The 133704-nt window shown below is 36.8% G+C and overlaps 21 protein-coding genes and 1 pseudogene across 43 annotated transcripts in view; 11 read left to right on the top strand and 11 right to left on the bottom strand.

The window, feature by feature from the left end:
* LOC117636883 (transportin-1) overlaps positions 1 to 6152 on the bottom strand; it is a 12356-nt gene extending 6204 nt beyond the window's left edge. For 2 of the 3 annotated variants that reach the window (XM_034371594.1, XM_034371596.1), the window contains exons 1-13: positions 5790 to 6104; positions 4940 to 5227; positions 4697 to 4786; positions 4449 to 4526; positions 4283 to 4363; positions 3646 to 3696; positions 3259 to 3344; positions 2067 to 2133; positions 1909 to 1965; positions 1785 to 1814; positions 1628 to 1687; positions 1351 to 1464; positions 134 to 247 (exon numbers count right to left, since the gene is read on the bottom strand). In XM_034371594.1, coding sequence (XP_034227485.1) covers positions 134 to 247; positions 1351 to 1464; positions 1628 to 1687; positions 1785 to 1814; positions 1909 to 1965; positions 2067 to 2133; positions 3259 to 3344; positions 3646 to 3696; positions 4283 to 4363; positions 4449 to 4526; positions 4697 to 4786; positions 4940 to 5227; positions 5790 to 5975 — 1302 coding nt within the window. In that variant the 5' untranslated portion in view covers positions 5976 to 6104. Of the gene's footprint in view, positions 1 to 133; positions 248 to 1350; positions 1465 to 1627; positions 1688 to 1784; positions 1815 to 1908; positions 1966 to 2066; positions 2134 to 3258; positions 3345 to 3645; positions 3697 to 4282; positions 4364 to 4448; positions 4527 to 4696; positions 4787 to 4939; positions 5228 to 5789 lie in introns of all 3 variants that reach the window. The other variant, XM_034371595.1, reaches the window with a different exon arrangement.
* A 1343-nt stretch (positions 6153 to 7495) lies between these two features.
* On the bottom strand, positions 7496 to 10803 carry LOC117638783 (dnaJ homolog subfamily C member 17). Of its 5 annotated transcripts, XM_034373899.1 has the most exons (6): positions 10281 to 10801; positions 9265 to 9958; positions 8987 to 9169; positions 8445 to 8537; positions 7947 to 8081; positions 7496 to 7707 (listed from the first exon to the last, which is right to left on the bottom strand). In XM_034373899.1, the coding sequence occupies exons 2-4, from the start codon at positions 9931 to 9933 to the stop codon at positions 8517 to 8519; spliced, it is 873 nt and encodes a 290-aa protein (XP_034229790.1). In that variant the 5' UTR covers positions 9934 to 9958; positions 10281 to 10801; the 3' UTR covers positions 7496 to 7707; positions 7947 to 8081; positions 8445 to 8516. The 5 variants fall into 5 exon arrangements, with proteins under 5 accessions (XP_034229790.1, XP_034229791.1, XP_034229792.1 ...); XM_034373900.1 differs by lacking the exon at positions 7496 to 7707 and having other exon boundaries at positions 7787 to 8081; positions 9265 to 9948; positions 10281 to 10803; XM_034373901.1 differs by lacking the exon at positions 7496 to 7707 and having other exon boundaries at positions 7787 to 8081; positions 9265 to 9941; positions 10281 to 10803.
* Positions 10804 to 15522: 4719 nt separating this feature from the next.
* Positions 15523 to 19710, top strand: LOC117612166. Of its 2 annotated transcripts, XM_034340920.1 has the most exons (8): positions 15523 to 15831; positions 16154 to 16260; positions 16404 to 16580; positions 17258 to 17335; positions 17421 to 17620; positions 17953 to 18368; positions 18458 to 18642; positions 18818 to 19710. In XM_034340920.1, the coding sequence occupies exons 2-8, from the start codon at positions 16179 to 16181 to the stop codon at positions 19237 to 19239; spliced, it is 1560 nt and encodes a 519-aa protein (XP_034196811.1). In that variant the 5' UTR covers positions 15523 to 15831; positions 16154 to 16178; the 3' UTR covers positions 19240 to 19710. The 2 variants fall into 2 exon arrangements, with proteins under 2 accessions (XP_034196811.1, XP_034196813.1); XM_034340922.1 differs by lacking the exon at positions 15523 to 15831 and having other exon boundaries at positions 16172 to 16260; positions 16364 to 16580.
* Positions 19711 to 22644: 2934 nt separating this feature from the next.
* On the bottom strand, positions 22645 to 27657 carry LOC117636522 (V-type proton ATPase subunit B2). 2 transcript variants are annotated; one of them, XM_034371061.1, is made up of 15 exons: positions 27356 to 27657; positions 26654 to 26718; positions 26385 to 26440; positions 26142 to 26240; positions 25851 to 25910; positions 25621 to 25732; positions 25318 to 25532; positions 25045 to 25173; positions 24750 to 24887; positions 24370 to 24520; positions 24189 to 24271; positions 23679 to 23726; positions 23522 to 23575; positions 23347 to 23430; positions 22645 to 23248 (listed from the first exon to the last, which is right to left on the bottom strand). In XM_034371061.1, exons 2-15 carry the CDS (start codon positions 26709 to 26711, stop codon positions 23063 to 23065), a joined length of 1473 nt encoding a protein of 490 aa, XP_034226952.1. In that variant the 5' UTR covers positions 26712 to 26718; positions 27356 to 27657; the 3' UTR covers positions 22645 to 23062. The 2 variants fall into 2 exon arrangements, with proteins under 2 accessions (XP_034226952.1, XP_034226951.1); XM_034371060.1 differs by having other exon boundaries at positions 27340 to 27424.
* Positions 27658 to 28068: 411 nt separating this feature from the next.
* Positions 28069 to 30945, top strand: LOC117638158. Its single transcript, XM_034373275.1, has 5 exons — positions 28069 to 28122; positions 28199 to 28271; positions 28956 to 29067; positions 30192 to 30335; positions 30579 to 30945. The coding sequence occupies exons 3-5, from the start codon at positions 28960 to 28962 to the stop codon at positions 30870 to 30872; spliced, it is 546 nt and encodes a 181-aa protein (XP_034229166.1). The 5' UTR covers positions 28069 to 28122; positions 28199 to 28271; positions 28956 to 28959; the 3' UTR covers positions 30873 to 30945.
* A 1346-nt stretch (positions 30946 to 32291) lies between these two features.
* On the bottom strand, positions 32292 to 36235 carry LOC117637300. Its single transcript, XM_034372157.1, has 13 exons — positions 35855 to 36235; positions 35687 to 35753; positions 35387 to 35493; positions 35191 to 35259; positions 35042 to 35096; positions 34740 to 34787; positions 34474 to 34628; positions 33967 to 34205; positions 33649 to 33739; positions 33206 to 33334; positions 32946 to 33099; positions 32686 to 32780; positions 32292 to 32592 (listed from the first exon to the last, which is right to left on the bottom strand). Exons 1-13 carry the CDS (start codon positions 36068 to 36070, stop codon positions 32407 to 32409), a joined length of 1611 nt encoding a protein of 536 aa, XP_034228048.1. The 5' UTR covers positions 36071 to 36235; the 3' UTR covers positions 32292 to 32406.
* An 812-nt stretch (positions 36236 to 37047) lies between these two features.
* LOC117612280 (protein CHAPERONE-LIKE PROTEIN OF POR1, chloroplastic) lies at positions 37048 to 39425 on the top strand. The gene is made up of 3 exons (XM_034341061.1): positions 37048 to 37523; positions 38058 to 38418; positions 38863 to 39425. Exons 1-3 carry the CDS (start codon positions 37119 to 37121, stop codon positions 39036 to 39038), a joined length of 942 nt encoding a protein of 313 aa, XP_034196952.1. The 5' UTR covers positions 37048 to 37118; the 3' UTR covers positions 39039 to 39425.
* Positions 39426 to 40254: 829 nt separating this feature from the next.
* On the bottom strand, positions 40255 to 44427 carry LOC117636319 (protein ALTERED PHOSPHATE STARVATION RESPONSE 1-like). Its single transcript, XM_034370765.1, has 4 exons — positions 42914 to 44427; positions 41800 to 42026; positions 41407 to 41624; positions 40255 to 41314 (listed from the first exon to the last, which is right to left on the bottom strand). The coding sequence occupies exons 1-4, from the start codon at positions 43830 to 43832 to the stop codon at positions 40477 to 40479; spliced, it is 2202 nt and encodes a 733-aa protein (XP_034226656.1). The 5' UTR covers positions 43833 to 44427; the 3' UTR covers positions 40255 to 40476.
* A 4046-nt stretch (positions 44428 to 48473) lies between these two features.
* LOC117636524 (probable protein phosphatase 2C 60) lies at positions 48474 to 53383 on the bottom strand. The gene is made up of 5 exons (XM_034371064.1): positions 52915 to 53383; positions 51982 to 52432; positions 51198 to 51565; positions 50140 to 50376; positions 48474 to 49070 (listed from the first exon to the last, which is right to left on the bottom strand). The coding sequence occupies exons 2-5, from the start codon at positions 52298 to 52300 to the stop codon at positions 48801 to 48803; spliced, it is 1194 nt and encodes a 397-aa protein (XP_034226955.1). The 5' UTR covers positions 52301 to 52432; positions 52915 to 53383; the 3' UTR covers positions 48474 to 48800.
* An 8301-nt stretch (positions 53384 to 61684) lies between these two features.
* Positions 61685 to 67527, top strand: LOC117637828 (translation initiation factor IF3-1, mitochondrial-like). Its single transcript, XM_034372861.1, has 8 exons — positions 61685 to 61962; positions 62245 to 62335; positions 62982 to 63049; positions 63305 to 63400; positions 64347 to 64400; positions 65215 to 65283; positions 66540 to 66602; positions 66696 to 67527. Exons 1-8 carry the CDS (start codon positions 61765 to 61767, stop codon positions 67410 to 67412), a joined length of 1356 nt encoding a protein of 451 aa, XP_034228752.1. The 5' UTR covers positions 61685 to 61764; the 3' UTR covers positions 67413 to 67527.
* A 1635-nt stretch (positions 67528 to 69162) lies between these two features.
* LOC117637827 (RNA-binding protein 39) lies at positions 69163 to 78994 on the top strand. 6 transcript variants are annotated; one of them, XM_034372859.1, is made up of 16 exons: positions 70470 to 70579; positions 72576 to 72632; positions 72805 to 73506; positions 73704 to 73799; positions 73968 to 74049; positions 74151 to 74207; positions 74490 to 74545; positions 75120 to 75351; positions 75544 to 75627; positions 76270 to 76344; positions 77038 to 77121; positions 77779 to 77843; positions 77915 to 78170; positions 78257 to 78345; positions 78421 to 78535; positions 78616 to 78964. In XM_034372859.1, exons 4-16 carry the CDS (start codon positions 73708 to 73710, stop codon positions 78655 to 78657), a joined length of 1329 nt encoding a protein of 442 aa, XP_034228750.1. In that variant the 5' UTR covers positions 70470 to 70579; positions 72576 to 72632; positions 72805 to 73506; positions 73704 to 73707; the 3' UTR covers positions 78658 to 78964. The 6 variants fall into 6 exon arrangements, with proteins under 6 accessions (XP_034228745.1, XP_034228747.1, XP_034228748.1 ...); XM_034372854.1 differs by lacking the exons at positions 72576 to 72632; positions 72805 to 73506 and adding an exon at positions 69163 to 69368 and having other exon boundaries at positions 69923 to 70579; positions 78616 to 78994; XM_034372858.1 differs by having other exon boundaries at positions 72576 to 73506.
* Positions 78995 to 79907: 913 nt separating this feature from the next.
* LOC117638327 (monooxygenase 3-like) lies at positions 79908 to 82830 on the top strand. The gene is made up of 6 exons (XM_034373460.1): positions 79908 to 80060; positions 80134 to 80280; positions 80459 to 80527; positions 80656 to 80821; positions 81569 to 81797; positions 82099 to 82830. Exons 1-6 carry the CDS (start codon positions 79987 to 79989, stop codon positions 82656 to 82658), a joined length of 1245 nt encoding a protein of 414 aa, XP_034229351.1. The 5' UTR covers positions 79908 to 79986; the 3' UTR covers positions 82659 to 82830.
* Positions 82831 to 82940: 110 nt separating this feature from the next.
* On the top strand, positions 82941 to 85745 carry LOC117638328 (annotated as a pseudogene).
* Positions 85746 to 86195: 450 nt separating this feature from the next.
* Positions 86196 to 90060, top strand: LOC117637339 (probable 26S proteasome non-ATPase regulatory subunit 3). Its single transcript, XM_034372207.1, has 9 exons — positions 86196 to 86422; positions 86518 to 86615; positions 86774 to 86964; positions 87066 to 87203; positions 87298 to 87434; positions 87607 to 87661; positions 87734 to 87844; positions 88539 to 88778; positions 89093 to 90060. The coding sequence occupies exons 2-9, from the start codon at positions 86528 to 86530 to the stop codon at positions 89603 to 89605; spliced, it is 1473 nt and encodes a 490-aa protein (XP_034228098.1). The 5' UTR covers positions 86196 to 86422; positions 86518 to 86527; the 3' UTR covers positions 89606 to 90060.
* A 225-nt stretch (positions 90061 to 90285) lies between these two features.
* LOC117637207 (trafficking protein particle complex subunit 2-like protein) lies at positions 90286 to 92602 on the bottom strand. The gene is made up of 4 exons (XM_034372046.1): positions 92362 to 92602; positions 92017 to 92095; positions 91842 to 91923; positions 90286 to 90791 (listed from the first exon to the last, which is right to left on the bottom strand). Exons 1-4 carry the CDS (start codon positions 92489 to 92491, stop codon positions 90651 to 90653), a joined length of 432 nt encoding a protein of 143 aa, XP_034227937.1. The 5' UTR covers positions 92492 to 92602; the 3' UTR covers positions 90286 to 90650.
* A 1502-nt stretch (positions 92603 to 94104) lies between these two features.
* On the top strand, positions 94105 to 101140 carry LOC117636827 (probable ubiquitin-conjugating enzyme E2 23). Of its 2 annotated transcripts, none has more exons than XM_034371511.1 (8): positions 94105 to 94304; positions 95105 to 97194; positions 97735 to 97881; positions 98418 to 98903; positions 99166 to 99235; positions 99317 to 99456; positions 99608 to 99919; positions 100538 to 101140. In XM_034371511.1, the coding sequence occupies exons 2-8, from the start codon at positions 95149 to 95151 to the stop codon at positions 100784 to 100786; spliced, it is 3450 nt and encodes a 1149-aa protein (XP_034227402.1). In that variant the 5' UTR covers positions 94105 to 94304; positions 95105 to 95148; the 3' UTR covers positions 100787 to 101140. The 2 variants fall into 2 exon arrangements, with proteins under 2 accessions (XP_034227402.1, XP_034227403.1); XM_034371512.1 differs by having other exon boundaries at positions 94162 to 94304; positions 95141 to 97194.
* Positions 101141 to 101954: 814 nt separating this feature from the next.
* On the bottom strand, positions 101955 to 104022 carry LOC117637286. The gene is made up of 2 exons (XM_034372137.1): positions 103404 to 104022; positions 101955 to 102241 (listed from the first exon to the last, which is right to left on the bottom strand). The coding sequence occupies exon 1, from the start codon at positions 103870 to 103872 to the stop codon at positions 103417 to 103419; it is 456 nt and encodes a 151-aa protein (XP_034228028.1). The 5' UTR covers positions 103873 to 104022; the 3' UTR covers positions 101955 to 102241; positions 103404 to 103416.
* A 573-nt stretch (positions 104023 to 104595) lies between these two features.
* Positions 104596 to 108054, bottom strand: LOC117638565 (transcription factor ABORTED MICROSPORES). Its single transcript, XM_034373672.1, has 9 exons — positions 107957 to 108054; positions 107687 to 107863; positions 107047 to 107125; positions 106892 to 106960; positions 106628 to 106712; positions 105990 to 106333; positions 105488 to 105757; positions 105176 to 105352; positions 104596 to 104808 (listed from the first exon to the last, which is right to left on the bottom strand). Exons 1-9 carry the CDS (start codon positions 108052 to 108054, stop codon positions 104596 to 104598), a joined length of 1512 nt encoding a protein of 503 aa, XP_034229563.1.
* A 2205-nt stretch (positions 108055 to 110259) lies between these two features.
* Positions 110260 to 113023, bottom strand: LOC117638563 (transcription factor ABORTED MICROSPORES-like). Its single transcript, XM_034373671.1, has 8 exons — positions 112923 to 113023; positions 112660 to 112839; positions 112489 to 112567; positions 112320 to 112388; positions 111495 to 112199; positions 110937 to 111257; positions 110670 to 110846; positions 110260 to 110487 (listed from the first exon to the last, which is right to left on the bottom strand). The coding sequence occupies exons 1-8, from the start codon at positions 113021 to 113023 to the stop codon at positions 110260 to 110262; spliced, it is 1860 nt and encodes a 619-aa protein (XP_034229562.1).
* A 4314-nt stretch (positions 113024 to 117337) lies between these two features.
* LOC117637565 lies at positions 117338 to 121799 on the top strand. Of its 6 annotated transcripts, none has more exons than XM_034372476.1 (7): positions 117342 to 117641; positions 118397 to 118545; positions 119045 to 119185; positions 119754 to 119900; positions 120033 to 120134; positions 120324 to 120598; positions 120726 to 121799. In XM_034372476.1, the coding sequence occupies exons 2-7, from the start codon at positions 118422 to 118424 to the stop codon at positions 121500 to 121502; spliced, it is 1566 nt and encodes a 521-aa protein (XP_034228367.1). In that variant the 5' UTR covers positions 117342 to 117641; positions 118397 to 118421; the 3' UTR covers positions 121503 to 121799. The 6 variants fall into 6 exon arrangements, with proteins under 6 accessions (XP_034228372.1, XP_034228373.1, XP_034228367.1 ...); XM_034372478.1 differs by having other exon boundaries at positions 117345 to 117641; positions 120045 to 120134; XM_034372477.1 differs by having other exon boundaries at positions 117349 to 117641; positions 120336 to 120598.
* A 559-nt stretch (positions 121800 to 122358) lies between these two features.
* Positions 122359 to 125167, top strand: LOC117638178 (pre-mRNA-splicing factor syf2). Of its 4 annotated transcripts, none has more exons than XM_034373304.1 (6): positions 122359 to 122519; positions 122774 to 122936; positions 123371 to 123564; positions 123656 to 123896; positions 124477 to 124613; positions 124700 to 125167. In XM_034373304.1, the coding sequence occupies exons 2-6, from the start codon at positions 122813 to 122815 to the stop codon at positions 124925 to 124927; spliced, it is 924 nt and encodes a 307-aa protein (XP_034229195.1). In that variant the 5' UTR covers positions 122359 to 122519; positions 122774 to 122812; the 3' UTR covers positions 124928 to 125167. The 4 variants fall into 4 exon arrangements, with proteins under 4 accessions (XP_034229195.1, XP_034229194.1, XP_034229193.1 ...); XM_034373303.1 differs by having other exon boundaries at positions 122764 to 122936; XM_034373302.1 differs by having other exon boundaries at positions 122361 to 122519; positions 123368 to 123564.
* A 2041-nt stretch (positions 125168 to 127208) lies between these two features.
* Positions 127209 to 133704, bottom strand: part of LOC117636424 — an 11990-nt gene continuing 5494 nt past the window's right edge. The window contains exons 13-16 of the mRNA XM_034370909.1: positions 128355 to 128630; positions 127937 to 128232; positions 127643 to 127783; positions 127209 to 127527 (exon numbers count right to left, since the gene is read on the bottom strand). Of these exons, the coding sequence (XP_034226800.1) occupies positions 127408 to 127527; positions 127643 to 127783; positions 127937 to 128232; positions 128355 to 128630 (833 nt within the window). The 3' untranslated portion in view covers positions 127209 to 127407. The remainder of the gene's footprint in view (positions 127528 to 127642; positions 127784 to 127936; positions 128233 to 128354; positions 128631 to 133704) is intronic.

Here is a 133704-nt window from a genome sequence, read left to right as displayed (position 1 = left end):
TTTTTTAATCTTGTTTGTATTTGAGTGTACTACAGAAAAGGAATTCTTGTACCAACTGAAGTTCATGACAATAAAAGTTTTGTTCTCATCCCAAAAACAAAACAAAAATTAAAAACAGGTCACAAGGGATTACCTCAGTCAAATGAGGATAAAGACCAGTAATGCAACCTTCAGCTATGGCACCAAGTGCCAAAACAGCAGCTTCCCTTTCTTTCCAGGTTTCATCCTCACTGGTGGCCAACTTGGTCTGCAGATATTTGAGATGTTAAAACTTTTATTTGAAACAGGAGTACCGATTAGCAGAGCAAAAATTCTTCAACAGAATAGAACTTTAGCTAAGGCTTGTTCAGTAACTTACAAGGGAAAGAATCTTACTAATAGTATTGACTTGTATCAAATCCTAATAACTAACTAATTCTGTTTCCTTCATTTCCCTCTCAAAGAGAAGCAGGTACTCATAGCCCTATTTTCTACATGTCCATTCTGGAACATTATTACTACTTGGCAAGGTCAACCCATCAGGTTAATGGAGCAGCAGTGCAATTCTATTTATCAGAATGTGAGCATCTAATCCAAAACCAATTGGCAATGGGTTGAAGAGGCCCAAGATCTTTAAAGCACTTATGCTAGGCTTCTATCCTTCGATGTAGGATACTATCAATGAACCCCCCTTCTATGTGGAATCTTTTGCACCAAACACGTAGACAATTCTTATTGGGTGACGTGGGACCATTAGGCCTACCACGTGGATAACCAGCTTGATACCATATTATCCAACCCAAAACCAATTTGGAATGGGTGGAGAGGCCCAAGATCTTTTAAGCACCAATGGCTTCCATCTTTCAATGTTGGATACTCACAACACAATTAGAGTATCTTCTTCAGCTGACCTAATCCTCAAAAGAACGTTCACAAATACAGAGCACACATGATATTTTTCCTCCTGTTGCATGTCACATAACTTGGAGCAAACTTTTCAAACTACATCTTGAAGAGATAACCAAGTAAACAAACTACATGAACATGTATAGTATATGTGTAACCTAAGAAAACCCAAAACATCGAGATCAGCATTCAACACATAATTTTCCAAGGAGAACGATGCAACTTCCTACTTTAAAGAGCTATGTAATCCAACATGAAATGTTCTGAGGGAAACCATGTTACTTCAACTTTGAAGATCTACATAATCCTCTAATGGATAGAACTGTCCATATAATCTTCTAAATCATTCAATTCTTTAAGAGAAAATGGGAGGATGAAAAAGAAAAAAATATATTTTTTATAAGAATATAAGTATAAAATCTTAACGACCAATGCTTTCACTTTAATGCCAAATAAGTCTATAACCTGAACAAAGAGCATCAGCGTTGGGAGAATCTCATCTCCAAACACATTTGACAGGATATCGAGAGCTGCTGCACTGCATTTGCGTAAATTCCATACATTGACAATATCATCATCCTGTCATTATCCCAAATCATGTCATTTAAAAGATATTCTACGCATTTCCCTCATACTTAAACCCTACATAAAGCAGAAATTTTTTAGTAGTATTTAATAGAGTCAGAATAATCAACCAGACTATTTAAATAATAAACAGAAAAATAATGATATGGCAAATTACATCATCTTCCACACTCTCAGATCCATGAGCCCGTGATGAATGAAACCGAGGTTTGATATCCTGTGGTACAAAATATCAGCTTAACAGATAAAGAATATAACTTAAGATACCAAAAATACAGAGAACACCAACAAAGAAAAACAAAATTGGTCTGAACCTGATCACGGTCTGGAACCGACCCATCCTCCTGCAACAATGAATTGATGCCAAATGAATAACGAACTACAACAAATGGCAATTCAGAATCACCCAAAAACACAAATTGACCCAGTAAAGATAACCTCAGCATCAATGAGGGACTCATCATCATCAGCATAAACCATGTTTGACAACAAAACCTACAGAAGTTGAAACAGGCATGTTGTATTAAAAAGAATTCCATAGATTCCATTGTAAGTATGGTTATCACACCAAGAAAACGATCAACAATTGGGTATACCGGAATTAAACGTGGCAAAAATTCTCTTAAATTCTCAGGCGGTAACTGAGCATCACAATATGCAGACCTGTGTAAAAATACTGATTGTCAAATGAAATTATTATACAAGACAGAGGTTAAGTTACAAACATGCCAACCGCAAGGAGAAATCTTCTAAGTAATAAGCACAATATACACGCAAGAGTAGCTCCAGATTTATGAAAAGTGAGAAATAAGCTATGGCATCCAACATTTTGATAGTTGTGAACAAAAAACTTTTATACAAAAGGTAGTCATAGAATGTTCCTCTATGTAAACGTGAAAGTAATGATTTCCAGATGTGAAGGTGATTTGAAAATTAAAAAATTCTTTGGTGCATTAAGAAAAAACATGGACTGAATTGCAACTTATAACAACTAAAACAATATTTGTATATCAAACGCAAGCTTCATGTGAACAATAATAAATTCCTAGAAGAATTGGAGTGAACTCTGTTCTAATAGACAAAATTGTCCTGCTCAGTTTGAACTTATGAGGGGAACGGACGAGGCCATTATCACTCATGGAATTCCAGCTCTAATCTAGAATGTTGTACTTTTGTAAATATCACATATCCATTACTCTTCTTCCCAAAGTGTTTTCAAGTCCCAGTCAAAGAACCACCACCTTAGCTCACCAAACACAGTAGACAACCACAATCAATTCTCCGCTACCCATATCATTGATCACCACCACTGAAGCCTATTGATATAACCATTTAGACAAGTTATGAGGAAGTAGCTTCACTAATGGCACATAGCCGCAAATATAACTTGGTGTGTGAATCAGTACTGAGATGCAATGCTTGGCACCCGAATATATTGGTAACCACATCACTGTCAATGATGCAAAAGATCCAACCATAGACAGCTCCTATAGTAAAATCAATTTATTCAAATTTTGGGTGTTGGCTAATTATATCAAGGCTAAAGTCTCAAACTCCATAACAAACTTTAGCATGCAGTACAAACCAAAGATGTAATTGTAACTCTCCTCTCTCGGCAACACAATTATTAGAGACACCAAAAGGCTTTAATATAACTAAATAGAAAGATATAGAGAAGAACCCAATAACTAAACCAAATTCATTCACTCAATATCTGAAAACTATTTAATGAATCATAAGCTAATGGTGAAATCATTCAATTAGTATATGCCATTTGTTGAAGGATACCAGAATTCGCAGGCTTCAAGAGCCACTTCTTCATCGGTGTCCTTGTTGACTCGCAACATGTATTCAATTACATTCCTCAAATGTGGCTGCAGTACCAGGTAAGAGTCACTTAAAAGTGCAATAAGGATAAGGGATGACAATAAAGAAAACAATGATCATAGAAATATATGAAACATAGGGTAAGACTGTATGCAAGTATGTGTATGTGCATACATGTGTGTATTCAGATAGATATATACAGTAAGATGCATGATGGAATGTGCAAGCAGGATTAATTCAATTTTGTCCCATACCCTGTTGTTGACACAGCAAAATGCATTTAGCACATAGACAATTGAAAAAAGGCACAGAATAGAACAAGGCCAGAATAACACAACAATATGTTACCTCCAAGAATGATGGACGGACTTCAATTAGCTGAACAAATGCTGCACTAACCTGTTTGACAAAGAAAAGGAGGGAAAAAGATGAGAACAAAGCCAAAATTATTAAATCTAATAACATTCAATGTCCATCAAATATGACCTTTATGTGTTGATTCTAAGACTGAATGTGATGGATATCTTTGTCCACCTTCCTTACAACTTCTCTTTCGAAGTATATGATTCTTTTTATTTACCTTTTTTAAAGCAACAAAGAATTCAATTCAAATATCCCACTGATCATTATCCAGTCATGACTATAATATTATCTGTTTAGACCAATGCAAAGAACACAGGAAAAAAAAAAAAAAAAAAAACCAATATAATCCATTTAAAAACAACTACACATGTCATGGTTATCCTAGGCAACTCAAGCATTCAGAAACAAATCTTCCACAACAATGAATTCGGCTTTTTTTTTTATAAATAATAATAATAATAACATATTTGTGAAAATAGAAAACAAAATTAAACTGTTAATGGAAGTTAATTTTGAGGGCAAATCTTTTGACCTGAAATGGAATGTCTAATTCAATTTCCACGCAATACTATTATCTTCAGAATTAAACCCAGATAAGATAAAGTAATGATAGAGTACTCACTAATTTCCTCACTTCAGAAGAAGGGTCATTAGAAAGGACAAATAAACCTTGAAGATATTGATCCATGGATGCATATAGAGCCTGCAATCAAATAGAACACATAATTGCTACAACCCCCACTAAGGTCCAAAAGGTACCAAAACAACAGGTTTCCACATATACTTACACCTGGCATCAACATAATGTATTGATTTACAGAACCCAGGGAAAGCTTTCTTAGCGATGAATGTGGTGACTCGAAAAACTGTACAAAGTGAAGCCACGTTGAGAAAACCAGGCCAAAAAGAAAAAAAGGACCATCAGTAAAAGTTCAGAGTTCAGCTATGCTTATAAGGGTAGGGCAGAATAACTATTTAAACATAAAACATAAACTTCAAGATCACTTATAAAACAATACAGCTATTTCATTATTACCTTCAGTAACCTTGGAAGGAATATGTTGATGGGACGTTCAGGCAAACCGGGTACATCTGAATCAAGCAGTTGAGGTATATCCTCACAAATCTGTGTTTCATCACAACATTGGTGTCACAAAAATTAATAAGTTTCTGATTTGTGCCATTAGTTTTAAGAGCTACAACAGCAAAGGAGCTTTCAGGAATATGCAAAAGTTTAATCAGGAAATGTAATCAGTAAACTCTAGGACATTGTGTTTACCTTGGATAATGCGTCCATAGCACCTTCCATGTGATTTAGGTCATTACTGTCTAAACAATTTACAAGAGCTTGCAATAGTTCAGGCCACCCCAAAATTCCCCCTAGTTGAACAACAACACTTATAATGGTGCCAACTGTAGACCTGATGTGTCTGTCTGCTGCTCCTAAGCAAGGCAACAATTCGGATTTAATATATTGCTGGTATGCTGGAGCCATGGACTTATATACATTTCTAAGGTTATTCTTCAAAAGCAATCCCGCAGCTTGTCGTATCTCCACTGATTTACCCTGTCCAAAAGTTACCCAAATTCGAAGTTCCATCAGCACCCAGAAGCTGAAAACTGGTTATGCTATGTAAACCAACAGCCAAAAACAATAAATCATTTTCTTCACAATACACGTTACCATGCCACAGGATCAACCCCAGTATATCAAAAGCAAGACAAAGTTTACAAATTACAAATTTAGGTATCCAACCTTTCCACCACAGCAAATAGTTTTGACATAAACAAGGATTTGTGGACAAACATTCTAAGTAATTAAGGCTTTCTGGTGCCTCCTGCTTGAAACCGCTCTCAAAGTCAAGAGAATAGAAAACAAATACAATCAGAACAATCAGCCATGTGAAGCGATTTTAATCCCAACTTCATCGGCACCCATAACCTCCATCGAACCCAAACCCATAAGCTCCCGTCACCTCAAAAAACGATTATCAATTTCTGACTAAGTATGCAATCCATTCAGACCCATTATCCAACCAAATCACATAATCAAAAAGACAAAACAGAAACCCTACTGATTGAAATTGGAGATGAAGACAGAATTGGGGGAAGTGGAGTGAGACGATTACCTCGGCACGTGCGAGAATGAAAGCGAGGTAGTTATTGAAATCAGGGAACTGAGAATAGTGTTGAAGTTGCTGCCAAATCTGAGACTTGTCAGCGGAAGAAGACGAATGGGAAATCTGCTGCTCCAGCAACCCGCAGATCTCCGCGAACCCTTCTTCCTTTGGCTGCCACGAGGCACTCGCCGCCATTGAAATGGAAACGGAGGTTCTGATTCTGCAACCGAATTTTGAATTGAACGCTTGGGGTTTTGAGCAGAGAGGAAAAAGGGATTTTAGGACAGCTATGAGGGGTTTTGGTGGGGCGGAGACGAGGCAAAGAGGACGATCTATGTTTAAATATTATACAAAATTATCATAATTTATTATATAATAATGTAGATTAATATTATTAGACAGAAAATTATAATCATTTTTCTTGAATTTTATCTTTTCACTTTTTAAATGTTAATTTTGTTATAATATTTTTTTCTTGAAATCTTGAAAAAAAAAAACTTAAATTATAACAAGAATGCCCCACCTTTTGCTTTCATTTGACACTTAAAATTGCTTCCATCTAATTATTGCTTATCCATAATACCAAGCCTCGTTTCATTCTTTTGACACTTGAGAACTATCCCATAATAAGGCTCAGTTTGGGATTGTTATCACTTTAAAAAAAAGTTATTTATGCTGTGCTTTGAAAATAATTAGCTGTAAAATGGTGGTAGTGGTGGTGGTGGTGGTGGAGGAGGAGGTGGTGGTTGTGGTGGTGGTTGTGGAGGTAGTGAATGTGGTAGTGCAAGTGGTGGAGTTGGATGTGGAAGTGGAGGTGGTGTTATTTTTTAAAATGTATGATGGTATTTTGGGAATTAAAAAATTTCCTTAAATGTTCATCTTTGCTTCTTTTGAAAGCAGCTTTGAAAAGCAATCAAGAGTCTGCTTTTAAAAGCTACTGTCAAAAGGCCACTGCTTTTAAAATAATCAGGATATTTTATTTTTACCAAACATCTTAAACTACTTAATTTTAAAGTAAAACAAGTTTTTGGCGAAAAAAAAATCCCAAACAGGGCCTAAAAGGTACATCATCCAATTATGAAGTCATCAAACATCTTCATCTGAAAAGTTGATAGTGATCTCATATATGCGTACAAGGAAACCTCATTACATTCCTTTGAACCTTGAGAATAATTTGAGAAAGAAAAATATCATCCAATTATTGAGCAATCAAACATCTTTGTTAGGACATTAGTACCATAGGTTATATGCATACAAGCATGGTTGGGAGCTAAGTGCATATCCGAGGTTGTCATGCCCCTTCCCCCATAAGTTTCTTTATCATTTAACATCTATTATGTAGTAATTCAGAAAATTTTGGCACATTTATGATATGTATAAGTACAGCTACGCCACCGAATACACCTTACAATCAAACGTTGTTTTATTCATTTGACACAGAATTACTTACGAAGGTAAGATATGATCCCAATTCTCGAGCCATCAAACATATTCGTTTCAAATGTGGTAGATGAATTGCAACAGACATTAACATTCGATTTCCTTGCTAAAATGCTTGAAAGAAATCTCTTGGAGTAATGAGAGATGAGTGCCAAAAACCAATTGGCCTTCCCATAGAATCGCGACTAGTAAACCAAAATTATCATATAAAATTCTTACTGAAATTGTCGAAGTTATAATATTTTTATTTAAAAAAAATATTTTTTAAATGACAAAGTAATAATAAAATTCCAATATTTTTGTAAAATAGTGAAACCGAGAGAGTGGACTCGACTCGACTCCATATACCAAACCAAACCAAAGCGCCAATAACTCTCATGCACCTATCCACAGTTGGCCCTGAACCTCACGCGCTCGTAGTATCAGAGTAACGCCATGCCAAAACACTTCACATCGATCACCTTTTCAATCTCACAAGTCCATCATTCTACGTAACGGATGAGGAAACAGTGTTAAGTGGAGGTGATGAGTCCAAATTTCATCGACGACAGAAAACGATGAAACAGTGAAATAAATGAAAACCCAGGTGAATCATTAATTTGATACAATATGAAGTGTACAATGATTTGTTAAATAGCACAGGATGCAACTCTGGATCTAACCGTCATTTTCTTGATACCAATACACCAAATTCAAAATGGCCACCAGAAATAATTCTGTCCTAACCTTGAGAATGGTAAACTGTAAGCATACATCAATGCCAGTCTTGATCTCTCAGTAACTAATTCATATTATAACATCTCTGGTTAAAAGCACTTCTCATGCACAATCTTGATACTTGAGAGACTCCTCACCAGTTCCCTGCATGTCAAAGAATTAGAGTATATCAGCCAGGCATGCAAAGATTGGCTATTTGTACCTTCTCACAAAAGCATAGATGATTTTGGTTAGAGAAATGCAAGTCCAGCAACTCTTTCAAAGGCCTTGAGCAACCTTTGCTCCAATCACATGGGTATTTATAAACTTCTCTTGCCACGTGGTCCGTGTTACCATTGGCTTGGCAAAAGCATATGCTCCTATGTACAATTGGAATGTGCTTGTCATGCACTTTGAAAAGGTATTTGGATATCATTCTTATGTTCAGAAAATAAAGTGACCCAGACAAAGGCTGGCATGAACTGGGAGTGGCAAAAATGAAATAATGAAAGTAACGACCATTCTTACCTGTACATGGGAATTCAGTTCGTGAATCTTATAGTGCTTTTGGGATCATCATCCTTTCATGCTTCTAGAATATTATTTTCGCTTCTGTGCAGCCTATAGTAGAAAAACCAGACAAAGACTCAAAACTGATGTACTAAAAAGCAGAGCATAAAAATAGAATTTATTTCCCTATTCACCATGGGGCAGTATCAAAATTTGAAAATTAAAAATCAACTGTCAGATACGTGGGCATATACAACTTATTGCCCTTTTGAAGCACAAGAATGTATCATAGTTTTAACAATATAACTACATGCAAGCATAATAGTCTGTGTATGATCCGGTTGATTAACAGTTTTACATATGTATATATATCTGCTTTAAAATGAAAAGATGCAAAAATTGTATAACACAGACATCTAACTGCAAAAATACAACAGCAAGAGCACAGTAAAAAATAAGAGAGGCAACTTTTCTTTATGTCAAGTGACTTAAATTGAAGTCTCCGCATGATAATTGCAATCTTTAGATAAGGTATGAAGAATAGTTAATCCTAGTCAAACCTTTTGGAGTTTCTGCAAAACAGAATCCTCAAAAGTTTGATAGCTCGCCCCAATCAAATTGTTAAGCCGATCAGGTTCATCAGACTTCTGAACTGGTGGAGCATCAGTCACTGCAACTGGTTGAAGAGGTAAAACTAGCAATGGATTAGAAAGGTCGCCCATCACAGTTTGTGTTGCTGCAACCTACAAATAATAACGCCAATGGTATGTCACAACATCATTAAGAAAATAAAAGTTAAAAGTAGAAACTATAAACATAACAGTCATGGCATACTTACAGCCGCATCTTTAGTTGTCATTACAACTAGGGCCGAACCTCTCTTCTTAGCATCTTTGATAACAACATCTTCAACCTCACCAAACTTGGAGAACAAGTCTCTCAACCTCTGGGCTGTATAACCTTCACCAACCTTTTCCCAAGAAACTTTAAGCACCTTCTCCTTATCCAATCCCAGCTTAGCACCACCCACACTCTCCTTCCCAACTCCCCTGCTTTCTCTTTTTGGAACTGAAGCAGTTGCCGCCCCTTTATTCGCATGCATTGCACGTATTCTCGCAATCTCTTCCTTAAGCTTCCTAGCAATTCTCTCCTCTTCATCTCTATCTTTGGCAGCTGCATCTGGAGCAAAGCCAGCTCGTTCTCTCGCTTCAAGATCAGAGACCATCTTCTGTCGCTTGGAATCGCGCTCCAAATGGCGCCGCTGATGCTCTCTCTTAACTCTCAGTAAATCATCAAACAGCTTCCTGGCCTTCTCATCCTTAAGTATCTCATAGGATGATTTGAGAATTTGGAAGTTGGCATGGGCATCGGGATCATCCAGCCTCTTATCGGGGTGCAACTCAAGAGCCTTTGCTCTGTATGCCTTTGAAATCTCCTTTTCTGTAAACTTAGCACCTTCTTCACCGGACGGCAAACCGAGAATCTTATAATGATCAATGTCATCCATATCTAAAGCTACAAACTAAAAGATCCTGTCAGAAAACAAAAAAAATAATTTGCAATCAGCAAATATGCCTAACAATTCAAAGCATGAGCTACAAAACCCATAACAGAGAAAGAAAAAAACAAATAGAAATTCATGGTGTCTTTGATTTTCATCTAACAAGCTGATTCTGTTTCATGCGTATAAAATTTTGATTTTGAATAGCATGAATTTCACTCAAAAAAATACTCTGTGCATAATTTAACAAAGGGGTTGGCTATAATCAACAAAATTAACAATCAGGAGCGACCAAACTGCAAATCTAACAGGAGACTGAAAAACCCTAATCAGAATTCGAAATATATACTTACCAGAAGAAGAAGGAACCAGTGAATTGATAAGAAGCAGCAAAATCAGATGCGCACAACCCACTCTTCGTCAATCCGCGGTGGGCTGCGTTGAGCTGCTCAAAGACTCGGAATCAGAGAATGGACGGCTCTGACGAAACTGAGGCTGAGGCAAACAAAAACTGACGAAACCGAGAGGACGGTGGCTGCGGGTACCCGATAACCCGATTATTAAAGGTCAGTGGTGTTGGACACACTTAACAAATCGGGTCAAAAGGGTGATTTGGTCACATAATTTTTTTTTGTTTTTGGTCAGAAAAGAGAAGCTGAGAATGAAACCAGCACTACTGCACTGGCAAGAGTTGGGCCCATCTTGGATTTACCAAATAAAATCCCCAATTACTTTGATTCGACCAAAAATCAAATTCCCCAATAAGAGTTTCAACTTTTTGCAGTCTTCTTAGGTGGTGATTTTGTTTCAATTGGACCGTCATGTTTCTGTTTGCAGGGAAACATTCGGAAGGGGAATCCAGATACAACCTGTCTGATCACATCATGAGAGCAGCAGCCATGGTACGGATATTCTTCTGTTCACTTTGATAGGTCAATTGAAAGATGAATGAGTTTAACCTTCCGTTTGGATAAAAAAAATTAAAAATTACATAGAATTCTAAAATGATAAAATTTAGATTTCTATCATTTCAATTTATGACAATTGAAGATTTCGGTCTTTGGATTTATGTATGCCGAATTTTGTAAATTGCACTATGAAAATTGTGAAATGACGCATATTTTGGTGGAAATTAAACTTGAAAATATGATGCCCTAATTTCCACGATTTTTTCTGTGCGTTATTTAATAAATTTTTACTAAACAAGAGAATTGTAAATTTCTCCTATTAAATTCCCGATTTTGAGCTAAATTCTGAGTTATTTTGAAAGGAAGTACTGTTAGCTGATGTGGTAGTGTAGTATCATTCTATAATTTCTCCACCCAGACGAAAGAAACTTGGAATTCAAGTTAGCACAAATGCATTTTGAAAACTTTGAAAAAAAATCTGGGCCGCTGGCTACTCAAACTTCGATAATTTTGGTTAGTAATTACCTTTTTGGAGTGAGATTGACTTGTGTTTTTTTTTTTAATGAGATTTGTGGTTATACTATGTTTTTTTGGAAACATTAATGAAACCGAGTATAGCCATGCGGCTATACTATTTATATTTTTTTTAAAAACAGAAACAACAGGGTATAGCCGCACGGCTATACTATTTCCGGAAAAAAAAAAGGGAATAGGACCAGCCTAGCGGTTAGCGGCCACGGGGGTAAACCCTAAAATACATATAGCCGAGCGGCTATACTATTTTTATGAACATTACAGTATAACCGCGCGGCTATACTATTCATATAATATGAAAAATGCCTTGCGAATATACGTCTCAAAATAAGTATAGCCACACGGCTATACTATTTATATAAAAAACCACCAAGGGCTTGGGTGCCACGTGTCAAAATAATTATAGCCATACGGCTATACAGTTTCAAAAAAAAAGAAGAAAAAACCGAGTATAGCCGTGCGGCTACACTATTTTTATAATAAAAAAAGACCCGCCTTTTGAATAGTCTTCAGGTGTCAAAATCGTATAGCCGGGCGGCTATACTATTTTTTTTTAAAAAGGACAAAAAACGAATATAGCCTTGCAGCTGCACTATTTATAAAATACGAAATGGGAAAAAATACATGCTTGATTCAGCAAAATTTTGACAAATTACACCCAATTCCTACAAATGAAGCATGCCAGAGTTGGTTATGAAAGCGAAGACAAAATGAGAGCCCAGTCAATGTGAAGTAGGGCATAAGGAATTGAAATAGCAATAATACCCATGCAGTTAGTACAAAGTATGTGTTGTTAAATCTCAAAAACACATTAGGGAAATCAAAGCTGAACAGGATTGAGAAGAATATTCAATCGTTGCCTCAGTGAATTCCCACGCTGAGCCAAACTCCTCTTGTTGATAAAAACTAACAAGGGTCTTGCATCTGGTGACAAATCAATCAACTCGTATTTTTGTTTCATCCCTAAAACCTGAGACTCATCCTTCTTATTGCTCGACGAGCTCCTTTTGAAACTAGGCTTATAATCCAATTTCCTATCTACATCACCATCTTCACCTTGTTGCTGCAAATCCACATTTACAGTACCATTACGGTTTTCATCAATTTTATGAGAACCATTAACAGTTTGATGAGTATCAGCTGTGCTTTCTGCGGACATATCCCTTTTTTTTTTTGTTTAAATAAACAGTCTAGCCGTGCGGCTATACTCAGTTTTTAATTTTTAAAAGAAATAGTATAGCCGCGCGGCTCTACTAGGTTTTAAAATTTGTTTTAAATCAATAGTATAGCCAGGTGCCTATACTATGTTTTTATCTATTTTTAAAAAAAAATAGTATAGTGTCGTGGCTTTACTATGCAAAATTCACGTTTTTTTAGAAAGCAAACATAAATAAAGAAATAGTATAGCCGCGCGGCTATACCTGTTTTTAAATTTGTTTTTTAAAAAATCGTATAGCCGGACGGCTATACTGTTTTTGACACGTGGGCTCCTATGGGCTGCGGGTCCCCTTTTTCCTTATTTGTTTAAAAGAAATAGTATAGCCGCGTGGCCATACTCTGTTTTTCCCTTTTTTTTTAAAAAAGGAAATAGTATAGCCGCTCGGCTATACTCGGTTATTTTCTAATTTTGTTTCCAATCTTCGTTGCAGTGCCCAAAAACCATACGATTCTTCAAGTTTCGATTCTAATATAAAATCTAATCCATCCCCAATCATTACGTATACCAATAGTTTTCACCTTCAGAACAGAAAATATTGTAGCTAGCTGCATAGAAAATAAAATAACTCAACTCTAACATTCAATTCAATTAAACTAAAACGGATGATGCATGCAGGATGATGATTTGAAATGTTGCTAAAGAATCTCTAAGCACAGGGTAGGCTATATATCAGTGCTACATAAAAGTTAGTAAACTAATTAATTAATATTCTACCTAATTGATGAAATCATATCATCAGACTAGATCATCAATACCTCAAAGTATGAAGTTTCAGTCCACCTCACGGAGAGATTGATACTCTTTGTCAGCAATGGCTGCTTCCATGAGTTGGTGCGGGCCAATTTCTCCACCATTGTCCGAGAATAACTTGCTCAAATTGTCGGAGAAGCCACTCAACAGAGTCAGCCCCGGATGAAGTTCCTCTATACTAGGCATGTTCAAGTCAAAAAGACCCCAAATCAAAACTTGTGGGATTGCATCATCCTCATACCCTTGCTCCATAAACTTCCTGCGTACTTCCTCATATTTGGTCTTCCAGTGGCAGCCGGATGCAAAGTCGGTGAACACAAACACCTTCTTGATCATCTTCTCTGCCTTTAAGTTCTCATTCACAGCCACTTCCAGAATCATATCACAGGCCTCTGGAAAATTAACAGCAAAGCGGAAATTTTGCCATGTTTGCATCATAAACTTGCGCTTGGACTTGAGATCATTGCCTTGTATCGAATGCAGCAGCAGCTCACTGGATGAATCACCAAAAGTGATCACCATTCCTTTCCATGGCTCTTCACTCATTTCAGACACGACAAGTCCCAAACTCAGCGCCGATATTCTGTGATTGCCAAGCATATCTGTGAGGAGACACATTGCCAAGCAGTTTTTAAAGTTGCCCAAATCCTTCCTCTGTTTTTGCTGGTGCTTTATGTCCTCCACCATTGCCTTCCACTGAAGCTCAGCCGCTTCCCTGAAATCCGCATAGCAAGAAAAGTTTATGATCTCTCTTGGGAACCAAAGCATTCAGCTTTATTATGCAAATGCCGCCTCCTCCTCTTGCTGCTGCTACTTTCACCTCCTCCGAATACTTCTCAACCTCATAGCTCCTCCTCCTGTCAGTGTTAACTGCGGTTTGACGATGCCACAACTTCTGCTTCTCAAACACCAAGCTCTTTGCAATGCTTTCACACAGCAAAATGGCGGGGGCAAAGAAACTCCAAAACAGACCATTAAGTTTTGAGTCCAGGCAAAAACCTACATGAAACACAAAAAAGATGCAACAATTAAGCAACAATATATGAATAGGTTCACCAAACTCCATAGAAATCAACTGAGGAGAGAGCGCAGCATGTGATGTTGACAATCATCAGCAATTAGAATGTACTGTTAGGACTTCCTGTTTCACTAAGGGGCTAAACTAGCAAATCTTAATTTTGATCCAATTTCCTATCTACATCACCATCTTGGTGCTCCAAATCCACATTTACAATACCATGATGGTTTTCCTCAATTTTATAAGAACCATTAACAGCGTGATGAGTATCAGCTGTGCTTTCTGCGGACATATCACCAGTACTACCACTATTTCCTTGTCAACAGAGGTTTCATTTCCATGATTGGACTTGTTGCTCTGGCTCCTAATAGTTGCAAGTACTGAAGATGCTATCTCATTGGCCCTCGAAGTAATGGAGCTCAAAAATCCACCAGCGGAAGTCTGGCTCAATTCCTTTACATGAGGAGAGGATAGAATCAACCTTCTGAATGGACCTAAATCACAAATATCACCTGTTTCATTGGACATGCTACTGTGGGAACCCACATGTACCACTCTTTGACACCACAAGCAGCACCATACCAAGAAAAGACCCACTACATGGCTATTCACAATAGCTGCAGAAAGAAGTTTCATCAGGTTGATCTGTTACCTCATTCGAACGCACAGCCCATTGGTTCACCAACCCCGGAGTATAGCCGTGCGGCTATACTAATTTTTAATAAAATATTCGAAAACCTGGGTATAGCCGCGCGGCTAAACTTCTAAAAAATAGGTCCCAAAAAACCGATTATAGCCGTTCGGCTATACTATTTACAAAAAAAAAGACCGGCTTAACGATTAAGCGCCAGGTGGCCAACCATAAGTATAGCCGCACGGCTATACTATTTTTGGAAAAGCCGCCCGGCTATACTATTTATATAATAAAAAAGGGGCCAGTGATAGGTGCCACGTGTCAAAATATGTATAGCCGCGCGGCTATATCATTTACCCAAAAAAAAAAAAAAAAAAGAGAAGATACCCGCCTAGTGATTTTGTGAATAGGCGCAACGTGTCAAAAAAACAATACTATTTTTTAAAAACAAAAAAATCGAGGGCTGTACTATTTATAAAATATTAAATATGTGAGATTTATTTGTAGAAAATCAATTAAAAAATAAAATATCCGTCTTTCTTCACTAACTCCTCACTGTTAGCCCTTGTGTTTCCTGGTTTGATTTTGATCTATTTTGTTTTTGGGTTGTCTTTGTAACTCAAAAGCCTCGATCTTTGAGATCTGAAAGTACGGATATGCATGCTGGTGTAAATTATTTGGTTGAAAGTTTGAAATTTAGAATTTGAGGTTTACAAAAAATGTATTTCAGCTGAGGTTAACCAAGAATAGAGCTTTCATGGTTTTGGTGATATCTGGGGCTGAGATTTAATCTGCGTATTGAATTTACAAGCTCTGGCTCCAACCACACCATCTTCAATCTGTAAGTCACTTTCCTCAACTGAATATTTTCTTTCTCTGCATTAAAAAACGAAACTTGATACACAGCCGATACGTTGGCTCAATTTGATGAGTAACCCAGATCTGGAATTCCTTTGGACTCGCTTTGTTTCTACATTTTCTCCTCAATTTAGTCTCAAAATTTTTATTAAATCTCAGTGCGTGTAAATGTTTTGAGTTTTTGCGGGAAGTATAATGCAATGCTATTCAATATGGGAACGGAGTTTTTATTGCTGTTCCTATTATTGTTGATTCTGTATGTGTCTATGTATATATGTATGATGTATGCATGGATTGTGCTGCAGTAATGAGAAGGTGTACTGGTTGATTATGGATAAAGAGAGTCCACGGTCCGTCTCTTTTCGCACACACCGTAGAGGCGAACGGAGTAATCTGACCTTACATACTAAAGGTAAATAAAGCCCATCCTTTCACCATTTCTCAAATGAGTCATAATAATGAATTGTGAAACGTGTCATTGATTTTATTATTAATGAAGTAGATATTTTGTTTAGCACAAGAAATGTGAGTAATTTGGTGGTGCTGGTGGTACAGATGTGGAAGCGGGACTTCCTCTGGGAAGGGTGTCGCAAGATAATCCCATGAAGATTGTTTGGAAGAAGGGCTTTATTCGATTGGTTCTTGTAGGTGGCATCTTGTGGATGCTACTAATTCTTCTCGCATCGTTGCTTCATGTTTGGTCCTGCCAGTCTTCTATCTCATTCTTCTCAGGTATTTTTCTAAGATTTTCTCATGGAATTATGCCTTAAGTTCTTTGGCTCCTTGTTTGAGTTCATGCTTCATGCATATAGAACTTCATATTTTGTTTTGTGTTATTGGCTCAGTCCCAAAGCCCAATACTTGAATTAGTCTTAGCTGATTGGTGCACCTTTGTCCAAAAATTGAAGAGCATTGAAAAATCTTTATTTCAAAGTGATTGTCTTTTGTATTCATACACATCTTATATAAAAAAAAACAGTGCATTTTTAGGTTTTTTTTGCATAGCATAGATAATAAAGGTAGTGATATCCAGTGTATTCATTATGAATTTTTTTTTTTCAATTAAAACTTATTAGAGTCAGGGTGACATAATTCAAGAAAGCCTGTAAGAGCAAAAGATTTTACTAGAGATACATGAGCAAATGCTGCAAATATTATTGGTTTCAGCTTTCTTGTGATAGTTGTCTTGTCATTATCAAATAATTTCCCAATGATTGTAAGGAAGGGAATCTTGTCAATAATTTTGGTAACGCTTTGCAATAGGTGCCCCTGTCTAAATGTTGATGCCAGTGCGATTAATATTGTCAGTGTGTGCTTGATGAAATAGGTTCTGCTATTTAATTTCCCGTATATGAATATATGTGTTCTCAGTGATTTAAAATAATATCAGTCTTCTACTTGAACTGCAGCTATGTGTAACAAAGATAGCAAGGTATTCTCCATGTTAGGCTCTATGGGGTTCGTACCAAAACAACAATCACAACATCGTAAGATCTTTGAATATTTTTTCATTGTATTATTGGTCACTTATTAGTTTTCTTAAATGATATTGTTTGTGTTCATATCAAATAGGCTGTCCAATTCCCCTTGCTGATGACCCTGATAAGATAGTTATTCCAAAAGGAAGAACTCCTGATGAAATTGTCAAAAACTTAACCTATGTTATGGAGGATGAAATTTTGCCTGACGGAAAACAGTCATCCCCACTATTCGGAGGACATCAAAATTGGTCACAGAGAGAGGAGAGCTTTAGACTAAAATCAAACATGAAGGTAAAAATAGAACTTCAGAGTACTGTGTTAGCTCTACATATTTACATATTGTCAGTCAAAGCATGTGCTTCACTTGTTTGTTTTGTTAGAATTAAAAGAATAATAGGTCTCGACTTCCATAGCATCCTCTTGTTATTAAACTGTAGTTTACAGTATGTTTAGAGTATTTTTAAAATTGAAAACAGTGATGGGGGACTTTGAGAGAATCGTCAACTTAATGTAGAAACCTTTCTTGTTTATTGAAATTTGAAAAACTTTCTTTTTCTTTTTGTATTGGGGGTGTTACTTCTGCCGTTCTCCATCATTAGTTGGGTACTGTTATTATCCTGCAGGTGCACTGTGGTTTTATTCGAAATGGTGGTGCTGAAATGGCTCCTGCAGACATCAAATATGCCAAGAAATGTAGGTTTGTGGTTGCCTCAGGCATTTTTGATGGATATGATGTACCCCATCAACCTTCAAATTTAAGTCCTCGTTCTAAGAAGCTCTTCTGTTTTCTCATGGTGGTGGATGAGACATCTCTTAAATTTATTAAGGAAAATGTCACAGTCACAGAAGATAGTGATGGGGGGAAATGGGTTGGTATCTGGCGTCTTGTTTTGTTGAAGCATCCACCTTATGATGAGCCAAGAAGGAATGGGAAGGTCCCCAAGATATTAACCCACCGTTTGTTCCCTAAGGCACAGTACAGCATTTGGATCGATGGTAAAATGGAGCTCATAGTTGATCCATTGCTAATTTTAGAAAGGTAATAAATTGACCTTATCGTTTGCATTTGACATGTGTGCACACATACATATATAACTACAGCTAAGTGAACTAAAATTTGATTTGCAGATATTTATGGCGTGGGAAGCATACATTTGCAATTTCTCAGCACAAGCATCATCGCAACATTTATGAGGAGGCTGATTCAAACAAGCGGAGGAAGCGATATGCTCGACCTCTTATTGATCTACACATGAAAATTTATCGTTATGAGGGCTTGGAGCCATGGAATTCAACGAAGAAAACTATTAGTGGTAAGAAGGAAGACCGGAGATCTTGAGTTATGTAATTTGTTGGTTTTGTTTATTTGTTTCCTCCCCTCGCCGCAAGTTACTGGCACTTGAAAACTAAGTTCATTACTAATATTATCTGCATATATATGATAACCCTCTTTTTATTCATATCATTAATGCAAGCTGTTACATGCAGATGTGCCAGAAGGAGCCATTATCATACGGGAACATACTGCGATGAGTAATTTGTTTAGCTGCTTGTGGTTCAATGAGGTCAACCTCTTCACACCAAGAGACCAACTGAGTTTTGGTTACGTTGTGTACAGGTTAGGGGATTTGTTTAGGTTCTTTATGTTTCCAAATTGCGAGTACAATTCACTGTTTGTGTTGCATCCGCACATAAGGGAGCATTCTTCTCGTATAGAGTGGGTAACAAATTGGAATCAGCTTAAAGGGAACGGAACCATTTCGAATAAGGGTAAAGATTGGGACCAAGCTAATGCGAACAATGGCAATTTGATAGAGAGTCGGGGGGGCTTAGGCTTGTGGACTCCTTATCCTGCGAATCTTGATTCAGTTGTCCTACCCCCTGTAGACAGAACATCAAAAGCTGGCTGAGGTTCAGTTGAAACCCTTTTGGTCATTCTTATTAACTTTTTTGGAGGATTTCTTGCTGGTTGCATATTTTTATCTCATCCCAGAAAAGGCTCGTGCGGTATATACCAAAAGAGGAAGAAGAAGAAGATGGAGAAGTATAGAGGCGTTGGTCTTTTATATGTCCAAGACATTAAGAGATGATTAACAAGGAAATTGGCAGCAAAGTTTTCAATTTCACGAAGATTGAAACTGGGAACAAAATGTGTACTGACTTAGATAAATTCTTTTAGCTTCTGTTTCAGTTTCTATGGGACAAAGACAAAAGGATTGAAAAAAAAATTGGAGGAACATATGTACTTTTTAATGAGTGTGAGAAATGAAAAATGCGAGATCGAATTCATTGTTGTGTAACTGAAGTGAGTTTGTTTGTTGTGTTCAGTTTAGTACTTAAGAAAATAAGATCGATTTTGAAAGCAAAGTTTCTGAGTTGAAGGATGTGACTCATGAGTCAAGACCCTGTACTGCAAACCTGGGTTTATTCAAAGCGAAGTTTCTGAGTATCTACCAATTTTTAGAGATATTTAGTGATATACCCATTTCTAACACTAATATTATAAATAAACCCTACACAATTGAATTCCTATAAACAAACCCAAAAAAAACCCAAAAAATGATAGCTAGCCTTTTTGAATTTAATATTGATTATTAAATTACTTTGATGCCCTATTGAGTGCTTTGGGGATTTTTATGAGATTTTGGGGTTGGGCTTGTTTTAAGAAATTGATGGCAGATTTGTAATTTATAAGAAGTTAAAAGCTTTTTTGTTATGTTGTAAATGGGCTTTGGGTGTGTTTCTAAAGTCCATTTTATATAGGGTATTTTTATAATTTGGGCCCTCATATTGGGTATAATAGTGAATCTCCCCAATTTTTACCTTTTTCCTGCCAAGGCCGTCTTGTTTTTCTCCCTTAAAAAATATATTTTTCTATTTTTTGTTATTTAAGAAAGAAAAATAAATAACCATTCTAATAATTCTGTAATGTGAAAAAAGTTTGTAGCTTGAGACTATTCTAATTTACTTGAAGGGAAAATTGGAACTTCGGTGCATTCACACTGAGTATTATTTATTTATTTTTTCAAATAAATCAAAGTGAAAGACGATTAAACTTTCGTGCACGCACCGCAATACCAAAAACAATCTACTGATCGAGACCCTGAGAGTTTAATTTCCCTTTTATGCAAACAAACAAATATATATATATATATAACCAAATAAAAATCTACCAATAAACATCCAAAATAACTTGGCAGGACCAGCTTTATTGGGAACCTAATTTCATGAGGGAGAATGTTAGTAACCTTCCCTCTAATCTTCTCTTTTGGACCTTCTCCCTTCTCCTCATGACATGTGTCATTTTCTCTGCACTTAAAACAATGACATTAATGCATTAGACAATATATCTTTTGTTCCCAAATTTACTCTTATTAAATGTATTAACTTTATATTTCCTTCCATCTACAACTTAACTTAAACAATTAAATTTAAAAAATAAACATTAAAAGTTCAATTAAATAAATATTTGAAAATAAAAACGAAGTATACTTCCCCAAAAAAAAAAAAAAAATTTGGTTCCAAAAATAAGTTTTACAATAAAATCGTTAAAAATTATGGGATTTTTTTATTAAAAAAATTTAGATAAATATTTTTTTAAATTAATGAACATTCTAATTGATTAAAAAAGTTAAAAGATAAAAAGATGAGTGCTGCTATTTTCACCCACCTGTCCTATTTTCCCACCCACCTTATCTTCAAAATTTTAAAAACAAATTTATCCCTTTGTAAAATTACTTCTAAGGACTATCTCTCTTCAAATTTACCCATATCCTTTACGTTTCAAAATACATTTCAAGAGAATACTAGAACACTTTGATGTTATTGATTGACATTATTATATCAAGTCATGCGACATGCAGCTATAAAGTTGTCTAATTTTCATTCAGGTTAATGAACATAGCAAAATAATTACACGAGTGAAATAGATACCTAAATCAAACTAATATAAAAAGAAGACAATATTGCAGGCTATCCCATGATTATTCATCTTTTCTCATATTATGACTATGCCCAAAAGAAACAACAGTAATTAAAAAGTGCCATCACAAAAGCAACACCCTCATCAATGCTTAATTTATTTCCAATTTATCTGTCATGGCATGTTAGAGCATCTACAATGGACTCCCTAAACCACATCCTTAGATAAAATTTAGGGAGGAAGTAAGAAAACCCACTTCCAACCATACTCCATATCCAGCTCCTAAAATAGGGAGACCTCTAGGAGCTCCTAAATCTGAAGAGAGAGAATAAACTCTTAGTGGCTCCCTATAATTTAATGCTACCCTATTTAATAAATATTTTTAAACCTTCAATATTGTCCATTTTTATATTATTTTTTTCATATATGGTCCTGTTGAATTAAAATATAATTCTAGCATTTATGACTCCCTAAACTAGAGAGTATGATTGAAATTGAAATTTTATAGAGAGCTCCTAAAATAACTTTTGTGTGTTTTTAGCTAAATTTTAACTAAAAAATACAGAGCATGATTGTAGATGCTCTTAATATCCTATCAAGAAACAAATGAGAGAGAGAATTTGCTTGAATTAATAATTAAAGGGTATGTTATAAATAATGGTGGGTGGAAAAATAAAATTGTGTTTTTTTCGAATTTACATAATGGGTGGGAAGATAAAGTGGATGAGAAAATAGGACGGAAGAGTGGAAATAACAGCACTAAAAAAGAAAAAGAAAAAAAAGAAAAAAGAAAACCCAAACCCATTACAGCATCTCTCTCTCTCTCTCTCTCTCTCTCTCTCTCTCTCTCTCTCTCTCTCTCTCTCTCCATTACAGCATATCTCAGTCTCCATCCCTACCCAATCATCACCATTCCTCTCCAATCCAAAACCCACCGTGCACTGTACTTCTCACTCTCCTCCTTCAATCCATACCCAAAAACCCATTCTCCCTTCCCTCACCCAAAAAAAATAGTAAACAGAATTTTTTTATTTAAAAAAAAAAAAAAAAACTGACGTTAGTTTTGTAGAAGATTTTAAAATTCTCTTTTAATTTTTTAATAAGGTGGAAATAATAATTAGTTTGTCCAACACATTTAATAAGGGTAAATTTAAAAAACAAAACATACATTGTCTAATGTATTAATGATATTGTTTTAAGTGTAGAGAAAACGACACATGTCATGAAGAGAAAGGAGAAGGTCCAATAGAGAAGGTTCAAGAGAAGGTTGCTTGCGTTTCTCGTTGGGAAGATAGCAACAATGGTGCAATGAAGACCAAAATACTCATTTTATTTCGAGATATAACTTAAACATAAACTCTCCAACAAACTTGAGCATGTTCGGACGTCAAAATACACAAGGCAGAACATTCTGAAAATAAGATCAATAAAAGGCCAAAAATGACAGATTACAAAATAAATAAGGTCTTCAAACAAGCAAATATATACTGCAAGGGCTCTTTAGATCCTAGATGGGCCGACTGTTCCTGAAATTTCACTTAGAGAGTAAAAGCATGACCAAACCACGACTGGGTGACAAACTAACAAATCATAAACGAAAATACAAAAGCTACAAGATCTCTAAATGTCCTCATTGAAAGAATATTTGGACAAGCCAAGACCTTTTAGGGACTCAAACAGAGCACAACCTTTATTATATATGCCGGGATAGTAGAGATTCAACCTAGGGAGAGAATCAATAAACAAATTGCAGAGCTCATCGATAGCTAATTAGGTTGAAGAACTTTGAAGAACGGGATATATCAACCCCATTAATTAGCTGCATCTCGGCTGTAGAACAGATCAAGAGTCTTTGCAGGTATACGGTGGAGAAGCTCACGAGGGAAGATCCGCAGCAACGTCCATGCCAAATCAAGTGACTGGAAGATATTACGGGTGTCATAGGCTCCTTGGCTCACAAACTTCTTCTCAAATTTGTCCAAGAACTCCAGGTATAGCTGTTTCAATCAAAAGAAAATATCACATCAATTACTCCCAAAGGCTGATTGTTAATAAACAAAACCATCTTAATAAGAAAACAAAAAAGGTAAGAGACCAGGTCCTCCGAAGAAAGTGCTTCTTCTCCAACCACAGCCTTCATTGCCTGGACATCCTTCCCAATAGCATAATTTGCATATAACTGAAAGTTAAACAATGCAAGAGAGGGGAGATTAGATGGCGTTAAGTGACGACAGATTTGAAAATATACTACCATACAATCCCAAACTAACCTGGTTGGATACATCAGAATGATCCCTGCGAGTCATCCCTTCACCAATAGCACTCTGCAATCATAACCAACTACTTTATTTAACATAAACCCCATAATTGCAGTGATGCAAACCCTCTCTAAATATTTAGAGTACAAAGAAATCAAAGTGTCATTACCTTCATCAGACGAGACAGTGATGGGAGAACATTGATTGGCGGGTATATCTGCACAGTTGAAAGAACTTGATGGTTAGTTTCAATTCATTTATTGCATAACTGATTGTTACCACCTCGATGCAGGTTGTCCAAACATAGAAAACCCACTTTCTAAATGCATCATGAATTACCGTTATTTGGTATCAAGCTAAATGGGAGCTAATTTTTATTTATTATGGACTGATACAGTGACCAACAATTTCATCAAGTCAAGCCTCAACGAGAGAAGTCCAAAGCCCAGGCACTTGAGAAAGATAAAGAAGGTACCATTTGTTCTGGTGGCATATAAGCGACAAAACCATGGTAACTTCCCTTTCACAAAATCATGCAACATATATTGTGTACCGCATTCTGAACGCATGAACATGGTTACGTATGCCATGACCATCTTAATTCTTAAGGTAATTATATACCCATTCTCAGACCACAACACTGAATGATGTAATGAAAACATGCTAAAACTTCAGTTACCTGTCTGTTGTAGAGCTGCCTGTCAATGTATATCTGTCCCTCAGTAATATATCCTGTAAGATCTGGAGTGGGGTGTGTAATATCTGGCAAGATAAAGAAATCAAAGCTTGTGTTACGGCATATCACTTAAGCATGAATGCATGATATGTGAGACGGTCAATGTGTAATAAAAATACATTACCATCGTTTGGCATAGTTAAAATCGGAATTTGGGTAATGGAGCCTTTTCTGCCTTCAATTCGTCCAGCACGCTCATAGATTTGTGCCAGATCAGTATACATATACCCTGGATATCCACGCCTTCCAGGCACTTCTTCTCGAGCAGCAGATACCTGCAGTAGCAATCAATAGTTTGGGTTACAGAAGTTATCGTACACAATAATAAGAATACAATATGTAGTTGGTAGAGGTATTTTAAAATATAAAAGAGCAAAAATGCTTTTCAAGTTCATATAAAGAATCAGAAAGAAGATGAACATGATGTATGAAATTTGAGAATTCATGCATTTTATTGTTTTCAAAAACTAAGGTATAATGGCATTCACAATTTTTTCAGGTTACCTCCCGAAGAGCATCAGCATAAGAACTCATATCTGTGAGAATGACAAGAACATGCTTCCCACATTCATATGCCAAATATTCTGCAGTAGTAAGAGCAATACGAGGAGTAATAATACGTTCAATTGTAGGGTCATTTGCCTGTAGAAGATGGCAGGAAACACATTTTAGGCCCAGTACCATTCACACAAAGTATGAGATATGTAGGAAGAACACTCCCAACTCACAGAATTCAATAAGGAAAAAAAAACCCTTAAATATATAATCAAAGGCTTCATATGTTCATTTCAAAATATACCAGATTCAGAAAAAGGGTCACTCTCTCCATTGAACCATTTTCTTCAAAATCACGTTTGAAAAACTGTGCTGTCTCCATATTTACACCCATAGCTGCAAACACAATGGCAAAGTTGTCGTCTTCCACATCCTGTAATTTCATGCCGTAGGTTAGACAATCACATGAATGCTAGAAGTATATCAAAATAATGTTGGGCACTTAGCATGTCTAACATGAAAATAGTAGATATGTGCAATCTCTACTGGCCAACAAAGATTTGGTTACAAAGTATACCACAGCGTCAAGAAGACTGTCAGATTTCTCCAACCGCTTGACCAAACCAGCCTGGCGACATATCTGAGCAGCTATTTCGTTATGAGGAAGACCAGCAGCAGAGAAAAGTGGGATTTTTTGTCCTCTGGCAATGGAATTCATGACATCAATTGTAGAAATTCCAGTCTGTATCATCTCTTCAGGATATGTTCTCTCACTAGGATTGATAGAACTCCCTGGGGAAGACATACAATAGATTGACAGACATGTTAATGCACACAAAAATTGGAGCCGAACTTATGATCATTAAAACAAATAACTCACCCGATATGTCTAGGTAAGCCTCAGGCAAAATAGGGGGGCCATTATCAATGGGTTTCCCAGAACCATTAAAGATGCGCCCAAGCATGTCCAGTGAGACTGGAGTTTTCAAAACCTGACAAACATTCAAGGTGGAGGGTCAAAATAGGTTGAAAATAGCATAACTAGATGTCAGAAAATTATTCTTGCTTCCACAATACAATAAAGAAAGAATATGATTAAAGTTCTAATACCTCTCCTGTAAATTGCACAGTGGTGTACTTGTTGTCAATTCCAGATGTTCCTTCAAAAACCTGGGCAGCAAAGAAATCGTTTAACTAAACCATACAGAAATTAAGCACCTCAAGATTAAGTAATGATGCTATCATCTAGTACAGGTTAAGTCAATCATAATAATTGCTGTCAAGATGATGCACAAAAGCCAACAATAGGACTAAAGGTTATCAAAATTATAGCCTATCCACGAATGTGTATTAAAGGGAACAATCAGAAGAAACTAACAAACAAAGCTAAACAGCAGTCACCTGAACAATAGCTTTCTCTCCATCAACCTCCAGGACTTGACCACGTCGAGTTGTTCCATCTCCCAAACGAATATTAACAATCTCCTGAAACTTAGGTCCCTGACATAGTTAAAGAGAATAAATTAGTTATTGGTTTCAGTAAAGGGGAAAGTTCCACACAGAAAAGCTTAACAACAATCTAGATGAGACAGACAGACAGACAGACAGACACAGAGATAGAAGGAGAGAGATAGGATCACTTACCTTAACTTTTTCAAGGATAACCAGAGGTCCGGCCACACCAGAAACAGTTCTGTACTCTGAAATGTCAAGGCAGAGGACATAAGGTCAAATTTGACACCATTAATGTACTAATCCATAATGAACTCATAGTAATGCTAATTCTGTCTAGCTGAACAAATTTGAAGAGTTCAACATTAACTCACAAAGTATCCATTACGACTGAAGACCGAAAACGCATGGCCACTATTACCCATGTCTAAAAATATAAAGTAAACCAGTCCAAGACTTACCCATGCCGACCTCTAGTTGTCCCTCGTCCATGTCGTGATTGTTTTTTGAAACAGCCATTTGCAAGCTTCACGAAAAAAAAAAAATCAGCAATTATGAATAAAAACCACTAGATGCCATCCAAAGCAACTGCGAATTGTGAAACCAATTTTATAAGATGTCAACTAGGATCACTTCCTAAAGCAACACTGCAAATCAGTCCAATCAAATGAGTGAAGAATTAGATCATAGCAATAAAATTTTGCCTAATTAACACTAAGTTAGTATGAATATCAGAAACAGAGAGTAACATAAAATAGATTATTGAATTACAGTAATTTAACTGTCTAAATACTGAAAATAGTTTGGGTTGTGTAGATTATAGTGTCCCCGAACCCAAATAACAAAAACTCCAATCCTTGACAATGCGACCTTCTTCTTTCCCTTCCTTTTCTCAGCAACCAACTAAGTGCCCCAAAATTTGTTCAAAAGAAACAAAATTTGAGGAAACAACAACAATACAAATCACATCCAATTGCTGATTTCAACAATTCGCTAAAATTAACCAACTTTGGATAAAAAAACAAAGCTTGAAAGAACACGAACTCTAATCACGTGTAGTTCGAGCCCATTGGAGTTTATGATCAGACGGTTGCAATTGGAATTGAATCAAGGAAATTACGATCAAAGGTGGCTGAGAATTACGTACGGATCTGAAAACCTACCTTGTTTTCGATCTGAAGCCAAGCCAAGCCAAGCGGAAGAGAGAGACGAGCAAAGAGGAGGAGGAGGAAGATGAATAAAAAAGAGCGAGATCTGATGGACTAGAAAAATAAATAAATTGGAAATTCGTTGACAGATAAATAATAATAATAAATGAAATTAAAATTATTTAAACTGTAATGTTTTTTAATTTTCTGGTTTTTTGTTTTGTTTGGAAATAAGTGGTAATAATGGAAATAATGTGAAAGACAACAAAAGAGTGTACTGTACTGGAGTGTCCAACTAGATGGCGCGCCGACCCTCTACATTGGGCCACGTGGGGATATGCTTGGTTGGGACTTGGGGCCCACTGCACCTTCATAATTTGGATAGACAATTGAAAGGTACAGTGGTTTGTTCTCTTCTCAAAAGTAAAACTGTAAAAAGACAATGGTTGCCCTAAAAAAGAAGTGAAAAGACTATAAACTTTGTCACATAAAGAAGGTTAGCTTTGGAGAATGGTATTGTTTGTGACTTTTGTTCTAATCTCAGTTTGGTGAATATAACCTGTCTTACAAATTTTGTCTGGAGGAATGAAACTCATAAAAATTGATTGAATTTAACTCCAATCAAGTTCAAGTCGAGTCACCAAACTATTGAATGTAGAAGTCAATATTAGCTCAATAAAATCTGGCAAGGTAGTTGATATTTTCACCGAATTTATAAATGATAAGGCATGATGTTTATATGTAAATCCAAAACAAAGTAAAAGTATCCTCTCAGAGATTTGGTAAGCATATTCAACAGTTTTTTTAAACCCCAAGTTAATTTGTTTCAAAACTTATACGTGGATTTAACTGGTCCAGGACTCGGATTGCTAACTGGTGTGCGTGCTGCTTGGTGGTGATTATAGATCAATCTGACTCGGTGCCACTGGTCGTGAGTTTCTGATAACTTTTGTATCTGTTACCATTTAGTCTCATATAATTGCTGATCTTTGTTGTCAATGATTATGTCTTGATAGAATGCTTAGAACTTGTAAGCAGGTTCGGTTTGATTGGATTTTTTATGTTTTGAAAGTCAGTAGCAGGTCTGTAAATGTAACAGGAGGTGGAAAAAATGGATTTGGGTTAGGCCCAAACTGACAAACAATGGTTTTGTTTGGTTTGGTTTCCCTTGTGGTTTTAGTCAAAACCGAACCAAAACCGATCGTTGTAATGTAATTGGTTGAGCTGTGTCTTTGCACATTCTCTTTATCTGGGATATCTAATTGGTTTGAAAGTTGCATCCTTTTCATTTCCCAGATATTAAACTGGTACAATATTGGCACCTTTTGTTTTAGTTACCCAAATATCCAAATGGTTTCAAAGTTGCATCCTGTTTTATGTCTCCATATCTAACTTGTACAAAATTTTCATCCGTTCTCTTGTATGTAGGTGCGTTCTGGTTGGTTTTGTTGTTCTTATTTAATATTCTTTATGTAAATTAAATATAACAATGTGATGGAATCATGAAATTAAAGAGAGATGTTTACCCAGTAAAATTCCCCAGAATTTACTCTTTACATATATATATATATATATATATAATTTTTTTAAAAAAATTTGGCCGATTCTTTTATAGAAGTATGAGTGCAACTTGGGAAAGCGAGACAGACGTAGTGAAGGAAAGAACTCGGGAAAGCGACGCAGACGTTGTGAAGGAAAGAACTCAGGAAAGAATGAGGAAGCAAAAGGTGCGTACAACTTGGTAGACAGAATTAGTGAGATGACACAGATGAAATTCTTGTCAGTATATTGTCTCTCTTGTCGCTAAAGGAAGCAGCTGCTACTAGTATCCTTTCTAGACGTTGGCAGTATGTGTGGATGTCCACAATGGTTCTCAACTTTAATGCTAACTTTGATATTCATAGAAATCTCTGCCGCTTCATAGCCCTCAAAAGAAAATTAAGATATCTGGAAAGTGGTAGATACGTCAATTGGGTGAATCGTTCCTATTACTTTTTCAAAGTGGAAGATAGAGTGTTATTTTTCCCATTTTATTTACACAAAGCTGGGAGAAGTCAAATCCTGGAAGTGCCATATTTATTTATTGGCTCTTTGATTTTCACAATCTTTCCCAACAAGAACAACATAGAGGCCCAAACATCGAAGAATTCAGGGCTTGCTTTCAACTAAATGATCGGTTTGCAAGTTCCATTGACAAATGGATTCAGTTTGCAATGGAAAAGGGAGTTAAAACACTCGTGTTGAAGTTTAGTACACAATGTGGCGTTGCTTCAAAAAATTTCTATGTGTTTCCCCACAAACTATTAGGTCTCGAGAAGAGGCACGTGTATTCTTACATTCCAAGTCTACGCCCTTGTGGATGCAAAGTTGGATTTCAGTTCCTTAAAGTTCTTCATTTCGAATGTGTTGACATGACTGATAAAGTTTTTGAATACTTCTTGTCCAACTGTCCAGTTCTTGAAAGATTAACCGTGCATGAAACGAAAAGTTTGGTTAACTTAAGAGTTGTCCGTCCATCGGTTGCATTAATGCATTTAGTGATAGGAATTTGTCTTGGCCTGCAAAGCGTTGAGATTTGTGATGCAAACCTTGTTTCATTTGTTTGTAAGAATTGTGAGAACGTACTTCTCAGTAATGTACCGTTGCTTGTGGAGGTGTCCATGTCCAATCTTTCCAGTCCCCGTGCATTCATAGAGCTTTTCTCTCGCCAACTTTCATGCTGTCTTTCTCAGCTGGAGATTCTCAAACTGAATATCATCACTGGAGCGGTTAGTATATGTATTATGATGCGTTGGTTTTCTTTCCTTCTTTAATGGATTATGTAGCTCATTGTTCCTTGTTTGGTTTTCAGGATCACAATCCGAAACATGTGTTTCCTATACTGGCAAATCTCAACCATTTGGAATTAATGGTTCATGCAGATTACCGTCTGGCTCTTTTTCATTTATCTTCTTTTCTGAAAGCATCTCCTTTCTTGCAAAGACTTGTGTTGAAGGTATATGTTTGTACTCGGCAGATTACATGGTAAAACTATATGTAGGTCTTTGTATGTGCACTTTTGGTGATTTTGTTCATCTTCTTTTCGTTCCATTGACAATTTGAAGAATGAAAAGTATAACAAAACAAGGAGGTTAAATTTTGCTGTGTGATGAAACATGCTAATAGACTTCATATTCCTTCTGGTTCTTGTTGCGTCTTACACAATTTTTTTTTTTTTTTTTGTTTTTTTTTTGTGCAGTTGGATTTCATTATATTGTGGGAGGACTTAGGAGAAATAAATAAAGCTGTGAAATGCCCTCATCATTCCCTCAAGGTAGTAGAAATTGTCGGGTATCGTGTTCGTGCATCTTCTGTAAAGCATATCACGTTCTTAATAAAGAGTGTTGTTGCGTTAGAGAAAATTGTTATTGATCCTCTCCGACGTTGGGAGGCGGGTAGTGAAGATTTCGCTGAGGAAGCGAAAGCAAGAGAGCTCGCTGTGCAACTCATTAAAAAAAAATTGCCTTCAACTGTTGAATTTGTATGCCTGTAGTGAGGCTTAAATTATCTCGAGATTGGGCAAGTATTTATTAAGTACTAAGTTTTGATTAACTGATTTATAATGGTTATTCTTTATGTGGTTAGAGTTGGGAAATAATAAAAGTTTTTTCTGACAACGTTGACTGCTAACAACCTTTTCTTTAACGTTCTTTTTGACCTTCTTCCTTTTCTTCGAGACATATGTCACTTTTCTTAATAACAATCTGCAAAGCAAAGAAAGCAGCATCCAATTTAGCAACAAACATTCACTCCCAAAACCTGAAACAAGAAGCAACTATGACTATCAATATGATGATGGCTCATGTTCATGCGTGAGAAACTGCACATAGCAACTAACAACATGGACGCAAGTGCAAAAGGCCAGAAACAAGAATGGATGCAAGCCATTTTAGGGTTTGGGAATGAGAAGCAAGGCCTATAGAGCTTGTTATAGTGCAATGAGACAAACCTGTTCCCCAAACTTGACTTTATAAACAAGAAAGAAATGTTCTGAATCAATCTAGAAGAAGGAAAAAAAAAAAAAAAAAGAAAGAAAAAGAAGGTAAAAAACCCACATTTCTGCTCATTCAATCTTTCGGTTGCTCGAATCAAACAATAAACATTGGCAATATCAACTGGATATGAGCAGACAAATACAAATGACCTGGTTCCTTGGAGATGAAAACAGAAGATCCCATGCTGATACATTCATCCTGATAAATTTGTAGACTCTAATTTTCCTAATCGAGAATTCAATAGAAAGTTCTATAATTCCTTCTTATTCTTCATCTCTGTTCTTCTCCCTTTCAGTCTTCTTCATTATATCTGTGCGGAGCAATACGACCCCATGGCAGCCCTGAGTTTGGCTTGGACGTCCCTGATTTTCCTTGGCAGCCATAGAGAAGACGAAGCTGCAAGCTACGCACAACAGCTTGTGTTTTTTTCTTCTTTTAAAAAACACCTTGTCAAAACGACGTCGTTTTGGCCCAGGCAATTTTTTAGCTGACATGGACAAAACGACGCCGTTTGGACAAGAAAAAGGCCAAAAAGGCCCTGCAGGCTGCAGCATATTGAAACACGCCCACCCGAATCAAAGTGGTAAAAGAAGAATAAAGTTTTTGAGAAACTCATGAAGCCCACCTCTCCGCAAATGGAGCTAGGTTTCTAATTTGGAGGAGTTTTCAACATGTGGATGGTTTTACGGTTACCCCTGTATTTAATGGCGAAATTGACAGACTCTGACAGTAGGATTATTTTGATACTAACTGGAAAGTTAGAGGACTATTGAAATGAAAATTTTAGTTTGAGGGCCAAAATGAGACTGGAGCAAAAATTTGAGGACTATTTCAGTCAATAACTCTTTAGACTAATAACTTAGCAACTACCATGACTTTCATGCATACCCCATAGGCCAATCAATTTAAACACTCAATTCATGAAATGATAAGGTTCATAACTGTGGATTTTATAAGATTTCTTTATTCAATAGTAAGAATAGATACATGGGCATAAAAATGCAGCAAAAAGAGAAAATCAAACAGACAAGTTCATTGGAGGAAGTAACTAGACAATGGAAATTGTGCTGTGATCTCATTGAAGCTTCTGTTAAGGCTGCGAAGTGCTTGAATATGAGGTTCATCTTCCTCTACGGGTATGATTTTAGCGAAGCTTCCTTCTTCAAGATAGTCTACTGTGCGGTTGGCAGCTTCAAGTCCCGTGACATAAGATTTCTCCTGTGAAGGAAATGCAGCAAACCATATTTTCAGCTTTTCTGCATTTATCTTGATCCATGAAGATAAGAATAATGATTAATATGAATCCTTAACCTGTGACCATGAACCGTGTCGGGTTATAATCCAGTCTCCAGCCATGAACAAGTTCGGGAAAGATGTAGAGCCACGCATCATGTCCTTATATGAGCCTGTTAAGAGAGGACACAACAGAGAAAAAGAAACTGGTGTTGTGAACAAAAGTATAATTTACCATCTGCTAAAGTCATTCTTCCCTTAGTTTACTTTATGCCGTAGCTAAACAATCTGATTCATATAATAAGACAGGATATAGGTCATGCCATAAAAACTCTTACCAGGAAAGAAGTGAGTCAAGGAGTTTGGAAATCTGCCAATCTCCTTATCTGTCACAGTAGCATTCTTGAAGTCCTTGATGCAGTTTGACAGGTAAGATGTCACCTTGGAAACAATTTGTTCATCCTTCAGCGGCAACAACTCATTGGCACGATACTGCTCATCAGACATTTGGGACAAACTAAAGATAAGATTTAATTTCTAAGTAATTGTGTGAATAATGACAAGATCAGAGAAGAAAGAAACACATGAAGATACTCACAAAATCAGCTTGTAACACTGTTACCGAACTATCTTTATATTCGTCATGGATTGCATTCAAATCAAAGAAAGTCCACCCAAATGAATCATCAAATCCAGAGCAAGCATTACTTGCATTTGGAATGTTAACCTGGTTATGTGTGGAGTTTACAACACAGAATCAGCTCTGTCAAAACATAACTGGAAAAATACCCTTTTACTAGCATATTTAATCTATATATTATGTGGGAAGGGTAATTTAATCTATATAAAAACTATCCAAATCAAAGTGGCTAACTAGTAAGGTAGATATTCTATATTTGAAAAACTAAAGCAAAGGAGAAAGCTCAGAAATAAGCAGCAGGCTAGGTTTGGTGCGGCTCATAAAAATTTCATAAAATTACCCTTCCCACATAATATATAGAGAAGGAAGTGATGTTGAAATTGGACTTCCACTGAACTCACCTTCCTATCGAGCCAGAGCTTAACAGAGAGTACATCAATGCTAGCCAAGTTCAAAACCTTAAGAAACTCCTCCCTTGTACACAACACTGCACTATACAGAACTCAAGTACTGCCAATTAAGGTAGAATAGCAGCAATAGGGTCAATTGAAACTCTAAGATGCACAAAGATCTATTCGGATAAAATTATTGTTTAGGCTTTCATGTGGATGATAGTTAGAATGAATCTAGTTTTCACTGTACTTTTTAACATTATCGCTCAATGACATTGGACATAAGACAGAATGAATTTTACATTCTGAAATTCGATAAAACGATACCTATTTTCAATAAGTTTTTGAAGAGTGGAGATTCCAACAGCTAAGACAACAGCATCAGCATTATAAATTTCTTTACCGCAAATTACTTCTGAAACACAACCTGTATCCTCATTAATTAAGAAGTCTGTTACTCTTATACGCTTCTCGAATTTGCAGCCTTTAGCCGTCAAAGACTCCACCCAGGGCTTGAAAATCCTTTCTCTACTTGTTCCACGACACCATACAAGATCGAAATCTTTCTATACACATCAACAAAATTAGGATTTTAGTTGATAATAAGGAGAAAGGATGAAAACATAAGATATTTCTCAAAAGTGACAAATAAATGTACTTCAGGTTGAATGTACTTTAAGATTCTCGTTATGGGAAACTTTGCACTGGTAAAATATATCTACTCTAGTATTTGGCAAAAGGAAGAGTTCGAGTGAACAGATATTTCGCAGATGGTTTGTAAGAATCATGAGCAAAGATCCTTCTTACTCCAGAAAGTAATTCATTTAATCACACCTGGTGAGCAAGGATGTAAGACAGCAAGCCCAGAGTTGCGGCAGCACTACATTGTTCTGCTGGAGCAAAGAGACCCACTTGAAGCAATGGCGATAAGACATTCTGATAAAGCCTTTCTGAGCAGCCAAACTGCTTAAAAAGCTCCCTTGCGGTAACTACGAGTTAAAACTCTTAATAAGACTTAAGTTTGAGTTTGTCCATCACATGCAACAAATCATTATCCAAACGATGGAACTCCATAGAGCTCCTGACATATAGAGCCTTACTTGAATCATATTTTCTCCAGGCTGTATCCATGTTGTCAAAATCGATCACTGTAAAGAAAAGACACAGATGTGTTGATATGTGCAGGATTTGTAAGATGTGATGTACTACAATTCAACAATTTCCTCCAACATTCACTCACACAATCATAATTTGTGATCTATTTTTGCCTTTTCGAACAAAGAAACAATGGAATAACTGATTAACAGAACTCACTACAACTTCCTGCAAGCTCCTTTGGCAGATAAATGTTCACTAATTAAGCATTTAAAATTAAATTCCACATTTTGGTAGGAGACTATACCTGCCGCCGTTAAGGGAAGCGCTGTTAATCTATCAACCAATGTAAGCTGAACAAACTGCACAGGATATAACCTATATTGATCAACACAAAGCTGCTAAATTTTTCCACTGGAATGAGAAATGAGACATAAGGGTGCAAGCAAATTAGACCTGTGTATAGAATAAGGTTCCCAGTGGAGTTGGCAATTGAGGAAGGTCTTGAAATACTGGAAATTCAACCTGCAGAATGTTCCTGCTTCCCATTAACACATTCCAAATCCTCTAACGCAATCTCAACAGGAACAAGAAACTAACCAGGAAGCCGTGTTTGAACACAGAAACCAAAAGCAAGATGTCAATTGATTACCTCCAATCCCTCTGCTGAATATTGTGCAAATTTTGTCCAGTTAGTGAATGGTTTGATACCCAGCTCATCAACAAGGTTGAAAATGTTCTGGTAGGGATACCAATAACCTACAAAACATAGCAGAATTCAACTATGTGAACTTTTCTACTTGCCATAAAAATGCTTACTTCGGGCTTCTTAAAAATAAAAAAAGGGGTGTAAAAAACCAATCTTATAAATCAAATATGAAATAAAAAGAACTCAATCAGCAAAACCCATTTTCCAAAATCGAAAATCCAAGGCAAAATATTGATTGGTTACCTCGGATACCAACTTCTTCAAGTCCACCCAAGTCATTACCACTTTCAAGAACAGTGACATCAAAACCCTGCAAATAAATACCAAATTAGACACTCAAATTACACCCACTTAAACATGAAGCACATAGAGAGAGAGAGAGAGAGAGAGAGAGAGAGAGAGAGATTGGACCTGGTTAGAGAGGTGGTGAGCAGCGCCAAGGCCAGCCCAGCCAGAGCCAACAACGACAACCTTCTTCTTTTCCTTCTTGTTTGAGCTTCCATTGGCGGCTGCATGGTCTTGTTCAGCATAAGCTCTGCAACGAAACCCACTTCGGCTTCTGCTAGAGAAACGCGGCGTGGTTGGTGGGAACGTCAGAGTGAGCCTCCAACAACAAGCCAACGACATCGATTCCAATTTGAGTTCCCACCTTTTGGGTAACTAACGACAACGATTAACGATTAGCATGTCTTTCTGCTTTCTTTTTTCGGCTCTGGCCATAAGCGTGCCAAGTAACACGTTTATGGCTTGTGGGTTGTGCGGAGTTCTGCAACCGATATCCAGGAAACGATGTGTGGCGCCAAAACCCGCTAACTTGGACGGGACCCACGCGATAAAGAAGAACAAAGATTAAACTAAACCAAGTCTTCTTTTTTCCATTTTTTTTCCTGTCTGTGGGTAAATCACTAAACCAACCAAGTTTATAAGTTTGAAGCTGAAACTATAAAGCTATCAAGAACAACGATGAAAAGTAAGCTAGGGATTATGCAAATACGATTAAACAAATTGAGGGTAGGGGTCACATTCTATATTAATGAATTGTGTTCGTATCATGTTATTTCGAGTTTTTTCTTTCAAACACCGTAATTTCGGACTTGATTTGTTTAATGAATTATGTAAAAAGATTGAACACTAACCCAACTCGTCTAGTTGTAAAGAAAAATAAACAATCAATGACAATGATTGCATTGCACCCATATCATGCATACATAGAAGTGACTTGAAATGAGAAAATGAGAGTGCATTAACCAAAATATAATATAAGTAGTAGTTACCGTATATCATGAGTTTTTTCAAACTTATAATTAAAGGTTAAAATGTTTACGAGTTTTAACTCAAGTGACATAAGATGTGTGAGATCCTCTTATGACTAAAATCATGTAAAGGATAGAAAATGTAAACTTCCATCTTATATTATGGCTCTCTTCTCTTCCTCTGTAGATCATACACACTGTTAAAAGAAGGGTAACTTTCTTTTCAACGTTAAAATAATTACCAAGTTCCAATTTCCATGTCGATTAAAAGAAATATAGATCAAAGGCAATAATAATACAAATGATTGATTGGTCATCCTTTCAATCCGATGACATGTCGATCAACGGTCCACAATTATAGATGACCCACTCCACCGCAAAGACTCAGCCATACGCAATTCTAAACCAAACTGTTCCGTTTTATGACCACAGCCCCATATCGCCACGCACGTTTCGCACCAAATCCAGCCTCACATTTCTCCGAACACATGGCAGCCACTCTCTCGGTCCGGCCCAACCGCCTGTCCGCCGGTTCATCCTTCCCTCGGCCACCGGTTCGACGGCCAGGCCCGGCCCGCCTCCGAAAATCCGACGTGCAATTCGATCCCTGGAGAGGCTCTATCGTCCCCTCCAACCGCACATTAGCCTGGGCCGCCACCCTTGTCCACGCCGGCTCCAGAGCCGACGACTCGGCGCCGTTCGAGATGTCGGTGGAGAGCGCCCTGAAGCTCCTCGGCGTATCAGACGGCGCGTCGTTCGATGAAATTCTTCGCTCCAAGAACTCGATTGTCGATGCTTGTAAAGATGACCAGGAGGCGATTGCGCAGGTTGCTATATCTCCTCATTTTCCATTCAACTTCAAAAAAGTTTTCGACTTTCTGAAATTTATGTCAATAACTTTGTATGATTTGTCTGGGTTTTCTACAAATCAAAGTGGGTTGAAGTTGAACTAATCAATTCCTGCAAAATTGGAGAGATTTGAGTTTTTAATGTGGAATTTATTGAATAATGTTTAAGTTTAGCCACTCTAGCTCTTTCTTTCTTTCGTTTTTTTGGTCAATTCACTAGCTCTAGTTCACGTAAATTTGAGCATATTAATTAGTAAGTTTCGTATTAATATGTTATTTTAAATGCTTAGAATTTGTAGAGTGAATAGTTTCATTTGCTTTACTCGTTTATTTGATATAATATTTGATTTTAGGACCATTGCAAATGAGTATATTTAATGGTTGCAAACAAGCTATGAATGATGGTATTTTTTTGGTAAATATCACAAGCATATATTATGGTGGTCGCTAGTTTCGGTTTGGCATTTTGTACCCTAATTATGATTTCCTTATCACTAATATTAATTAGTTTAGGTTGAGGCTGCATACGACATGTTACTTATGAGAAGCTTGACTCAGCGACGGGCGGGGAAGGTTGTGAATAGTAGCGTTCGTTATGCTGATGTTAAGCCAGTGAGTACTCCTGGAATTGGATCAGTGCCTCAGTGGTTGCAGGCTAATGTGAAGAATGCACCCATTGCAGTTGAAACACCCTCAACTAGTGATCTGGGCGTACAAGCTGGTGTATACGGAGCTTTGATGGCCTTAACTTATGTCAATGGAGCTTCCAGTTCCTCTCTGGGGCCATATGGAGGGGCTGATGTTCCTGGACTGATCCTGGCCGGTAGCTTTGGAGCTTCCTTGTACTTCATGACCAAAAAGAATATTAAGTTAGGTATGTAATTTTCTTCTGTACAGACTTCTCTTTATTACTGCTTATTAGATTGTAAGGCATTTGAGAATACTAGTTTCTATGTGATCGTATCATAATCATGAATGGAAATCTAGGATTTGTTTATTTAGGTAGGTTATCTACCTTCAACTTTGATAATGATGGATCCATTGTGTCCCTAACCATTGCATAAGAAAGTGGTTTGAAAGTAATGATCTCTTGTTAACAAAAGAGTATTTCTCACCTGCCATTTTGGCATTTGAGCTGGATATCTGCATTCTTTTAATATGGTACAGTGAATCTAAAGAACGTAATTGCATTGGGTTATTGAAAATGAAAAGGAGGGAAATTCCTATACTTCATGCTCCTTAGTTTGTGTGTGTTTTTTTTCTAATCTGATCTTAGGCATTTAGTACTTTTGGAGTGATTTTCTGTTCATGTTTGCAGGGAAGGCGACTATCATAACCATAGGGGGGCTTGTTGCTGGTGCCGTGGTGGGCGCAGCAGTAGAGAATTTTCTGCAGGTAGACATTGTTCCATTTCTTGGCATCCACTCTCCGGCTGCTGTAGTAAGCGAATTTATAATTTTTTTGCAATTAGTGGTCTCCCTATATTTAAGGTAAAGGGGCATTGTACCCGGGACTTATATGTGAAATCTGTAATTATTCGTTGGCATGATCATACCCATGCTTTTTTTTTTAGGATGTGTATCATTACATGTACAAAACTAACAATAGAAAGTAGTGGAACTTATCGTTCACTTACTCGCCCACACACACACTCTCTCTCTCTCTCTCTCTTTCCCTTACCTGTTTCTCCTTCATCCTTTCCCTCTTTTCTATTCGGATCCGGGAGTTGCTATTTCCAACCCTTCGGGGTTTAAGAACTTTATTTCTATTTTATTTTGTATCCTTAGGACCCTACTTTTTGGAGTTCAGGAGTTGAAAGCTCTAAATGTGGTTTCCGAACTCTCCCATTCACCAACTAATGAGATCAGATTTAGCTTCCAATTCTCCTGCCAAGCGCTTGTTATGTGCCTGTATGAGCCTTTGTCGATTCCGTCTAACCAGAATGCTAATGGCACTCCATAGACACTGTGATAAACCTGAGTTTCCTAAAATCTACTCTTGTAAAAAGTAATTCGCTTATACTGAGAGTTGGAATAAAAAGGATGGTGATAGTAGAAGGTAGTGTGTTGATTGCTTGGTAGATCTCTGAGCTTGACGTCTGTGGCCACCAAGGGAACTCGTGGCTGAATTGAAAGCCAAGGAATTGAAGCCCATGGGCCCTTGGTGGAGTAGAATCGTGGGACAAGTTTGATTCATTGGCTTTTAGTGGGTTGTTTATCGAGTTAGGAAACTGTAATTCTACAAAATGAATAATTTTTGCATAATTATTGTCAAACTTGGAGCCATGAATAGGACGGGGAAGATATTTGAATTGTAATAACCAATCTTGAGGAGCATGAAAAGATGCGTAGGCGTAGGCAGCTCCATCTTTTTGTCCAATTTTGCACGATTTGCTTTTGCTTTTCCAGTGGGAATGATGGCCACAGCCCTTAAATTTACATATGACGACAAGTCAGTGTCTTTCTTAAATTCTTACAAGAGTGCTGGGGTACGTTCGAATGCGGGTGGATGGTTTCTGACAAGTAGATGCATGTGGGTTTAGCAAGGGGAATCACGTTCCTTGTGTGTAAACCTCCGCAACCATGATGCAATTTTGATGTTCTAGAAGTCAAAACTGTATATTGTGAAACTCACATGCATCAGCCCTAAATCAGTCACGCCACAACCATCCGAGGTGATGCAATTTTAATGTGCTCAGGAGTCAGAACTGTATGAAACCATGGAGAAAGTTCTGTTCATTTGGAAACAAAGAAGTCTACCATGAGAGTTGCAGATACCAACCATAACAACTAATTATAGCAACATTTAACAATTCGTTGCTACAATACAAGACCACCCCTAAAAACTTAAAATAATTGTGTCTCAGCGAGCGGCTTTGACACAATATATATACAAATACAATCCACAGTTCCAAATTCTCAAAGCCCATATGTCACCTGCTGCTATTTTCTTCATGCTTTGTGCCTTCTATATACGCCGGGTTCCCAACTTTTTCTGCATTTTCACTGCAAGTAACTAGTTCATTGTACATTTTTTGAGAAGCCTTGGAGAACTCGGACAAGGACTCAAAAACTGCACAAAACCCATTTTGAAATCCATTCAATGTGATTCTTTGAGTTTCTTTCATGTAATTTTGGTGTTTTTCCCTCTCCACATCCAGCTTTCTTCTGAACATGTCTAGCTGCTCCTTCTTCTCTGTCAAGGACTCACTCTGTCGTTCCATATCTGACTCGCATTTGTGTTCTGTAAGATTTGGCTCAAGAAGCCTGCTCTCTGTCTTCTGGAATGATAGAATTCTCCGGTCGAGCTCTTTTGCTAGGCTGTCAACTTTCCTCTTTTGTTGCTGTTCTTCCCCTTGCTGAAGAGACAGAGCCCTCACGTCCTTTGCGAAGCTTTTCAAGGCAATGGTGACCGCCCTATCTGGTAATTTATTCACAGAAACCAACCAATCACGGCAAATCACAAGCAATGGTGGACCATTGACCCCATATGGCACAGCTGAACTGCTCCTAGAGTAGAATTCCTCTTTAGGGACCACGAACTTGGTCAGCCAACCATGGAGAGTTTCGACGTATGCTTTTTGTGCAGCAACATACTCCTTAAAGCATTCATGCCAATTCTGAAGCTCGACCTGAAGCTGAAGTGTTGCTCGCCTGTGAGAGTTGTTGCTGAACTTTCCATACGTGGAGCCGGCAAAAGATTTCACATCAAAAAGAATCTTGTTTTGGGTTTCATGACATTCCAACATAATTTTCCAGGTGCGCATTAAGCTGCACAAGATACAAGGAAAATGAAAACTGATGAAACCCACAGTGAAAGTAATTTGGAGGACTGCTTAAGTTCTATCTGTTAACTTCCATACCCTTTCAACAACTCAACAATTTGGGGCTGCAGCTCTTCATCTCTCAGTATCTGGATTCTCTTGGAGATTGACTCAGCACTCCGAATTGCAACCAGGATTCTAGCATATAAATCTTTTACTGCAGCTCGAGTTTTGTCCATGGCGTCATCGTCTCCTATATCCTGGTGCTTAAGTCGCGAGCATTTTCTCTCATATAGTTTCCGTGTGATATCTCCAGCCTAAAGGCAATGTAAATGTCAAATACTCAGACCACATTAGTAAAAATAACAAATTAGTTTAAGTGCTTGTGTTGTCCGTTCTTTGCTTGCAACTCAAGTTTATAGCTTGGTGAAAAGGAAACATGTGCTGGGTTAGTCAGACTCAAGGAGACTGTTTTCAGCAAAAATAGCTTACCTTAACTTCTTCATAGAGCTTCTTTTCCCAAGCGTATAACCTTCCTAGAGTAAGCGCATGACTTCCTGAATCCATTCCTCCATAATCATCAAAAAGATCATTCTTAAATTCTGTCCATGTTGAAGAACTCTTGGAGCTAGACGATACGAGACTCTTACATGATGAAAGCTTGGATGATGACGTCGATTGATGCCATGCTATAGCTTGAATTAGCTTTGTTGAGTTCTCTGAATTAAAATAGGGTCAGTGAAGAACTATAAATGTTATATGGAGATGGAAATAGAGTAAGAGACCAATAACATCAAAACAGATAGAGAGCATTAAAAGTGATTATTAGACCTCTCATTTGAAAAAGAAGATGATCCACATTTGCAAGAATATTCCAACTTTTTGAGAAAAGAAAATGAAACTGAGGTCCACCAAACCATATCCTTTTTAGTCTGGAACAATTTGGAAATAGGACTTGGGTATATATGTAAAAACCAAGTCATGGAAAAAGTTTAAACAGAACAAAACAATCTCTGTTAAAGAAACATAAAAACTAAATGAGCCCCACCATTGGGAATTGTTTAGGCATTCTCTCTATTAGTTCAATAAAGTTGAAAGAAATCTATGCAGCTACAAACAGATCTACAAAAAGTGAATGCATAATGCAGATCATTCAGACAAAAATTTGGAGAAAAATGTAAACTTCATGAAGAAAAGAAAGCCCCTACGCTTCTATCAAATTGCAAAAGAAAAGAATGCCCGAAAGGAAAAACTAAGAATTTGAAGAAAAAATTTGCACAAACAAATGAAACCAAGACTCATGTGGACCAGAATAAGAACAAATATCTTTATCTTCTGAAATCAAAATTCCAGCCTACAAAACAGGGCACATGCAAAGTAATACGAGAAGACAAAAGAAATACACAGAAGGGTCAAGATCCAAAACAACAAATTAATTATGCCACCCAAATTTATCACCAAACACTCCGCAGATCAGCTTAAAATTGTGCTGTAACAGACAACAGAACTCATGCATGGTTCATACAGAAAGGGAATTCATCCCATAAAAATGGCAATAAAAAAATGCGGTTAAATTTCAAGTTGTGAAAAGAAAACAAAGACCTACCTTTTATTTCCTCCAAACCAGACTGCAATTGCACTTTGTTAGCCTCTAACATCCTAGACACATCCTTTGCAGAATCACAAGCCCTAGTAAAAAGGTCAACAATGTCCCTCAATGCTTCCAATAGCTCCCTTCCTTCAGCTGGTGTCTCAACAACAGCAAGTCCTTTATGCTCTCCATGGCTCACATTAGCTTCATCAACTACCTTCACCACCTCACCTGCACTTGCTTGCTCTGTATCAACATTTTCTTCTACCACCATTACCTTCTTTTCTTGCTCTTTTTCTCTATCCCCTTCCTTTACTAGCTCAGGAACCCCTTCCTCTTCTAGCTCAGGTATCCCTTCCTCTTCCCTCACCACCCTCAAATCATCATCAGAGCTCCGCCTGTAACTGCTTATAATCTCCGGCCTCACGGCGTCAAAAGGGTTAAAGAAATCCCACCCAAAATCTCTCTGAGGAGATGGCATTGATGGTGGCATTTGCATATAAAAGTACCCACAAGCCTGTTCTTCTCTCTCCCCTGCTTTTTCTTCTTTTACTTCTTCTTCCTCCTCTCTCTCTTCCTCAGAGTACTCTGAGGATGTTGAAGAAGCACATGAAGCACAGGTAATGGCTTCATGGGTTGACTCAGATGGCCTTTGCTTAAGGAACATTGGGTTGGTTATCACATTTTCAGTGATTGGAGGAGGAGGAGGAGAGTGTGGCGAAAATGTGATGAGGAAAGGTGAAGGAGGAGAAGAGTAGCCTGCAACAAAGAGGTCTACGGCTGCAGCTACTGCATATAAAGCATGACAATACTTACAATGTGCCTCTGCAAGAGCACATCTTTTCTCCACTGCTAACTTCAGCTGGCGTTTCCTCTCTCTACAGATGGTTACTACTCCTTCTTCCTCTAGCTTAGAGGCAACACATCCCCCCATCACTTCTCTTGCTAAAGTTGGAAGCTTGTCTCACTACAATAGGTCTTGAGGGGCTTGAGGCTGCTTTTAGGAGATAAAAATGAGTTAAAGTGAGAAAGGTGGTTTTTTGGAGGAATCTGTGTATTTTCTTCTGATAAAAAGGTGGGGTTTTGCTCAAATGGAGAATGTGCTTGCCTGAACTGGGGTTTATAGAAATAAAGTTAAAAATATAGCTTTTGTAGAAGTTTCAGAGCAACCCATCTCAGCTAGAAATGCAGCTCTCTGAAAGCCATAACCCAGTTCATCTCTTAGCACAGTGCCTTGATCACAGCCTTTCACACAAACACAGAGAGAGAGAGAGATTGCACAGATATATGCTGCAGCAGAGTGCCTTATTTTATTTTATTTTGTGCTTTGGGAAGAAAATACTTTTCTGCTTAAAAGCACCGTTCAACAGACAGGTTTCTACTTTCTAGGAGAGATTTTTATCTCATCCAGTCCTCTTAACCAGTTAACCTTAACCCACTCACGATTAGTTAACCACATGTGTGCAGAGAGAGAGAGAGAGAGCAAGTAGATGACAGAGTAAATGCCAGGCAGAACCCTAGGAGGGAAAGAAGGTAGGGGCTCGAGAAAGAGAGAGAGAGAGAGCTAGAGAGTTCCTGTCTTTTATTTGGTAATTTGAGCTCAATTGGTTGGCAACTTGGCATTTCATATATCAACAGTAAACCCATTCAGCCATTTTTTCTATTTCTTAACAAGACTTGGGGCAACTTCACAAGACCTTAATAAATAACTAATTAAAGAAAAATAAAAAGTTTGGAACAATTAAACACTTATATGAAATAGAATATCGCTATTTTGTTATTTTCGGTCAATAACAGTATGTTACAAGTAATAATTATTCTATATGACAGTCTGATTAACTGCGAATAGCAAAATAATATTATCATGTTCACGCAAATTTTTCTGATAGTAAACCCATTCAGCCAGCGACTTCTTTTTCTCCCACAAGACCTTAACTAAATAAATAATTAAATCAAAGAAAAATAAAAAAAGTTTACAACAATTAAACATTGAGGTTTTAGAGGATGACAAACACACGCACACCTAGAGCTAGAGTGGCAGGCTAGTGAGTAAAAGGAGGAGCCAAACTCAGTAAATAACTGGTAAAGGGGTGGTCACCACTGCAGAAACCAGTCTCTTTGTCTTGTCTTGGGAGTCCTTGTTGTTTTCAATCTGATTTTATAATATAAAAAGAGACGTGTCATCATAAATTCTAATTTGTTCAGAAAGTTAGGGAGAGTTTGGAAGAGAGAATGGGAACTTGAGAGTTTCTTTTCTTCTTATTATCAAGTTTACCTAAAATGATAGTGTCTGAAGTTTTCATATTTAAAGTTTTCATTAAAACAAAACAAAAGTTGATATTCATGCTGGTCTAGCCTTGCAAAACAATAATAACAGGTTTTTTTTTTTTTTTTCCCGAAGTTGAAAAATTACATTTATAATTTAGGCCGTCAAGTCAACCACAAAGATCAGTACAAATACAACAACCTACGAATACAAATATACTAACCAATCAACATGACAGTATTCTATTCCCATTCTTCATACAAATTTGAAACAATTAAATATTGTTTAAAACAGTTAATATGAAAATAACCTAAAAACAATGAAAGAAGCTCATTAATTGGTCGTTGAAATAGACATTTCCATTGGTACGAACAGAACCTCCCTAAATTAACAGTCAAGCATGGGGTTTACTGTAGTGAAAAGTCTCAACTGTCATCGTCTTTCCCCTAAAGACAAATCTATCCCTTCGAAATTGTCTACCCAGCAAGTGAAATCCATGGAAATGGCACTTTGATTTTGCAAGAATTTGAAGTTCTCTGGTCTGAGAGTGACATAAAGCAAAAAGAAGTTTTCTGTTTAGCCCATTTGGGAAGCAGGTGCGTGGTACCATTGTGAAATGAGTACCTCTGCTAGATCTGATCTGAGTTCCATATGAACTTTGCAGGTCATTAACTTCATATGCTTTCTTCAAAATTTATAAATAAATGTGTTAAGGATTACTACTTAGGGTGCACTAGGGTAAAACATGATAACGACTTGCAATTACTCATATGCGGATGATTGTTCTAAGTACAACTTAAGCAAATGAGGTAAACAATTATTAGTTTTCAACGTGTTAGTTTTGAAATTAATTTCATAACCGTCACAATTATCAGTTACATGTACATATACGAACATCTAAAACAAAATTAAATAGCAAAGAACTCACTAATGTAGTAGTTTGAAGTAATTGCTCCCTCATGCAAGGTTCTGGGTTCAAGTCTTAGCATATGTGTAGTGTGTGTAAATTTAGTATATTATTACCCCGAGTAACGCTACGGGCACCAACTTGTTTACCAACTTTTGGATACCAACACATGTGGCACATGACATGGCAACCTATGTCATCTGCCACCTCATTTATTTTAATTACATAATTTATTATATAAATAAAAGAATTTTTTTTTCTTTTTCTTTTTTCTTTTTTCTTTTTTCGGTGTGAAATTCTTTTATTTATATAACAAATTATGTAATTAAAATAAATGAGGTGGCAGATGACATAGGTTGCCATGTCATGTGCCACATGTGTTGGTATTCAAAAGTTGGTAAACAAGTTGGTGCCCGTAACGTTATTGTTATTACCCCTCTCAATATAAAATATTCTTTTAAAAAAGTTAAATAGGGATTCGATTATTAGTATTGCATAGATATCAAAATAGCAATAATACTTACAAACATGAATTACCACTTAATTATGTTTATAATTTATACTACATTGTCAATTTGTTATTAACCCTTTATTTGGATGAAGGAATTGAAAACTACATAAAATTCTAAAATGACGGAATTTATATTTTCATCATTTTCATTTCTTGCAATTGAATATTTCAATGTTTGGATTTATGTAGGACGAATTTTGTAAATGACACTATGAAAATGGTGAAATAACGCTTATTTTGGTAGAAATTAAACTCGAAAATTTAATGCTCCAATTTCCACAATTTTTTCTAGGCGTCATTAATAAATTCCAAGCTTAAGTTGCCAAATAAGTGAATTGCAATTTTTCCTCTTAAATTCCTAACATTTAACTAAATTTCGAATTATTTTTTTTCATCCAAACAAGGATAATAGTTTCATCATAACATTTGACTGCATAGTATTATAAAAAGAATTGGAGAGGCATGTGAGAATGACAGCCGAGGATCCAGGGAGTGCATCAAAGTTTGCCCTGGTCTTTGAGCAGGTAAAACCTTTTAACTATTTTATTTCCAACCAAATAATCAGAGACTTGCCACATGCTATTCACAGAATCACACACAGTGTCTTCCCATTAGTCAAATCTGGCCCAAAACCTAATCAGATTATATGTACCAAGCATCAGCAATTTTCTGCTACTATTATTTAAGTAACAATACTTGCCTTTGACATTTTGCGAGTGGAGGAAGTGAGGTTAGCATGAGGAAGCTTCTTATCTACTTCTTTTTGTGCCCTTAATTTAACTCAATTTTCATTTTAGTTTCCATCATTTTAGTTTTGACAATCTTAATCATATAATTATAGTTTGACTTCTAATCAAACTTCAATCGTAAACTACACGAAGAAATTCGATGTGACAATATACAACTACTACACGTCACGGTATTTCTGTCTTCAAATTTGTTACATTTGTAGGGCTTGATTCATTTATAAACAAAACTACACAGTGAAAATAACCAAAATAATAACAAAGATCAAAGTAGAAAACAGATCAAACTATTTTGAGTTTTTTCGGGTAAGAAATGTTTTGACTTATTAATGGAGGGATTGCGACCATGGGCCTTGCACAATTTCTGAGATGGATAGTGTTTTGCAGTTGTTATCTAGCTCAAATCCTGAAGGGTATATAGTAGTGGCATTGAAGGGTGTGCCTTGGTTGTCTAGGGTTAGATTAAAAAATGGCAATTAGGTGACACAAAATAAGGGTTTTTTTTGTATGTGAGTTGGTGGGAGAATATGCCCTGGTATGAGTCTGACAAGTGAGAGTAAAAGAGCCTTTCTCTCACCTCGTAACTCCCTACTTCCCTTTTTTCCATATTCATTTTGAAATTCTTGCAGGACCTGAGAACTTAGATGTATTGCACAATAGCTGTATAAATTGTATAGCAGCTACAGCTATAAAAAGCCCATAATTAAAAGCAGAAACTCCGGGATTGCAGATTTTATCAGAGTTTTATGTACAATGCATCAAAGCTCAGGTACATGGCAGCCACAGATGCTTCATGTTTCAAAAGCATTCATTCATATCCTCATAACATAATGTGCTATATTTCCGATTAGGCAGCAAGAGAAGCAAAAATGCTTTCTGGAACAGCTGATTATTAACTCTGGAAAACATGCAATAATATGTCGTCATACTTTGACACTTTCTTCATCTTAATCTCAAACACGAGGACTTTCATGCAACGAGATCGTTCCTGTGGCGATATCCCAGCCAACCACGCACTATCATGTAAGATAGTTAAAATACATGGCAATGCATGATAGTGGGCAATTTTCTGTCATGTATCATTGCAATATCTGTTGCATTATAGTGAAGGGCAAATATGAAATAAATAAATAAGAGAACAAACAAGCAAAGAAAATGGAAGCAAAAACTTAATTTGCCATGTCATACAATTTACAGATCTGAAATTCCAAAAGAAATAAAAAGCAAAACAAGAAAAGGATAAGAACAGGGTCAAGGAAATATAGCTATGATTACTGTCACCTTGAAGTTCTCTTCTCCAGTTCTTTTTGTTGTTGGCACAGAAGCTAAATGCAAGTATTAGATTCCAGTTAAAGTTACAGTGTACATTAAAGAATTGAAGGCCCGCTCCTTGTAATCTGTCTTGGAAGCTACCCCTAGTATTAACACAAGATAATGGTACAACAGAAAAACACACATGAGATACCGTTTGATCAGGTATTGCCAGCTTCCGTCGCTGTAGCATAAGGAGCCAGAGAATTAGGAGGCAGGTTGATTCCACCCCCTCTCACTGATATATTTGGGCACTTGCCCGAAGTAGCCTTGCTCACAAGGTTTGAGTCAAGAAACACAACGATCACAGTTATGTCATCATGGAAATGGCGGCGAACCCCACGGTCAATCTTCTTCAGGTCTGAATACCTCATTTCTCTCTTTTTTGCTGCTTCTTGCAGGGCAGTTTTCACCAGCCTCTTTGCACTTCCCTGCATGAGGTTAGCAAATAAAAGTTAAATTCTCTTCCATAGACGAATGACTTGGGTGAAACGTATCATAAAAAAGCATTGTTCAATAAAACATCCATAAAACAGATTGTTAGTATAGAATAGAGGCGGATTCGTATTTCTTTCCCCAAACCCGAAGTTATGAAACAGCAAATAATTTTAGGCTGGTGATTCATCAAACACAGGAGACACAAGGGAAAATGATTGGTTTTAGATGGACCGTGCACATAATAGAATGATAGCTATGTCTAGCAGCACAAGAGCCAATCCAGCTAAATTTACTTGGCCTAATTAGAAAAGTAAGAAATTTTGGGTTTTTAGAACCCAGTTGGGACAAGGTTGAATGATCCCCTGTATCAAAATGCACTGCCAGCTGCATGATATCTAAAAGGAATTCGAAACTAATCCTACAAAGACATGGGCTTACAACGGGATCTAAAATTAAAGCAATGACTTCATAGGAGGATCATTTCAAGTATCTCACAAGATGACATAATTTCTCCATATAATCCGCTGAGGAGGCATTATTTACAGAACTGGCTCCACTCTAATAGATGGATTCTACACTCAAGACACGTGGGCAAATTTTCTAATACATACAAGCATACATTCAATTCAATGTACCAAAAGATCATAATTTTTTTATAACTTGCAGAAAATCCTCAGTTCATGCTGATACAGATCATAACTATATCATGTCATACAAAGGCTCCTCCTGGTGGTGATATACGCAGAAATCATGATGACAAGGCAATCCTTTGATCTTAAAATAATGTACATAATTTTCTGTGAATCAAAGTTCTAGCATGGGAGATCAACTTAGAGATACCAGGTAAGTTTGTGCAGTCAAAAAGTTATTTTCTTCCCCAATATTTTCTCTCATTAGCAAAATAAAATATGGAGATATGAGTCATACATACACTAGCCGTAGTTTTAACTCATCAATTGCTTCCTGATTCTACTTTCAGATATACAAATAGTTAATCTATTTTAATGAATATAATCCCTTTATTGTTAGAGTACAAGTATAATATTGAGAAATAAATCTTACACTTCGTGGATGATTTTGAACTATGTCCACTGCTTCCTGATTGCTGAGGTGTTCCCAGAGCCCATCGGATGCAAAGATGATAAATTGATCATGCGGCTGCAATTGGATCGCTGAAATTGCAGGATCAGCGCTCAGTATCGGTCTTTTGATAGGGTCCCGAAGACGAAACTTGGAATACAAGGGCTCCCTGTTAAATTCAGCCTTTTTTAAATACACATCGCCAATAGATCTAGAAATCTGCAAGATGTAAGATTCCTAAAATCAGAGTCAGCACAAAAATGATAAAATGTATCAAGTCAAACCATATAATGCGTAAAATTGCAAGACTAAAAGTAAACGAAACATTTGTGTAGCATCGTAAGATGTACCATCAATGAGTTTATATTCATTAATGATAAGGTGTCGCCTATGAGTGATCGCACACCTTCTATTATATCTTCCATGGACTGATATTCATCGAGATTTGAGTAATGATCTACCAGAGCTATCACTGGTAATAAAGATGTGAAACCATAACAACTATACAATATTTTCACTATACATAATACATAAATGTTTGAACTTCATTATTCTTTCCCGCACAGCCAGAAACAATCTAGATGAGTAAAATTTTCAGATTATTCAAAGTATGGTAGATTTATATAGCTTTAGGAAGTACAAGATCTAGTTTGAGAATTTTCGCATTCTTGCTCAGCAAAGAAAGCAAGGAAGACAAATTTGGAAAGAGCATCAGAAGAAAACTTGATCCTGCTTTTAATCCCATATAAAATCATAAAATAGCAAACAAATGCAGCACAAATGTTGTCCTGAAAAGTCATCCTGAAAACGTAAATGAGGCCAACATACTCTTGGAGGAAGGGGGGTAGGGAAGTATAGTTAAACTGAAGCACTAGTATTAGGAACTTTTCAGCATGCACCATAGTACTATTAGATTACCTCAGAACATAAGTATTTACAAATACTTGGTCTTGGTGCAAAGAAAGTAGAGGAGTTATTTGAGTGGTATAGCTGCAAAGTACTAATATCAATAACCAATCCTGATACTGTAAAAGAGTTACCTGTATTAGGCCCTTTACACGCCATACATTATGCTTCAAAACTACAATATGTGGATCATCAGGGTGCAAAGACTGCAGCTCCTGTCTCACAGATTCTATACATGCATTGTGCTCTTGTGACAACTGAATAGAGAGCACTTCCCCTGTTGCCTTCACAACTCTCCCCAAAACAGCACGGGAATCACCAAGGTTAGCGATATAAAGAGTTCCACCACAAATAACACCAACAAGGCAGCATGACCCTACTGCTGCAATCTGCGGTTTCATAGGCCACTGCCTGGTAACTACGGAAAGAAAACCCTCTTCTGTTGCTTGAAATGCTTTTCGTATTACATCCACAGACATGGACTGCTGCTCCGAACTAAATCCTGCACATCAAGGAAATTAAAATTTTACAACAGGGAGTTTGTCTATAAATCTAAGCCCATATGCACCAACTGAATTGTAAAATTTACATTCCATACGCTACACCTTTAGCTGTGGATTCAATGCAAAACCCTTGGACTTGAACCTGCCTTTACGGCACATACTCAACTTAATTTGACCGAGACATCATTTTTTAAAACCAAAAAATAAAAAAATAAAAATTATCAACTCTGCAAGGTTCCACATCCTAACTGATCATTTTTTAAACCATGCCCTCTATTGTAAATTTTTGCCCTTCAAATCCCTGACCAATATAAACGCCAAACATAATTTCAAACCAAAAGCCATATAGCCAAAAAAGCTTGCTGAAGGAATCTAAAATGTCCAGAATTCCATCAAAAAGTCTAAATCCACTTACTCTTCAGATGCTGAAAGAGGTGTTCATTGATATAGCGTGATGTCTCTGGTCCACCATGCCCGTCATAAACACCAATAAAAGTACCATAGGGGCCAGATTCCTGCGTGCTCAAACTGCCCGACTCAAGCTGACTCTGATCCTCAAGTAAATTATTGGCCTGAACTACAGCCATTGAAAAATCACCATTTATGTGCTGGCCTGTGTCTTTGTACCACAGCAGCCCGTCTTGGCGACCCCCCGAATCTGCACCGGTATGAACATATCGATTCGACCTCGGCCGAAAACAGGACCTCAAGAAGTTCATCAACTCTGATAACATCCCTCATCTCATCCAAACAACCCTCCAAAATCTCCACATGTAAGAACGACTTTAAAACAACTCCCTCACCCCGAAATCTCAATTGAGTCTAGTATAGTATTGTCCTCTATTTCTCAGCTCAACTATTATACACTACAACAGACATCAACAGCAGAAATACAACAAGGTTAATAACTGCACAACTAAATATCTCTGTCTTTCATTTTATAGAAGCTGCACAATCAGAACCCAACAGATCAAAGGAATTACATTAAGAAGCTGCCTTTACAGTTAATTTCAGTTGGGAATTGCACAAAATACAGAAGTAATTAGGACCCATAGTCCCAAAACCCATCTTTGTATCCATTTAAAACAAAATACCCATGACCACATAAGCCGCTGGTAAATAAAAAAAATTCAACAGAAACTTGAGGTTTGAAAAAAAAGAGTGGTCAAAGCCACATTTTTTTATTGTTCAACAAAAGAGTTTGGTCAGCCATTTGGAAATCCAGAAGGTCTACCCATTCACATTGCTAAAAATGAACTTTCTGTTGCACAGATTCCAAAACCCCAATAATCACAAAAAAGCATTTTTCTTTCTCAAATATCGGCACCAAGAAGAAAGGGGAACTTACCCAATTCCTAATTTGACTGCCTCAGCTGGTTGAAACCGCCTGTGTGCTGCAGTTGAAGTTGAAGATCTTGGAAAGAAGAGAAGCTCATGTGGGTACGGATTCATTAGATCTGTGGATCCATGAAATCAAAACAAGGAGCAAGTTTTGTTTTTATATATATCAACTAGTGCTGTGGAAGATGATGAGATTGTTGAAAAAGCAGACAGAAGTGAATGGGAGTATTCAAAAGGAAGAGTCTTTGTGAAAGAGAAGATTGGGCCAATTGAAAGAATTAAAATTAAAACTCTCTCTTTCTCTCTCTTTTGCTCAGCAGACAAGCCCCATAAAAGACCAACAATGGAGAGCTTGAAGTCAGCAAAGCAAAGGTCCAGCTATGGGCTCCACACCACTATATGCTACAGAGAGAGAAAGAGAGAGAAGAGAAAGGAAGAGAGTCAATGAAAGTTAATATTTTGGACAATGATAATGTGTAGGAAGATATTATGGGCATTCCATGAACTGCAGCGCATGTGGCAACACGTGGAAAAGGTGGGGATTTTTATGTGACATGGAATAATTGGTGGTGGTAAAACTTGATTTCATTTGAGAAATTTGCCAAAAAGGAATTTAAGTTTATAGAAAATATTTTTTTGTGACACTATTTATGAATATAGAGTTACTGTAAAACTATTTAACAAAATAACATTGCTCTTGGCCTTCCCTGACTTTACTGCTCCCATCCCCTAAACTAAGCCCTTTCTATTACAAATCTATATAAAAAGACAGTCTAAAATAGGTGAAGTTTAAATCATTAGTTTATGAACTTTTCGAAAAGGATGTGCAAATTGATCGTTTGATCTTTTAATCATCAATCTCTACTAAGTTGGAGGAAGCCGAATTAATAAGATTTGTATTTGTTCAACAAAAAACCATACTCCCTACCCTTTTTCTTTTTAGAAAACAATAGAATTGTAGCACAGAATTGTTGTACCGCTTAAGGTGACTGTGCTTCCAGGTTACTGCCGGGCGGAGTGACGGAGTCCGCTATTTCTGGTTGTTCACGCCTTTAGAGTTTTGAAGTCCAACCCACAACAAGTTTTTATCCCCTACATGCGTGACTTGAAGAGGTGCGGGGAAGAGGACCAATAGGGTGCCAAGAATTCCAAATGTCAGACAGAGGTATCTAAATTCAGAGGTGTTTTACTATGCATCTTTTGGGTGATCATTCTTTCAGAACAATTTTGGAGCTTCCCACTAATAATGCAAATTGCACAAAACAACCTCTGCCCATTATTTTTGTACATCTTACCGTCATATTTGTAAGTCTCCTTTAAATTCATGTGTATTTTGGTTTAAACACCATTCGTTTTCTCAAGTGAGGTGGTTGGGAGGTCGAGCTGTGTGTGCGTGACAGATTCGTTAGCTGTAAAAATATTATGAAAACTACTTCGACTAACAGTCTATCACACATTTTTAAGAAGATAACATTATAAAAATTACTTTATAACATCAATGATTGACAATCAAACACGCATTTGTAAAGAGGTAAGTGCATGTGCAGAGTTATTTGTGAATTTTTTGCAGTCATGAATCATGATATCAAGATTAGGCTTTATGTAACATTTGTGTGGATGTAGTTATTGCAAAGCCTAATTCTTAGGGCATTGTCCTGCACATATCGGACAGTGTCCTACACATATTGGATTTTCTGCTGAGGTGAAATCCACTTCATCCTTTTGTGTTCATAGCCATCTATTTTTGGACCCTACCTTGCTCGAGCCTACCACATGCTTCACATAGAAGCTATTTCTTCAGGGTAGGAATTCTAGCATACACAACCCCCCTCCTCTCTTCACACACACGTGTACAAATACTCTTCCCCAAGTGGACTTTTAAATCCTCTTGCTTTTCCTTTTGATCTCCTTCTGTTCTTAATGAAGCTCTTGTTTGGAAAAGATTTGTTTTTATTCTCTTGTTTCATGAGAAATATTTTCTTACCAGACTGTCTCGTAACAAAAATACTTAAGTTGTTACTTGATTGTATAGTTCAAATTCACATTGCGACTACATAATCAATCTATCTAGCAACGTAAATTTGGCAAGATAACATTAGCCTTTGTTTGATATAACAACGTTAATATACAAAGGATTGCTACAGTTTTGATTATAGTGAAGGAAAAGGTTTTTGAGAAAGGAAAAGGGAAAAGGGAAAATGAAAACTGAGTGCTTGCTAACGTACGCACATAGCACTAGGTGATAAAATAAGGGTTTGTCATTTTCAGGTAATTGGATAAGATGGCATGATCCACCAACTAAATAATGTTTGGTTTCCAGAACTACTGGGTCCATTTGCAGAGGTCATTTTGGCTCTCCATAGCAGAAAGTTACAGTAACCAGAAAAACAGTGCCCTTTATTTTCTTTTTAGAACTTGTTTTTTTCTATCCATGGACATCCACATGACTTGTCACATTCTACTCAATGTTGGTCCATCTGTACATCTTCATTGTGTCCTGGCACCATAATTTCATTTGTGCCTTTGTTTTGTCCTGGTGGGTAAATAAGATTAGGAAATGTGTTGCTCATGGTGTGTCGTTGGGTAACTCTCAGTTGATGGGTTGAGCGATTACGCCGTTAGCAGTTCTCATTTCGCATAAAGTAAATATATCACTTTAAGTAACTAGTTAAGGACCGAAATACCTTTAATCCAAACTTAACAACCAGTTAATCAATTGGCCACTTTAAGTAGTTTGAACTGCTCACTTTTCCACTAATTAACAAGATCTTGTTCCTTTTTACCATATAAGATATGCTTCTTCCCAATATGCTTTTTTTTTCCCACAAAACTGCCTGCCTTTATATATTAATCTACACGTTTTTAAGGAGGACCAACCATTACTTGTTAAAAGGGGATACAAATTAGGCACTAGTTTCATGCAGCAGCCTGCATATGCTACTCAAAAACGATTTGCCACAAGACCTAACTTTCATTAAACTATTTCTTCCACCATCATAATTAGCAACTGTTTGACAAGTTTGGCATATGAATAAATAAACTATATCCACAGGAGTTTTGCACTAAAGACTACAGATGTGGCAGATTTATTCATTGTGGGGGCACCTTTTAAATGTCTATCTCAAATTTCATATAATCTGAATTTGGCTCATATGGTCATAATTAGTCAAACTCGGCTTCTGGTTAAAATTTCACCACATTGCTCTTTCATGGTCAATAGCAAGTTTTCATGACTAGAGAGGTAGGGTAAAATGGCAATCAATGGGTTTTCACAGTGGTAAAATAGAATGGCTGATAAAGACACATGATCTCCTGCCTGTGCTAAAGACACAGAAGACTTTCTCAGTTCCTCCTGTATAGGCCTCTGCTGCCTTCTGCAGACAGGAACAGAAATAAGATGATAGAAAGAATCCAATAACATTATTTAGCTCAGTAAATCTTTTTTTTTACACTGCATATTAGGTTAAAAACCCAGTAGTTAACAACCCATCAAATTTTACAGTCTTGTAGATGATTTCTTATCATACACTCATTCTAGAAAACCATATTGCCATATTCAGTGTTTTTGTTTGAGATCCAGATTTCCATTTCAAACCAAAATATGAGAGATGTAGCAGTATGGTTTTTACTTAGAATATGACATGAATGGATGCAGATAACCCTGTAATCTGTTGAGGTTCATATTTCCCTTTTTCCTATTAGAAAAAAAATCCAGATTTCCCATTTTTGAAAGAAAAACTTAGTTGCAATGGACATAATACTGTTTTTTTATTCCCGGCCAATAATACTACGCCACGTGGATGTGTCATCAAGTATGTCATAACATTGTTAATCGGGAATAGCAAAACATGCATATTAGGCCTGCACCATTGACTAGAATCTATTACTGCACTGTGCTGATTTGTCTCTTTCTCTTTATCTCAACGCAAGACCAATTAGTTTGATCCTGGAAGAAGCCTTCCCCAGAATGTGTATGCTGCACAATTATTCAAATCCCTGCATTCTGATAAACCTTCTTATATATATATATATATATATATATATATATATATTGAGATAGGCATGCATGCAATGAAACACTAACAGATAAAGTTAGATAAAAAGCAAAGAGAGATATGTCCCTTTACCAAACACTTAAAAATTCAATGTGTCAGAAAAAAAGAGGAGGACAGGCCAATCTCTATGATTAGAAAAGAATGGCTTGAAAACCCTCATTAAATTTGGTTCAATCAATCCCAAAGATCCAGGGCCTTGTATTGTATATACCAGTTGAACAAAATATACAGAGGTGATGGATGGAGAAGGGACAGAGCCGTACAACCTACAGAGAAAATTGACAATCTGGAAGCTTCAAGTTGTTGTGCCATGTGAAGAAGAATAGGACATCCTACCCTCTCTTTGTATTGCAACCCTTCACACTAAAACCAACTGATTGCTTGCAAATAATTTGAGAATCCCTTCAAAAACATGGTCCTACTTTGGATCTCCATACCTCTATGAAAAGAAAGTACAACAATCAAACCCATCTGGTTTTGTCATAAATGTATCAATTCCAAGTTGATGGGTAAATCAAGATATATTTTTTTAAGCAAACATGTAGTTATGCCAAATCTGACTTTTGATAAGGCTTTTGATCACAAATAGTAAATTGGGTTCATAAGGCTGTTGATCAATCAAAGAAATCAAATTCAATGACAGCAAAAATGTAATGACCTATCTATCAGCTATGAAGTCTTGCTATGCCTTGTCCAATATCCCAACCACCAGATATCAGCAATATGGATAATGTTCTTCCGAGTCCTGGACTCAAATCTATATAGACTGTCATGTCCCAAATGGAAACAATGAATCTGAGAGAGACTAGGTTCTGCAGCATTAATGGAGTGGACCATCTATAGTTTGGTTTTTTTTTTTTTAAATAAAAAAAAAAAGTTATGTATATGTATTATTATTCTTGCTTGCTGGTTCATTGAACAAGGATTAATTATCAGATTATGCCTACTTATGCAATTAAGAAAAAGCATGAGATGGGAAGAGCTTGTAGCTGAAGTGGTTGAAAACATTTATCCCTACATTCGAGGTCTTAGGTTTGATTACTCCCTCTCCAAGATCACTCGTATAAAACAACCCTAAAGCCAACCCTGAATAACTCACACTAGGGTCTCTGCTATTCAATTGGAGCAGATGAATTGGAGCCCTTTTGGACTTTTTTGATTGTTTCAATGTGGGTGAGAATTGAATTTGATCCCACATCCATTTTCAATATAGTTAGCAGGACCCAATTGACCAAACTCATATTTTTCTTCTTTTTTGACCGTAGACCCTACCCTCCCTATCTACAATCTCTGGGCCAATCTGATTGGATTTTGATGAACTTGATTCTCTTCTGTATACATCATTTTGACCACTGACTTGGAATGTATAAACTCTTTTTTCTCTCCAAACTCTCCCCCAACTGCCCTATACCAGTGAAAGCTTAGTTTTGAGCTCACAACATGTGAAAAAAGAAGAAGCCATCACTCTTTCTTTGCATGATGCGTGATGTGTCCTCCAAGTAAATTAAACCATGGATGATGTATGCTGTGACATCCACATTGCCTTAATTTTAGGGAATTAATTCTTTTACATTGGAAAAAAAAAAATTATTACAATGGTCAACTTACATGCATAATGAATTATATATATGCGCATAAAAAATGCGATGAATTAGAAAGAAAGTAATAGAATTTTAAATTTGGAAATCAAAGTTTTTTATTTTTTTGGGTTTGATTTTGTGCTTAAAAATTGATGTTCAAGGTCAACAAAGAATCTTATATAGGATCATTATTGATATTGTCTGGATGGTAGTATCTGTGGAGGAAAATTTAAAATCATTTGGTTCAAAATCAGTCGTATATTGATGTTTAAGGGTCTGCAGATACGGTTGACAAAGGGTGTAACAATAAAGAATAGACCATCAAACTGAAACACATAGAATTGAGTTTTCGAAAGCGATTTTGAGAAAAATAATTCAACTCTTTTTTTATGTTTATTTTCTTTATTTTTTCTTTAGGCATAGTCTGCTATTTTCTGAGCAGCTTGTTTAAGTTTTATACTATTTGTGCTACATACATTCTTGAAGAAGTAATTTCTGAACTCTTTCATTTATGTTAGTTGGAAAGAGTTAGGCTCGAAACATCTGCGTATCGGAATTATAGTAAAGGAGATTGATACTCAATATCAACCAATCACTCTTCAGTCATTTAGTTAAGCACTTAAAATTGCAAGGTGCAAAGTCATTTTCGAACTTCAAGTGGGCAGAGGGAAAAAACAGAAGTCATTATCAAATATGTTGGATTTGATGTTTCATCAAAGACTGAAAATCCCATATATTATAATTTAAAACAATAGATATACGATCATGTGTTGTAATGATGGTGCGGGTCGGCACTGTCTCTTTGGATTTAAATTTAGGTTAACTTAACACCAGATTGATCCCTGAGACTGAGAGGAGTAGCCCTCCTATTATCAATTCAAATATCTATACTAGGAAAGGTAAGATCTGAGGCAAATCGTATTGATAAATAATTGGGGTTTGTTTCTCTATATAAACACTTTTCTATTTGTCTAGACTTTGACGACCGGCATCATAATATACATCCACAAATTGCAGTTTAATACCGTTAAATATTATTGTTAAATAACAGTTCAAAATTATAAGAACAGAAGAACGTTGAGAGACAAGTGGTACTGGAAGGAAGAGTGAATCGAATCTAGGACCTAAGATATATAGGTGAATATTCTTAATCACTTGAGATACAAACTCCTCGGGAACATTGAGAGTTTGAATATATTAAAGTTTCTTTTTTTAAATCGTCAAAAATGATAAATTTAAATGCTGTGACGTTAATAGTTATTATAAATCTTGAAAAAGCTTATGATAGCAATTATGATTCACTATTATTGTTGGATGTGCATGTACATACCCTTTTCTTGCTTTCCTTTTTCCTCCCACTCTCTCTAGAAGGAAGGAAGAGAAAAGGGACAATGTTTGAAATTATAAAAGTAGCCACAAAATATAGACTTGGGTATTTCTTAATTATTCTCTCTAATTGGCCCATCACTGATAACTTTGATCCACTCCAAATGTCTTATATGGCATGATCTTGGATTAATACATGGTTTACATAATAATTTATGATTCAAATGATTAAAAAAAAAAAAAAAGCAGTCTAGATACTTAACTTTTGGCTTCCCAATAATTCTTCTAGAGCCAGAACATGCATGTCTTATATGGGATTGAATTAGAAACCTCCTTTAAAAATAAAAATAAAAACATAATAAAAAATCTTATTATATATTTTAATAAAGGTGTCATATTTTAATATTATTATATATAAAATTTGAGAAATAAAAAATAAAAAAACTTTTGGAAAATATGTTAGAAATTAATATTCGAATTAAAGTATTATTATTAAAAGGGTTTAGAGCCATAAGTTGAACGTAGAAAAATTAGCATAAACAAGTCATTTTCAAAATTATTGGATGTCGTGGTGGGAGATCCACCTAATTAATTAAGGATATTTGTTCTTTTCTCAGCTTGCTTGCTATTGTGCAGGTAGGTGAGCACTGATGCTGAGAGAGTGATTCACTTGGACTATAATCTCGGCAGAGTTAAAAGCTCAATCGAGTTTCAAGTTTGACAAGCAAACTTAAATACAATGAAATCAAATCACTTAACACGTGTTATTATGAATTATATATTTGACTTTGCAATTTTAGTTGTAATCAATGACGGACCGAGAATTTTATTCATATAATATTAATATGGAGACGTAGTGCACTGCGAGCTAAATTGCTGAAATTAATTTTTTGCTATGGACTATATTTGACAAAGTGAGGGCTAATACTATTAATAATTATTATGTTTGGATGAATAAGTTGTATAAATTTGAGAATGAAAGCTTAACAAAATGAAGTGTGGGTAGATGCTTATAGTTGGCCTAGCATAGGTTTGCCAGTGACTGTAAACCATGTTAAATCATTTATATATATATTTCTTTAAACATTGTTAAATGGATCGCACTTTTGTAACTATATTATTATGTAAATATGATCGGAAAATGTAAAAGGTTTAGAAGTTAAATGGTTCAGAGTGTTCGATATAACCTAATGAGACACATGAACTATGATTTTGCATAGAAATCATGATATGATTTGGACTTGAACACAAAAGAGTTGACTTATGGGTCTTGATCCAAATCCATATTTGACATTCCCCCACCTTTTCTTGTTCCTAACCACACAAATAAGGTATCGACCCAAAAAAAAACCACACATATAAGGGACTTAATCCTTACTCACTCACTGAGCTTGACATCAAAGTTAAATAAACCAATTTAAAATCAATTGATATGCAACATGCAAATTTGTTAACCCAAGAAGTAATCTTAACATTATATTGTTTCTTTCCCACACATTATCATTCACAAACAAGATTATGAGGGGTTTGTGGCGAGGTGTGAAATGAAGAAACCGATCAATATGGCTTCTGACCCAAGAAACAAGAAAAAAAAAAATCAATAGGGGAAGGGAAGCTACGGATCCAGTAAGGATGTTTGGGCCTTTTTCTCGGCCCATTATCCATTCATAATTCAGTGAGTTTCTACGATTGAGCCTTCGTTTCAGCCCAAGGTCCCAATCTAGCCCAGACTTGGAAGTTTTTTTTTTTTTTTTTTTCCTCTCCAAGACGAGAACCCACCTTGAATCCCCTCCCCTGCTGGCTAGGTTCCCTTTTTGCCTCTCTCTCTCTCTCTCTCTCTCTCTCTCTCTCTCTGATCTCAATGCCACAATTTGATATCTGAAACCAGAAAAAACGATGGCATTTTGGGGAAGAATCAGCCAGTCTAAGCTAAGGCAGTTGTCCCATCATTCCAAGACTATTCCTTATGCTGCTCTGCTCAACCCCACGGTTTCACATTCGAAAGCATGTGTTTCAGAAAATCCATATTTGATCTCTCACCGCGGACCAACTGATTTTGGCAGTAAAGTTAGATTCTTTGCTGCTCCAGTCAAGGTAATCATTTGGGCATGGCTATTTCATTATCTGGGTAATCAAATATTTTATGTAAATGGTTTAGGGTTTGAATATGTTTTTTTGGGTTGATTTTATTTTGTGGGTTGTTTGGCTTATATGCGCTATATAGTAATGAGTTATGAAGACATGATTAAACTGAGGTGGCCATTGACATAATTTGTAGGCATTGTGAACTTGTTTTTCACTTTTTGGAGTGCCTCTGTTTTTGAAGTAGCATATTGAATTTGGGTTTCTGTTTGGGTGTGTATTGTTGATGTTTAGTTTTGTAGAAAGAAGATAGAGAAGGCCGCGAGTGTTCCACGATTGAATGAGAAGATTGAAGCTGAGTTTGTTAGACTTGTGATGGACGAAGGTATTATCTTTTATAAGTGATTAGAAGTTTATGAGTTTATGTCTATCCACTTTATCACATGTGTTTAAGTTTTGGAATTGATATTAAGAAGTGATGCACGCAAACACTATATTAGGTGTATGAGAAAATGATGGTAACAATGTAAAAATAAAAGGTTTTAGTTTGGATGTGAATGCTGTTAAATGTTAAGGAAACTGATAGAAGGAAGCAAAAATGGCATTCCGGCCAAGTGGTGTCTCGCTGAAGATGTGAGTCTGTATTTAATATTATATAGGGGGGCATGAAAAAAGAAAAGGAAAGAAAGTAAGAGAAGGAAAGGAGTATCAACAAGTTTTCTTACCATTGATGACAGAAAACTAAGAATTCCAGTTAATCACAGCTAGTCTTGTAAATTGGCGGTTTGAAGCTGCATACTTATTGGGAGAGAGATAACAAGTTTTGAGACTTTAAGTCATTGTAAAACAGATGGAATGCTCTGGTAGGTACATCTTGGTGGGCTCATGGGTATATGACTAAAGTCAAAAGGAGAAGGAAATAAAAGAATCACTATGTTATGGGGTGGTTTCAATGAAATGATGAGCTGTTTTGGGGTGACGTATGAGTGTAATGGAATTTATTAGATGTCATTCTGATTATAAGTATGCAGGGCATTGTATTGTCTCAAGGAGTGAAGCTCTGGAACGCGCAAGGAAACTCAAGCTTGATTTAGTTGAGGTAAACTTGTTTAATCATGTAACCATGCCACTTTTTCTGTATATTAATGATTTTGTTTTTCTTTTCTCATATATTACTAAACAAGGGGGTTTTTTCATGTCACTTTCTCCTTCATTTTTGCTATGGTATTTTTAGTCCAGGATGCACACTCTTGTAATTGCGATGAATATCTGAATGGTTAACTTAAATGGGAGTTATCAATTAGTTTACTTTTTGTATGGGATTCATCAATTAATTTTGCTGTATTTTTTACAGGTTCAATGCACGAGTAATCCTCCTGTTGTTAAAATCATGGATTTCCATAAAGAGAAGTACAAAAGAGTAGTAAGGGAGAAAGAGCGGAAAATAAAGGTAGGTTTGGTGTATATTTGTGCCTTGTGGCTTTGGTGTTGAAATGAAAAATCCTCACCAGTAGGAATTATTAAAAGATAAATCTAGTGAAACTCATTTACAAGGAATCAAGGTGGAGGACTCTCTCTCTCTCTCTCTCTCTCTCTCTCTCTCAACTATAAACTAATGCTTCAATTTTAAGATGGAAAGCTTTTAGAAAATTAGACTACCAGGTATGAATTTGTCTTTACTGTGGTCACGCTGCACAACAATACATGTCAAAAAATGCAAACTAAGTGGTTGAGTTGGCTGAACAATGCAACACTGAGATATGATGCGGTTTGAGCCATTTCTTGGTGCATTAGCTACACCTAGGCAGTTTGTAGGGTTGTCAACTAGGTGATTTGAATGGCAGATTCTCAGTTCACAAATTGTTAGGAAATTTAATAGAATAAAATGAAATCATTTTATCCAGGTATAGATTTGGATGAAAGTGTTGTGAATCAACATGGTGAAGTGCATTGCTTTCTTATTTTTATCCCTATTGCTTATAAGTCAGTTGGGTTTGGGGGAGAGCAAAATATCCCATATTCTCAATAATTTACAATTTGCTTCACTAATCTTATAATGGTCATGATGATGCTAACAAAACAGGCATCAGATTGATAACATGGGCATGATAATTCCAATCTTTACTTTCTGTAGAGTTAAATGAGCATTAGACCTCACATATAATAGATGTAAATATAGGACCGTAGTTTTAAGTTGTTCCTATTGAAAACCTATTGATGTAATATAAGTAAACTATATACGGTCCATGGTAGTCAATTCCTTTCCCCTCCTGTTTTTGTTTTTAGTCTTCCTCAGCCTTCCTGTGATGTCTTGGTAGAGTTCTTTAAAAAAAAAAAAGAAAAAAAAAAGAAAGAATGTGCTGATAATGTTTTAATCAGATTTTTAATCCATGCAGTCTGACAAGACCTTGCGATCAGAGTCTAAGGAAGTTAAATTCTCTCCAAAAACTGTAAGTTATATCTTTAGTGCACTGTTCTTCATTTCATTCCACCATCCATTTATACATCTTCAAGCCAATGTCATTATTCAGATTAAGGGAAAATTGAAAATATTTTGTAAAGAAGGGAATTCTCATCAATAACCGCAAAGATTCTGAATTGAAAACTGGTCAAGGACTCAAAGAACTAACTGATAACATGGTTAAATAATATTTTGTTTTCTTCACTAACTCAGATTATCATGTTGCAAGGGATTGCTATGTGAATTTATTTGTGGTGCCATTCTGGGTTTCCTGAGAATTTCAAATTTTCATTTTACCTAGTGAATATCTCCCTTTAATCTGTTCGCTCGGTTTATCTCTTTCCCACCCCTCCTTCTCCGTGTGTAATTGTGTAATTTTTTGTATGTATCTAAGAAAGGTGATTTATAGTAGAGCAATAGTTCCCCACCTGTGCGGGAATTCCTTCCAGCGTTGAGCATCTGGAATGTTGGGTGTCATTGGTCAACTCACTAACCTAACTGTATGGGTTGCTTGGAGAATTTTTCATAGTATCTTCTGTATTTATAGGTAACTTTAAACAACAACTAAGTAAATGGTTTTTTCATGCTTTATATGTCATGGTGTTCATTGCACCTGGGATATGTAATATGTATTGGGTATGCTAGTCATCTTGCTGGCTGGACTATTTCTGGGTTTTCTCATTCTATTTTCGTTTTCATTTCTGGATGAATATGCTGATTATATTTCGAGTATCAATCTAGTAATTTTATGATTTAAATCATTTTGGGGTGATGTACAACATACATACTGCTTCGGATTACAGGAAGCAAAGGACCTAAGGATGAAAGCAGATATGGTGAAGAGATTTATGGAGAAAGGTTACCGAGTGAAGGTACTTATTCCATTCGATTAAATAGTTTTAATAATCAATGGATCCATAATTGTTATTGTTAGTACATGCTGTCATGAAATTATTAGTGTTTCCCTGGTAAAGGCATAGTCACAGCTTGCTCCTCTCTTTCTCCCTAGTCTTCGCTGCTGCTTTCTTTTGTTTCTTACTGTCTTTTTCTTAGACTGCATGCACTAACACTACAAATTGCTACCGTTACCTTTTGCATAAGAAAATTTCTATTAGACAATTCTATTAAGAATCTCACACCCTTCATTTGATCAACCAAAAAATACTCAAGATGGTCATTCACGTTATCTCCTTCACTATTATTCTAAATCTCCTGAAACCTCCGCATCAAACCTCAACTTTCTCTAATCTTTAGAACTTGAACTTGCAATCTTCTTAAAATTTTGCCTGCCCCTATGGACTTGTCTGCAGCATATGCAATCTGTCCGCGCTGCCTAACGTCAAGATAGGATTGATGTAAAACTGAATTTGCATAAATTTCTCAATGCTATGATTCAAATGATTGTATAGTCTCAAGGTTTACGGTTAAAAAGAAAAACACTTGTATAGTTTTAGGGAAAGGACTGCTCAGTTATCTGTGGCCAACGTTGCTTTTGTTTTCAAATCTGTATTTTGGGCCAAGGGAGGGGGAGATGGTTGGAGAGGGTTGGCTAGTTTCTAGGAACTTTCTGCGTTGGATGATGATTCTGTATGTACCGCTCTCTTTAGTGCAGGAGTTCAAGTGAGCTTTTGGCATTGGGAGAGATAAATGTTGCAATATTTTCATGGAATTCATATTTGCTATGGTAGCTAGTGGCTTCTATTCAGGTTATCCTCAAATTGTGTTGTGAAAATAAAGAATTACTTAGCTTGTTCATTCACGAATTCTGTTGATAGTGAACTATGAATGCCAGATGGGGTTTGTTTAGCTTAAACTTTAGACGTTATTTTAACACAACAAACTTTTGGAAGAGTTTATATGAACTTTGAGATCAATTTTGCCCTCTGAAAGGAATGCCAAAAGCTAGATCATAAGCCATCCTAGAACCTAGTACTGTATTCCTCACTATTTTGTTTATTAGCCCATCTAGTTCATATGTATGCTTGTCAAACGCCTTGTAGATTCATGGGATAAGTAGTGTTGTATTTCCAAATACGTCTGTTTCATGGATCTATCCACAAAATCCTTCAATTAAAGTAATCAGAATTAACTAATATTTACCTAATTGTGTTCTACGTATCTGAAACAGTGTACTGCCACGGATGCTGAGGATAAGAACTTGGAAGCATTGTTTGCTCCTCTCACTGTGTTGGTATCGTCAGATACTCTTTTGTCATTCTTTTGTATTCATTACTGTTTGTCTTCCTTTTTTCCTCCCACTCTTAACTGTAGCGACCATTTGCAGATAGAAGATGTAGCTCTTGTTGACTGGGAGCCGACGCGGGGAAAAGGAAAAGAGGCATTTATAATCGTCAGGCATAGGAAGTTTGGCCCATCAAAGGGGGCTGGAAAGAAAACGAAGACTGAAGAAGAAACTACCACTGATGTTCAAATGAAGGGTAGTGATGATGCAAATGCTACTACTTCACAGCGTGATATTCGGATAAATACGGTGCCTCAAAAAGCTTCATCGCAGTCGGATATTAGTGATTCAGGCTTATTGCAAGCCACACCTACCAGAGCACACACAGTTCCACTGCCACCGCGAGAATCTTCTGACGGGACTCAAAATAGGTACAGAAACGATCCAAGGAATCCTTTTCCACCAAGAGGAATGGATAATAGGCGCCCTGGAATGAGAGAACCGAGGCAAGCTCAGACCAATGCCCCTGTATTTAGAAACTCGACGCCTCCTCTTAATGATATCCCCAAGCAAGAACCATCGAGTCCTAGTGCTCCCCGTACTACGGGACCTGGTTATGGGATCTTTAGCAATCAAAAAGGTAATGCTCCTCCTAGAGATGGTGTAACGGACAGGGTCCCAGCAAATTCAAACTCACCCAGTTCAAGACCTGATAGTAGCCAAAGACCAGGCGCAGGCATTGATAAGGTTGGCGGATTCGGGATCTTCAGTAGAGAAAGCTCTGGTGAGAGCCCAAACAGGACATTTAAGCCGAACTAAGGATGCTGAAATAATATTTAATATGTTATGATGATTATTTCAGAAATATCTTACTGTATGGTGCTTACGATAATTAGTCATTTTATTCACCAATTATTTTGAGATGACCATAAAATTGATTTCTCCTTCAAATTCAAGTTTTTCTGCCTTGGATTGAAGGGGTCAAACGAATGTTCATCTAGGCGGCTAGTGTTCGGAAAATTGACCTAGGTGGCGCCTAGGCGCTAGGCGGGAGGACACCACCGCAATTTCACCCTAATCATTAGGCGGTGCCTGGGCAGGCAGGTCGGGTGGCTGCTTCTCTACTCATCAGAAAGAGGAGAGACAAGGGAGGTAGAGAGAGATGGGAGGTGATGGAGGCGGAGAGATAAGAGATAAGTGAGGATAGGGTTCGTCCAAGAAAAAGGTGAAGATAGGGTTAGTGAAACGATGTGTTTCACTTATGGGCCTGGGCCCATTTACTAAAACATAACCTAATTATGTTGGCCCGCGTACTAAAACATAACCTAATTGTGTTTTTATTTCAATCCTCTGATTTATATCAAAGTATATATCATATGACTCACATATATGCATTCTTTAATATTAATTTTGGTATAAATTTATAATTTATAATACAAAATAATATTTTTTATTATTAAAAAACGCCTAGCCGCCCACATAGGTCTCTCGATTACTCCTCTAGACATGTTATATAGTTTTGGTACTGCATTTAAAATTATAGTGGTATTTTTTGTTTTGTTTTGCTTGGATAACATCGGATGGTTTCACATTCTTTAATGTGCCAAAAATCTGCAACTGGAGTTTTAAATCAATAAAATTATCAAGTGCATTCCGGATGATTTAATTTGAGTGGTTGGTGCATTATCCTAGCAATTAAAATTTGACCAAATTATGATTCTAGTTGTTTCATTGAAATCCCTGCAATTTCAATTGTCATGATTTAGTTCATCTGATTTACTAGTTAATGTAGTTTGAGGAAGATGACTTACTTTTGATAAATATTTTTTGTTGACATTATTAACTTTTGAGTGACATATGTGAGGGTAAATTGCACTTATTGGAGGTGTAAAAACACTACCAGCATTATAATTTGAAGTTAGTTGATAGTAGTTCAAGTGGTTAAAAGCAATTTCTCCACTTGGTATCATATGTTCGAATTTCTCTCATTCAATATCGTTTTTATAAATAAAAAATGGAAAGTTTACTATTATACCTAATATATAGGCCTAAATTACTAAAAAAAGCCATACATTACATGAATTTTAGAAACACACCCAAAACCCATTTACAAATAACAAAGAGACATCAAACTTATTGTAAGTTACAAAACTGTCATTGATTTCTTCAAACAAGTCAAATCCCAAAACCTTATAAAAAAAAACTTAAAAAACTCAAAAGGACATGAAAGTAATTTAATAATCAAAATTAAATTTAATGGAGCCAACTGTCATTTTCTGGATATATTTATAGAAATTAAATGATGCATAATTTATCTATATCACTAGTGCTAAGAATGAATATATAACTTAATATCTCATAAAAAAAACCCAAAAGAATTGAAAATGGGATCAGGAAAATTGGAAAAGGACCAACTGACCCTTATGCTTTTTTACATAGTGGATCCAAATCCATGTTATGTTACTCACGCAATTCAAAGCTCCGGACCCGGTTAAAACAAGCCAACCCACTCGGGCCGGGTCATATATATGACGTGCCGCCCAAATGGTCAGCCCGCACAGTGCATCACTTAAGCCCTAGCGCGAGCCCGAGACACAAACAGAGAGTGCAACACCACCATTAATCTCCAACTGTCAGCGCTCTCAATTTCAAGCTCGGACTTCAAACGCATATTCAGCTCTTCTTTGTCTACGTCTCCAATTCAACTGGTTCTTCTTGCCCGTCGTTCTCGTTCTTATTCTTCTTCTTCTTGTTTCTACTCGTAGCTCACTGGAGGTAAAGATTTCAAGCTTGCAGAAAAACCTAAAACCTTGTTTGGTTGTTAATGAATTCTTGGGTTGGGAGATAATACAAGGAAAATTTGGACTGCTCTTTTAGGTTTCCTGCTGTTTTGCAAACTGTAAAAAGCAGCTGATTTGACTGTATTTTACGAACTAGGTCTTCGGTTTAGTTGATTTGTGTCCTTTTCACTCTGGTTATAGGGTTTCGGGATTGGTAATGCATTTAAACTGAGGTAAAATAATGGTTTTGGTTACTGAGTTGTTGGAGGTAAAATAAATCTGGTATTTAGATGAATTATAGTTTAAGAGAACTCAGTTTATGGGAGATTTATGTTTTTAATCTTGTTTTTTGGGTTTGTATCACCTACATTTAGAAGTCTTGGCCTAGGTGTTTGTGGAAACTATAGTAAGAAAATAAAAAAGCTCTAGAGTTTGAAATATTATTATTATTTTTCTCGCTTTCAATTTGGTTTACTTTCAGCAAAATGCAGGCTTAGTTCTTATAAACTCATTGCTCGGTTTATTTATTTATTGGGCAAATGGTTGCAGATATCAGCAGCATTAAGGTTTATCTGTGAGGTTGTTTTTCGCTACGTTGTTTGATTAGAAGAAAGGTTTAATGGATTTCGACGAGTATGAGTATTTAGAGAAAACGGTTGAAAATCCGGAACCCCAGAAAGCAAAGGAAACTGCAAATGGTGGTGAGGAAACTCTGAAATCTGGAGAGAAAGGTCGCAGTCGAAGTTCAAAACATAAGAGTGATGAGAAAGGTCATGATGAGGAACGTCACTCAAAGCGTTCAAAATCTGGAGATGACTCACGTGAACATGATCATGATCGGCACAGAGAGAGGGGATCTTCTCGTCATCGCTCACGGTCAAGAGAAGTAGAAAAGGATCGCCACAGGAGTAGCCGGGAACATAGAGGTAGGGAGGACAGGGAAAGGGAGGAAAGAAATGGAAGGGAGAGAGACAGGGACAGAGACAAAGAGCGGGATCCTGATCGAGCTAGAGACAGGAGGGAACGCGATCGTGAGGGTGACAAGGATGACAAGGACCGAGAGAAGGAGAAAGAGCGATCACGTCGAAGTAGGAGTCATTCAGAAAGGCATCGAAGTGATCGGGATGAAAGAGAGAGGAGCCGGGATGTGGAGCATAAAGAAAGAGATAAGGAGAAGGATTTAAGGGAGCGGGAAAAAGAAAGCAGGTATTCTTTAGATTTATATTGTTTGGCTTTTTGGCTGTCAAATTCTTTGTTAGACTGCATAGTTTGTGTTTGGACCACTATCCTTTTTAGCACACTAGCATAAGTGACCATCCACTGGATTAATCATTTAAAGTTTGATCAGATAGCAAGCCATTGTATTGCATATTAATACCTCAAAATATCTGCAATGGAACAAAATTTGGTCAATGAGTTTTACTGTATGGAAAGTTCATTGGGTTCTTGAGTGCAAACAGATTAATTAATCCATCTTAAGATGATATTTCTGACATTTTGTGTTGCTTCGTTGTTTTTCTCTTCTAAACTTGGACTGGATGACAGTAATTGTACTTTTGGAGGAATGAGAGAATGACACTGTTTCTCACTGCTTTACTTTCAGGGAGTGTGGATATCTATTATTAGCTATTGTTGTGTGCATATTTCTCTTTGTTCTCAATAGATTTAAACTATAGTTCTCGTGAAAGAGGTATTGCGGCCCTTTTAAGTTAATAACATACAGGAAACATATTTATTTTTGGTTTTGCATTTTAAAAGGACAACTCTTGGAATAATGCATCGACACCCTTCTATTTTATGAAATCAGGGTGAGATATTGTAGTTTTAGCAGTTAAAGAGTATATTATGCTTTTAGTTGAGGATCAACAAATACTTAAGGGTGGCAAGCCTATAATGTTTAGATGAAAAACAGACCTCTAAGTATGTCTGATGCTGAGTTATGTACTTCTGGAATGTCTTGGACAGTGTGACCAAACTCTGTTCTCGGTTGATTGAATTTATGATTCATGGACCAGGCACTCTTCCAAAAGTAATGGTGGAAATAATTTGTGGAAATCTGTTGGTGAGGCTGCAGAGGCATTTACTGAGACTCCTTTGTCAGGATTTTGTTTGTGCAGTTTCAGTTGGCATGTGTGTGTATGCAGCATATGCAAATGGGTAGTTTTCCCACAGGAGATACTTCGTGGGTTTCATAGGTGTTAACTGTGACAGGGGTATGTTAATTATTTCGTTTCCAGATTTTCTCTCTCATTTGTACTTTCCATTTAGAAAGGGGGCAATTTTGGTTTGGGTGACCGATTGTGTTGCTATGTGCACTTTAATGTCAATGTGACAATTCAGAAAAAGGGCAGATGGTTAGGGTGGTGGTGTTTCTTTGTTATATGCTATATTCTTCTCTTTGTGGTGTCTCAGTGTCATCACTACCTATGTAAAACAAGAATTGTTTTTTTAGTTGTCATGAAGGCTATATTTGGGCTTCAAGCAAAAGTAATGTGAAATTGCTAAATATGGTGAGTACTTGGTAGCCCCCCTTCTCTCTCTTTCCCTCTCTCTGAATATGCCTTGTTTGGTCATGCTTTACTTTTCTGGGTGGAAGTTGATGTAGTATTTTCTAGCTGGAAGTTGATTTAAGTTTTTTGGCCTCGATGTCTCTAGAACTGGAAGGCTGGCAAGTTGGTTTGAAATTGTAGTATTGATAAGGACCTTGTGGATAATTTATCCGAAAAAAGAGAATCCTTTACATTACAGTAACAGTTTAAGTCGATGGAGTCTTTGTATGCAGAAATATAGTGGCATATGTCCAATTGTTGCAACTCAAAATTTTTTTTGGTTGCTAAGTGGTAAACTCACTTGATAGTGAACCAATTGTGTGCTTATTTCAAGTCTCCAATTCCCCAACAGTTTCCTGTTGGTTTTTATGTTTATCCAGTCTGATTTGATATTGGTTCTCTGCTAGGTGTGGAAGTGTATCCACTTTGAACATAAACTCACCTTTTCTGTGCCATAGATTGTTATTATTGTTATATATTCTTTTTCAGTGTCAAATTCTTTCCACCCAAGTACTTTTTAAGATTGGATAAGTGGGTTCATGCTATTTTTTAATTGAATATTCACAGTTAGTGATACTTAAGCTTCATAAGTTACTTCTATTAACAGCCTTAGAAATTCTGAATATTGAACACTAGATTCTGGGAACTCGCAGATATGCTAGAGCAATCTTCAGATGGTCTTTCTGGCAATTGGGCCAGGCACAGCTCAGGTCATGGGTCTTAAATGTTTCTTCTAAACTTTCTGGACTCTATTTAGAAGCTTGCAATGCAAGAGTGAGGGTTCAATGTTGGAGTTTTGATCGCGGTGGTGATGTCATGTTTTGCTTTTCGTTATCCTCCCCCTCTGAACTCAGTTGCTTAATTATATTTATTCTGTTGCAGAAATGCTGGTGGGGGAGTGATGGGCTTTGCTTAGAGAAGCACCTGATCTTCTGATGCTTGTGGGAAATTCAGTGTTCAGTGGTTACAAGATTGGCTGTTATTTTCTTGTAGTATATATGTATAATTTAATTTTAACGTGATTGATTGCTTGCCCGTAGTGTTTAGGTTATAGATGACCCTCTGCAACCTTTGGAAGTTGTTTTTTGTGATCGTTGGGTCTGGAGAGGACTTTTGTGGTTCTCCCTTACAAGCTTAGATATCTGCTACTATTTAGCCTAATGTGTCTGTGTATAGGTACAAACATGCATACATCCTTAAATATGTATGTATGGAGACATAAATTAATACATATATATACTCGCCTGCAAGCTTTTATTCCCATAATGAGAAACTTACGCAGATTGCTCATCTTAGAGGTCTCACCTTAAGATCAATATTGTGTTCTCTTTTTGCAAGCTTTCTTATTGAGAATCATAGTTATAACACTCGCATCATTTTAACGTTATGTTTTGGTGTGACTGTGCAAATAGATATAGTCTGTGTTTTTAGTTTATAGGTATCATTTTGTTCTGTATGTTTGTGATTCTTTCACTGGAATAAAACTTCTAACAGGTTCCAGATAATTGCAACTAGGTCCTTTGGTACTGCCATCCATACAACTTGATGATGCTGTTTCATTTAACATTATATTGCTTATATAAGGTACAAAATCTGTTGTTAGTCCATCTTATGAAGTTGGATTGCATACATTACCTGCTTAGAATCAATGTTCCCATTTCAGCTAATTGCCGTAATGTACTCCAGATTGGTTCTATCTATGATTACGATAACAAAGGCTCTTATGGTCACCATCTACACACATTGGCAATTTCATTTTAACTTTGTGTAGTTCCCTGCAGAACTATGATTCATGGGTTCAGCCTTTACTCACTATTGGAGAAAATTTGCTGCCATTTTGGAAATACTCTTTTATTCCTTTCTGTTTATCATTTAAGGTTGTTTTCTTTGCCAAATTGAGAGATTTTATCCATTTTGAGGATCCAAGGATATTCTATGTTTGATCTATACATGTGTTGTCTTGACATGTTCTCCCCTGGATTCATTTATTAATGTTTTGTCAATAATATTACAATTGTTGTCAATTTTTTGTTTCTCTGTTGCAGAAGACATAAAGACAAAAAGGAAGAAGTGACAGAACCAGAGGCTGATCCTGAAAGAGATCAGAGGACGGTATTTGCTTATCAGGTAAATATGTTGGTGCATGCATTCTATGGTGTTATCTTGAACTTTCTATCTTTCACATTCTCATATCTTAACTATTAAGATTTGGTGAACAACTTTGACAGATTTGTCTGAAGGCAGATGAAAGAGATGTATACGAGTTCTTCTCAAGGGCTGGCAAGGTTTGTACATTTCTCGTTTATTTATCTCATGTTCATTTAACAAATCATAGAGGATGGTGGATAAAGATCTTAAACTATTTAGCTAAAAGGGACATCTTGATATAAATGCGTTATATTTTCACCTTCTGCTCTCAAGGGCACCCTAACACTATCTGATGCAGTGCTTCAACTAAACCAAATACTGGAAACCCATAACGTTTTCCATTAAGTGCTTCTGTGGATGTAATTGTTAGTATATTTCTGTGATTTTCTATCTAATAGCTCTGAATTGTGTATTTTTAGGTCCGCGATGTACGCCTCATTATGGATCGCAATTCAAGACGTTCTAAGGGAGTTGGGTAAGTTTTTCTTATGTCTTGGTGACAAAAGCTTTGGATGGTTGTTAACAGAAGGTTCACTTTAACAATTACCCATTATGCAATGGTAGCGTTTAAGATGATGTGAGAGTCTTAAATTATCCGGTTGTTAATGAAAAAGTTTATATGGTTGTGTTGACAAGAAACCAAAGATTTCATTCTAAGGTTCAAATCAGACTATCCTTTTAATGTCGCTTGGTCATTTTTGGAATGGTTGGCAGTTCCTGCTTCCTTCTTGATGGCTGCATCTTCCTTGTTCCAATGTTTTCTTGTGCAGTACGTAGAATCATCACATCATTTACAATGTTCAAAATTTGCACCATCATCTTAGAAAGTTTACGATGATATTGATCGCCTTTGTACTAAAAGCAGTACATATAGTATATACTATAGGTTATTCTAGTTGGTCAAGATGATCAGATATATCATATAGGACATTTTTCTTTCCCCGTTTTGAACTATGTGTGGAGACTCCAGTAAACTTTGCTATTATAAGCATCTGTATGTGACAATTGGTTTTTGATTATCCAAGAGTCTAATGTTGTCTAGTTTGTAGGTATATTGAGTTTTATGATGCAATGTCAGTACCAATGGCGATTGCACTTTCTGGTCAGCCTCTTCTTGGTCAACCAGTGATGGTGAAGCCATCAGAGGCTGAGAAGAATCTGGTTCAATCAACATCTGTGGTTAGCGGACCAGGTGGGATGATAGGCCCATATTCTGGCGGAGCTAGAAGGCTGTATGTTGGAAATCTCCATACCAATATAAAAGAAGACGATCTCCGCCAGGTGAGTACTTTTCTGACACAGTTCTAATGTTGGCATCAGATAATGTACATAATCAAGCTTGCTGTTGGTTATGTAATTTTTTTTTTGGTTGCTTTTGAGCACTTCTGTTCACAGTTTCCTAATTTCGTCTTTGTCATTGTGAATATTTTTTGCATTTTGACTTTCACTCTTTAATATGTGATATATATGCAGGTTTTTGGAGCATTTGGTCCTGTAGAACTGGTTCAGTTACCTGTTGATGAAACTAACAACTGCAAAGGTTTTGGATTTGTGCAGGTCTGTTTGACTACAACTTTCAACTTAAGCAGCCTGGATATAGAATAAATATATGAATGTTTGCATGCAGCTAGTTATATTAAGCCTAAGGTCAACCAACAAGCAATCCATAACATGATTGAATTAAAACTTCAAAGACTGTTGGCATCCTTCAGTTCTGTTATTTATTCATTTTTATTTTCAAGTCCAAATCCATGTAGGGGAAATTTATTAAAGGAAGAAAAAGAAAACTGTCAACTGCCAGTTCGTTGTAGCTTGAGTTGGAATTTGAAATTGATTCTAAACAAATGCATACCTTTTCTTGATTGGGTCTTCTACCGCACCAGAATTTAAAAAGAATCTAGTGTATTGTCTTTCAAGTTTCTTCCCAACTCAAACTGAGAAGAGTAGGCACCAAAAACTTCCAACTGCCAAATCCTTAGCTAGGTGCGGGCATGGGTTGGGTTAAGGGTCAACCCATCATACAATTTCAGGTTACAATATTTTAAAACCTGAAAGGCCAATGAAATCAAGTTGGGTTGGCAATGTTTTTTTCCCCTTCCTTTTAGTTCAATTCCATTCCAGTTGTTCTTATCAGATGCTGGATATGATTCCTTGTAATTGTATTGAATAAATCAAACTCATTGAATCAGTTGCTTGCAGTTCTCACGTCTTGAAGATGCTAGAAATGCACTGAGTTTGAATGGAAAATTGGAGATTGCAGGTCGACTAATTAAGGTAATGGCACTTTACTATATTGTTATTATACTTCTTCCTCCAGAAATATGCTTGCATTGTGTACTCTTTCCAAGTTCATCAATTAGGTTGTGTGTGTTACTGGTATGTTAGTTCCTCTGGTTAATTTGGCGATGCTTTTTTGACATGGCATGTATTTATTTGATTGTTGGAATTTTTTGTTGTTGACTCTGTTCAGCCTTTCATTGTCCAAATGGATTATACAGTGTGATCACTGTAAGGTAGCAGGCCTACTATGCAATAGTGCATGAGCTGGGGTTTTTGTTAATGCGCACATTGAGCAGCACGTAGTTGATGTGGTGAACTTCTCATAATGTGCAGATTGTTGTAGCACGTAATTTTACCGAAAACTACAAGCACTAGTTGATGATACTATTAGTATCATGGTCTTAAATAGTTTTGTGGTATTTCCTGAATAGAAGCCTTTTTTGCTTTTGTGTTTTGAAATATTTGAATGTGTTGTGGCGATGTGTCACCGACTGCTATCATTCTGAGATTTATAGGGTGGATCAGAGTTGCCACTTAGAATGATGCTTTAGATTCAGGTTTTCAGAAGTCGTTGCATTGTTACATAATTGTGCATCCTTATGGTTTCCCAAACGGATGATTTTGCTTAAAACCATATATTAAGTAATTTGGGAGTTCATCTACCCGAGTCCTCATTTTTCTATTTAGGTGTCAGCTGTTACAGACCAAGCTGGAATGCAAGATCTTGGAGCAAATGCTGGTGATTTTGATGACGATGAAGGTGGTGGCTTGGTTAGTAAGATCTTTCCTTTTATGTTTTTATTTTCTATTAACACAAAGAATTTGTGGACTGATATGATTGCTAAGAACTGTTTGCTCTGGCTCAGTAATATCTGGGAATAATTGTTGAATGTATGGAAGCTGCTGCTGCTCCATTGCTTTTAAGCTTTTTTGCTGCTTGATGCTTGTGGTATCTATAGTTGGTTCGATTGGCTTAGTATCTTTTGTGTTTATTGTTCTCTTATTTATTTGAGTAGATATATATTTCTTACTTCTTAAATGATTAGAGTTCATTCTCCTACGAGAAAAATAAGGTCAAAAAATAATTTGAACTACCATCTTTTGCACTCCTGCCAGCTTTTTAACCTTTGATATTGGAAAGATTGCTCATTTAAGATTTTTTTCGTTGCTAGCAGATTATTGAAGTTGAGCTTGATAATTCAAAATAACATAGTATCCATGAATTTTGTAATCATTTTACTGGTTTGGGCACTTATCCCTCCCTTTTGCTTTAACCAGTAAGATATGCATTGTCTCTCAAGGCATTGCAGACATCAGCACTGCAAAGCCAAGGGTGATAGTTTGGCATAGAAAGAGTGTCTGCACTGCATAATATTTTTTTTGGACCTGAGTGAAGGTGATTGACATATTGTTTTATTAATCTTACAGTCATTGAATGCCCGCTCTCGGGCAATTCTCATGCAGAAATTGGATCGCAGTGGCTCTGGATCAGGGTTGGTATTTTCTGAGCACTTTATTCTATTTTGAATTGTTTTAGTTGGTCTTACATTGGCTTTGTATGCAGTATTGCTGGTCCCCTAGGCACTCCCGCTGTCAATAGCACAGGAGTTTCTTTACCAATGGCACTACCAACGGCACCACTCCTGGGAGCTGCACCAGTGGTTTCTCCTCTTGTTCCTCCCATCACCGCTGTTCCTGGTATCGCTGGACTTGGTGTTGCTGGTCTTCAAATTCCTACTGCTATTCTTCCTTCTATAGATACAATTGGTGTTCCAAGCGAATGTTTACTGTTGAAAAATATGTTTGATCCAGCAGTTGAGGTTGGTGGTGGATTCTTCTGATACTGAGAGATTTTCTTCATTCCCTTTGTGGTTATATTATATAATTTGTCTTCCTTTTTGAGCAGACGGAACCAAACTTTGACTTGGACATTAAAGAAGATGTTCAGGAGGAGTGCTCAAAATACGGGAATTTGAGGCATATCTTTGTAGACAAGTAAGTTTGTTCGCATTAGTTATGTTGTCCTTTGTCTCTTGCACATGTGTGACTTACATTCATGTCAATGAGCAGGAATACCGCCGGTCATGTGTATTTACGATTCGAGAACACACAAGCTGCGATAAATGCTCGGCATGTTCTCCATGGAAGATGGTTTGCCGGAAAGATGATTGAGGCAACGTTCATGGTACTTACATGTTTGTGACTATATATATATTTTTCATTTTGGAACATCTCGTTTAAAAAAATTTGTTTTCATCTTTGCAGTTGCCCCAGAACTATGAGGCCAAATTCCCGGAAAGCAGATAGGATTGTTATATGCAGTGTTGGAAATGTAGAGAATGTAGCTGGTAATGCCTGTTGGTGGTTAGCTTTTTGGGTCCAATTTTCATGTGAGAGTATTTAATGAATTACCGTCAGGGCTTTTTGTGTGAGAAGAAAGAATGTCACGCTCAGTTCAGCATTTGGAATTTGTTGATGGGTCAAAAGTTAGATGTACATCAACTTGAAATTTTTACCGCAAGGGTGCCATGTGAATTTACAGTTACAGATATGGGTTTGTAGACTTATTGTTCTCATTTGTCAACAACTTTCAATGTTATAATATTTGTCTGCACTAAACTGCCTCATAGAAGGATTTCATATATTTGCAAGATTCACCTACAAATTGTGTTTGGTCAAAACTCGAAAAAATTCAACGCAATTTCTTATACGCATTAACCTTCAAATTTAAATAACCGTTGGTGGTACGTCCTTGTTTCGTTTTTTTTTTTGGTTTGTTTTGTTTTTTGTTTGTTTTAGAAATATAAAAAAAATAAAAATAAAGATTATTTGTTTATGTCTTTCGATTAAAGAATGAAAAGGTAAGGGAGATGCGAAAAGAATGAAAAGGTAAGGGAGATGCGAAACAAAAATGAAGAAAAGAGATGCCGCAGGAAAATTAGAAAAGATAAGAGGTCCCTTTTTACTATATGGTATAGCCGCAGGAAAATTAGAAAAGATAAGAGGTCCCTTTTTACTATATGGTATAGCCGAGCGGCTATACCTATTTAAACACATGAGCGCCTTAATAATCGCCAAGGATGGCTATACCTATTTTAAACACATGAGCGTCTTAATAATCGCCAAGGGTCTTTTGTAATTATAAATATTATAGCCGCACGGATGTACTCAGTTTTTTCAGATTTAAAAAAATAGTATAGTCGTGCGGCTACACGCTTCTGCAACTTGAGAAAAAGTATTTTGGATGCTGGAACTATTTTGCAAGAGAGAATGCCAAACCGTTTTGGATTCAAAAAAGTCATCATGCACCTCCTCCATTATACAATCATTAGAAAAAGCTGAACTAGAGAAGAAATTCCCGATGATTATCTTGCGGGTTTAAACTTGAAACAACCCATGGTTTATTTTGATTTGCCTCCACAGTCAAAACAGAAGAAGAGAAGGGAAGTCAAACCCAAACACTGTCTGCTGCTGTCAGCATTGAAGACCGCCATCACAAATATGAATAATATAGTCATCTATCATTCTCATTGGTCTCTTTTGTGTATATATCTTTATGCTTCTCTTTCTACACTGTATCAAAACCCAAGTATAAGAAGTAAAAGCCTGAGTCTCCAGAGCATAATCAAGTACAACATGGAAGCAGAAGCAGATGTTGTGATTGTGGGAGCTGGAATTTCTGGCCTTGCAACATCCTTAGGACTTCACAGGTTCTCTCTCTCTCTCTAATACACACATGTTAATGTTCATGGTCGGAATCAAAATTGAAATTTCTGGGTGTAGGCTGGGGATTAGAAGCTTGGTGTTGGAATCATCTGATAGTTTGAGGACAACAGGTTTTGCATTGACAACATGGACAAATGCATGGAAGGCCTTAGATGCCCTTGGTCTAGCCGATTCTCTTCGCCAACAACATGTCACACTTGATGGGTAATTTTCTCTCCATGCATCACTCTCTCTTGCCCCTTCAACTATCCTAACATTTTATGTTCTCAGATTGCCAATCTCGACCATTCCTTATGCAAAATCAATCCTAACATGTTTGTTGGTACTTACTAAGTTCTACTTTTGCACGCACGAAACTGATTGCAGAGATTTGAATGTACAGGAATGTGATTTCCTCAAGAATTACAGGGCTTCAAACGTCTGAGATGCCATTTAAGGCAAAAGGAAAGCAGTAAGTTTATCAATAGCATAAGTGCTAAAAGTATCTTACTTGATGCTGAATTCTATTAATTTGCTTATATTTAAATGATTTTGTTAGTATCCATATTCAAGCATGCTCAAATGATTGAGAATGTGCAGCGGAGACCATGAAGTTCGATGCGTGAAAAGGAAGTTGTTGTTGGATGGCCTTGCAAATGAACTCCCCAGTGGCACCATCAGGTTCTCATCCAAGGTGGTTTCCGTTGACGAATCGGGCTACTTTAAGCTGGTTCATCTTGCAGACGGGACCATCCTCAAAGCCAAGGTAGACTGATCTTTCCTTTTTATCTCTATTTTTCCCTAAAAAAGCCCTTGCAAAAGTCAAGTCATTATCTGAAGGCCAATATCTTATCCTAAAGAGGCACTCGCTCTTGCAACTTATCCCACATCGCTCGGTTGATATCAAAACCCAAACTTCATAAACGTAACAGGAGGAAGTTGTATCGCCGAGCTCAGCAACGTGAGCTTGTAACCCGAGTGGGGGCTTTGAGGTGCTGGAACATTGTCCCAGTATTAGCTGGTCGGGTTCGGGTTGGCTATCTTCTGGCTCGCCCATTCCAAGCCAGGAGTTGAGCCCTGTGGCTTGAGCGAAGGCTCTGGGTCACTGGGTTTCTAGAGTGGAGGGCACTGCGTAAGGCTGGCTTCACAGAGCAACGACTACCTCCCGCTATTGGCAGTGGAAGGATAACGGGTCGGTGCCACTCGGATCCGCCATGGCCTGCTAGACTGTCCCAATTGAACCAAAACCTTTTTGCTTTTTTTAACCTCAAAGCTTGAAACTTTGTCATTTTCTTCCTAACTAGGTTGGTTCCACAAGGCAAATTAAACTTTTACGACATGTACGCCGTTAGAACAGCTTCACTTTTTAGGGACTACTTATTCATTTTTAAGCAGAGTATCTGTTTGATGGGTGTAAACCAATAACATAACATCATCCCTTTTTGGATGGAATACTTAATTTTTTAGGTACTTTCATCTAGTCACTTATGGTTATAATGTTGTGATTGAATAGGTCTTGGTTGGGTGTGATGGAGTGAACTCCGTGGTGGCAAAATGGCTCGGCTTCAAGCCGCCGGCATTTACAGGGAGATCTGCTATTAGAGGTTGTGCTACCTTCAAGAGCAGTCATGGATTTGATCCCATGTTCATGCAGTACTTTGGGAATGGTATTAGATCTGGTGCCGTCCCTTGTGATGATGCAAATGTTTACTGGTACATTACATGGACTCCCTCTAGCCAAGGTAAGCTTTCACACAAATTTTGGGGATTCTTTGCTTCCATGTTTCCTGTTGGTACCCTCAAGTCAAGGCTCAAACATACGACAGATCCTTGGAGCAAAGAATATAACTTAAGATATCGTGATAGAATGTTTCATACTATATGTTACTCTCAGCATCTAGACAAGATGATAATTTTTATCCTTTTCAATTCAGAAACTTTAGGACTTCATATTGGCTGTTAAGAAGTGTTCGTAGTATGTAAAATTGCAATCAAACCAGTATCTGTATGTTACATTTTTTGTTTATTCTTCATGTCTATTAGAGAAAGAGCTGGAAGAGAACCCAGCTCAACTGAAGCAATATATGTTAAGCAAGCTCGGAAAGATACCTGATAAAGTAAAAGCTGTGGTAGAAAACACTGAATTGGATGCTTTTATATCCTCTCCATTGAGATATAGGCATCCTTGGGAGCTTCTTTGGGGAAACATCAGCAAAGGCAATGCTTGTGTCGCAGGAGACGCGCTCCACCCCATGACCCCAGACATTGGCCAAGGGGGCTGCTGTGCATTAGAAGACAGCGTTGTATTGGCAAGGTGTCTTGGTGAGGCCTTGTTGAAGAACTCAGGGGGAGAAAGAAAAGATAAGGAGGGTGAAGAAGGAAAGGAAGAGTACGAGAGGATTGAGATGGGGTTGAACAAGTATGCCAACGAGAGGAGATGGAGAAGCTTTGATCTGATTAGTACATCTTATGTGGTTGGTTTCTTACAAGGGAGTAATGGAAAATTTATGAACTTCTTCAGGGACAAATGTTTATCTCCAATCCTGGCTGGTTTGCGGTTGAAGAAGGCAGATTTTGATTGTGGAAAGCTCAGCATCTCTTAAATGAAATGATACTTCCTCTGCATATATAATAGTGATTTGCATGTAACCTTATATGTCAATCATATATTAGTGCAAGAACTTTCTTTTGTCATTTTGTAATTTGTATGGAGTTTCTGTAAGGGGACATTTCTTTTTAATCTTTATTAACAACAGGGGAAACAAGATTCGAACTTGAGACATCTTTTAACGTTGAAAAGAGAAACGCCATTAGATTAAGAGTTGGTGTAAGACGGCTTATACCGATGAATCCAACAAACAATATTACACTTTCCTAGTGCTCAAAGATCGCTGCTAAATAAACAGTACAAAGCATTTGGTGGCATTATTGGGGTTTAGTGCTTCAATAATAGATAAGAAAAGGTAGATCAGATTGAACATTGGCTGTTGTCACTTGTCTTTAGTGTGGTCGTCATCTAAATTGTACTCCCACTATACCACTATCCAATTGCCGCTGCAAAATATAATATAAATATCTATCTCATCCTACTGTGTCTATATCTTTGTTCTGCGAGTCTGTTTCCACTAAAACCAAAGTAAAAGCCTCAAATATCATTCATGGAAGTAGGAGCAGAAGCACAAGTTGTGATTGTAGGAGCTGGAATTGCTGGCCTTGCAACATCCTTAGGACTTCATAGGTTCTCTCTCTTTCTCTCTCCCTCTCTCATCTGTGCATGTCTGTGTGTGTTTCAGTATTGCTAAAACAAGTTATGATTGTAAGTATGTAGTTCACTATGACTCTAAGCAGCAAGGAAAATTCAATTTTTTTTGGCTGCAGGCTTGGCATCCGAAGCTTAGTGTTGGAATCGTCGGATAGTTTGAGGACAACAGGGTTTGCATTCTCAACATGGACAAATGCATGGAAGGCATTAGATGCCCTTGCTATTGGCGATACTCTTCACCAACAACATGAGACACTTCATGGGTACATTATGTCACCATTTTGGACAATTTGACATGTTATTGTCTCAAATTGTGTTTCAATGTTTGAACACTTTAACACAGCAAAAAAATAAACTGAGTTAGATATACCTCTTTTGCTTGATAAATTTCTGGACAATTGCTCTCTATGTGTGTGTGTGTGTGTGTATTTCAGCTAGTAGTTACTTGCTTTACATGCACACATGAAACTGATTGCAGAGTTTTGAATACAGGAATGTGACTTCCTCAGCGATTTCTGGGCTTCCAATATTTGAAATGTCATTTAAGGCCAGGGGAAAAAAGTAAGTTTAACAGTAGAGCAGTTCCTCAGTAGCTTATAATCCTCCAGTTGCTGCCTCCCATTTTTGCATGCTTTTTGACCCCAAAATATTGTTTTCCTGTTTTTTTTTAATTTTTACCCTCTATTGAAAATCACTTATGACAAGACTATTAACATTCAGTTTGAGCATGCTCAGATGATTGAGAATTTGAGAGTTTAACTGATGTGCAGTGGACATCATGAAGTTCGATGTGTGAAAAGGAACTTGTTGCAAATGAGCTCCCTAGTGGCACCATCAGGTTCTCATCCAAGGTGGTTTCAATCGACAAATCGGGCTACTTTAAGCTGGTTCATCTTGCTGATGGAACCATCCTCGAAGCCAAGGTAGATTAATCAGATGAAAAGTTGATTGTTCGAATTTTAACACCTTTTCATATATGTAACTTTTAGCATCTGGTGCATAAGAACATCTCAACCTTGCTAGGGACTATCTGTTTGATAGCTGCACATTGTACACCATTAACTTACATGAAGTTCTTGTTGTTGAGAGAATGCAAAGCCTTGCCTTATTATATATAATGTCTTAGGCCGCCTCTCCATCCACCGTTATGAATTGGTTTTAGGTTGGATATATGTTCTAATCCTTTCAGTTATAAGTATCTGTATCTTTAATCGAATCACTTACCAACTCCTTGATTGAATAGGTCTTGGTTGGGTGTGATGGAGTGAACTCGGTGGTTGCAAAATGGCTTGGCTTCAAGCAGCCGGCATTTACGGGAGATCTGCTATTAGAGGTTGTACCGACTTCAAGAGCCCTCATGGTTTTGATCCCATTTTCATGCAGTTTTTTGGGAATGGTATTAGATCTGGTGTCATCCCTTGTGATGATAAAACTGTTTATTGGTATTACACTTGGGTTCCCTCCAGCCAAGGTAAGCCTTCCATACCAATTTTGGAACCTTTTCTTTTGCTTCAACAGAGACTTTTTCTTCCATATGCTACAGAATCAATGGTTTTCAGCTCTCAATCACAATACAAATAACAAAACAACAGTGATAAATTGTTTCAAAATAAGTTGCTCATACAACTTGAAAGTTTTTTTTTTTTTGGTTCTTTACAATTCAGATATGAAAGTGTTTTTGCTGCTAGTAAATGCACCATCCAAAATATGTTTATGTCACATTTGTTTTGTTTTGTTTATTCTTCATGTCTTGTAGAAGAGCTGGAAGAGAACCCAGCTCAGCTGAAGCAACATATCTTAAGCAAGTTTGGAAAGACCCCTGATAAAGTAAGAACTGTCATAGAAAACACTGAGTTGGATGCTTTTATATCCTCACCATTGAGATATAGGCATCCATGGGAGCTTCTGTGGGGAAACATTAGCAAAGTCAATGTTTGTGTAGCCGGAGATGCACTGCACCCCATGACGCCGGGCATTGGCCAAGGCGGCTGCTCTGCATTAGAAGACGGCGTCGTATTGGCAAGGTGTCTTGGTGAGGCCTTGTTGAAGAGCTCAAGGCAAGGAATGGAAGATAAAAATGAAGGAGGAATGCAGGAACATAAGAAGATTGAGGTGGGGTTGAAAAAGCATGCCAATGAAAGGAAGTGGAGAAGCTTTGCTCTGATTAGCACAGGTTATGTGGTTGTTTTTCTGCAAGGGAGTGAGGGAAAAATTATGACATTCCTGAACAAGTTCTTGGCTCCTTCCCTAGTTCTGCTGCTGTTGAAGAAGGCTGATTTTGATTGTGGGAAGCTAAGCATCTCTTAATGCAATGAGACACTAATTTTATTTCATAACAAAAAAATCTGGAAGCTTCTTGTAGCAACAAATAAGATATTAACATGTATTTACTTGTGAATATGTTTCGTGAATGGTTTTTTCATTGCCAGATATGCTCTTATTTATATCATTTTAAACAATTTTTCATAACATATTTAATTAGCAATAATAACTAATGGCGGTGCAAAAGTGAAGGGTTTTATGTTAAAACTAGAACTTGTATATCTTCGACAAATGGAGCCTTCTTAATGAAGCTAAATTTTGATGGTGTGATGTATGAAACCGAAAAAAAAAAAACTGTTAGAAATTTGAATACAGGACATCAAGTGCATAATATTCTGTGCATAAAGCAAAAGAACTATTAAGAATTAGAACACAAGACATCAAATGCATGAATAGAGGCTCTAGCCAGTCGATTCACAAGCGCTTTGCTTTGTTTCCACCATCTTTTTTTTGGTGGTTACGTTCTTTCCTCCATGTCTGTTGTTTGGTGGCATTTGTTTTTTTCCCCTTCTAATAAGGCTGTTTGGATTGGGCCTTGTGATTTGTTGGGCCAATCCAACCTAAGCAAGCACCACGTATGGTGAACCTGTCAGATTTTTTCCTTTCAAAAAACAGAAAAAGCGACGCCGTATGAACTTTGGCCTTCCCTTCATTTCCTCTCTCTCACTCTTCTTCGTTCTCTCCATCTCTCTTTCCCTTAAACTTGCAGGGGAGGAAACGTAGCAAAACCCTAGTTCCTCCATCGCCAATTCCGATCAGCACCGGGCTACAACGAAAATCAAGGTAATTTCGTCTTAATTTCAAATCAATTTCAACTTTTTCGCTTTTATGTTCGTTCAGCATTTGATTGAATTTTGTTCTCTGTAATCTGGGTACAGTCTCTTCAAGATGACTCAAGACGTGGAGATGAAAGAGGTCCCAGCGCCTTCTATTCCTTCTAATTCAGCTTCTTCTACTTCTCCTTCAACTCTTCATAGTAAGTTTGCCATCTACATCCATATATCTCTTTTCTATTAAAACCCTAATTTTCATTTTCCTACATTGTTTCTGAAGTTTAAGTAAGTTGGTGGTACTTTATCAAATTGGTTATGCGGGATTTGACTTTAGATGTTCACTCTTTACTGGTTTTTATAGATTTGAAGGAGATTGCTTCACTCCTTGAGACTGCTGCATATAGTCGAGAGGTTCGGCGAATTGTGCGTGCCGTTAGGCTAACCATGGTGTTGAGGCGGAAGCTGAAGGTTTCTGTGCTCTCAGCATTCCTCAATTTTGCCCTTTCGCCGGGATCTGAGGTTCACAGCCGGCTATCCTCATATCTTCCAAAGGTGATTTTGGATCTACCTTATTGAATTTTGGATTTAAGCTTGTATGGTCAATGTTCTTTTTTATTTTTGAGCACTGGGAATGTGAAACATTGGTTACACAGGACGATGAACATGACATGGACGTTGATACTGCAACATCTGCTACCCAAGTTTCCTCAAAGCATGCCTTGCCAGAGCTAGAGATCTACTCCTATTTGCTTGTGCTCATTTTTCTGATTGATCAGAAAAAATACAATGAGGTGAAGCATTATACTTGTCATTACATGTGGGTCGTATACTTCAAAAAAAAAGAAGTTCTCATGTTTGTAATAATGTTGCATTGCGGTTTTTTAGGCTAAAGCTTGTGCCTCGGCAAGCATTGCTCGAATTAAGAACCTTAATAGGAGAACCATCGATGTTCTGGCATCCAGGCTATACTTCTATTACTCCCTTAGCTATGAACTGACTGATGATCTTGCAGAGATTAGAGGGTGAGTTGTATGATTTCACGATTTAAAGATTCTTTTTAGTGAGTTGTGTTTGTCTGTGTGTTCTTTTGACGTAAGAATGTCTTTGTACTAAGGAAAAGTCTGATTGAATTTTTTTTATTTTTAAATTTCACTTATTCCCATAAAACTAATTTATTCAGTCATTCATTAACAGAAATCTCCTTAATCTTCACCGGATTGCAACTTTGCGCCATGATGAGCTGGGTCAGGTAAATCGTAATATTATGAGCAATTGTGTCTGTTTTACCGGTTTCTTACATGTGTAAAACAATGTGATGCAGGAAACACTTCTCAACCTTCTGCTTCGCAATTACCTCCACTATAACCTGTATGATCAGGCAGAGAAACTGAGGTCCAAGGCTCCTCGATTTGAGGCTCACTCAAACCAGCAGGTCATTCTTAATTATTTCACTCTATTAGCCATAAACTGTCTCTCTAGGATCACCATCATGTGTCAATGTAGATGTATGGTTCATCCTTTTGTGGAATGCTAAGTTATGTTCTTGCATGTATATAACCAACTTCTAGGCCTCTGTCTAGTCTATTGTAATGACATGCTGGTCTATCTTGTGTCTTTGCTTTCTTCAATTGTCAATATCATGCTTATTATCAATGGATTTTATTCCTACAACCTTTTTTGTTTCTTAATTTTTTTTTAAACATATTGTAATGATGCACTGGTCTATCTTGCATTTTGCATTCTTCCACTGCCAATCAATGACTGACTATCAAGGACTTCTCCTCAATGTTAGCATGTTGCAGTTCTTGTTCTCTTAGGAATAAGCAAAGTTTTAATGGAACTTTAGTGATTTCTGTTCTCTTAGGAATAAATTATATCGTGTGAGCTCTGAGTCTATATTTCTGAATTTTTTTTTCTTCTTTTGTTTCAATCTTAAGCCAGGACGGTCCCTTGGGAAGTAAGTTGATTTACAACCAGCTGTTCTCATAGAGTCAAATTAGCTTGATCTAAAACAGTGTGGTAGAGAATCTATATGTGGCAAAAAAAAACATATATTTTCTCAGTGGTGGTTCCTTTCTGTCCAATTATAGGATGCATATTCTGATTCTGACAATGTTCTCTTGCAGTTCTGCCGGTATCTCTTTTACCTAGGAAAGATCAGAACAATTCAGTTGGAGTACACTGATGCAAAGGAGTCCCTCCTGCAAGCTGCCAGGAAAGCCCCTATAGCAGCCCTTGGTTTTCGAATTCAATGCAACAAGTGGGCAATTATTGTACGCTTATTGCTTGGAGAAATCCCTGAGAGAACTGTGTTTATGCAAAAAGGCATGGAGAAGGCTTTGAGGCCGTACTTTGAGCTAACAAATGTAAGTCTGAAATTCTCAAATCAAACCTTGAACCCTGAACTTGACTTCGCCTGGAAAGAACAAGGGTTGACAAAGGAGGATTATTTTTAATACCCGTATTTTCTATTGGAAAAGCCAAACTCAATTACTTAATTGTGTGGCTTTACTGTCTTACCAAGTTTGAGAGTAATGACTGTATTTTCTGCTGAATATTGGAGATAATAATGTAGTATTTTGTAACTCCTAGGATGAGGCTGGGATGGCCTTCTTGGAATCAGTAGGCCCCTGAGCCTTTTCTAACTGCTGGTTTTGATTGAGACAATTTTTGTTTTCAGGCTGTGAGAATTGGTGACTTGGAGCTGTTCAGAAATATTGCCGAGAAGTTCGCAAATATATTCAATTCAGACCGAACCCACAATTTGATTGTTAGGCTGCGACATAATGTCATAAGAACTGGGTTGCGTAACATTAGTATCTCTTATTCTCGTATTTCTCTGGTTGATGTTGCTAAAAAGTTGAGATTGGACTCTCCAAATCCTGTTGCTGATGCTGAAAGTATTGTTGCCAAGGCAATCCGTGATGGTGCAATTGATGCCACCCTGGATCATACAAATGGATGGATGGTGTCAAAGGAAACTGGGGATATCTACTCTACTAATGAGCCCCAAGCTGCATTTGACACAAGGATTGCATTTTGCCTCAATTTGCATAATGACGCAGTGCGAGCGCTTCGGTTCCCACCAAACTCTCACAAGGAGAAAGAAAGTGCTGAGAAGAGGAGGGAGAGACAACAACAGGAGCAAGAGCTTGCAAAGCATATAGCTGAGGAGGATGATGACGAGTTTTGAATCAGTTGTTTACTGAGAAGGCATCTACTTGCCCTGTGAAATGCTCTCAAAAAGCCATGCATTGAAATGCCTGTCAAGGATATTTTTAGCTTCTGGTCTTATTGACTTGGGATAGTGGCTGTTTCCATTTGATGTTATAGATTTATTGTGTTGAGCCAGAGCGACCTCTGTTGCCATCATATTTTGAGGCCTGCTTGTTTCTTTTTCTCAGATATGACAGGGACATCGAATATTTTACATTTTCACCAGATATTGAACATGTTATCAGGTTCCCATAGGAGTGCCCTCATGCATGCTCTTTTGTTCGTTCTTAGGTTCTCTGTAATTTGACAATTGATTAAGTTGCATATTGCTGGCAAGTATGTTTTGGTCATGGGTATGTTAGAAAATTCTATGGGAACTATGGAATTTGAATTTGATGCACGATGGAACTATAAACGATCCTTTTCATGCCAGGAGGTTGAAAATATCCCCTACCCTTTTTCTGGGTACTCTATTCAACTTGTTTTAGGGCAGATGGTTTTGTAGCCCATTTTCTTTCCTTTTCATTTTTGATACGTGCGTTTAGGGATGGAAATATTATTTTCATTTGTATGCCAATTTTAAAAGAAGGATGAAGAGAACTTGCCAAAAAGGGAAGAAATATGAAGAAAGCCTTAATCAAGGCAACACTCCTAAAGTCATTGCGATTTACAAACTCGCATTATCAAAATTAATCATGTTTTAAGTTGCACAAAAAAATGTTACAGATATGACTCCCTCTGAATGATCAGAATCATATCAAATCCTTACATCTCTGGCATTCACTGACCCAGCGGAGCCAAATGTTACAAACTTTACAATGTTCTGATTGGAAAGGAAGAATCACGATATTGGTTCCATCTCCAGTAGGAACGAAGGGATGCAATCTCTAATTCTAATGTCTTTTGGGATACAAAACATATGAGCTTATGTAATTCCACTTCGTAGGTGAGAAAAGGCAATGAATTCCACCAGTTCGATTAAGAAAGACTCAGAAGTTCAGTTACACTCCAGTCGAGATCATTCACCCAGTTGAACTTAAGCCAAACGACTTAACGATGGTGCTCACCCTTTCTGCAAAAGTTTTTGAGGTTATCTTTTTACCTGGCTCATGAAATGGGTTTGAAATTGCATCCACATAAGCAGCATGAAATCTCCTGAAAAACTATACGACGAACGAACCAATCAGAGGGCTTATCTAAACTTGGTTGCATATATAGACCACAATCACTAAAGAGAGCATCGTGGAAGGACAGGGAAGCAAAACCAATTTAGAAAAATGGAGCAATCCAAACAATTATAGCATGCTTGCTTTAAAAAAATATAACATCTGCCCTACAGTTATCGAAATAAGTAAATCATGACAGGATTAAGCATTTCTTATCAAGGGATGCTTTAAATGCATGCAAATGGAACTCCTGCCACAATATTATATCTAACTCATGCTCACGAAGGCTAAGCAAGGACAAAGGTCGATCAAGAGCTCTTTCAATCTTTCAAAATAGATTCTATCTCAATCACTCTAGAAGTTCACATTATATTAGATATTTTCAACTATCTAGTCAGGTTACTTTAGTGCAAGGACTGGTTGCCATACCTGTTAGTTGCATCCTCATGGACTGGTTTTATGATTTTCAAGGTGGCATTTAAATCGTATTTAACTAATGCAATAAACAACTCAGTATAATGTAGCTGAAAGTAAAGGTATGCAGTTTTAGTTAAGCAGCATAACATCACTTCCTTTTCACATCACCAGACTGGAACAGAAGGATGAAATCTATAATATCTATTTGCCACTCAGATGACAAAACCAATCTTTCATTTGTGCTCAATGACAAAGTAAAAAAGTAACATAACTCATCAGTCAACTCCCTTTAAATCTACACAATCCTCCTAAGCTCCAATGCCCTAAATAATATTTGGGGTTCCATTTCTTCCAATAAAACTTGCATCCTTCGCTTCCTATTTTAAATCATTTCCCCATAAAACAAAATAAATAAAACTTGTTTCAGAAGGATGCACATAAACTTAAGAACAACATTCAGATAATCAGCTAAGAAACCAATTTATGCTGGAAATCCTCTGCTCACCAGGCTAATAACTTAAATATGATGTCGTAAAATTGATGAAATATTGCTGAGTAAATGCCGCATCATGTTTAATTTTTTGCATAATGAGTTCTTTAGGAAGGTCCCAAACTCAAAGCCATACTTACATTTCTAACATCTGCATCCTTGACATCAAGATCAGTAGTTACCAAGATAAACTTCACCTTTGTATTGGTCAAATAGCCATACCTGCAAACAATATCACCATGTAAGACCGACATAACGCAATATACTGGTGCTAAAAAAAAGCAAAGACATACAAAAGAAAAAAAAAATACTCACACTTTGTAATTTTCAGTTGGATAAAGCAGACCCAAGAATGTCTCATTCAAGGTCGGTCCAGCCTTTTTAGGATTGTTCACTGCAAAATCATACCCAAATTCACAAACATACTTGAATCCTTGAATCCAAACTTCAATACAAAAACCCAAAACATCAAAATCCTAATTTTGAGCTGAATAAAGCAGACCCAATAAAGTTTTTCATTCAGCAGTATCATCATACACATATGATTTCAGTGTTTCGTGCATTTCAAAATCCGAAAAGCACCCAATTCATAACTATTTACCAGAACCCAGAACTGAAATTTTCAAAATGTAAAAGAACCAGATCCGAATTTTGCTTTACCTCGCTCGTCGACGACGTCGAGGGAGCAGTGCACGATGTGGTGGAGCTTGAGGGCATCATCGGCGTCGGTGAAGCTTTGAATGTAGAGTGGGTTGTTCTGGTGGCCGACTACGGCGACGCAGACAATCATCTTCTCCGGTTCAGTTTTCCGTTTATTTGCTTCAGTGGTGGGAGCGATGCAATGCCGCGGTTCGACGTTGTCCCGGGCTGCGTTACGACGTCGTTGTGAATATATGAGTTGGTCGATCTACACCGTCTAAATCTACCGGGGTCTTTTAACTACATTTACCGCTCAATGTTTTGGGCCTAGGCCTCAGGCCCATTGTTCTACTTTTATGATTATTTTGCTTTGATGACATTTGATTATGTAGAAAACATAAGGGCTAACATCAAAACCCCCACTCAATATGCCCCGAATTTCAATTTCATCAAACTACTCTAAACTCTATGATTTTTAAATCTGACCAATTTAAAGTCTTATGTTAAATTGATCATTTGATCAGACGTTAATTAATGACGTGTCTACTGTGAATTCCATTATTTTGTCCCATGAATTATCATGTGAGTATAAAATTATCTCTATAATTTTTTTTTTGGTAAATTAAGGGCACAAGTGATAAATCAAGAGTAAAGTGGTTCTTTATCCCAACAAAAAATAGAGATTTGTTTTACATTGATTTTGAGGATATCCTAAGTTCATATTTTATGGACGATTGTTGTATTATAACAAAAAATAAGATGGTTGGGGGTGATTTTAATACAATTTCATATATACATTTTATGAACCTTTTAAATAATAGCGAAAAATAAAGGCTTTTTTCCCTCTAAATTTTTATTCTTTTTTTAAGTACAAACAATAATATAAATTATAAGAGGAGAGGGAGGAAGGATTTCTCACACACAATGTTAATATGCCATGGGAATTCGAACCTAAAACTACTAACCTACAACTTAAGACATTTTCATAAGATTAGACCCCGTTAGCTACTCCAAACTTTTAATTGTAAAAAGAGAATTGTAATATGTTTGTCAAGGATGACTTATTGACTTAAAACAGTCCAAAGCTAACTTTGAAAGGCTTTATACTGCCTTGAGGGAAAAGGCTACCTTGCCTTGCCCTTAAAACTCTAATACCAATTTCCTGGGCCCAAGAAAGCACAATCTATTTCTTTGCTTAAAGTATTTCACCTATAAATCATATTTAAAATCAATTAAGAATTTGAACAAATTTTAGGCTTGAACGAAAGGAACAATCAGAGTGAAAAAAAAAAAAAAAAAAACCAAATATACCACTTATACCCCCATTTTTGCGAGACATTATAAAATACTACGGCAGTACGGTCACGTGGTACATCTTGTATACATGTTATAATATGAGTAGACGACGGAGTTTATTTTCACAATATTAACTATTGGTATGTTCCTCATCCAATGGTGGCAAGTATTTATCTTTAAAATTTTAATTGAAAATATTTAGTGAATTTTTTTGCTCTTCTTTGTCAACTCATTGTTATAATGAATATAGAAAAAAAAAATTTATATATATATAGAGAGAGAGAGAGAGAGAGAGAGAGAGAGAGAGAGAGAGAGAGAGAGAGAGAATGAAAAATAAAAGGACGATTAAGTTCGAATCCCATTATACCACCTCTCTCAAATAATTTTATTTTTATTTTTTAAAATTAATCTTTGAGTGAACAGTAATTAAATATTATAATTATTTTTTGAAATGGAAGGGCGTATCCAAAATTACGAAACCACCCTTATGCCGCTTCCAGCTCCGCCCTCTGCATTATATTCTCCCCGACAAATCACAATACCCTGGGAGCCCCTCTCCGTTCGAAAAATCACAAAGCTTTTTCTCTTCTCTGTTCGTCGTCTTCTTCTTCTTCCTTTATCAGACTCATCTCTGTTTTTCTCCGCTCAAACTCTCAGGTTTTCATTAGGTAATTCTCGCATAACCCCTTCCTTCAATCCTCTAATTACATATAGCTCCAAGCTCATTTTTTTGTATTTTTTGATTAATCGTTTTCCTTTTTATCAAATGATTTCAATCTCGATTGGGTTGGATTGAAATCTATGATTTTAAGAAAAAAAAATGTAATCTAATGGAGACGTTATTGTATGCGGATTTTTGCAGATATGGTTTTTCCATTGTTTCTTTATATTTAAAATCGAGTGCTTGGCTCGTCTGCTAAATGTGAGCTGCTCGAGAGTTTCTTAGCTGCGATTTTATTGATATGATTACTTTTTCTATTTATCCAATACTCACCCCCTATCTTATTGAATCCGATTGGACCGTTGGGTTCCACGTTCATATCTGATGATTTTCACCTTTGGATGTGTTTGTAATTTTTTTATAGCTTAACGTGATTTGATTCTGAGGTCAACTCTTCAGTTTCTTATGTTGGATGAAGATCATGTATTTGCATCTATGTTTTTTCAATTATTTATTTTTGGGGTTGAAACTTTTAAAAGTATTTTATTAGTATCCATCTGGGGGATAATTTAAGTGTTAAATCTCTTGTACGTATTATTTTTTTATTAAGAACTTAGAAAAGTAACTCAGTTTGCTGGTTAAGTAGTAATCCACATAACTCTTTATTTTCCCAGAAGCTTTATGAAGAGGGAAATCATATGAGTTTAGCTTTATGATTATTTAAGTACGGAAAATTTAGCAAGGTGTTTCCTTTCTCTTAAGAAGACGATAAATCTCAAATTTTTGTTACTTTTTTGGTTATATCAGCTGGACAATAAGACCACATTTAGCGTGTGTTCTCAGATTTTTGGATGGGAACTAAGCAGCAGGACTCCGTTTTTAAAGAGGATGAGTCCACTACTCTTGACCGTGATAATAATTCTTTGAGTCAGGTTGATTCTTCAACAAGTGCAGTTCTATCTGATCCAAATGTAAATAATGAAAGCAACGAAGTTAAAAAGTTGAGTGAGGTTGTCAGTAACATTAACAATACCCCATATATCTATAGGCAAGACGTTGTGAGGAGCAAGAGTGGAATGATTGGGATTGTGACTGAAGTTGCCGGTGATTCAGATTCTGATAGCAGCATCACTGATGATGAGGATGATGATGAAGATGACGACAACGACGACGATGATGATGATGGTGAAAATGAGGAAGAAGCTCGTAACGATAATACTACTCATGGGAATGGTGACAAGAACAAAAGTGGTGGTAATGATAAGAGCGGTCCCCTTCCTGCTGACCAGGTTCGAGTACTTTGGATTGATGAAACTCAGTCAACACAAAATATTAGTGATTTATCAGTTGTTGATCGAGGATTCTTACATGGGGATTTTGTTGCTGCTGCTTCTGACCCAACTGGGCAAGTTGGTGTTGTGGTGGATGTCAATATCTCTGTTGATTTGTTAGCTCCTGATGGGTCAGTCATAAAAGATATATCATCCAACAACTTAAAACGTGTGAGGGAGTTCACTGTGGGTGATTATGTGGTCCTTGGTCCCTGGCTAGGTAGAATTGATGATGTTTATGATAATGTGACAGTTTTGTTTGATGATGGTTCCGTGTGTAAAGTTATGAGAGCAGAACCAATGGATCTCAAACCAGTTTCCAAGAATATGCTTGAAGATGTGCATTTTCCTTACTACCCAGGGCAGCGTGTGAAGGCAAGGTCATCGTCAGTTTTCAAGAATTCTAGGTGGCTATCTGGCTTGTGGAAACCTAATCGTCTGGAAGGTACTGTTACCAAGGTTACAGTTGCATCAGTATTAATCTATTGGATAGCCTCTGCTGGCTGTGGGCCAGATTCTTCTATTGCCCCTGCTAAAGAGCAGATTCCCAAGAACTTGAAACTGTTGTCTTGCTTTACACATGCAAATTGGCAATTGGGTGATTGGTGTCTTTTCCCCCCATCAGTGTCATCATCTTCCATTCCCTTAGACAAGGGTTTGTCAAAATTAGAACTTCATGATTCTGTAAACAGTGAGTTAGAATCTACTCAAATAGGTAGTGGGTGCGATTCAGAAGAGAGTGCACTAGAAGAATCAAATCGAAATAATGAATCCATGGATATTGATCCAGTGTCTGTATTAGATGGAAACAATGAAAATACTGGAATGAATACATCTATTGAATCTAGTTCCTGCTGTAGTTCATTGTCAGCTTCAAAGGAGCCTGTTAATGAAACTTGGCCTCTTCATCGCAAAAAGATCCGCAAAGTTGTGGTTAGAAGAGACAAGAAGGTGCGGAAGGAAGAAAGTTTTCAAAGATCCTTTTTGATTGTGAATACCAGGACAAAAGTTGATGTAGCATGGCAGGATGGTACAACAGAATGGAAGCTGGACTCAACAAATTTAATTCCACTTGATAGTCCTGGTGATCACGAATTTGTTGCTGAACAGTATGTGGTGGAGAAGGCATCTGATGATGGTGACGATGCTGGTGAAGATAGACGTGTTGGGCTTGTGAAAAGTGTCAATGCCAAGGAGCGAACAGCTTGTGTAAGGTGGTTAAAGCCAATTTCCAGAGCGGAAGATCCTAGAGAGTTTGACAAGGAGGAAGTTGTGAGCGTCTATGAGCTTGAGGGGCATCCGGATTATGATTACTGTTATGGGGATGTTGTTGTTAGACTGTTGCCAGTTTTTTTCTCTGCTCAAACTGCTTCAGGAACAGACTTTGATGAGGAACCAAAGCAGCAAGATATTCCAAGTGAGCTTAGATCTGCTTGTAAGAAAAAAGAAGATCCATCTAATGATGAAGCTTGTGTGGACTTCTCAGATCTTTCTTGGGTTGGAAATATAACTGGTCTTAAGAATGGGGATATTGAAGTTACGTGGGCTGATGGGATGGTTTCTACGGTATGTTCATCGCCTGATTTCAAATCATCACTTTTGTTTTCTTCATGATTTGTATGTCAATCTTAAACCTCAAACTCTGTAACTTAGACTTATCAGATTCACAACATCAGTACTTTATACTCTCCTGTGTATAAAATGGTTCAGTTTAAAAGGTTGAGGGTATCTGTTATTTGAATTGTTAAAGTTATGTTGATTAGGGCAAAGAAACTTGTGAAAGGGATGTAAACCTTGTGAAATAAACCTGTTTTCCAATAGAGTATGACAGAAGCGTAGGAACTCATGGGAAATTTCTGATGGTAAGAATAGTCTCGTTAGCCATGTAAAACAAAATTAGGATCTTTTGAATATTTTGGGCTTGGATTATTACTTGAGAATTAAAAAATAAAAATGAAAATCTTTGTTCAAACTGCTCAACCTTGATGTGCGGCATAAGTATAAATAAGTTTGTGCTTGTTTTTTATATATATTCGTACTTAACATTTTATGGAAGAGTTCCAAGTATTGTTGATTCAATTACTTGTTTCTTTGATTTGTTACTAGGTTGGACCTCAAGCAATTTATGTTGTTGGTCGAGCTGATGATGATGAGTCAATTGGTGCTGGGAGTGAGGTTAGTGATGCTGCTAGTTGGGAAACAGTGAATGATGATGAGATGCATGCACTATTTACCCCTGAGGGTACAGAAGAGGTTTGTTTCTGTTCGAAATAGTAGTATTTTTCACCAAATTTACAATCAGATGTCTGCCAGAAAAGTTACAACCAAATTTACAGAAGAGGTTCAGATGTCTACAAAAAGAACTCTAATGTGTAGCACTCTCATATGGGGTTGGAATAGTTATTCAAGATGTAGTTTGCTCATCTGGGATAGAGGTTTTGACTTTTGACATTATTGTATTCTGGAAGATCATGACCTAGCATGTTTTATACCTTTGGACCAGTAGGCCTTATTGTTCTCCTTTCCCTTTAAGAACATGGGTACTTGAATTTATCTTTATTGTCTTTCAAAGCATTATTAAATTGACAGACTGGGTACTTGAACTCATCATATTGGGAGACTGATTCTTTTTTCATATCTGCGAGTCTGACCATCAAAAGTTTGATTCCTCCCCTAGATGAATTTATTCTTTTCCTTGATTATAATTGGATATTGAAGACCTTAAATATACTCTATTATTTTTGTGATTTTTTATTGTTGAATAAGATGCGCAAGTTTTTTATGTTCAGGAAGTTGGGCTACAAAATGCCTTTGATATTAATACTGAACCAGAAGAGAGTGAAGAGAACAATTCTGGGATTAACCCAGCTTTGTCCGTCCCCTTGGCTGCACTTCGGTTCGTTACCAGACTTGCAACTGGTATATTCTCAAGGGGTCAAAAGAATTTGGATTCAATTTCTTTGGATGCTGAAGGTGAAGGTGAATTTGAGCCTCGTGAAGTGGAAATTTCTCAGGGAAGAGATCATGGTGAAGATTCCAGCTCTCAAAAATCTAACGTGGTGGATACTTGTGGTGTGGAAATAAATAAGGGAGAAGAAGAAAAACATGTTTCCCCCCAGACTGCAGAAGCGTTGGATGCAGCAGAAATCCTGTATAACTTGAGGACTGAAGAATCAGATGCTACAGAATGTAGGAAGGATGATGCTTGCAGTTTCAAACGCTTTGATATAGCCAAAGACCCTTTGGACCATCATTTTCTTGGTGCAGCTGGGCAGGTATTTTTTCTATTTCAATTCCAATCCCAATGTCCCTTTGTGTATTAGCATTGTGGCAGGTCTGTCAGTTAAATCTTGAAGGATTCCTCATTCAGCATGCATGGACATACTATAGATTAGTTATAATAAAGTATAAACTAGGAGTTTATCTTTAGGAAAAGAAAAGAAGGAAGGAAAATGATGTGTTTAGGATATTTCGACCTATAGACCAGAACTGTTCTTTATATTTTTAACCTGTTTTTCACATTAAATGTACTTACAGAATACCAGTGGAAGAAAGTGGTTAAAGAAGGTTCAGCAAGATTGGGGCATCCTTCAAAATAACCTTCCTGGTAAGAATTGATGTCTAATTTTTACTCTCACTATCTGTCCCAGTTTAGCAACACTTGGTTTTAACAGTGAAATTTAAACAGATGGGATTTGCGTACGAGTTTATGAAGATCGAATGGATCTCTTGAGGGCAGTTATAGTTGGGGCTTATGGGACTCCTTACCAAGACGGCCTCTTCTTTTTTGATTTTCACCTCCCTCCAGAGTACCCTGATGTTCCTCCGGTTAGAACTACTATCTAATTTTTGTTAATCTTTGGTTAAGCTATAATTTATTTTTATCATTTAATTAGCCAATTTGTAACATTCTCTTTGGATTTGATGCAAAGAAAAGGTCATTTGCTCTGGTCCTCTGAATAAATTTGTGATGTTACAGACAGCATACTATCATTCTGGTGGCTGGCGGATAAATCCAAATCTATATGAAGAAGGCAAGGTGTGCCTTAGTCTTTTAAATACTTGGACTGGCAGAGGAAATGAAGTATGGGATCCAAAGTCTTCTAGCATTCTTCAAGTGCTTGTTTCACTCCAGGGGTTGGTGCTAAATTCTAAGCCATATTTTAATGAAGCTGGCTACGACAAGCAGATTGGGACCGCTGAAGGAGAGAAAAATTCATTGTCCTACAATGAGAATACTTTCTTACTGAACTGCAAGACAATGATGTATCTTATGCGGAGGCCACCGAAGGTGATGTTTCATATTTCGAATATTCAATTTTCCATTATAAGATTCTATTCTCTTTATGCGTGTCATATATATAGTTTTCTGTTATCTTTGTTTCATTAAATTTTTCTTGGTGATAAGGATCCCATCCTCAGGTGGTCCCATATTAGTTGGATTTTACTCAATCGGTTCATGGAATTTTCTATGTTGCGTCTGATCATATACATCCTACCCAGTTGTAGCTTTGGCTATGGCTCTGCGTCCCAGTCACCTATGTGTAAATCTACCATATTTTTAAATAGAAGACGATGGTGCAGTCTTATGTGGAATTAGATTCAGTATTGAGTTGGGTGTGCACATTGAAATAAGTGGTATGATACGAGCACTATGAATATACATGGTAGGAAAGGAAGTTTATATGCCTGCCATGGCATCATGTCAAGTATATCATGTAAAATATTACCACCAAACTATATCATGTATAATTTATCACCAAACTATATATTGAGCTTATTTGATGTTTGTTAATACTTGCTTGTTAAATACTTGGAGACCACTCTTCATGTTCTTCTTGTGCTGACTCTCAGTAAAGGCTGGATCCATTTTTTAGCAGTATTATTCACATTTCAATGTCATGTACAGGACTTTGAAGAGCTTGTCAAAGACCATTTCAGGAGGCAGGGTTATTATATCTTGAAGGCCTGTGATGCATATATGAAAGGGAATTTGATTGGCTCTCTCACTAAAGACGCCTCTGCTGTTAAGAGCGACGTAGATTCGACCTCGGTTGGTTTCAAATTGATGTTAGCTAAGATTGTACCAAAGCTCTTCTTGGCTTTGAATGAGGTTGGAGCAAATTGTCATGAATTTAAGCATCTGCAACAATCATAGCATAGGTTTGAAGATGCAATTTGCCTCTGGATCCGTCAAGCCAACAAGGTCAATCTGTTTTGATTCATTGTTGTTTCCTAAACAATTGAGATACTTGTCAATGTAAAGGGTTTTCACATTCTATTAGATTTCAATTTTTTTTTCTTTAACTCTCAATAGAAATTGAAAGCCTTGTCTATTTTAGGCTGTGGAGGTTTGTTAGAGCAAAGTTGCTGGCTGGCACTCTCGTTTTTTGGTAAACGATAATTTTCTACAAGCAGCAAAATTGGCTGCTACCCTTTGTTGACATAACTTTTGGTAGGTTTTTGTACGGGGATTTCCGCGATTGCAAAAGCTATACCTTTTGTTTGCTCATTTGTTCTTGGATTGAATTGAATTTAAAAAAATAAATGGCTTCAAATAATTATGTTAAAAATAAATGGCTTCAAATAATTATATATCATTTACCATGTGAAATGGCTTCTCATACTTCAATTCCTTAGCTCACTTGTTTATTTGTCTTGAGTCATTACAGAAAAACCAAAATACAGCTTCTCTTCTGGGCATCACCAGCTCTGTGTTCTATTCAATATTTTTATTCAATTGATCAAGAATTTTGAACAAACTTTTTTTAAAGAATGCTTTCTTAGTCCTTGTAGAAATCAAACCTTTTGATGACCTTTTTTAGAGGGGCGATAGTATACTAAACTCCTGTGACGCACACTACATGAATGCTAGGACTTGAATCAGGACATTTCTTGGGAGAGTAATTGCTCTAAACCACTACACTAGTGAGTCATTTGCGGCTGGACTTGAGTTCAATTGGCCATTTTATACCTTAATCAATTCAATTAATCCATTGAGCTTCAGCTTTAAACTTTTCGTTTTTACCATGGAGTGCATCTAATTGCAAATACTGTCAATTCAAAATCTACCTTGTTGGAAAGGGAACTCGAAAGGTGCTTTTCCACTTTACAATAGGACATGTTTATCATGTAGCCTTTACCATTTCCATAATTGTAATCATAAACCAGACAATTTGCCCAGTGTCCATTCGGTAATTTTACCATATAGACGTCGAGCCTTGTAGCATGAACTTGTAATTATGTATGACATTAAAGTGATTGGTTATCTACACTGTTGTATTAGAGCGGCTTCCAGTCCGGTGTGTACCCAATGTGCAGCAAAGTTTGAGTATTTGAATGTGTAACAAGCACATTATTAATAAGAACAAAATAAGTTTAATATCACACATCCAAATCTAGTACAAAAAATAATAATTATGGGATTGGAGAACCCATTTTTAGCAATAACATAATTCTCCTCTCACTGGTTTGGAACAGGTGCATTGTTCCCCTGCAATGCTTAAACTGAATCTACTTTCACTACTCTGTGCAAACCGGAGGATTCCACGTGTTGTCGTCATCGATAATTACTAAAACTTTCATGGCTGTTATGGTCCCAGTGCTCCTTCCCCTAATATGCCACAAGAAAGATAGAAGAGTTTCATGTTAAAGCACCCCAGCAAGCAAGATTACATCTGCATTGCTATATACTAATTGCAAGGTTAGGTTTTGTGGTTGCAGATTTTAAAGATAGTAAAGGCCTTTGTGCGAGAGCAATAGCTTGCACAAACATTGAGTTATCAAAGCAAGTAAAATTTACACACGGGAAATGTATCTTCTTCAAGCTTTATACAGTACACGGATGTAGATGTGAAATTTCGATTTCATGAACTTCTAAGAATTTCTCTAAAATCAAGTGACAACAAGATGAACACCAATACTAGTACAAATTCCATCACGTCAGAGATGATGTCTTCTAGAAATAAGCATCCATGCCCAAGCATATCATCTTCATCTTCTAATTCAAAGTTTCTATGTGTTTTTATATACCCCCGATTAGAGACTTTCTGATGCTAATAAAATCTTTCGAACCCTCAAGGATTCAGATAAACTACATTTTCAGCATTAGCTAGCTAAAAAACTTATGGATAGAATACTATACAACTTTCAACATAGACAAATAACTTAACACTGAGCTGCTACACCGATTGATCCTCTGACTGATTTACCACTCTTAAACACTACACAGTTCAATATTAACAATCATAACTCATTCATCTCCATTTGGATCTCGAAGAAGACATAGGAAAATAAAATTCGATCCTACTACTTGTGTTCTTTGTTTTCCCCAAGAAGTTAAACTTTGAACCGGACAGTATCATTCACGAAAAAGTACTACTTCGTCTTAAACATAAAAGAGTTTATCAAATACTCGGATTTTTTCAGCAACAAAACTCAAATCATGTTCTCAACAAAAGTAGTTCACCAAATTCTAAAAGCATTAAACATTCTTGATCAAGCTCTCACCTTTTCAAAATATTTGCTTTTAATTTAGTCCATTCTAATCAAAGCATATTACACCCAGTTGCTCAACGTCAATTATCATCCAAATTCCCTATTCATAACATTGCTAAAGCAAAAATCCACCATCAAATTCAACCCATGAATCTAAGTAGAAAAAAATACAAAATACCATGTAGCTGAACAGCATTCACTAACCATTTTCTATGTTTATTTTCATCCCAATAAACATCAAGAGAACTGGAAAAAAAAACCTAAGGATAAACAAGTACCAGCAAAAGATGTTCATAGACCACCGGTCTTGATGAACCTTCTCCGAGCCAAAAACCTCGACAACGGTGGTGTAAGCGCCAGAGTAATCGGAACCCGAAGGGGAAACAGAGCCTTGTTACAGAGCACAGCCAATGCTAGTGCCCCACCAGTTGAAGCCGCGAGCTCAGCCGTCCGATTCCTCTTCTTTTCCTCAATCACAACCGTTGATGGGCCAATTTCGGAGGTGGGTCTGTCGCGAAACACCGACCCATCAGAGATTTCGGGTGGGTTTTGGGCGCTTTCGTCTTTGGAGGAGACGCTTCCCATGTGAAGCTTGTCGAGCAGCAACTCCACGTCGAGGTTGTTGTTGATGGCTACGTAGAGGCCTGTAATTGAGGCAGCTGAGACTGAGAAATGGACCCCAAGTGCCACCTTTCCGTACTTCTTCAGGAGCTCTTTGAATCGGCCAGCACTGAGGATGGAAGCCATTGATGGACAAAAAAAAAAGTTGAGATTTTGGGGAGCCGGTGAGGTTTTTTTGAGAGAATGCTAGGGTTTTTGTGGACTTTAAGGTAAAGTGGGTTACTGGTTTCTTATAATTTTTTGTCAGTTTGATCCTTCTTTTCGGACAAGAAACATGAATAACTTGGTTACGGGGTCAAACACTCAGCCATTCAAGTGGTTATTGGAGCTCCAAGTGGTTGCTCTTGGGCCTCATTCTACCTTGGTTCTTTTTCTCTCTTGTGGGCCATAATTGGTTAAGGACTACAAGTGGAAAGCCCATGATTGAAGATTGAAGCTTCAAATTTTTATTTATTTTTTTAATTTTTTGTAAAAATTGAAGCTTCAATCTGATTGATGAATATTGTTTGTGTATGTGTTTGTTTTTCATCATTAGAGTGGGTGCGAAATTCACTGTTTTTAGTGAGTTTCACATATTTTTATGCGTGCAAGTTCGACACACTACGTTGGATGCACATAAAATTATAATGTAACTTTAGATCATGACTAAAATTGATGACTTGTATAAGTCGGGTTGCTACTACAAATACTTCTTCAAAATGAAACTGTATTAAATGTTGATTCGAACTGAATTTTAAGATATGTAGAATATGTCCTTTGAGATTGCGTCCGCAAGCTTCTACCAAAGTGAACAAATAAACAAATAAAGTACTCAAACTAGTGCTTTTTTCCATATAAAACACTGATGCTTCATGTTTCATTAGGAAGATGGTGCAAGTGGAAGGGATTAAAATGGCGGTTGTGGAGGTGTAGGTGGTGGTGATGGTCATGGTCATGGTTGTCAAAGCCGACGCCATTCTCTGCTGCTTTAGCTATCTCACTACGCCATCTTGATGGGTTCCTTGTTAGCTCTAGCAAGGAGTCCCTCACATCATCAGCTTCAACCATCTCACTATCCTTTCTCTGCTAACCAACAAATAAATAGAGATCATTTTATTAAGATTGCTTCCTTCTGTTTTTATAAGGAAGATGTTACAAAGCTCACTTTTCTCTCAATGCTTTTTTTTCAACTCTCTCACAAAGTAGGTTGACCTACATGAGTCTCACAATATCACGAGTCTCATATTTTGTGAGGAAACTTTTTGTTTACAACGAGTGTATACAACATAGAGTTCATACGCTTACACGTTGATTATGTGACAAATGATTGTAAGAGGAGCAAATGATTGTGTGAAAGAGTTGGAAAAAAAGTCGGGTTTTATAAGCCTTCCTTTTATATACATGTTGAATAAGTATTTTCTTAAGCCAGATTATGCTACAAGAAACTAACCTCTACGATGAAAACGTTGGACACGAGGCATCTGAAGCTAGTCACATTGGCATTAATAACTTCCAGGCTTAGAGAGCTCAAAGCCTCCATCAATCTCACAAATCCACCAGGCTTGTGCTCACAGAACACTTTAACAAAGAACTGATTTCCATCTAATTGAGCCACTTCCACTTGGGGCTACAGCATTTTCCCAATTTCTTTGATTATTAGCCAAGAAAGAAATGAAACCCAAAAGAAAAAAAAGAAAAAAACAAAAAAGAAAGAAAAAAGATACTTAAAGAGAGAAGAACACAAGATATATCATATATATACCTCCATCTGTTGTGTCTTGTGGTCATGGATAACATCTGAATCTTGGCTTTGTTTGGAGATGCTATCGTGTTGATGATCAGTTTTAGGGCCCCCAGGGTCAAGTTCACTTTGAATCTCTGATTGTATATTGTTGTGGTGGCCAGTGATGCCAGAGTTCTTTGGACCTTCATCCTCTGCATGATCATCAAGCTCATCTTGGAGTTGTTTAGCTTGCTTCTGCAACTCCTGCACATACTCGATTGCATCCCCAAGAATGGAAGCCCTGTCCAACTGTGAATCAAAATGAGTTGGCATTAGAAATAAGATCACTTTCTATTAGTAATAACATCAAATGCCAGTTCTTAAGAGTTGAGATTGCTAATGGGCTTTTTTCATCTTTCCTTGTATTGTTTATAAAGCTCAAATCGATCAAATACACAAGCGACGTGAGACATGTTTGCATAACATAAACACAAAATAGTGAGGTATCAGAAGAAAAGGAGTGAGATGATATAATGGTTACCTTGGAAATATTGGGAACCAGAGCTCTAAGAGCAAAAAGTCTTTCATTAAGCTTCTTCCTTCTCTTTCTCTCAGCAACAAGGTTTTTGGCTTGAGGCCCTTTCCCTGCCCTCCTTCTCTGGTATTTTGCATCATCCTCATCATCATCAATCTGATCACTGCAATCTGACAGTCCATCTGCAGCCGGTCCTTCGTCATGTATAATCGAGTCCTGCCTATCATTGCCGTCCTGCTGATCCATGTCTGGTGCTAATGCCTCCATGTATTGCATATGCATGTGTTGTTGTGTCTCATCAGCCATCATGGACCTCTGCATTGCCTCCATCTCTTGAAACCCGTTTTCTGCTGAGCAAATAAATGGATCTGAAAGAAATGGTTCATGTGATGCATCTCCATAAGAAACAGCAATACTATTCTTGGTTCTGTTTCCCAAGTTGTAATTAGTAAATCGCTGCAAGAATTTGATTGGAGAATTGCTTATTGTACCCATGGAGACATCATATGGTAGGTTCAGATTATCTAACTTCGAACAAATTCTAGAGGAAAGGGGTGGCTTGAAATGAACATTGTTGATATCCATTTGATCATTTCCATTATCTAAGAGGATCTTTGATTCGATTTCACTCATTGTACTCATACCGGTTATGTTATCGAGGGTGTCCTGCTCCATTGAGATGCTGTATTGGGCTGTGATAAAATCAATAACATGCTGATCTTCAAATACCTGCAGTCACAGAAAACAGAACAATTAATACATTCTCAATGTGATAATTTTATTACCATGCAAGTAGATCATTTCTTTCAGATAATGAAGGGAAAGGCTGTACTTTATTGCTCATACAAAATGTGCATGCTTGTGGTAAAGATAGACAAATGGGAATTAAAGAGCAATGGAAACATTACTTGTTTGGTAACAAGCAGCTCAATTAATCCTCCTGGTATTGGAATCAAAACGTTGGTACCAACTGTTTCCTGCAATTGTAAATTGGAAAACTATGAGCTCAATACTAAAATTGCTCTCTTTCGGAAATAGGAGAAAGAAGCTGAGTGGTACTTGCCTCTAGAGTACTTAAACATGTGTTATTAGAGAAGTTTAACCAACTGGGTTGGTTTGATATCAAGGTCTCTGCATAAATCCTGTTCATAATCATGAGCTCTCATGGTTAACTAATTTAGATATATCAAAGAAAGTATCAACTGAGCTCGATATGAAAAGTGTAAAGATATCAAAGGTCCTAATTCTGCCACATGTCAAAAGATTGAAGAAGAGAGTTGTTGAAATATTGTTAAGACTGTTAGGCAGTTTTAGCAAAAGAGTTAGAGTTCTGTTAAAGAAGTTAGAAAGGTTAAGAGGTTAGAAACGTGTACACAAAGCTTTGACAAGCTAGTATAAAAAACCATCACTGTACTGTGTTGAATAATGAATGAATGAATACATCAATTCTTCTCCTAAGATTTGCTGCTTCTCTTTGTTAAACTTCTGCTTAATATTGCTAGATTTTCAATTCAGATCATACACATTTAAACAAAAAAATTTCTTATCGATAGTTCGGATTGACAGTTCCATAACGTATATAACACATCACAATGTCTAGCAACATAGTATGCCAGACCGTCTCGAAAGAGAAAATTGCTTATATATATGAAAGAAATGAGGGATAAAGTAGAGAAAGGATAACCATGTAAATAGGTACATACCCGGAGTCTAGGGGTTGGGAAGAAGGCATTTTGGCAAGAAGATCACAAGATGTGGTTCTTGGATGCTGTAACATGGTATCCCTACAAGGAAGGACTGGAGGGAAAAGAAGATCTTGTCCAGCATCATATTGGGTGATTTCAGTCCCTGAACAGCAACAATCCATCCACTCAATGAACCTAAAAATTAAACAAACCCCAAAGTCACATACATATACATTTGTGACAGGAAGAAATTGACAGATTAATGCAGTTAACTATAGTTTCTTATACCTTTGGTCTTCACTCAGTTTCCAGATAACACAATAGTCCCAGCCTTTCAAACCCACAAGGGATCTAAGTCTCTGTATGAGGCTTGGCATTATCATCATGATGTTCATTCCACCTACAAGGTTTGATTTTAAAACATTTATAAATAAAAATCGAGCCGAAATGAGGAACAAATTAATTAAAATTCCAACAGTTAGCTAGAGTATAGTAGCTAAGAAGAAGAGAGAGAGAGAGAGAGAGAGAGACCTGAAAGATAATGGTTTGAGGAGTGCCTGGTCTTGCTTGGGGGATGAATGTGGCTACTGCCTCTTTTGACTGAACAAATTAGCAAGAAAAACAAAACAAGGATGGAAGAAGAAACAAAGAGAGAGATCCATACAAACTTCCGTTGATAGCAATAGTTAACTGCTGCACCATCATCATATTCATATCCAAAAGCTAGCCTAGATATAACACCCCATCTCAGCAAACTCACAACAAAACAAAAATTTCTATATCTGGTACATATATTTTTGGAGCTTGGAGTAAAATCAAGAAGAAAAACAATTGGGGCCTCCCTGCATTTCACAAAATGTATCTTTTTATATGGAGAGAATTTGGTAGGTGAACTGCAGTCCATGCATGAGTGTGAGATAGAGCTTATTAATTAATTCTTTTTTTTTTTCCTTTTTTTTTTTTTGAAAACACTTCCCTCCTTCTCTGTAAGTAGGAACTCCTAACATTCCTATCAAAGGGCAGTTTGACATGTATGCAAAAGTTTTTCTTTTTGGGTTTTCGATAAATTATTTTTGCATATGTGTCAAATTGTGATATGCAAGAATGAGGAGTATTTTCTTCCCGGGACGAAGACAAGCAGTATCCTTATTTAATTATTATTATTATTATTTTGGTATTTATGTTAATGATGGCAGGAGCATATGGCGTGAGCTAATATAGCGTACAAAATGCTAACTAACTTTGCAAAAGTTTTTCATTCGTTTCGGTTTGGTATATGTATTTGCTCATGTTTCAACTACTCTAAGGCTTTAAACCAAAAACGGAAACCATGCATCAGCAATTCATCAAACAGGTGGTGAACAAAACGCGGGCTCTGCTGTCCCCCATTTACATGAAATGGCCAACAGTCCACAACAAAGCTCCATATGAAATTGAAGCTGAGGCTTCCACAGAGAAAAACTCTTTTGAGACATCTTTACGTAGAACAACATTTGGGCTTTGCCGTGACATATCAGCTTTTTAGACCAATTAATTTTGTTCGCTAGGTCAAAAAATACCATTTTAAATGTTAAGGGTATTTTTGGAATTTTCTATTTTCATCTTTGGCTTCCAATCCAATTAGGCTTCTTATTAGAGCATCTCCTTTGGAGATGTCAAAAGCAAAAAGTTTAATTTGAATTTGATGTCTTACGTCGCAATTTGACATTTTGAAAAAAATTTAACTCTACTCGAAATGCCAAATATCATATTATTTTATTATATTTTTAAAAGCGAATGGGACCCATATGATGCATAAAGTTTTAAAAGAGAGTAAATGATAATACGGTTCATGATTAAAATAATATTTAACATCAAATTTTTTGATATTTTATTTTTGACACTTCTCTTCTAGCCTTCAAATCAATGTAGGATTTGACTAATCGGTTAGAACAACTTTATTTTTCAATTTTTGTCATTTTCATGTCCAAGTGGCAATTTGACATATCAGTTGGAGATGCTCCAAGTGATGTTAGAGTTTGAGCTAGTATTAAAAACAATGGTAGCTTTCCGATTAGAGTTGTTATTCCCATTACTTTTCAATAGAACTTTGAGATTTTTCTCCAAAAATAAAAAATAAAAAAAAATGGTGAATTTTAGACTATGTTTTAAAGCTATTGGTTCCAGCCCAATGGTAAATGACCTTGATTTACTAGTGGCCTCAAATTCGAACCCTCATGGCACATTGGTAATGTGTGAGAAAACCCCCACATCCTTCCTAACTTTGGCCCAAAAATAAGCTATTGTTTAATTGTTTAATTGCTTTTGCTTATTATGTCGTGTCACATTAACTAACAATTAATCAAACACCATTAACTAACAATGTCACTCATCAGTAAACTCAAACGTAGAGTAGTGTGTTTGTCCGTCACTTTGCATTTGAGTTCGATCCTCCTTCCGCATATTATTGTAATTTAGACAAAGTAATAGTAACAACATATAGCGTGTTTAGTACTGAAAACGACCATTCTACAGCTTAATTATAGGAAAAGTGAAAGAAACTGAATGTGCCTAATTAATTGATGCATAACTAGTAGCTAGATTAAGCTCAATTAATAATTATAAAGATGTTGGAGGTGGTATGAAGAAGCATGGTAATTGTGGAGATGGTGTTGCTGGTAATGATGGTGATCATCATGATGAAAGTGATCCAATCCACTCCCATTTTCTGATGCTTTTGCTTTGGCCATCTCAGGCCACACTTTTGATGATGGGTTCCTTGTTATCTCCAGCAAAGAGTCCCTTACATCATCAGCTTGAACTACTTCACTGTCTTTCTTCTGCATAACCAGACATAATATAAGCTAATATTAAGGGAAATTTATATAAATACCACCTAAATTTTAAGGCAAGTGCACAATTACCACCTACCTCTAACCCCGTTAAAGTTTCCGTTAAGTCAAGTCACAATCAAAATCAAAATCCTAATTAATCTTATTTGATAAGGTTAACTTATTATTACCTCAACTTTAAAGACATTGGAGACAAGGCTTCTGAAGCTGGTCACATTTGCATTGGTTACTTCCAAGCCTAAAGTATCCAATGCCTCCATCAATCTCACAAACCCTCCAGGCTTGTGCTCACAGAACACAGTCACAAAGAATTCATTGCCATGTAACTGAGTGACTCCCACTTCTGGCTGCAATTTGTTGTCCAAAAAATATATAATTTATTTTACATCCAAATATATAAGAATATAATAAGATTTATATTAAGTCTATATATATACCTCCATCTGTTGTCCTCTGTCATTTGTACTATCTGAGTCCTGTTTCTGTTTTGAGATGTTGCCAATATCACCTGCTGTGCCCACATGAAATCCATTTGGAGGCTTATCACCATTTTCTGGCTTGTTTGTAATGCTTGTTCCATGTTGATTTAGAATCTCTGGTTGGAAATTGTCGTGGTTTCCACAGATATTGGCACTAGTTTTCTCATTAGGTCCTTCATCATTTGAATGCTGTTCAAGCTCATCTTGGAGTTCCTTTACTTGCCTCAGCAAGTCCTTCACGAAATCAATCGCGTCCCCGAGGATGGCAGCCTTGTCCATCTGAGAATCAACATGAGTAAGCATTAGATGCTGCTAAAGGGGTCATGATTTTCTAATCACATTAGCTATGATCTCAACTATTAATCAACATATCAACTGCCACATGAGAAAATGTGGTTCATCTAGCATTACTTTTCTGTGTCACTTTCCTATTGAAAATGCTACTTTGAGAAACAGCCAGGAAATTATACTAAGTTCTGAAGAGTTGGCAAAAATAAGGCCAATGATGATCATCACCTTAGAAATGTTGGGAACCAAAGACCGAAGGCAATACAGTCTTTCGTTGAGCTTCTTCCTTCTCTTCCTCTCTGCAAAAAGGTTTTTGGATTGAGGCCCTTTCCCTGTTCTCCGCCTATATTTTGTATCATCTTCATCATCAATTTGATCACTGCAATCTGAGCCTGAATTATCTGCAGTTCTTCCACCCTGGGCCTCATGTTGAACTGAATCTTGATCCTCAACACCCTGCTGCTCCATATTTTCCAATGCCTCCATAACATGCATACTATTGTGCATGTTTGGTGCATCAGCGTCAGCTTGAAGCCCCATCTCTCCCAAGGACTCATGTGACCGCTGCTCATAGTACACATTACTATTACAATTCTTCATGCTGTTCTCTGAGTTGTAAGTGACATGTTGTAGGAAATTCATTGGAGAAGCGCTGCAGAGGCGGATTCGATCAACTGATATGTCGTATGGCACATTTGAATCATGATCCACTGAAGGGGAAACAACAGGTGGCTGCTGGAAATGATTACTGTTTAGATCATCATTTCCTTCATTCTCATTGCCTGGAAATGCATGTGGTTGTATTTCAGTGCTCATGTCCTGTATATTGACAGGGAAGCTTGTATTGCAGCCAGCACCAAGCAGGGTGTCTTGCTCCTTTGAAATGTTGCATTGGGCTGTGATATAATCAATCACTTGTTGGTCTTCAGAGACCTGTGAATTGACAGTTACCAAAAACAAACTATTTTGTGAGAGATGTGACCAAATTTTTTTTTTCAAATCTAACAAAAGAAATTAAGGAAGGTTTGAGTGAAGCATCATAAAATATCATACATCTTTGGAGACAAATAGCTCAATCAACCCTCCTGCACTTGGAACCAAAACTCTGGTCCCATCTCTTTCCTACAAAATGTAAGTAGAAGTATACAGTTACATTTCATTATATATTCAGAAAAATGACTTTCTTTTGGAAATAGCTAGGAAAATGGGAACTTGAGCTCACTGCCATGGCACTTGAATCTCTGTTAGAAGATGAGTTCAACCAAATGGGCTGGTTTGATATTAAGGGATGTGCATAAATCCTGCTCATGACCAGCCATGGTTAATGATATAAAAACACTAAATAATTTCTTTTGTCAAGATATGTATGGTAATTAAAAGGATTTATAGGTACCCAGAGTCTAAGGACAGAGAAGAAGGAAGCTGGGCAAGAACATCACAGGAATTGGTTCTTGAGTGCTGCATTGTATCTCTGCATGGAAGGACTGGATAAACTGGAAAAAGTTCTTGTCCTCCATTAGTCTGAGTGTTCTCATCAGCCCCAGAACAACAACAATCCATCAACTCAATAAACCTAAAAAATATTAACCAATCTAAAAATTAGTCACAAAAAGAAAACATGAATTAGTAACAGTTAATTAAAAATTTCCTCTTAACCTTTGGTTTTCACTCAATTTCCAAATAACACAATAATCCCAGCCCTTCAAACCCACAAGGGGTCTAAGCCTCTCAGTCAAATTTTGCATAATGATGATCATGCCTCCTGCAATAATTAACTGCAAAAGACCAGTGGAAACATGGAATTAATTGCATATTCTTGTTGTGATAGAACCTTTGCTAGAATCAGCTAGAATTTGTCAGAAAACCAAATTAAGATGACTATCAATAACTACAACAAATTGGGAATTCCTCACAATGCTTCAAGCTTTTTTGTTTATTTCTATTGGCAGTTGTGTTATGTTGGTTGGAGGAGGTCTCAAGTTAAACTCATATGGAAGCGATGACGATATATATATTTGTGTTGAGTTCGATATCTAGTTGTAGCTCTCATTTTAGTACACTAACAACCACTCAACAGAGAACCAGACCTGTCAGGTGACAACAATGCTTCTTGCTTCCAAGATTATTGTGGCTGTCTCTTTTTACTGAACAAAGTAAGATATTTTTTTGGTGAAAGAACAAAAAAAATATTAAAAAATTACCAAAAGAATAATGGAACCAGAAAGAAGGAGTAAGCAATAGTTACCTACTGCTTACACCATCAGTCAAAATAAAAGCTCACAGAAATCTCCACCCACCTCATCCCTGAAAACCCATCTCAGCAAACTGAGAAGAAACAAAGCTCAATATTCTATTTTGAATTTTCCCGTGAGATGCCAAGAATGCAAAAAACAGTTGAACCCTGCGTCTCACAAATGTTCCATTGTTTATATATATATGTGTTTTAAGGCTCAGGCTACCTTAAACCTTTGGTTGGTGAACTGCAGCCCATGCATGAAGGAGAGAAATTTGTTTTTAATACGTGACATACGGAGTTCACTGTATATCAATTATTATGAACGATTGTATTGTACAGAATACAAATACTTCATAATGTGATTAAATTAATGTAATCTTGCTAAAATTACTCCTTTTTTTATGTGTTTTAGATAGTTAAAGAAGAAGATATTTAAAAAGATTGTATGTGAGTTGGAAATGATGGGTAAACGCAAATCGCATGACCTTAGAACCCTAACTACCTTACCTAGTTTTTTATTCGTTTTTGTTTCAGTTTCTTTCATGTTTCAACTACTCTACAACTTGGAAGTTGGAGCTGAAAACAAAAACAATTAACACATCAGCAATAATATTATCATGTTATCATATAGGGTAGTGCCACTGCCATGTGGTGCAAGACTTGTCCACCCATTTTGATTAAAGGGCCGGCTAACAGCCCCAGCTATATATAATATATGCATAAACATATCTATATGCACATACGCATGTTACATTATTACATTTTAGTTTTTACAAATTAGCACACAAACTTTCAGAAGAAGAAGAAAAATCAAATTCGAAGCCAAGAATTTTAATTCAAAATTAAGGGCCCGTTTGGTAACGATTTTAAAGAATATTTTTTGAGAATAAAAACGAGAACACAAATTTGCTTTTTAAGAATTCGAAAATGTGTCTAGTAGATTAATTTAAAAAAAGATTTAGAAAATAAAAATAGTGAAAACGTGTCTAGTAGGACAATTTGAGAATAATAATATGTGAGTTATTTTTCAAGTATATTTTTTCCTAATTTATATCCTACAAAATATATTTTTTTTAATTTTTGATATTTTAAAAGCTAAAATTATTACAAACAATGAAAAATGTATAATAAAAATAAAAATAATAATCTAATTTTAGAAAACCCTAGATAATAAAATTCTAGTATCTTTAGTTTAAAATAAATATGAAATTGAACAATTTATGATGGTTTTATCATTAAATTAATGTACACGCAAAATAAAATAATGAAGTGGAACGAAAAAACTAAAAATTTGAAGAAAAAAAAATTATATTAAAAAACTAGACCAAAAAAAAAAAAAAAGCAATCATACCAATACACTGGGTAGGAAATGCAAACAATAATTTGGTGTTTTCAGTTTTTATACATGAGTTTAAATTTATTTTCATAAAACGATTTCCAGTAAAAATGAAAAAGATATACGCGTTTTTAGTAGAAAATAAAAACGGAATCTTAAAAATGTTACCCAACAACCAATAAGTTATTTGGAGAGAGAACTTTTAACAAACACTAGGTACCCACTTGCACCTTCCCTCTATGCTTATTTAGGATGATAAATGATTTTTAAAAAATTTTGAGAAGCTCAGCCCGTTTGGTAAACTATGTGAAAATCATTTATTGTTAAAAATTGCTGTGAGAGAAAGCTATAAGGGAAAGCAGCTAATGAGCTGCTTTCATTTTCTGATTATGCAGGAATCAGTTTTGAAGAGGCCCTGGGTTTAATGATTATGCGGCAATCATTTTCTGATTATGAGGGAATCAGTACCAACAACACTTTTAACAAAAAGTTTACCAAACGCCAAACTACTTTCTCTCACAATAAATCTGACAGCGATTATTTTCATAGCACAGCAATACCAAATTGACCCTAACAAAATAGATACAATAGCTTAGGTAAAACTCCAACTCTCTTGAAAGTTAATGAGAGAATGGTAGCCCGTAATGGAATCTACAGACCTCGATTATTGATTACGATGCAAACCATATCTCTAAGTTTTATATTTAAATACTCTTGCAAGTTGGGGAATTCAATCTCTCAGCTGGCATGTTCAAGTTCCTCCACCTGTGCGTGCGGCTCATAGAATTTTGTTTGAAGCTTTACAATGTGGACTTCGTGTAGTTTTTGACTTTTTTATTTTATTTTATAGAGAGGAGAAGATTGAATAAGCTTTACATATCCGTGACAGAAAAATGACTTACATCACGATCTGACTAAGGCCGGCATATGAGAACAAATTTTCATATTGATGAAATCTAATTTCCTTTCACGAGACCGTCAATAATAAACTAAATAAAGAAACCAATGGAAGCATCCATAATGTCATTTTGGACCTTAATAGTTATTTCCCAACTAATTTATAGGCGGTCTATGTTCTACTCATTCTTCGTAGGGAGCTCCCTTATTCACACCTTTAAATGCAAGAGAAAAAGTGCACTTTCTTTTTATATCCACATGAGCCTGCCATTTCTATGGAGTTTAGGGAACAAGGGTGGCAAAATGATGTAGAAAGCAATGAGCTTCTAGAGAGGAGAGGCAGATGATGTATAAACAAAATTAACTTCTAGAATCGTGTAATTTATGGCATTTAAACTAAAATTCACTAAATTGAATTCTGATTATTCAAATTAAATTTAATAGGAGCGCTGCTATTTTCATCCTTCTGTCTTATTTCCCCATCAACCTTATCTTAAATTTTTTAAAGATAAGTGTATTCCTTTGTAAAATGACTCCTAAGGACTTAGAGAAAAAACATCATCTCACGTAACCCACTTGTTCTATCATTTGACATAAAAAAGCATACGATTCCTCAGTTACTAAAACATTTATCCAGTCCGTCAAACACAACTTGATCCTCTCCATTATCTCAACTACTAATGATTAGCAAAGAGAATTTGCTTGAATTAATAATTAAACGATATTTTATGAATAATGGTGGGTAGAAAGATAGGATTGTATTTTTTTTCAAATTTACATGGTTGGTGGGAAGATAAGGTGAGTAGGAAAATAAAACACGGATGAAAATATCAGCACTCATTTAATGGTTAATGTCAATCTATTGAAGTGGGGATTTCTAACGTTAATGATAGAGATCTTATCCTTCCATATTCACACAGTCAATTCTTCCCAACCCAAACGATCACGTAAAGTAGCTCATATCTTATGGCTTGTGACTAACTTTCTAGAAGTAATTTACACCTATGCTAATGTCAATTGATCCCATCATCAAATCAAATCAAATCAAATCAAATTGTTAGAATATGCAATAGAATCTACACATCAAAATGTGCGTTCTCAATGAATTTGAACTTAACATATTTTGTTAACAATAAAAAAAGAAAAATGACTAAACTAATAGCGAGTAAGTTCTTTTAAACGCTCATTAGCACTAACAAGGCTATAGTTTAATGGTACGAACATTACTTGCATTATAAATCAATGATCTAAGATTCGAACTCCAATAATACCTCTCTCCTCCCCTTCCCAACTTAGACAACAAACCAAAGTGCTCAAAATTATTTACAATTGATTACATACATGATGTGGAATGTACAAAATTATTGGTACATGACAAGTATTTTCAAAAGAGAATACATACAAGAAAACGTACCTACCACTACTTTAAAAACATAATATTGTCTTCGATTTTTCCCTTTTGGGGGCTTCCTTTTGTCTTTAACTATTTACTTTCCATCACCTAAATCTTTGTTCTAAACTCTTATTTCCTCCACAAAAATTGTAGCCAATTGTTAGTAGGAGCCACAACAGCATCAGCCAGAGCGTCAGCGAAGGGGGGCCATGGAGAAAAGTGGGCAGTGGCTCACCCCACCACCTATGCCGTCTGTTTCCTGTGCAGGAGTACGTAATAATAATCAACTTGGAAAAATATTAAACACTTTCACATTGGAAAAGCTGTGAACTTTTCGGGGTTTTTTAATTTATTAGTTGCTTTCTAGAGAGAACTGATTAGTCATCCCCATGGTCAAAACAAGAGTGCTCCACCAACTTTTAGTCATCTGCTCTTCGTCACACAAAAATCGTTTCCTATAGAATCGCTGGGAGAGCAGAACAGAAGTCCCCACAAAACCCATTTCATTTCAAGGTCTTTTCTCTCACTCTGGCCCTGATTTTTTTTTCTTCTGTTGGTTGTTATTTTTGGTGAAATTCTGATATTGGTATTCATTGGAATCTGTTAAAGATGCTAAATTCTTTAAGCCCATGAATGATCTTGTGGTGGTTGATGAGAAAGTTTAGGAAATTATATGTTCATGTTTTTATGTTTTAAAAGATTGCTCTTCATACTCTGTTTGGTTGCTGAGAAAAAAGTGAGAATACCAAGGGACTTGAGCTTCTGTTATGATTTAAGTTCTATGGGTTATTTTTTCATATGAAAAATCTGACCTTATCAGCTTAGCTGACTTGTTAAATTGACCTGAATTGAGTGGTGAATGTTAATTCTTGTTTGCTTGGTTGCCTGATGGTAAAAGGTTCAATTTTAACTTTTCTTATCTGTGTTTGTTTTTTTTTTTTTTTTGTCTTTTCCCTTTTCTTGCTATGCTTTATCAGCAACCAAACGAACCTTTATGGAAGTTGTCAGTATTTCTGAGTGTCAATTTTCATGATTTTATTAGAAGACATGTTGCTTTTTTTTGTTTTGGTTGAATGATTGATTATCAATTGTATGCCTGCCTGATTATTCCTGAACTTCTGTACAAAATATTAGAGAGAACCTAAAGGTTTTGGAATTTGAAGAAAATTATAGGAAAATTTGTTAGATTTGAAAAGAAAATTTCAGAAGCTTCCATGTGTCTGGATTAATAAAAATTCAAAATTGTTTAATGGAATTATAATTTGCAGCCTTGTAGGTGAGCTCAATAGAGAGATGTCTTTGATAGGAAGAGTACACCCTGACTGCGTAAATGTATCCAATCCATACCATGAATGCACTGAAAATTGCTTGAGAAAGATTCAGGAAGGGAAAGGCCGGAAGACTAAAAAGAAATCAGGTTAGTATTCTTGGATCAATTTTTTTTAATTTTTAGATAAATGTAATTAAATATGCTTGAACACTGAAGATTGACAAATTCATTTTCAGTATAAATTCTGACTAGTTTTTCTTAAAATGTGAGTACCCGTGTTTTCCCCTGTTGGCACACATTTCATGTCATTGGTTGTTGCTCACATAATTTCTTATTGGATTATCCGTTCTGTGTTTTGCATAAATGATTGGCATGTTGTTTAGTCTCATAACTCTTTTAATTTTGAATACCTTGTGGCTTTCATTCAAATTTTATCTGGGCAGCAGATATGTTTTACTGTCTTGATTGATTAGGAAGTAGTAGGGTCTTACGAGGTGCAGTGAATTATTCATTTAGAGATTGTTTCTTGTAGTGAATTAGTGGCTCGTAGAGTGTTTCTTCTTCTTTGAGGGGTCTTTTCTTTTAATCATTTTCTGAATATAGGTTGGAAATTTTAGAATTTTTTTCTTTTCTTTTCTTTTCAAAGATAATGGAAGCACTTTTAAAGATGGTGAGTTCAAAAAAAAGGCGGCGGACGATAGAAGAGCATCTAATCCTTACCATGACCCTGAATATTACCTGCAACAAACCGGTGGTGCCAAACCTCGTGGGGATATAAAAGAACCAGGTTTTTCCCCACTTTCGTGTGATAACTCTCAATACACTGTGTTAAGTAATTTTGTACATTTTTCCTTTCCATATCTGCAATAATTAAAAAACCACATAGGAGAGCAAGCTGTTCATGCAGAGCTGAAAGTCATTCCAATTGTCAAACCTATGTTTTCTGTTTGACAACAATTAGATGCTCTTCCCATGCAAGATATTTATTTCACCATCGCTTTATATAACCTTTCATGACATTCCCTTCTTACATACAAAAAATCTACAAAATTTAACCCCCCCAGTCCTGGGAAATGGAAATGCCATCAATTCATAGCCAGTGTGTAATTCTAAAAACAGAATCTAGTCTCATGTTTGCCTTAGGAGGAATGCCTGAGGTTCTGCAAGGAAATCTTCTTCTTCCAAATGATGAACTGGAGTTTCTATGAGCTCCTGGGCAAGAGAAGCCCTTCTTGTCGTTGTGCAGGGAATAAACAGATTGTCAATTATTCATTCTTCATCCACCGGCAATGCAAATAATGCTCATGGATTGTAATCCTGTTTGTTCCTTTTCTAATGGGCTATTTTAATTGCAGGTTCCATACTCGATGTTCCTATATTGGGCAGAAAAAAGGAGAGATCCCGACCAAAGCCCCCTCAAGAGCTTTACAATGTCCCTGGGCAAGGACTAGTTTATCATTCAGATGCTCCGTCATCTAAGGAAAAGGTGAATTTAGAGAATGGTAAGGGTAAATCTTCTTTCACCTGACATGTTGTGGATTTATTTATGCATTTCCTCTTTCCCCTCCCATGCACATATACTATAGGTGCACTGTGCAGATGTAATTATGCTTTTATTCGTAATTTCGGGTCAGTTTTGATTGCAGGCTCCATCCTTGATGGTCCTATTTTTAGCAGAAGAAAGCAGGGATCCCAACCAAAGACTTCGGAAGAGCTTGAAGATGTCCCAGTTGAAGGTATAGCTTATCCTTCATCATCTTCATCATCTTCATCTAAAGAAATAGTGAAACTAGGGAATGGTGGGCATGCATCTTCTTCCACTTGATAGATTGTGGATTTATTTATTCAGTTCTCTTCCCCATGCCATTCCCATATACACATGGATGCAGACGTATTCATGCTTCTTTTTCCTAATTTATGGTCAGTTTTAATTGCAGACTCCGTGCTTGATGATCCTATATTCGGCAGACGAAAGCATGAATCCAAACCAAAGCACCCTAAAGAGATTGAAAATGTACCAGATGAAGGTGTACTTTATCCTTCTGATTTACCCTCGTCTCCATCTAAGGATAAGGTGAAATTACAGAATGGTGAGCATAAATCTTATTCTCCACCGATTTCTGAAGTAAAAGATCCTTCTTTCAACAAGGAACAAGTGCAGTCCTCTCTGTTAGTGCCTCCATCTGGAATTATCACAGTGGTGCGTTCCCTCTCTCTCTTCTCCCCCTCCACAATACCCCCTACACTAACGCACAAATTTGTTATAAGTTCTGTCTTTTTTTTTCGTATCAATTTGACTCCTCTGTCATGTTCTCTCTCTCTGACAGCCTGAATATCCCAAAGATCCTCCAGAGAATGGTGCTACTGATGTCACTAGTGAATTACCTGGTCATGGGGAAGACAATGAAAATCTTCATCATTCTGTTCCAAATCTTACTGTCAACAATGCTGGAGAGGGCGCTGCTGGTTCAGCTTCAGATTCTAGAAGCTTTAGTTTCTCAGGTACTCTCCAACCTTTTGAAGAGAGTGATGAAGAAGAGACACGATCTGTTAACTCTGATTCCAGTGTGTCTGTGGGAAAATACCGCGTGAAAGGAAGTTTCTCTTCAATTCTCCAGTCGATTGTTGACAAATACGGTGATATAGCAGCAAGCTGTCAATTGGAATCAATTGTCATCCGCTCTTACTATCTCGAGTGCGTATGTTATGTGGTTCAAGAGTTGAAGAAAACTTCAATCAAGCAGCTGACAAAGCCTAAAGTCAAAGAAATGTTATCTATGCTTAAGGATGTAGAATCCTCAGGAATGGATGTTGGTTGGCTTCGTCTTATCATCAACAAATGTGCAGAAGCCACTGAACTTGTCAGTCAGCATCGAGCATTCGAAGCAGCAAAGGCCAACTGCGATCGCGATATAGAATCAACAAAGAAAGAACTAGAATCACAAATGGAGGTTTTGGCTCAGAAAGAAAAGGAGGTTGCTGAAACCAGAGCCCACCTGAGGGAGCTTGAGCTTAAATCTTCTGCTCTGAGTGAGACTGTTAGTAACATGAAGTCCAAGGTTGATAATCTTCAAACCAAGCCATTGTTGGACAAAGTGTTGTGAGGCGACTTCAAAAGCTGTAAAGACTGTAATCACTAGGTCACATATAAAATGTTCTGAAGAGTGAAACTAATTTAGTACATCCTTTTATACTTTTAGCTATATAGCAAACATAGGTTATCGTGTCGATTTCGGTGTGGTACTTGTACTACAAGTAATGTGAAGAGTAGGGGATTGAAGACCCTACTGACTTAGTGATTTGATGAAATCATGTCACTTTTCTTTTTGAGTTTTTCTGCTTCCATTTATATGAACACAATGGAGGTAGAAGAAAGTAATTGAAAAATAAATGCTTCTATATCCCTTTTTCTGAACAAGCGAACTCCTCATCTCATATAAATTAGATCCGGCTCGTTTTCTATAAACTCCCAAGGTTCTTGTTTGTGCCATATTTGTCAGCTTCATGCCATACTTTTAGCATCTACATCATTTGTGATTGGATGGAGATTTGATGAAATTTGGGAAGGGAAATCTAACCTTGTAGCAATTTTTTCCCATGTGATTTTAGAGAAAAACATATATATCATGGGGATAGCACTATCCCTAACTAATTATGTTATACCACGCGTAATAAAAATTTCACTAGACAAAACGTGATTGGTTGAGAATAACTACAATATTATCTCCATAACATGCAAATTCTTCTTGTGATTTTAAGTTGTTGGATGGAGGTCTTGGATTGAGATTTATGAAGTTTGTATGCGATAATTGGCCAAATTATCACAAGTTTTGTTGGCCCAGCCATTTAAGTTGAGCCTTTTTTTTTTTTTTTTTTGGTCGAATGCTTTGGGACAAACTTTTTGATTCCCATATCAATGAGGAGGCATATTAAAAATAAAATAAAATAATCACAGCTACGCCTCACCGCCCAAAAAAATAGAGAAGAAAGAAAATATATAATTTTATTTTTTATTCGAATTCGCGCGTCAGTCCTAAGCCTTTTGTTCCTCATCCCTCTTTCCCTAAGCAAAACCTAAACCCAGACACCGACCACAGCAATCGAAGCAATTCATCTCGCAGGTTCGTCCTTTATCTTCGCAATTAGTTTCGTATTTGATTTGGCTATGCTTCTTTAGGTTTTGGTTTGAGTTAGGTTTCGTTTAGTTCCCGATAAGCCGATGAATGATTTCAGGAATTGAAATTATAGAGCCAGACTTCATTATAAGCTTTCTAAGTAAAGATTTGGAATTTAGAAGAGTTGGGTTTTTGAAATTATTGTCATTGGTTTGGTTATGGAATCTGAAATTAGGTTTATTTGATGTAGTTTATTTCAGGTAGCTTCAGAGATATAGAATATCTGAATTACGAAAAACATGTCTGACGAAGGAAGAGTACACCCAGATTGCAGAAATGCATCCAATCCCTACCATGAATGCAGCGAATATTGCTTTACAGTTATTGCCGAAGCTAAGGCTCGAATGGATCAAAACCAATCAGGTAATGCTTTTTTCTTTAACCGGTGCATTTTGTGTCTGTTTAGTATGTCATAATTGGCTATTTTTTGTTGTGTCGTGTCGTGGCCTAGAGAAAGATGAAATCTTTCTTGCACTTCAGTTTTGACTCTGTAAGCTGTATGGTCTTGGACAGAAGCTGCTTTCATCTGAAACAGAACCTCAGGGGTCTGATTTTATGGGATAATACATTGTTTTCAAATGTTATTACGGAGCAGGGACTCAAGTTATCAATTTTTCCTCCTTTTTTATATAGAAGTCTGCATTGTTTTTTTATATTTATATTCAGATATGTGTGGTAGAACTTTAGCTATACTTGAAAACTCTAGGTCCTCCATTTCTTTGACCCCTTATGAAACTATTGTTCCACCCCAATTTGTCTGTATGCCTAAATCATTCTGTTCTACACTACATCAGAAGATGTGCAAGCCAGTGGTGGTAGTGGAAAATCCAACTCAGAGGCCGCTGAGCAAGAGGAATATGTACATAATGAAAAACCAGATTCTGAAGAACATGCTGATGATGGTGATGACCATCCCGAGGAGAATATGGAAGGAGACTTCACAAAGTTCACAGGGAGGAAGAAAAAATTGTGGGAATTGAGGATGAAGATGGTAAGTCCTTGTCATTAAGTTCATTGGATTTTAAAATATAAAACTGTTCCATCATACTTCTTTATTGATTCCACTGTTAACTTTTATTTAGAATAAGGCAAGAAAAGACAATCAAACGGATATTACAGCTGAAAAGAAAAGACTGGAACCTCCACAAGAGTCCAGGGGCATTTCTAAACAAAAATGGCTTGAAGAGAGGAAGAAAAGAATTGGCAAACTTCTAGATGCAAATAATTTGGATATGAAAAGCGCGTACATGCTAGACACACAAGAGATGGCAGAGGCAAAATACAAGAAATGGGAAAAGGATCCAGCCCCAGCTGGCTGGGATGGTATGTTTTAGAATCTCTGCTCATTAATTCATTATTATTTCTTTGTTTGGTAAAGGTTTTAGCTGGTCTCCTCAGTTCATTGTTAATGATGATAACTTATGCTCTTTATGTTCCTTTGTTTCGGAACATACTTGTAGCTGTATTTGATATGGACTTATGATTTTTATCAAACTCAATTTGCTTTTGAAGTTATAGAATATGAGAGAAAGTTTGTTGATGTAAACTGGAATGGCTTAGTTACTCTTAATGAGTAGATACGAATATTTAGGACATATGAGGAAAGGAAATGGCATTGTGTAACCTAGGGTTAAGCAAGAGAAAGGGGCGTATTAATGTTGTTACATTCTTTATTTGATACTATGCCATACATATGTTTAAGCTAAATTGGGTTTTGTACACATCGTATTTTCAACCATGTGCTTTTATGCATGCTTGCACACATATCGGAATTCTCTATTGCCAATAATGATGCAGAAAGATTAAGTGTTGAAGTGAACAATATTCTTGATATCCACTTTGTTCTTCTAGTCTTGTATAAATTTATAAAATCAAAATGTGATCTGACATGTTGTTCAAACAGTTTTCAATCAGAAAACTCTGTATGATGCATACAAAAAGCGAACAAAGAACATTGAGATTGACTTGGAAGAATACAATAGGATGAAAGAGGCTGATCCAGAGTTCTATCGTGAAGCTTCCAGCCTCCAATATGGGAAGGTATTTTGCTGTTGAGGGAAATCTGATTCCTGGTAATCTGGTTAAAAATGGAGTCTAAGCCCTGAATGTTCTATTTAATTGTGCAGGCTCCAAAGATATCAGATGACAAGATTGATAAGATGGTGAAGGAACTCAAGGATCGGGAAGAGAAGAAGAAGTCATTTAGCAGGAGGAGGAGGTTCCACGATGAGAAAGATATTGACTCGATCAATGACCGAAATGAGCATTTCAATAAGAAGATTGAGCGAGCCTTTGGTAGATACACACTGGAGATCAAAAACAATCTTGAGCGAGGAACTGCATTGCCTGACTAAGTTAAACTCAACAAAAAACAGTGTCTTCCGATGTTTATCTAATTGTGTAATCAACTGACTTATGGGAACTTATGATTCCATCGACTTACTTATAGCATATTGGTGCTGGGGAATTGTAATAATACATGTTAGAATTTGGGTGAAAGTGTTTTGTTATACTCAGATTTCGTTACAGTTTTAAGTGGCATAACAAGTTTTCGTTAGAAACTGATAATAGTTGTCCAGTAACACCGGAATTTATACATTTTTTCATATGATCATATATGCATCATTTAAAAAATATATGAAAATGCCTGATAATATGTGGAATTGCTATTATCAGTTTTATGTTCACTCTGAAGTGCCTAAAGGCAGATGCGGCCCTCACGCAGATCGGTCCCATGTGAAAGGAAAATGGAAACTCTTCTAAATTTGGGTGATTTCAGTCCTGCAAGAACAGGCAAAAAATCATGAATAATGGCATGTTGCCCAAAGAGGAATGGAATGGGCCTACAAAACTCTCAAACGTCCTAGCTATAAGTCCTTCATGATTGCAGTGCTTTTATTGATGGCATCTTCTTTTGAATGTTTGAGAGGGTGTTAGAAGACCCCATCCAGATTCCCCCCTTTCACCAAGATTTTTGTTTTAATGTCCCAAAACGCGAAGTTCCTCTCTTGTGAGGTCCGAGCACCATTAAAATGGTAGAGCAGTGCATGGCATATCATTGTAAATAAAAAAACAGAGTTGTTGGCGCTCAATTTCAGAATGTTGCAGAAGTTGGAAATATAAAAGTTCGAAAAAAAAAATATATAAATTGGGTTGCAGAGCATTGTCCTATCCATTTATTCTTCTGAGCTTCAAGCTTTTGGTGGTGTGTTGAGCTTCACGTGTATCTCATGTTCCACGCGTTGATCTGTAGGTGCAGCTTTTGAATCTTCTACCAGTTTGAGGCAAGATGAACTGAAAAATTCTACACGAGGATTTCTTTTTCTTTTTAGAATTTAGAGCAGATGTTGATTAGGTCATTTAACCAGAGCAGGGCGTCCTTTTGTATTTAAATTTGAGTCTCCTTGAATAATTTAGAGTATCGCTTATATATATAAAAAATAATATCAAGAAGCAAGATGAGGTTGACTGCTGCTTGAAAATTTGTAGCAACGATTTTCAGAGATTTATTTTGTATTTTTAAACCATCTACAACGGCAAAACCCTGTGGTCCTGTTGCAGCGACATTCCTATCATTTCAATTTCAGTTCCTGCTTATCAAAAAAGACTCAAAAACAATAAAGGAGCATAGTTACGAATATTTTTGAACCACAACTATGCCTCACTGGCATCCTCGTGAAGAAAATATTGAAGACCCAGCAGGACAGGTGAGGACCACAGCACTAAATAAACCAATTTGAAGCCTGATTTTTGACACTGCATGGACCACTCTCTCTCTCTCTCTCTCTCTCTCTCTCTCTCTCTCTATACATCGAATACACTTAGGTTTCCAACGAAATGACCATCGTGAAAAGACGAGAGGCAAATAAAATAACAGGTAAAAAATATACAAAATGGTCATTTTATCCTTCCTTTTTCTTTTTGGGAATTTCAGTGGACCAATGAGGTTCACCGACCCATGTGCTTTGCCATGACATGCAGTCCAATGCGTGGCAAATGCAAATACAGAGAGCATTGGTTTTATAGTCTCCCGTCCCAGTCCAGTCCCATTCTGCTTTCACTTTCTTACTTTATTACGAGGCTGGGTTATTATTAGTCCCACTCTGTTCCAAAAACTGGACCAACGCACTTGTCATTTCAGACCTTTCTAGAAAGGCACAAAGAAACCCGGGCTACGGCAGCACCTCACTCACAAAACCCTGCAGGCCCCAATGTATATAATATTATATGTGTATATGTGTGTAGAGGCATCTTCAATGCTCTAGGATGTTCTTCTGGAAGGACACGTGGCCTGAACCCACTAGAATCCAAGGTTATCAGGACAAATCACCCCGCCAACACCCACGCTCACACAGAAAGCAGCAAAGCTGCTTCGTAGAGCCAGCAGTCGTGCCAAGAAAGTTAAAACTTTGGCCTGTGCAATGCAAGCATTGATTGAAGACAGGTAGCTGGCTTAATTATTTTAGCTTGCTAATGCAAGTTGGACTAAAATTTTACCTAGTAAATTGCTTGTTTGATTTTCTATTTTTAAAGGGTTTCCAAAATATAATTATTAAGTGGGTAAGAGAGACCATAATGAAAATTATTATTAGAGAGAGAGAGAGAGAGAGAGAGAGAGAGAGACACACACACACAGGGGAGCAAAACATTATCTCACTACTCAATGCACATCATCCACAGCTAACAATAAGAAATTAAAAGATAATAAAGAAACAAGAAAGATATAAGATGATCATCAACATTAAAGATCTTCTCATACACAATCATCCACAAATAGAACAAAATATCAGAACTCGACACTCTTTTCTTCCTTTTTCATCTCCTCTCTTTTGAATCAGTTGGATGGGTTGCTTCTGAATGATCCCAAAGCCTTGATAGCTGCTGCTCTGAGAATGTACTGGTGGTATGCAGCTGCAGCCAGAGCTCCAACAAATGGCCCAACCCAGAAGATCCACTGCCCAAGTTCACAAAACCATTGTTAAAAAAGACCAAATAATCACCACAAACAACAATCAAAACGGCATGTAGTGTGAGTTTAAGAAAGACCAAAAGCAAAAGTGTCTTCTTACCTGGTCATCCCAGGCTTTTTCGTTGTTGAAAATCACAGCAGGACCAAAGCTCCTTGCTGGGTTGATTCCAGTACCAGTGATGGGGATTGTAGCCAAGTGCACAATGAACACAGCAAACCCAATAGGCAGTGGAGCCAAAACCTGCACGTACAAACCAACCCACATGTTAAAATCATCAAAATCTCAAGACCCAGAAACCAAAAACCAAACTCTTTTTTTGGTTTGGAAAACAAAACAGAAACCAATTATAGAAAGGAAAAGAGAAACAAGAAAAGCTAAGAATTTGAGACTTACAGGCACGTGGGAGTCACGTGCACTCCTCTTGGGGTCAGTGGCTGAAAAAACTGTGTAGACGAGAACAAAGGTGCCAATAATCTCGGCACCCAAAGCTGTGCCCTTGCTGTAGCCAGAAGCCACCATGTTGGCTCCACCACCCTGTGAGTTGTAGTTGTGCTTCTGGAAGGCCTTGACCAGCCCAACACCAACAATGGCTCCTAAGCTCTGGGCCACGATGTAAGCCACAGCTCTGATCAACGAGACCTTGCGAGCCAAGAAAAGCCCAAAAGTCACAGCTGGGTTAATGTGACCACCTGAAAACACACAAAAAAAAAAACCAAAAACTCATCAGAAATCAAGCACCAACAGGGCAAAAAGACGACATGGGTTTTGAAGAAAAGGCCTGAAAACGAAATGGGTTGCTGGTATTTCTTACCAGAGATGCCGGCGGTGCAGTAGACGAGGACGAAGATCATGCCACCGAAGGCCCAGGCAATACCCAGAAGGCCAACTCCATCGCAAGGCCCGCTCTGGACCTTGTTACCTATGACAGTGGATACGGTGATGTAGAGGAAGAGCAGGGTGGCTATGAACTCGGCTATGAGGGCTCTGTAGAAGGACCACCGCTTGAGCTCATCGCTGTCGATGAGAGGAGCTGGTGGTGGGTCCACATAGTCCTTCCCATGGTGGTGGGCTTGTCCCTCTTCACTCACTTCTTTGGACATTTTTCTCAAGCAGGTAGAGAGCGCTCAAAAGTTTGGTCTTTTGCTCAAAAGAGTGTAGAGAGAGCTTTGGAGGTTTTTGGGGGTGAGGGGTTTGTTTTTAAGAGTGAGCAGTGAGGAGGGAGAAAGGCAGGGAAATGGTACATTTATGGATAAGGGAGGGGTATTTTGGGGATTTTCAAAATATGGGAGAAATGGTTGGGAGTGGGACAGAATAGGTTAGAGAGAGAAAAAGAGTGTGTTGTTTTTAGGGTTTTTAGAGAGAGAGAGAGAGAGTAGTGGGTGGGGCCAGAGGGTACAGCAAGACCATGTGAAGGTTAATCATCTCTGTGACGGTAAAGGGAACAAGGGGTTTAGGGAGGTTACGCAGATGGGTATTGGGTAGGGCCAAAGGTGAGTCAGCCTGGCATCCAACTAGACCACGACCTACAACGGTTATATATCTCTCCAAATCTCTCTCTCTCTATGAAACTTGTGGGGTTGAAGAGATTGGTTTGGAACCAGTGGGTATATTTGTATTTGATGCGTTTAGGGATGCATTGAGAGCTGTATGTAGAGTAATCAACCTTTTCCCTTGAACAATAATTCAGCTCAAATATGTGGTTTATTGGTTTGAAAATTGAAACTCACCAAACCAAATGTTGAGCCATGTTTAAGGGTTCAATGTTTTTTACCTACCTCAGGTTGAGGACACATGTAATAGACAAATATGTGACTTTCTATTTAAAATAGCATTTTGATTTCTGAGTTTCAATTACAATAACCCTACAAAGGCTGCTTTGAAATGGGTACTTTTTAATCGTAGATTTATACGAGTCCTACAATAAGATCTACATGCATTTACGAAATTTAAATGACAATTCTAGTTGTGCAAGTCATTCTTCTTCAAACATTAATATGATATAATCACTAATAATAGAAAGCATCAAATCTTTAGAGGCTTGTCTTGTGAAATACATCGAACTTCAAGGTTGACGGGTTGAAAAAGATGACATGTAAAATCATGATAACTACTGATTAGTTTATTGAACATGCATTAAGCATATTCACTAAAACCTATCAATGAGAAATGCTAATGTGACCTACTCAAAATACATGACGTGACAACAAGTCCGGGTATGAAATTTCTCTTGAGCAAGTACGATTAGCATCTCTCATTTTTAATTAGTTAGGATTTGTACAGCATAATTTAATGGAACACAAGAACATTCACAAATTTGGATTAAGAGATGGATGACCCTCCTCACCCCCTCATGTGGGTTTTACCCAAAGACATGTGTAAGGCATGTACAGAAAGAAAAAGAACAAAACTATGGAGACAGTCGCATGTATGTGTTTAATCACAGACAGAGGATTTGAGCTGGACTTACATTCTTTTTGAATTATTTTAATGGTTGAGATTGAAGATGTGGGGCCCTTTCACAGAAAAACAAAAGAAAACGGTTGTTGCTGGTTGTGGGAAAGTTTTCTTTATTTTGATAGTAGAATCATCGTCCAAGACGTCTTTTAGCCTGGCTTTTATTGATTGCTTTGTCTTCATCCAATCCAACGGTACTATTTTACTTGCAAATTGCAATGCAAAGAAAAGAGAGTGATGCAGTGCAGTCACGAGCATCATGAAAGATGTATGTCCGCCCTTCCTAATCCTCTGAGAAACTCTGATGATTTGATTTCAAATTACCTGATCAATTTGTCGTGGAACAGGCAGGCAGGGCCCTCATGTTTTCTTCTGCCCAAAATACCCTCATAATTGATGGAATTTGTTTTTTTTTTTTTAGTTTTTTTTTTTAAACGAAGATAAAAACCAGTTTTTTTTTTTTTAAACGAAGATAAAAACCAGTACTAGTAAGTAAGTAAGTACAAACTGGTAAATAGTGGCAATGAAGTTTTAAAAAAAATTTAATGGGTGACAAGAGAAATAGGGGGAAGGGTGGGGTGACTTCAATTACAATTTTTTTCTTCTTCTTCTTATGTAGTGCATTATTTTTTGTGTTGTTTGGCCAAGTTTGGAATGTAGAGGCTCATAGCCTCATAATATCTATGTCCTTCTTCACTTTTTTGTTCAGAAATCTCAAAGAATAAATTTGTGTTGAATTTTAATTAGTTTCAATGACAAGTCAACTTTTTTAAATTATTGAATTTGACAGGTTCATCTTTCTACCTAAAATTTAAAACGATAATCAACATAAGATCAATAAGTCATGTGCACGTATCATGTTTATAAGAACGAAAGTAGATACCCTAGCAAACTTTGTGAAAAAGTTATTTGACAAAAGAAAAATGTAATCACAAAATAAATAGTGACTAACATTTTGAAGAGAGTATTTACTAACTCAATATTTTTATTATTTTATATATAAGCGATAATTTAAATTATTTATAATTAACTAATTTACAGATAGATTGAAACTTGAATGTAAAAAGACGTAATCACTGCCCTGTAAACTAATCTAACCCATGTCTCTCACCTAACTCATAATTTAAACAAGAAATTCTTTGCTTAATATTCAAATTTGTGTCACATGAGAGGACCCAAAAAATCCACGTGTCCAGTAGCTAAAACAGCTAGATGCTTCCAGAGCCGTCTTTCTTCAACCGCTGAATGGGTAACGGAACGGCGCAACGGTCATATTTTCATATTCATCTTTGTGGCTGTGAGTGAGGTAGTGGGCCCCGCAGAGCAAGGGACCCATTCGCTTTATAAAGCTACCTGCTAATTTCCGAAGAGATAGAGCTAGAGAGCTGTGTATCATTTCGATGCTTTTCGTTTCATTTTAAGAATTTTTTTTTTAAAAAAAAACAGAAGAAAAAGACGAAAGAATTACAGATGCGACCAGTGAAGAAGGCACTGAGCACAACTTTTGATTCGTTCTTCCATTTTACGAAAATGTCCAAATTCTGATCCTCAATGCCCTAAAAAAAAATATATACAAGAAAACAAATTGCATGTCCTCAATCTGATTATGATTAATTGTGTTCATATGCCTCATCATAGTTCATTTCTAATTTTACACTTAACTCTTGTTTCCTTTCTGAAGGAGAAGACTAGATACATTGTCCATTGTATTTTCCCTTTCTAAATCAGAAATCCTCGAAAATGTTTTAGTCATTTACTATCGAATATATAGACGAACTCAGTATTTTCATTAAGCACTAAATTATGACAAAAATAATTAAACAGTTCAATAATTTTCATACGATATCATCACATGACGAAAAGGAAAAAAGAGAAAGGTGGAAAATGAATGTATAATAGGGAAAGTATGTAATGTTTTAACTTTAAAAAAAAAAGAAAAAAGAAGAAGAAGAAGAAAACATAAACTATAAATTCCACTCTATGAATCATATGAAAACTGCTTTTTCTCCTACCTGAGCCAAAAAGAAAAAGGGTTTACATATTCATGGTATTCGGGATTTGGATGGTGAACATGAAAAAGGGAATGCCAATTAAAGGAAAAAGTACAAAAATGGAAAAAGAAAAGATAAAGATAAACAGTTATTTGGATGGTATTATGGCAGTAGAAAAGCCAAAATTGACTGTAATTTTAGGAAATTTGTGCATGTAAAAATGCATCATCTTTGTTCTTGAGAAAGCAATATCGAACATCCATAACAGAAGTACTTTGTAAACCACATAAAGTTTGTTTCGGAGAAAATCGAACCAAGAACTTCTAATGCAGGGTCGCATAAATCATGTTATATTACAATAAGCTTTTCTTCTTTAACAAGTTTTTAGATATGCTTCAAAGCAAAAGATAAACTACTATCCCATCACTTGCCCACATAAAATTTGTACACACCAATCACTCTTGGAGAATGGCTTGTATATATGGTGAAACTTTTGAGAAAGACCCAACTAGAAATGTTGTCAATCAATAATATATTTTTCTAGGGGCATATTTGTCGCATTGGGAGATTACAAGGATAGGGGGGCCCAATTTTTTGATATGATCTTGTTGGAAGCTTGTGAGGGAGGAAAACAAAAATGAAAGGTTGAGCAAAACAAACAGATTAGACAAAATGTCCAAATCTAAGTAAGTTTTGGGTTTTAGTTAAGGATAAGGTCCATCTTGTGTTTTATATTTAAGGTCTATTTTGGCTTAACCACAAAGGCTACGATCACTCATAAGTTGCAGATAAAATTTGGAATTTTTTTATATTATTATTATTATTTTTTTTTCGGGGTTGCGAGGGTTGCTACAAAAAAATTTCCTCGATAATGATCCTGAGAATTTATTTTTGGGGAAGACATATAATCTGATTTGATTTTGAAGATCTTCACTTTAAAACAAAAGAAATGATAGGAATAATCCAAGGACGATATTCCCTTTCCACACCTACTGGTTGATTAACTAAGAGATGGATTAATTAATATAAGTTAGACCATTAGAGATAAGTGGACCATCTAATCATTGATGCTTAGAACATACAGCATAGCAGAGAGATCATTCTAGCTTCAACCCCAATAAAACAATAATTGTTTAGAAAACAAATATTAAAAGTACAGCGTATATCATTAGTAAATACTAATACGAAAATGGTTTTTAATAAAGAAACATAATCTATACAAACATGTAAACCTCATTTCCTTATCACTACCTTAAGCCACTGAGTTTTACAGAACATACATTAACATGGATCATGGCCGCCGAAATAGCTTGGCTGCCCGAAACCGGTTCAACCCAGCCAACTTGAACATCACTGACATTGTCGGGATTCAACTTCAACATACAGTAACTTGGATCATGTCACATTGTCAAGGCTATACATGTAAAACAATTATAGATCATGGAATTAGTTGTTCCAAAATTTCCTGCACATACAAGCAGAATAGGATAAAGAGTGATAGTTCGTTCTTTTGTGGTTGAACCAATCTTGGTTGTGAGATATACAGCAACAGAGTCTGCAATGAGTGTGGTGGTGACAATAGTAAATCTCTTCCCAAGTGTTATCTGCTTCGTGATCGAAACAGTAAAAATTGGAGTCCGATATTCAGATCCCGAGCAAACTTGAAGATCAATATGAAGAGGAGTAATCATAAAGTATATATCTCAATCAAGTTTC

This window comes from Prunus dulcis, chromosome 8 (assembly GCF_902201215.1).
Source record: "Prunus dulcis chromosome 8, ALMONDv2, whole genome shotgun sequence".
NCBI lineage: Eukaryota > Viridiplantae > Streptophyta > Magnoliopsida > Rosales > Rosaceae > Prunus > Prunus dulcis.
Note: the sequence above shows the minus strand (reverse complement) of the source record. Positions and strands in the feature narration are given on the sequence as shown.

What these genes read in the sequence shown, in the direction of transcription:
- LOC117638783 (XM_034373900.1), bottom strand. Translation starts at nt 9,933, where the DNA reads ATGGATGACATTGATCATTATAAGATTCTCGGTTTGCCGTCCGGTGAA. An exon ending in TGACAACTAAAGATGCGGCT is followed by an intron (nt 9,170 to 9,264) that starts GTAAGTATGCCA and finishes TATTATTTGTAG; the next exon opens with GTTGCAGCAACACAAACTGT. An exon ending in TTTTGCAGAAACTCCAAAAG is followed by an intron (nt 8,538 to 8,986) that starts GTTTGACTAGGA and finishes TTTCTACTATAG; the next exon opens with GCTGCACAGAAGCGAAAATA.
- LOC117612166 (XM_034340920.1), top strand. Translation starts at nt 16,179, where the DNA reads ATGGATAAAGAGAGTCCACGGTCCGTCTCTTTTCGCACACACCGTAGA. An exon ending in TCTGACCTTACATACTAAAG is followed by an intron (nt 16,261 to 16,403) that starts GTAAATAAAGCC and finishes CTGGTGGTACAG; the next exon opens with ATGTGGAAGCGGGACTTCCT. An exon ending in TTCTATCTCATTCTTCTCAG is followed by an intron (nt 16,581 to 17,257) that starts GTATTTTTCTAA and finishes CTTGAACTGCAG; the next exon opens with CTATGTGTAACAAAGATAGC.
- LOC117636522 (XM_034371061.1), bottom strand. Translation starts at nt 26,711, where the DNA reads ATGGCTGTTTCAAAAAACAATCACGACATGGACGAGGGACAACTAGAG. An exon ending in ACAGTCTTCTTGACGCTGTG is followed by an intron (nt 25,174 to 25,317) that starts GTATACTTTGTA and finishes ATGAAATTACAG; the next exon opens with GATGTGGAAGACGACAACTT. An exon ending in CACTTTCTTCGGAGGACCTG is followed by an intron (nt 23,249 to 23,346) that starts GTCTCTTACCTT and finishes TGATTGAAACAG; the next exon opens with CTATACCTGGAGTTCTTGGA.
- LOC117638158 (XM_034373275.1), top strand. Translation starts at nt 28,960, where the DNA reads ATGAGTGCAACTTGGGAAAGCGAGACAGACGTAGTGAAGGAAAGAACT. An exon ending in AAAGAATGAGGAAGCAAAAG is followed by an intron (nt 29,068 to 30,191) that starts GTGCGTACAACT and finishes TTTGGTTTTCAG; the next exon opens with GATCACAATCCGAAACATGT. An exon ending in TGCAAAGACTTGTGTTGAAG is followed by an intron (nt 30,336 to 30,578) that starts GTATATGTTTGT and finishes TTTTTTGTGCAG; the next exon opens with TTGGATTTCATTATATTGTG.
- LOC117637300 (XM_034372157.1), bottom strand. Translation starts at nt 36,070, where the DNA reads ATGTCGTTGGCTTGTTGTTGGAGGCTCACTCTGACGTTCCCACCAACC. An exon ending in GAACCTTATTCTATACACAG is followed by an intron (nt 35,097 to 35,190) that starts GTCTAATTTGCT and finishes TATCCTGTGCAG; the next exon opens with TTTGTTCAGCTTACATTGGT. An exon ending in CAGTGTTACAAGCTGATTTT is followed by an intron (nt 33,100 to 33,205) that starts GTGAGTATCTTC and finishes TCTGATGAGCAG; the next exon opens with TATCGTGCCAATGAGTTGTT.
- LOC117612280 (XM_034341061.1), top strand. Translation starts at nt 37,119, where the DNA reads ATGACCACAGCCCCATATCGCCACGCACGTTTCGCACCAAATCCAGCC. An exon ending in ACCAGGAGGCGATTGCGCAG is followed by an intron (nt 37,524 to 38,057) that starts GTTGCTATATCT and finishes TAATTAGTTTAG; the next exon opens with GTTGAGGCTGCATACGACAT. An exon ending in CAAAAAGAATATTAAGTTAG is followed by an intron (nt 38,419 to 38,862) that starts GTATGTAATTTT and finishes TCATGTTTGCAG; the next exon opens with GGAAGGCGACTATCATAACC.
- LOC117636319 (XM_034370765.1), bottom strand. Translation starts at nt 43,832, where the DNA reads ATGGGGGGATGTGTTGCCTCTAAGCTAGAGGAAGAAGGAGTAGTAACC. An exon ending in TGGTTTGGAGGAAATAAAAG is followed by an intron (nt 42,027 to 42,913) that starts GTAGGTCTTTGT and finishes ATTTTAATTCAG; the next exon opens with AGAACTCAACAAAGCTAATT. An exon ending in ATTGTTGAGTTGTTGAAAGG is followed by an intron (nt 41,315 to 41,406) that starts GTATGGAAGTTA and finishes TATCTTGTGCAG; the next exon opens with CTTAATGCGCACCTGGAAAA.
- LOC117636524 (XM_034371064.1), bottom strand. Translation starts at nt 52,300, where the DNA reads ATGTTATCAGAGTTGATGAACTTCTTGAGGTCCTGTTTTCGGCCGAGG. An exon ending in CCTCTTTCAGCATCTGAAGA is followed by an intron (nt 51,566 to 51,981) that starts GTAAGTGGATTT and finishes CTTGATGTGCAG; the next exon opens with GATTTAGTTCGGAGCAGCAG. An exon ending in TTCAAAATCATCCACGAAGT is followed by an intron (nt 49,071 to 50,139) that starts GTAAGATTTATT and finishes AACCTCATGCAG; the next exon opens with GGAAGTGCAAAGAGGCTGGT.
- LOC117637828 (XM_034372861.1), top strand. Translation starts at nt 61,765, where the DNA reads ATGGCATTTTGGGGAAGAATCAGCCAGTCTAAGCTAAGGCAGTTGTCC. An exon ending in TAGACTTGTGATGGACGAAG is followed by an intron (nt 62,336 to 62,981) that starts GTATTATCTTTT and finishes ATAAGTATGCAG; the next exon opens with GGCATTGTATTGTCTCAAGG. An exon ending in TCAAGCTTGATTTAGTTGAG is followed by an intron (nt 63,050 to 63,304) that starts GTAAACTTGTTT and finishes TATTTTTTACAG; the next exon opens with GTTCAATGCACGAGTAATCC.
- LOC117637827 (XM_034372854.1), top strand. Translation starts at nt 69,993, where the DNA reads ATGGATTTCGACGAGTATGAGTATTTAGAGAAAACGGTTGAAAATCCG. An exon ending in GGACGGTATTTGCTTATCAG is followed by an intron (nt 74,050 to 74,150) that starts GTAAATATGTTG and finishes CAACTTTGACAG; the next exon opens with ATTTGTCTGAAGGCAGATGA. An exon ending in AAGGTTTTGGATTTGTGCAG is followed by an intron (nt 75,628 to 76,269) that starts GTCTGTTTGACT and finishes AGTTGCTTGCAG; the next exon opens with TTCTCACGTCTTGAAGATGC.
- LOC117638327 (XM_034373460.1), top strand. Translation starts at nt 79,987, where the DNA reads ATGGAAGCAGAAGCAGATGTTGTGATTGTGGGAGCTGGAATTTCTGGC. An exon ending in CAACATGTCACACTTGATGG is followed by an intron (nt 80,281 to 80,458) that starts GTAATTTTCTCT and finishes TTGAATGTACAG; the next exon opens with GAATGTGATTTCCTCAAGAA. An exon ending in GGACCATCCTCAAAGCCAAG is followed by an intron (nt 80,822 to 81,568) that starts GTAGACTGATCT and finishes GTGATTGAATAG; the next exon opens with GTCTTGGTTGGGTGTGATGG.
- LOC117637339 (XM_034372207.1), top strand. Translation starts at nt 86,528, where the DNA reads ATGACTCAAGACGTGGAGATGAAAGAGGTCCCAGCGCCTTCTATTCCT. An exon ending in TATCCTCATATCTTCCAAAG is followed by an intron (nt 86,965 to 87,065) that starts GTGATTTTGGAT and finishes TTGGTTACACAG; the next exon opens with GACGATGAACATGACATGGA. An exon ending in CGTACTTTGAGCTAACAAAT is followed by an intron (nt 88,779 to 89,092) that starts GTAAGTCTGAAA and finishes TTTTGTTTTCAG; the next exon opens with GCTGTGAGAATTGGTGACTT.
- LOC117637207 (XM_034372046.1), bottom strand. Translation starts at nt 92,491, where the DNA reads ATGATTGTCTGCGTCGCCGTAGTCGGCCACCAGAACAACCCACTCTAC. An exon ending in CGACGTCGTCGACGAGCGAG is followed by an intron (nt 92,096 to 92,361) that starts GTAAAGCAAAAT and finishes ATGATTTTGCAG; the next exon opens with TGAACAATCCTAAAAAGGCT. An exon ending in CCAACTGAAAATTACAAAGT is followed by an intron (nt 91,924 to 92,016) that starts GTGAGTATTTTT and finishes TATTGTTTGCAG; the next exon opens with GTATGGCTATTTGACCAATA.
- LOC117636827 (XM_034371511.1), top strand. Translation starts at nt 95,149, where the DNA reads ATGGGAACTAAGCAGCAGGACTCCGTTTTTAAAGAGGATGAGTCCACT. An exon ending in CCCCTGAGGGTACAGAAGAG is followed by an intron (nt 97,882 to 98,417) that starts GTTTGTTTCTGT and finishes TTTTATGTTCAG; the next exon opens with GAAGTTGGGCTACAAAATGC. An exon ending in TTCTTGGTGCAGCTGGGCAG is followed by an intron (nt 98,904 to 99,165) that starts GTATTTTTTCTA and finishes ATGTACTTACAG; the next exon opens with AATACCAGTGGAAGAAAGTG.
- LOC117637286 (XM_034372137.1), bottom strand. Translation starts at nt 103,872, where the DNA reads ATGGCTTCCATCCTCAGTGCTGGCCGATTCAAAGAGCTCCTGAAGAAG.
- LOC117638565 (XM_034373672.1), bottom strand. Translation starts at nt 108,054, where the DNA reads ATGATGATAATGCCAAGCCTCATACAGAGACTTAGATCCCTTGTGGGT. An exon ending in TGGTTCCCAATATTTCCAAG is followed by an intron (nt 105,758 to 105,989) that starts GTAACCATTATA and finishes TTTGATTCACAG; the next exon opens with TTGGACAGGGCTTCCATTCT. An exon ending in ACAAGACACAACAGATGGAG is followed by an intron (nt 105,353 to 105,487) that starts GTATATATATGA and finishes AAAATGCTGTAG; the next exon opens with CCCCAAGTGGAAGTGGCTCA.
- LOC117638563 (XM_034373671.1), bottom strand. Translation starts at nt 113,023, where the DNA reads ATGATCATCATTATGCAAAATTTGACTGAGAGGCTTAGACCCCTTGTG. An exon ending in TCTCTGTCCTTAGACTCTGG is followed by an intron (nt 112,568 to 112,659) that starts GTACCTATAAAT and finishes GGTCATGAGCAG; the next exon opens with GATTTATGCACATCCCTTAA. An exon ending in GAGATTCAAGTGCCATGGCA is followed by an intron (nt 112,389 to 112,488) that starts GTGAGCTCAAGT and finishes TACATTTTGTAG; the next exon opens with GAAAGAGATGGGACCAGAGT.
- LOC117637565 (XM_034372476.1), top strand. Translation starts at nt 118,422, where the DNA reads ATGTCTTTGATAGGAAGAGTACACCCTGACTGCGTAAATGTATCCAAT. An exon ending in GAAGACTAAAAAGAAATCAG is followed by an intron (nt 118,546 to 119,044) that starts GTTAGTATTCTT and finishes TTCTTTTCAAAG; the next exon opens with ATAATGGAAGCACTTTTAAA. An exon ending in TGGGGATATAAAAGAACCAG is followed by an intron (nt 119,186 to 119,753) that starts GTTTTTCCCCAC and finishes TTTTAATTGCAG; the next exon opens with GTTCCATACTCGATGTTCCT.
- LOC117638178 (XM_034373302.1), top strand. Translation starts at nt 122,813, where the DNA reads ATGTCTGACGAAGGAAGAGTACACCCAGATTGCAGAAATGCATCCAAT. An exon ending in GGGAATTGAGGATGAAGATG is followed by an intron (nt 123,565 to 123,655) that starts GTAAGTCCTTGT and finishes ACTTTTATTTAG; the next exon opens with AATAAGGCAAGAAAAGACAA. An exon ending in AGCCCCAGCTGGCTGGGATG is followed by an intron (nt 123,897 to 124,476) that starts GTATGTTTTAGA and finishes TTGTTCAAACAG; the next exon opens with TTTTCAATCAGAAAACTCTG.